We start from the raw sequence: 143,986 nt of genomic DNA, 5'->3' as shown, positions 1-143,986 counted from the left end.
TACATGCTCTGTGCATTTCTGTTCGATCCAATCAATAAATACTGAGATGGGGAACTTCTGCGTGACTGGAAACTCTCTTTCGTCCAAGTACAAAGCAGAACTTGAAACCGAAACTCTGAGTTTGCAACGGTTTCCGTCCGATCCAGTCATCCGGCACAAAATGGATGCAGTTTTTTGCACTCCACATATATCGTACTGTATTTTATTGGAGTAATTTGTTTATAGTATGTAAGACATTTGTCTCTAGCTTGTTTCACAACTCACATAGTGCAAGCTATTCTTTGATCTCCGATTGGTTAGTTTAAAGTTGTATGTTTCCTTTTTGCTAACAGCAGCACATTCTATTTATTGTACCACACACAGCCGTACGAGAAGCACTTTTCATGACATTTCTCCTTATCTGACGGACGGCTAATTTCTGCTGTCCATTATTGTCTGGCTACAACTTCTCCGTGTTTCAGGTAAGGAAACGTTATTATAAATATTTTATGTAGGATGTAATATTTTGTAAATATGGTTATATTATAAATATCATTCATGCCTAGGTTACATTATTAATGTGTGATGTGAAGGTATGCTTGTGTAGTTTTAGTCAACGTGTGTTTATAGGCATGATGTTCATGTGTGTTGAATCAGAATCATTATAAGTTAATACCTGTAATAATTTATGTGATCGGGTGACACACAAGCATGTGTACCAACTCAGCAGCCATCTTTGTCGGCCTAGTTTTGCACAGGTTGGTGATGAATGTAATGTTTGTTCCGATTCAGGTATATTATTTTAATAACTGTTTATTATATGTATTTCCAGGTTGGTGATGCATGTAATGTTTGTACCGATTCAGGTATATCATTTAAATAACTGTTTATTATATGTATTTCCAGTGCAGATAATGTTGTGCTGTAAGAATCTTAGACAGACAGACAGTTTATTCAGTAAGGAGGCCACTGGGCCATAATACATGCAGATAATAGTTTACAGATTTCACATGTGCATGTTTTAGGATGTATATATAGCGCTCATTTGTTCCTACATTTTATAATATTGTTAACGCGGTACAAAAACAAACCGATGTTATACATAACATCATAATGTTCATTTTGGAGCAGATTTACCATGGTGTGTACAGTATAGGGTTCTTGTATATATTTAGCAATGTGTTTGGCTCTTAAATCTTTATAACAACTACACATAAATATGACATACCATTCGTTTTCAATATAGTCCAACCCTTTTGATTTACAGTAATACAGAGTCTGTCTCTTAGTTCAATATTTCCAAATCTACCAGTTTCTATTGCTATCTTAACGTTGCTACATCTAAAGCTTGATAGGGTCTCCCTTAGATACACTGGAATGTCAGAACACAACTATTTTTCAACATTCAACAAAGACTTATAGTGCTTATAATAAAAGCATTTCGAAGAATCCTGTATTGATGAGTACCATGACTGTTTTAGATTATCCTTCAATCTTTGTTTAAAAAGAGAAATGAACATACCAACATTTCCGAGTTCTTGATAAAACCAGGCATAACAAATCTATACATGAGTAATATTTGTTTCTCCTTAGAAACCCATGTGATGAGGCCAGTTTCATTGACGTGGCAACCTATGTTCAGGTAGGTGTATGAGACGACACCAGTATCTAATAACACGCAGGAGATAAACATACTGGAGAGTGAGTCTGCCACACTCACCCAAGACAATCCCATTAAACGTAGATTTGTTTACTCTTAAGTACTGTTTACAAAACTTGGGATATACAGCCTCAATAACTTTACAATATTCAGTGCCCCAGATCCCTGCTCCATAACAGAGTATAGGTACAATCTTTGAGTCAAAAATCCTAAATAAATCACAACCAGCTACGTTACTAATTTTCCTCTGAAAACTAAATAATGATAATATTGCTTTGTTGATGATAAAAATAGTTGTGCTTTACTCCACACAAGCTTGGGTGTGAAAACAATACCCAGGTATCTATAAAAAGAGACAGATTCAATGTGTTGGCCCTTGTAAAACAACTTCTCGTATGATCGTAGAGGACCGCCACTTCTCAAAACTATAACTTTAGTCTTCTTGAAATTAGCTTGCATTCCAGTTTATTATAAAAATAATAAACAATTGTGGACTTAGTATGCACCCCTGACGGGTACCCACATTACTGGTGAAGCATGATGACAGTCCACAGTTTGTTCTTACACAGTATGAAAGTTGAGAGTACATGGAAACAATAAAGTTGTAATATTTGCTGGTTACACCAACATCATGAAGGGATCTTAAAAGTACATCGTGTCTTATTTTATCGAAGGCCTTAGAAAAATGTATGAAAAGGCAATAAAACCGCCCTTTTTTCTTACGTGCATATTTTTGGATGATTGCCTGTAATGCAAAAATGTGATCAGTAGTTGAGTAGTTGGCTCTGAAACCGGCCTGAGATTCATTTATTTTTTGTTTTAAATCACACCATTTCTGTAGTCTTTTGTTCAAGATAGCAGTAAATATTTTACATACTGTATCAATAATGGAAGTACCTCTATAATTGTTTGTGTCTTGTTTGCTTCCAGATTTAAATAATGGACAAATAATATTGTTACCCCAACGTTTAGGAAATATGCCATTCTGCAATATATTGTTAAAGATATTTGTCAAGTATGGGACAATATTGTATTTAGCAGTCTTCAAAAACTCACGAGGTATACCATAAAATAATAGAGCTTTGTTAGTGGGAAGATTTGAATGGCTTAATAAAACTTCCTGTTCAGTGATTTGACTGTTGAGTAGTTGTGTGTTATAATCCGTGTCATCAGTGGTGCAATATGTGTAAAGACTAGCTTCGTATAGAGGGTTAACAGTGTCGAAACAGAGAAGTGTTGTAAAATGTTTTACCCACCGGTCATCTGTTATGGTTTCAGGGATGAATGCTTTTCTATTTTGCTTAATTATTTTCCAAAACTGTTTTTGGTCATTTCTTGCAGATACTAACTCTTCTTTTTGTTTACACAAATACTGTTCTTTCTCCTTAGCGAAAATATCTTTAAACAGAGCTTTGTATTTCTTGTAAATGCTGATGTCAGTGTTCTTATCTCTGTGGGCTCTAAGAGCTGAATATGTCTGATGTTTTAAAATTTCAAGTTCATTGTCCAACTATGGGGGTTGTGTTTTCATCTTCATTGCAGGTATACCACCATATGTTGCCTTAGTGTGGTCAGCAGCCTTTTGAATTATGTCTGTAAGAAGTGATAGTGAAGTTTCCGTATTCTCATTTATCAAATCTGATAACGTGTCATGGGAATTATGCAACAGGTTTGTCAGATTTGTTAGAAAAATGTTATTTGTATCTTTACTCCATAAGTATTTTACCCACTTGTTAATTTGTCCTGTACTTCCATGTGGATTGGATGGTGAAGTATTTATAGAATAACCAGTTTGGACCACGTTATCATTAATACTATCCAGACAGCAACTAACTGGAAAGTGACATGCGATGTCATAAGTGCCCACTCCAAAGTCTGTAATATGTGGGAAGAGAGATGATCATGCTATCATATAATCCACTACACTGCAACCGTTATGTGGAATACAAGTAAATTCTCCTGCTGTGTCATTAGAGCGCCTACCATTTAATGTATGAATGCCAAGTGTCCGGCACAATTCAACTAACTTGATGCCATAATTATTGTGGGCACGTGTGTCCTTAGATGACCAAGGCATATCAAACATGTCGCTAGGGCAATCAGAAGAATCATACATAAAATCCAAAGTATCATCTGGAATATAGTCCAAAACATCCTTGATACGAGCATTTAAGTCTCCACATAGCAATATATATTTATTTAGATGTTCTGAAACGATGACATTTAAATAGTCCTCAAGTATAGACATACCACCATTGTCAGTCTGCTTGTACATCGGCGAGTTTTCAGGAGAAAGGTAAGCAAAAATGACAATATCATTTTCCCAGTTAAGGAGTAAAGTTTGAAACAACAAGACAACGCAGTTCTCAAATTCGCTATACAATCTACGGATGTAGCCAAACCTCACCAGATGTTGCTTAATTAGCACCGTAACTCCACCACTATACCGTCCAAGACGATGGACCTTCTGTCGTACACTGTTTATAACATGATAACCTGGTAAGTCTTTGAAGTCGTCTACATTACGTGCGAAAGATTCCAGAAAACCAACAATGTCAAATGTTCCACAGAAACGTTTAAAGGTTAGGTTTCCTTCACAGTGCTTATTTAAACCTTCAATATTCCACGACAGTATAGAAAGTTTATCATGTTCATCACTTACAGTCGAGCCTTGGCCTCCACTTCAGTCGTTTGAGATTGGAGTGGTCTCCCTTGGGGGTGTACTTCCGGTTTGCGAGGTAAACAAGGATCCACGTGCGTTAGTTGACACTGGGGTTTCTTGTGGCGGTGTTGCTGCTTGAGCAAAATCAAAGGGTTTACCAGCAATTTGAGCAATATCCTGTTTCACACGATCATAGATAAACGTAACGCCATCCACAATAAGTTTATCGAGTCTCATTTTCACATGAAGATTTGCTTTTCGTGCACAAATGAACCAAGGGAGAAAGGGATCGTCGATCTTCACGCACCCTGCGCGTGAAATCCTCTGAAATACGGTGAACACTTGACTTTGATAATATTTCTCGAGATTTCATAAAGACCCTGCTTTTGTCCTTTGAGAGCATAAACGTTGCAGTGATTGGAGACTGCTTGTTTCAGACGATGAGCCCTCTTTATAATTATACTGTTTACCTCGCCATTACACATGTTTAAAGTTTCAACCATGAAAGAACGAACTTTATCTTCAGACTCGGACCAAGTCTCACCTTGTGACCCCTCCAGACCGTGAAATATTAGATTATTTCGTCTATTTCTTGATTCTATATCCTCTAGTTAATCTTCCAGGGCTATAAGTCTGTCTTCCAACTCTCTATTTTCAGCCTTCAGCGAGTCAAGTTGCACGTGGGATTGGGCGACCATGTTGTCAGCTTTCGAGGAGAGTGTCTCATTTTTATTCATCTCACCTTTCATGCCTTTGAGAGCTTCTAATACACCGTTTGTGTCCTTATCTGATGAACCAAGACCGTGTGAGCCATTCTGTTCTGAATTGAGGGTCTGCTGTCGTGTCTGAGGGCCACAAACAACAAGGAGGACGCCGAGAAGTAGTTGCAGCTTCAAACTTAACGATACGGCTCCAGGGTCGATATGTATGCCGTGCATAGTTCTTCCAGCCTTGTTTGCTTGACAAAATGAACCAATTCTCATACGGTAACGGGCTAAAGATACACCCATATCGTGAGCCGAAGTTGAAGGCAACTTCTGTAAGATCTATGTATATAGGTATTATGTAGGTTTGTTAATAATAATTATGTAATAATATACGTTTTGTTATGATAAGAATGGGTTAGAATAATATGATTATGGTTATTTATAGATGGGGCGTGCAGCAAGAATATACTCTAAGGTAGACACTGCTTCACCACTTGACTACCATATATTTATTAGCTATTTTATCCTTGCAGTGTGTATATATATTCCATGTGTATCCTATCATGATTTATATTGTGATAACTTGATGCCGGTGTGTTTCATGTCATAGTACATGCACTGTATATATAATATCCTTTTCCGTGACCTGCATGTGTCTATTACTTATGTTTCTACCCATTTGGAATTTAAACATTGGATACATTGTGACAGGTACCATTATCAGTAAATGTTATGTGTCATCAACTATGTTAGTATATAAGTGATATAACGTATAGAATATTCTTATTATCATGTTACAGAGTGAGACCCAAACAGACTATGTATTAATAAATTGTGGCTGCAAGTTACAACTCACACACCAACAGGTGTTTGTTATCATTAAGCACCACCCCTTACCCCGCTACACGTAGCATCCTCGATATCTCCAGGTCATACGTTCCGATAGATCTCCACTATATCATGGATGCATGTACGGCTCAGTCCGATAAATTTATTACATCTCCTAGACAGCTTTTTTCTTAGACAGCTTTTTACTCAAAGCGTAGCCATCACAACTCACTTCCGCTTTATTAATTATGTAACCGATTAAACTTTATTTATATATATATATATGTGTGTGTATAAAATTTAATTTTGGACCTGTCAATTTGACTGAAAAATTTCCCCCAAAACTCTTGAAACTCGCACGCTCAGTTGTAATGTATCTGTTCGGCTACTGTGAGAATGCGGAGCCAGAAAAGGGATGTAATAAAATTATGGGGCGGACCCGTACATGTATCCAGGGTATAGTGGAGACTTACCGGAACGTATACCCTGGAGATATCGAGGATGCATGTGTACATATATCACACCTGAAAGTCTGTGTAATTCATAATGCGACAAAATCCAGGTGCACGAGCCATAAATCAATGTATTCTGTTTATGGTGTATTGCCTAATAGGTGTTAAGTTCAAATTGCATGTGATCAGTGACTGAAGTTGTGTGCATATTGTCATTAGCAGACAGGCAAGCACACACAGAGGTGCCAATTAAACAGTTTTGTCAGTGACAGAGACAGCTTGTCGCAATCAACAAATGTTTCAATGTTTACATGAAAATGTAGTAAAACATTTCAGTTTTCAAACTGAGCAATTTTGGCAATGACATTAGTATTTCTAATGCTACACTTATTTGAAGACTTGGTTGGCAAATCTGCATGCATGGGACCAGTTCCTGTTTATTACTGCAGATCCAAGATACTTGTTCTCACAAGAAACACCTCTGTTCTCCAACTTCGACAGTAGCTATAATCCTTGCACGCATCACTTGCTGTGTTCGTACGAGTCGCCTTCGCGGGTCAAATCCAGCGAACCAAATCACTGCGTTGGCGCTGTGGGCGCAGCACAATTGGTGGAACCACTTTTGTGGATCGTTTGCACTGCAATTTCAGGGCGTATTTTCATCGAGTTATTTTCAACTATATAAGCTGAATTTGCATTTTAGATGCTGTGGTCTCTGTAAGTCCATACCGAAAGGTATCAAAATTTGCAAAGTTGTTGCACGTGACCTTTAAGATAGATTTGTCGAATCTGATTGGCCAAAAACAGAATCATACGAAATCTTGTAGGCGGATTTGCCAGGGTGTCAAATCTGTCACTTGACACAATCCACGTGGCTGGAATGTAGCTGGCAAACGGTTGATCGCTTCGAAATTTTGAATCGGCCTATGCAATATTGAGGAGTAGTAAACTGGTTGCTATAATTTCTTATTTGTTTGTGTCACTAAATATATCTAAACATAATTTTTCCTGTATTTCACTTGTCGTTTAACAAAACCTCCAATTCGACCATTTTCATCATAAACTATGCCATCCTTTGTTATCTTCCTTTGTGATCATTCAGGAAATCTCGAGCAGAAATGTTTTGCGTCTCATTCTGCCCATGAATGAAAGTGTGAAACTCGAGTTTGAGAGTGTGAACATTCCAACAACTTGCCACCAACAACATTTTCAGAGTTGTCAAAACGTTGTCGAGAAATAGAATATGTTTCTATTCTCACCAACTTTTCCATCAAACTTTCTGTGGTGTCAAACTCGAGTTTGACGTGTGAAGTGTTGTCAAACTCGTGTAGTTCAGAAACGACCAATCGCAGTCAACGAAATTGTCACGAGACCACGCCATTAGAGACATGGCGCTCAAACGATACGAAAGTTTGACAACATGTGTTTGACGCGTGAAAGTGCGAGTTTGACAACTTTTAAAATTTTAACAACATGTGGTTGTCAGACTTAAATATGCCGCCTGAAGGCCGTTTTACATTCCCCTGCACCCTTTCAAAACAACGAGCAACTAATATTGTCGTAAGGCGAGGCACATACCTTAGGGTCTGACGATAGACAGGAGTTCCACATTAGAACCAAATCATCGTATCCATTCAGTTTTTGTGACTGATGTCACACTATTGCAACTGTAAGGCAAGGTTGTAACTTGTAGCCAACCCTAAGCGATGGTGTCGTGAGTATCTCTTATCCAAACTTGCATCATAATGCATCATAGTCCTCCTGATATCTTGATGGGTGGTTCTTGGTCCAGATACACGCTGCTGGTCCAGATGTTCGCTGTTTGTCCAGATGATTATGTATATAACGTCCATTGACTACGTTCCATCTGGTCAGGAAAATGATACATTCTTGTACTCGATGAAGACATTCCAGAATGCTGACTGGTGTCTTGTCAGCATGTTGCCAAATTGTGGACTCATTCCAACTTAAATACTGATACTTGTTGGGTCCAGATGATTAGAGACTTGGGATTGTACCCGAACAACAGGGCTCAATGATGATAGGGCTGATCACTGGATTGTTTGATCCAGGTTCGATTGTTCACTGCCGACGTCGCATTCGGGTTTACCCGTCAGGAGCTGTAGATTGTTAAAGTAGGCGATTACGCTAGTAGCGCAGGGTATCTTCCCATTTTGACAGTGTTCTGTGATTTTGAGTAGACCGTTCACAAACAGGGTCACGACAAATTCACAGGACTGGTTTTTGTTGAGAATTTTTAAATCTGCAGTTGCAAGTAATCGATGCACAGTGAAGAGAGGTACTCTTTATCGTATCAGATTCGGAATCATGCAGAATATGTTTCCATGCCAAGTCCTATGTTCAATGTCACCAAAAGCAGTCCGGATGTTTGACAACATCATATGTTGATGTAATGTTCCTGTATGTTCGTGAAGCAATGACAGGGGCAGTTCCACCGTTTGCGATCATTTCAGAAAAGAAAACAGCCAATTATGGCTAATCCTAGCTACGTAACCAAAGATAATAATTTTGTTTAATATCCATTTCCTCACTAATTACAGATGTTGATAAATGTAAGTATATCGAAACATGAATTTCTCGAACGAACATTGCTTGATTGCGAAACTTTAACAACCCGCGACCTTTTGAATTGGATGTAGCATTGACAATGTTTCATTACTTTTCTCCGACCGGCTAGTGATCGCTTCAGTTATAGTGCAGTTGGTCACAGCAACCGAACGCGATTTACAAATCACGACCTTGTGTGATCTTTGTGGCTAACACAAGTTACTGGAACATGTCCTTGGGTTTTTTTTAGTTCACTAATGATGTGAGCTAATTGTCAGTCTACCGTGACTACATGAAGTCCTGGAACTTGACAATCAGTATGGTATCAATTTCGATTGTAAATGCACGGGATGTCATGAACGCTCATTACGCACACTTAATAACACAACCGCACTACTGCAACTTGAGCACCAAAAAGTGTGGAAATGTTAATAAAACATTCATAAAAAACGTAAAAAATCAATTAGTGGAGAACCTCACTGTCATATTACATTCTGTTATAAGAATATTCGAACTCACTTATTAAGTACAGCCCCAAGACAAAACCAAACAATATCTAACCTGACAGAAAGCTTTGTGAAAGGGGCCCCGCGCTTCAGGTCACTGCATCTCTGCTCATATACATGCATCCTGAACATTAAATTGCGCTATTCTTCATTAACACAAATCGTTGTTGAACAAATAATTGGCGCACAAAGTAATACAATATGGACATTATGTACTGAATTGCCTTTGTTGGTCAGGGAATCATCGTGTACAACCACAGCATCGACATAGTGTGCTTGCTGAAACACGACCTGTAGTACAATGAGGCTAGGTCAACAGTGAGACATTACTTTCCAACAACACCACAAGAAACCTGTGGTGAAAGAGGTATGATTTCATGTACTGCAGTCTGGTATGATAACTGATAACTGTATAATCATATTGTGGAACACAAGTGTTCACAGTTATAGTGAGAAGACCTTAGGAAATAAACCAGATGAACCAGATGAACGGTGCTCGGATGGTTGGTCTGAGAGTTGGAGGTGCGTCTGGCGTCACGCTTCTCTCCCCTTTAGCAGCAAGAACACATCACTATCTCTTCCTGGTCACCAGACTGATATTTGGAGCATTGCTGGTATGATGAAGACAATAAACAACAATTCAAATGATACAAAGTTGATCAATCAATGTAGAATTTGAACAATTAGCCGATCAAATTTGACGTTGGATTGTTTCAGACAGTGATATACCCAAGTTTGGCAACTTTCTGGTCCAAGTGGGCAAGATCACAGACAGATACTAGCGGCAAAAACTGAACTTCACAATCACTATATATGCATAACAATCATGTCCCGTTTTTCGTCTTCTTTGTCAAATTCGTCAAAGGGCCTGACACAATGAACATTTTTTTTATCATGTCAGAATAGATTTCTCGCGCGTACGTATATTGCCTTGGGTATGTGTCTATATTAGGATGTCTGTGTTACAGGGTGTAGCATAGGCAAAGCCATCATGTTTCCACTTGGTGGGATACTTTGCGGGGATGACGTCAGCCTTGGATGGCCATTTGTTTACATAACTGATTAGGTTCCATGTGTGACATTACTCCGTGATATGAGTGAACAATTGTGATGGCATTATGCAAAAAGGCAAAAAATGCCACAAATGTGACACGGCATGTATGTGACACTGACTTACAAAGTACCTCTAGTGTTAGCATATAAATATGGGTTTTCTATCATCATACCGCATGTAACACGTAATCATGCCAGCTGAAGGATGGGAGCTTCCTTTTAAGGCCCCTCAAAATTACATTACACCGTGAAGAGGGAAGGAAAATTTGATATAGGTCTACATCGCATCAGGAAGTGGTTAGCTAATCAAGATGCTTATTCTCGACAACGTCCATTGAGATACAAGTTCAAACGCAACAGAGTGGTATCTACAGGTTTGGATTCACGCTGGGACATAGGCTTGGCTGATGTATCTAACATAGCCTCAGACAATGATGGAGTCAAATACTTGCTAATCGCTATCAATGCATTTACACGCTTTTTTATGGGTGGAACCCCTTAATAATAACACCAGATGCTGTCATTAAAGCACTGAGGAAAATATTTTCCAGAGCTAGTCTACCAAATATCATAAGGTCTGATAAAGGTCGAGAATTTGATAACAAGAAAGTGAGATCCTTCCTAGCCAACAAGGGAATTACCTACTATGTCACACAGAATGAAACCAAGGCATCTTATGCAGAGAGAGTCAGAAGGACTCTAAAGACTACGATGTACAGATATTTTGCTTACGAGCAAACATACCGCTATCTCCATAGTTTACAAGATCTTGCAAGGGACTACAACTATAGACCCCACAGATCACTGAATAAAAGAGCACCTGCCGATATCAACCAAAACAATGAACCTATTGTTTGGAAAGAGCAGTACATTGACCCCCTCATCAAACAGGTCAAACCTAAATCAGAGACGATGAATGAAAGCAGACGGAAAGCCTTTACGTTTAAAATAGGAGATCAGATGCGAGTGTCACATCTAAAGCATGCCTTTCAGCGTGACTATCAGGAGAAATGGACAGAGGAAGTATTCATTATTAGTCGACGATACTACAGAGATGGAATACCAGTCTATAAAGTCAAGGATATGGCTGAGGATCCGATTACTGGTACTTTTTATGCGAATGAACTTCTCTGGTGCTATACCCAATGGCAACCTCTGTACCAGGTGATCAATGAACGGTTACCCCATGTGAAGCTTGTAAAAGGAATTCCTTACAACGCACTTGACGATACTTGCTTTGATGCCAGAAATAATAACATGATGATGTTGGATGACATGATGTCTGAAGCTAAGGATGACAAACGAATCTCACAGCTGTTTACAAGAACTTCTCACACAAATATCATCATATTCTTACTGTTACAAAATCCGTTTCCACGTGGAAAAGAGTCACGTGATATTGCTCTGAATTCTCACTATGTGAACCTTTTTATTTCCCCAGTGGATAGGCTGCAGTTCCAGTTGTTTGCCAGGCGCATTTACCCCAACAAGGTTTTTGTCAGCCTATGAGACAGCTGTTCAAAGACCCTATGGCAATCTGACAATTGACCTACGACCCACTCTTGAATCAGAAAGACTACATCCTAGTGTACTCTCTCAAGTTGGTTTGCATTCAACCCCCAAGATAACATCAGAGCACCTATCAAATCTCCTCCCATAGTCAGGACAAACCCTGACCGACATCAACTCTATAAGAGGAGCCAAATGAGTCCTTGAATCAGTTGCCAGCAGACACTCAAAGGGTGAACATCTCTGACACTGTTGATACTGACAGCCTTGGGGACAACCTTGAAGACGAGAGCATGACCCCCTGGGCGAGTGTGGGATTGTATTTGAGAACAACCATGACCTCCAGCGTCATGTAAGAACATGGTGTCCTGAGAATGATGGTGAACCTTTAAGGAAACGGACTAAAACTGAGTCCCTCAATGAAAGTAAAGATGACATCCTACGTCCTATTGAAACATCTAAAGCCACTGGCATTGACAAAGAGAGAGAAGTGAAAGGTATTGAATACATGTGGGATCAGACACTGAAAACCTGTAAGGGGGACATCTTGAGAAAGAAGGAGGAATACGAAGATAAAGGCAAGAGTGAGAGATGGGTTGAGAACAAACTGAAGAAGTGTTGGGAACAGACATTCTTGGAAAGACTTGTAAGAGCCATCAGGTTCGCTAGCTATTTTGGTTATGGGCCGCTCTTCAAGCCTATTTTTGAGAAAAAGAGAGCTCTGGACCCTGACATGGATCATGCAGATATGGATGCTAAAATCAGCCAGTGGAAGAAACCAATACTGAAGGACATCCTCTCCAGGGTGGACATATCCATGGTTGAAGATATAGAAGTTGATGAACAACCTGACAATGAACCTTCAGATGATGAACTTTGATAATTCATGAAAAACTTGTGGTTTTATATAACACACATGTACACCGAATATCTAATCACTAACAAGAATATATTTATGTATATGTATGTTTGTATGTATCCCTCTGTTGATGCCTTTATGTATTAAAATGTGTAAATACCACTGCACGGTCGTTTTTATTTTTATTTAATTATTGGAACCTTTGTGGTCATACTTAGCCAACTTTTAAGTTGAGTTGTTCTAAAGCATACCAAAAGCCGTGTTTTATATATGGAGACCTGCGCTAGAAGGAGTAAACCTTGGATGCTATGTCACTGCTAAAAGATACAACACTCATAAAGAACAACACAATTCTAAATACAAGTTCAGGTATTTACACACACATAATAAGATAATCACAAAATTCTACTCAAATCTACAATGTAAGTTCATAGAACTTATATCCATATAAACTGTATAACATAGAGTTTACACAAATGATTCAAATATATTCACAATGACACAGATATGATATAAACACCAAATGTGAAACATACATCAGAATAACGAGGATCTTATTCTTTCTTTTTAGAACAGACATATCTTCATATTGACATTCCCCAGTGCAGGTTAAATAGCCTACACGCTGTGGTACAGTCATGTGTAAAGAAATATGACAATGTACTCTACATCCAATTCAAAACAGTGAAACGGTTATGTACTTCTGCATTCAGACACATACATTTGTACATACATTGAATAAGCTATATATGAATTGACTTCCATACATCAAACAGACCCACCATGGAAAAATTTAACTGTTTGTATAAGACTTGATCATATAATGACCATGGGCAAGTGTGTGGATCCCATCATCAAGTACATAACGCTTGTCATCAAAAGGTGAAAGACTGACTTTATTGACAGCAACTGTATAGAGCTGATGTTGAAAGCTCCTGATTTGGTTCATCTCATGTCGAATTAGTGTTTTGTCAAGAGACACAGCTTGTAGAGCACATGCCTGAGCTGTCTCTTGATGACAGTTTTGGAAACCCCCTTTGCAGTCTGTTTTTCTGCCATAGCCATGTGCGTCATCATTGTCATGGTCATTTTCTATTTTCTTCTCTTTGACTTCTTGTTCAAAGGAAAATGAATACAGTTTTGGACGTAGACCGACAAATTCCTCCATGATACAACCACCCAGCTCATCCTTGAATTTCGCTAATACTTTAGCATTAGTCTTTGAGAAAAGAGAGTGTTTTGGAGGATAATTACTTGTATCAAACAGATGCCTATGTCCCCCTATGTCTGCATACAGACCAGGAGTTTCTGTTTTGTAACACAGGGAGTCTGTATCCGTGAAGCACAGCAATGATTTTTCCCCCATATTTGGGTTTAATGAAATTGTAATGAAAATCATACATGACCAGCTTTGATAGATCTAAAATAGAAACGCCTGCATAGACAGGCTGGTTGAGCGTCAGGCTGGCTCTCTTCTAATGAACAGCTGCCAAACCTGGATTAAAGATTCTAAATGTATCACACGTAGGCTTGGCACAAAGCTTTTTGTGACGTTTAGCTGAATTCACCAGCTCTACATTCACATGTTTCCTCACATTCATCAAGGAACGACCAAAACAAGAATTGTTCAACAGTTTGAAAAAGGCATTTTCTGTTTCATTTTTAGCTTGTTTTCTCTTCTCTGCATTATAGTCAATGAACGGGCGGCGTAACCAGGCTGTCTGCCTGAATTGAACAGCTCTGTGAATTTTAGTTAGAACCATACCATGATCGAGATAGAATTGTAAATTTCTATAGTGTAACACATAATTGTTTTTGTCAAGTAAGTTAGGTACTAGTTTTCTCACGGGTTTCCCCTTCAGGTTTAGTTTTTCTTTCAGTTGTTTGGAGTGTTTAGAAAACATGTCATCTGTGACTGTCGTGGGTTCAGGGGCTAGAGGATAGTCATTGTGAAGCTCATGCAGATGAGAGGGGTATTGGAGATCCAGCTCTAAGATGTAACCAAACTCAGCATCATGGGCTATACTCATCACGTCAATTTCATCAACGTTTTCCACCCAATGAAAATCTCGTTCAGGCAGGGCTTGAGACATGGCCCAACCATAAAGATTGTTTGCATCCCAATACATGAGATAGCTTGTGGGGACATTAGGATTAAACTCCTTGAGTTTTGTCAAATGGTTGTTGCATGATACATATTTTGTTGAGACACAAGATATGCCACCTCTCAAACCTGCTTCCAGCATGAGATGCTGATCTACATCTGTCAGGAGTTCAAACTCTACCTCACCCATTTTCAACATAGCATCCCATCCGAACCCAGGAAGAGTATAATAATGGGCACTGTCAAGTTCATAGTTTTCAAGGCACATATCTCTAAACTCCTTAAAAACTTCGGCAAAAAGTAAAGCGTCAGTTTTCATGTACAGATCATGGTACTCCCACATATTTTGTATATGAAATTTGGACCACTTGGCGTGAACATAATCTTCATCGGATAATGAATTCTCAGTCAGCCTACTGTAAAGTCATATTGTTTGGGAAGATGATTCAGCATGAATTTTGATTCGTCATTCATGAGGTAATATGGATAAAGCCCTTTCTTCAAAAGTAATTTTCTTTGTTCATCATTGTCAAATTCCCATAATAAGTGTTTGAATTTAGCGCCTCATTTCTTCAAATTGATAATCTTTGTCTTGTCAATTTCGTCAGAACAATCATTAACCATATTGTTCACCAAAGTATACAGGGAAGTTTGAAGAAATTTGAGAGAGTCAATAAATCATAGCCTGCCTAAAGAGAAAAAAATGTATTTCTCTAAATTCTGAGCAATGCATTCAAGTTTTCCTTTGTAAGTTTTATCTAAATGTTTTAACAACAGGTGAGAATCATAATTAGACAAATTATGAAAGATGACAGGCAAACAGAATTCATCTCTTGGACGTTATCGTGACTTTTCTTCTGTTTACTCTTTTTAAACTTGAGCTGACGGTTACAGCTTTGATGTGCAGCACCCCGGTAATTGTGAGTTTTCTTCCAATGATCATTATCCCTCACTTTGACTGAATTTTTATCAAAATCTTTATTACAGATATGACATCTATGAGCCGCCTGAAATGTCTTCTCGTCAGCCTCTGTCATATCTACACGAAATGTTTCACTCAGTTTTTCACGAATCGCCTTTTCATCTTTCAACAAACAATCAATGAAGTGTGCAATGACATTTGGACCCCTGTACACTACAGCAGGTTGGTAATTGTCTGGATCAGAGGACACGACTTTGTAGCAGAAGCCGAATGGTTCATGTTTCTGACAGATTGAGGTACAGAGAGATTTCTGTGCTTCCTGAGCACTGACTTGTTTCGTCAGGCATTCGAAGTCACAGTAGATGACAAAGGGTACTCTAAGCTGATTTTGAATGTTTTTTAATCTAACCCATGCCTTTTCCCCCTCAGGCATTTTGATTTTCTGCATTTTATGGTCATAGCAAAAGGGTGCATTTTTTTCTAACAAATCCTTTCGAGTGAAGCCATGAAGACAATGTCTACAGTGAAAAGCAGTTCCATTATGCTTTGATCGGTCTCCCATTAATCTGCTAAAGTTTCTAATCAAACAAAAATGTCTCTTTTCCTCCTGATTCAACAGTAATAGATCTTCTGTTTTATCACACAAGAGCTTACTGACATATAGAGGAAACGCACCATCCTTCTCCTCATAACCATACACATTCACAGAAATATTGGTTTGTTTTTCAAATTTTGAAATTTGACTCAATGGGACAGGAATGTCATTCCCACACATGTTCAGTTCTGAATCATAGGCAATATATTTTGAAACTCTGTTGGCATGATCTTTGAATGATAATGGGTTCAAAGCTGCAAGAATAGACCAAACAAAACATTTCTGATCATTGTTTTGAATATTAAAAATAGCTGTTTTGCTTTTCAAGTAATTTGGTAAAGGAATGAAACTGGATGCCGACTGGGGAACATACTCAGCTGTATTTACTTCCAGGTGTATGATGTGATCTAAGATCCAACCACTCCCCTCAGCCTGAAATTCCTGAGCAGAATAGTACAACTTCTGGAAAGCCTCGGCTAACTGCTAATCGACTTCTGCTAAGTTTGTTAACCAAAAATTTGTTGTTCTCAGAACAGGCTCAGCCAAACGACTTTGATTATTTTCGTCATATTTCATATAACTTAATTTGAGGGTGAGGAACCTTTTCATACCTTGCTTCGCCTACAAAAAACCATGAAGAATATCGACAATGTTTGTCTCTTCATCTGCTAGATATTTGAGAATGTCTACATCATTAGTTTGGTTTGGAGTGTTGACGTCCTCGGTGTCCCCTCTAAGGCTGAGACCCGTGAAGGTCCCTGGGTAGAATAGGCCTTCAGCAACCAATGTTTGCCATAAAAGGCGCCTATGCTTGTCGTAAGAGGCGACTAACGGGATCGGGTGGTCAGGTTCGCTGACTTGGTTGACACATGTTATCGGTTTCCAATTGCGCAGATCGATGCTCATGTTGATTGGTCACTGGATTGTCAGGTCCAAACCCGATTATTTACAGACCGCCGCCATATAACTGGAATATTGTTGAGTGCGGCGTAAAACTAAACCCACTCATTCACTCTAAGGCTGACCTTTGACCTGCTCCGTACTGGTTAACACGCCCGCCTTGATACCTCTCACGCCGTCTTACGCAGGAGTAGCATTCGTGAACATTGGTACCGAAAAAGCGTCACCCAAAGGCCTCCGACAGCTTTTACATTCCCTTCCATTATACGAACAATGTTCACAAAATAGTTTCCCTGGCAGTAGGCCCTTAAGGTGCCCACACCAAATACAGGTGTCAAAACGTGCTGGAGGGGAGGCTTCCTCTGACTGCAGACTGCAGGCCCTGATGAAGTTTGTTGTCTCTTCAAAGTGGACTGCTGACAGCTATGGTCTTGAAGAGCATCGAGGCGAGAATAAGACTTCTTACACTGCTCGCATTGAAATCGCTGGTTATCTATCATGTACGGTGCGAACATGACGCAAAAGGGATTTATTCTGTGTGAATGTTCCATTACACAGATGACACTGGTGCATGGAATGTGTAGGTTGCTGTTGAGTACACTGCCCTGACGTTTTCACACTTCGGGTGACTAACAGTTGAATGCGTTTTAGGTTCACTTCGGGATCATTTGTGCAGTGGTGATTTGAAGCCCATATTTCAAGCTCTTGTAAGGATTTCACCTTGTTGGGGAAATCTCGCTTCTGTTCCATCTAAAAGGAATGTGAAACTAATTGGTGAAAATGTGAACTTTTCTCAAAACAATATTATGTCAGTACATATGCTAATATAGAAAATATATTATTAGAGTACTAAGTGATGTACATATTTAAATGTTACAATATATATGTGAAGTGTTACTTAGAATATACAGTTGAAACTAATCGAAGGAAATAGACTTACTCTAACCTTTAATTGACAGTTATCTGTTGATTCTGTGAGAACTGTTCAAAAACGTGCGAATTTGTCAACTGTAGGTTATAGAATTAAATCGTTATCTTATGCAAGCCTTTTTATACCCATTGTAATGGGTGTGTTCATTTTATGCAATGGCATCAATTATAGAGATTTATCTTATAATAACATACCTTACAGAAAAAAGGAAGCAGTATGTTATCCCGTCCCTTTAACAGTGGAATCGCCACGCCGAGTTCAAACCTGTCTAAGGTAACGTTCGATTACAAAGGGGAAGGCTGGAACGGCGCAGTGACGCCCACACATTGTGACGTAATGCAAGAAAGTGCACATTATCGTCTGATAAAGTATTGTCGGCGCCTTTGATCTTTCACCGAAGCATCTTAGCATGTACAATAGATGCTCGCAAGAGCTATGTAAACTGTTAGCAACGGACAAACGTTGGATGGGTGACCTTTTATGGCACCTTGGCACCTTGGCACCTTGGCACCATACAAGAGGGTATGATTCCTGGATTTCGTGTGTGTCGGTTTCACAAACATTTACACCTGGTGCAACATTTGTTTTTTGCAACCTTCAAGTCAATATGAAGATAAAGGATCAGGACTATAATCAAAGTGAAATGTGAAAGATTATTGCTTCCTGACAACAAGGACAGAAGTACCAGTGATATAAACAAATGTTTACCAATCATCTTCCCCTTAACTCTTCCCAGGCTTTACACAAATACACACACACACACACACACAGAGAGAGAGACACACACACACACAAACACACACAAACACACACACAAACACACACACACACACTCAAACTATTATGTAGTGAGTGTGTTCTTTCAGTTGTGATAAGGCATCATTTATGATCAGTATCAAATCTACATTATTTGACACGGACAAAGCATGAGTTTTTCAGCGTATTTGTAGAAAAACTAACATGCTTTACGGGCAAATATGATGTTTTTTTACATCATGATTTGCCGAAAAATCCGAGAATCTATGCTTCCAATGTTAAAGTACTTATCTTCATACTGCAGATTAAGCACCCAGTTAATACCCAGTCTCAACCTTCAGTGTCATCGTCAGTCAGAATTATCGTACTGTTTCGTTACCCTTTGTCTCAAACTGTTGTTGTTACTATTTATCATTGTGTTTGTGTACTTGGCGTTTGAGGTTGACATTCACCTTCTACGGGCAAACGCTCACCCTGTCATACTGACTGCGTTTCCCTAAGAGAGTAACTAAATTGACGTCCGTGCACTTAGATAGGCTCTTTATGTGCATCATTCCTAACATCAGAGGTCGTGTTTAACTACTTCATTAATATTAGTTTAGATGGATATCGGAGCATTACATTTACTTGCTGAACAGATTTGGATCCCTTTGGTTTACGAACTTATGTACAGCCAGCTTGCATATCAGAATCATTAAAACTGCAAGAAACCGACATGACAACTCCACTGGTATTTGAGGATAGGTAAATCTGTCAAAGGGCACGTTCTATGTTGTTGCCTTCTTCGTGGATTAAAGTGGACAAGATCCGCTTTCTCTTATGTTTTTTATTATTATGTTTTACAGATTAAGACTGATATGCAGCAGAGAGGGTTCGGTGATCCTGGCACAGTCAGGCCGGTAAAGCTCATCATCAGCTCAGGGCCCTCGCCCCCTCTACACGCAGCGCAGACAGTGAATGGGACTTCTCCCAGGAAACACACCCACCAAGACCTTTCCGGAGAATATGGAGGCTCCCCAACACTGCAGCCTTCTGCATTACCCAGATTGTCAGAAGGGCTGTGCTACCGGTGGAGAACCCGAGCACTCTCCTCATCCGCGCCAAGACGTCAGGCGGTACCAAACCAAGTTACCAAGAAGAATGGGGAGCCTGACGACAGTGAACTTGGGAGGCAAGCGAGACATTTCAAAGGCGAGGTCCGCATATTTATCATGCTTTTCCTGAATCGTACTAATCACATTGCTGTCAAAAGGGACAAAAACTTCAGTGGTAATTCAAGGATTAGGCACAATTATTTCCACAAAGGGCATGTGATCTGCATACACCATTCCGTTTCCCTATCCATAACGAATTACCGATCTGTATAAAAAGTGAAACGAACAATGACTGGTCTGGTGCCAGGTTACTGTGCAAACGGTGGGAACTGATGCTGCCGTCACTCCATGCTCTTCAGCAATGCCATGTATAATGACGTAAAAAAACTACCCGTGGACTGGGTCTCTAGCTTGTCTGTCTTCCGCTCTAGGAACGACACTTTATCCCGGAGTGACTCGTTTTCAGATTAAATCGAATGTATCTGTTCGTTGAAATCACGTGCAAAGCGATCAAACGTTTCGTTAAGAGAGATAAGATCAACCTGTATTGACTTTTGCGCTACAGCGAGGTCCGACCCATCTGACAATGACGAGGATGACACAGTTCCGGTTACTCTGGTAGTAGATAATCTTGTTTGCATCCTGTCCACAGAGTTGTTAGTCCTGCTCTGGAACTTGCGAGGTCCGGGGTTGGACTCAACGTCACCTGAGACAGATAAGAGTGGACAACAACTCGGCGAGTCTGAGTGACAAACGCGTACCCTGGGGTAGCGATATATAATTGATATACATGAAATCATAAAGATACACTCGTTTTCCTGTTTAAATATCAGATAATTATTATAAACTTTGTTGCACTATTCCACACTTTCTCGGTGTATCATTATGTTACAAGGCAGATTACTTACCCTTAACCGTGTTTCTCATATGAGGGCTGTTTGCTGTTGTTTCTAAGAAAAACATATTTCCAGCATCGAGATATATTTTCCTTATAATGTTAAAATGTAAGGTAAGCTGTCTAACACTAATGAGTGAGTCACGTCATAATGAGAATTCCCTTGGTCACTGAGAGCTGGTTTCAGATCATGATAATCAAATCACCTTCAAATAAGATGCAGTGATTACCCGTAAACTGTCACTTCATTCATTTACTTCCCGTAAGAATGTTACGAGGGAATGTCAATAAGTTTTGAGCCTTGAGCATTTTTCATACCCAGGTGTCATAGCCTATGGTACGACATTGAACCTTGGGGTGTAGCTGATGTGATATAAAAGTTTTGGTATCCTACTCTCAGAAGTTATTGAACAGCTCACACTGACAGAAAGAGACCCCCCTCACGGCAGTGAAAATGAATAAAATTGAGTATAGAGCAGCAATTAAGGTTTTAGTTCTTGAAGGAAACTCGGCGAAGGACATTGAAGAAAGGCTTTCAGCAGTTTATGGGAAGTCTTCCCCTTCACATGCTACCACCAAACGATGGGTCAATGAATTTAAGCATGGTAGAGAGAGTCTTGACGATGAGCCCCGTCCAGGTCGCCAACAACAAGCACTAGTCAGGAAAACATTGACAGAGTGCATAGACTTGTGCTGGAAAATCGTCGAATCACACTCCACGAGTTAGAGGATACCACAGGCATTTCACACGGATCCATTGAGACAATTCTTCATGACCATCTCGTCTGGTCTAAGGTGTGCGCAAGATGGGTGCCAAGAATGCTTACAGATGAAATGAAGCAAACAAGGGTCACCATAAGCATCTCCATGCTAACCAGATACAACAAGAATCCAGAAGATTTTCACTTTAGGCTAGTAACCTGTGATGAAACCTGGATCCACCACTATGATCCTGAGAGCAAACAAGAATCCATGGAATGGAAACATGTCACTTCTCCCAGGACCAAAAAGTTCAAAGCCTCCAGATCAGTGCAGAAGGGAATGGCGACAGTCTTCTGGGATAGCAATGGCGTAATCCATATAGATTACTTACCAAAAGGAAGAACGATGAATGGGGAATATTACGCTAACTTGTTAAGGCAAGTGCGACAGTCAATCAAGGAGAAGCGCCGGGGCAAGATCAGCCGTGCTATTCTTCTACATCAAGACAATGCCCCAGTACACACCTCTCGCGTTATAGCCGCTGCTGTCCAGGAATACGGGTACGAAATCTTGCCGCATCCCCCGTACTCTCCAGACCTGGAACCAAGTGATTACCATCTGTTCCCAAATGTCAAGAAACACTTGCGTGGTCGTAGATATCAGGATGATAATGACCTTATTACTGCTACCGAGGCTTGGTTTGAGGACCAAAATGGCGCCTTCTACAGAGATGGCATCAGCGCCTTTCAGAAAAGATGGAGCAAGTGTCTTGACTCACAAGGGGACTATGTTGAAAAATAAATGTGGTTCATACCATTATATTTTGTGTTTTTCTGTGCAAGGCTCAAAACTTATTGACATCCCCTCGTATACAGAAAATAACCCTGTGAGACATCACCTTACTTCAAATAGGAAATACATTTAGTCTGTCTAACACTAATGAGTGAGTCACGTCATAATGAGAATTCCCTTGGACACTGAGAGTTGGTGTCAGTAACTCTATTCAAGATGCATTGCACTTACTCAGTTCGAAGTGAGCAGGGAGCGACCTCCATATGAGACATCTACACTTCCATTATTCTCATACAGTTGGGTTTAGAACCATCAGTCAGCCTCCCTAGTCGGTGAACAAAAAAAATTCTCACCCGCTAGTAATATATAGTAGCTAAGTGTGAATGTATAACTTAAAACAGATAAATACATTAGTTGTAAAGGAGATAAGTCATTCATACCAAGCCGTAAACACAAAGCCGAGTTTAACTGTGGTTAGTCTCTCGCTAACGGTAAGCGAGAAGCTGAGAGCGACACAAAGTATCACGAGAGCTTGAAAAAAAACGCGTCCTGCTTGAGCGGCGTTAGCTGATGAAATGACAAACAAGGCAGGTTTTCTGATGCAATGTCAGCGCAGCGAGTTCACTTCTAACGTACTATACGGCGCACGTCTTCAGCTGGAGTGATTTGTAAAGAGCATTACCCTCGAAGCCCTCGAAGGGAAGGTTCATTTCAGTCAGGTAGGTAACGAGATAGCATTTATTCATAGCTTAAGCCTAGTCAATCACCCCTTTATCATTAACTAGGCCAACAGTTACTCAAAGCTCCGCTCTGTGGGGCCAGTGGAATGCCTTGCGAGAAATATCTAGATCATACGTTATCATAGCAATTCAGAGATTTTGTTTATGATACACTAGCGCACTCACCGACCAGCCATACAGTTCACACATCGCTGTATATAGGTTTGGGGTCTTTTAGATAATACACTGAACTATTTCAGAGAGTGAGTGAGTGAGTTTAGTTTTACACCGCACTCAGCAATATTCCAGCTATATGGCGGCGGTCTATAAATAATCGAGTCTGGACCAGACAATCCAGTGATCAACAACATGAGTATCGATCTGCGCAACTGGAAACCGATGACATGTGTCAACCAAGTCAGCGAGCCTGACCACTCAATCCCGTTAGTCGCCTCTTACGACAAGCATAGTCGCCTTTTGTGGCAAGCATGGGTTGCTGAAGGCCTATTCTACCCCGGGACCTTCACGGGTCCTGAACTATTTCAACAATATTCACAATCTTGCAAAAGTTTGTATTTAGTGTGTGAAGTTGTATTCGTGTATGCATCAAGTCGTAATGGTTGTTTATTTTGCTCGAAAACACTAAATAACTGCTACATATCGTTTAATACACTTCCGACATGGAAGGTGCTAGCAATGTATAACTCTATGATATGTTTGAGTAGACTAATATTAAAGGATCTGATATTGTTCCCTCTCTGCTGTTCATTCAACCCTTTGTAGACGTGTGCTGTTATAGACAAGTGATGACTAAGTGTAGCGATTCAAATTCAAACTGCATCTCAAAATCAACAATCAACGGGGAGGTTGTTTGATAGGAGCCACTCTGAAATAGTGCATGTGTTTTGTTAGATTCTAGTCTGTGTGGTACGGATCACTTAGGAAAAAGACATGAGACTCGAAACAAGTTACGTAAGTAGTACTGACAAGTGCCAACAGTGTTTGATTGTATAGATAGATTTATGGAAATAGATACCATATAAGCGAACGTTATAGTCTTGATTACTTTTTTAATTACCTTTACATATTTCCAATGTCCATTTTGTGCTGAGTTCTGTTGATTTTCCGTTTCGTGTCTTAGCCAGTTCCGCCAATCGATGCTGGTTGGCACTTGCGAAGCGACCATTGCCAATGCCATTTATCTCAGTCGGTCATTGCATCATGTGTAGATGCAGTGCTTGAAATGTCTTACTTGCATCTTAAGTACACTGTCGTCAGGCTCCCCATTGTTCTCGGTGCACTTGGTTGGTACCTACTAATCTTGGCACAGTTCAGGGGAATGTATGGTTCTCCACCGGGAGCACAGCCCATCTGCCACTCTGGGTAATGCAGAAGGCTGTAGTGTTGGGAGTCTGCATATTCTCCGGAAAGTTCTTGGTGGGTTCGACTAGGCAGCGTTTCCTGTGAGAAGTCCCACACGCTGTCTGGGCTGTATGTATAAACTGTGCCAGGGTCACCCGTTCCCTCTGTGCTGCAATTTGTCCCTCATCTATAAAACATATAAATTTAAGGCCACTTATACTGCACTAAACTCTACGTGGCAAGGACATGACCTAAGCGCATACAACTCGGTGGACAGTATTACACTGGGTAACCCAAGCTGACTCTGCGCGCTAGAAGGTTACTAGTCATGTAAAAAAAGGATGTTTCCTTTTCACGGTACCCGACGGGAATGGCGACTGGCTTTCTTCATCACTGCTGGAATAGCAGGACTCTCTGTCGTTCTTTATATCCTGTTTGGTTCCGATGAGCTTCAACCATGGGCAAAACAACAATCAACACAGGAAGTAACATTCATCGAATGCCCAAATCAAAATATACCAGTTTATATTTGGGGCGTGTCCAAAAGACTTATAACATTCATCTATATGAAATAGAAATGAATGAAAGACAAAAACAAAAAGAAACATCTTTGAACCACTAGTACATTTTGTTAGGATTTCATGTTCACTAATTCTATATTTTTTGTGTTTAATAAGCACACCTTTACACACCTCAACCGATCGCTGACATTAATTTTAAGCACACGAGGCATCGGACAAGACATCGAAACTACCAAGATTCCTTTTGTGACGGACCGATGACCCTAATATTGTTAACAGCACCAGCGGCTGAACCCCGTACAAGAGGGTATGATTCCTGGATTTCATGTGTGTCGATTTCACAAACATTTACACCTGGTGCAACATTTGTTTGTTGCAACCCTCAAGTCAATACGGAGATAAAGGATCAGGACTATAATCAAAGTGAAATGTGAAAGATTATTGCTTTCTGACTGCACGGACAGAAGTACCAGTGATATAAACAAATGTTTACTATTCATCTTCCCTTTAACTCTTCCCAGACACACACACACACACACACACACACACACACACACACACACACACACACACACACACACACACACACAAACAAACACTATTATGTAGCGAGTGTGTTCTTTCAGTTGTGATAAGGCATCATTTATGATCAGTATCAAATCTACATTATTTGACACGGACAAAACATGAGTTTTTCAGCGTATTTGTAGAAAAACTAACATGCTTTACGGGCAAATATGATGTTTTTTTACATGATTTGCCGAAAATTCGAGAATCTATGCTTCCAATGTTAAAGTACTTATCTTCATACTGCAGATTAAGCACCCAATTAATACCCAGTCTCAACCTTCAGTGTCGTCGTCAGTCAGAATTATCGTATTGTTTCGTTACCCTTTGTCCCAAACTGTTGTTGTTACTATTTATCATTGTGTTTGTGTACTTGCTGTTTGACGTTGACATTGCATCATTCTTAACATCAGAGGTCGTGTATAACTACTTCATTAATATTAGTTTAGATGTATATCGGAGCATTACATTTACTTGCTGAACAGATTTGGATGCCTTTGGTTTACGAACTTATGTACAGCCAGCTGGCATATCAGAATCCCAAATCTGAATTTTTTTTTTCCACATTCGGGATTTAAATCCTGAATTTGAATTTATGTATGTATGTATGTATGTATGTATGTATGTATGTATGTATGTATGTATGTATGTATGTATGTATGTATGTATGTATGTATGTATGTATGTATGTATCTATTTATCTATGTATCTGTGTATCATGTATCTATGTATGTATGTAACGTGTATCATGTATGTATCTATGTATCCATGTATCCTCTATGCATGTATCTCTGTATCTATCTGTGTATCTATGCCTGTATCTATCGATGTATCTATGTATCTATGCATCTATGTATGTATCTATTTATGTATGTATATATCTATCTACGTATCTATGTATGCATCTCTGTATCCATCTATTTATTCATATATCTGTCTATGTATCTATTTATGTATGCATATGTTTATCTACGTATCTATGTATATATGTATCGATATATCTATGTATGTATCTTTGTATCCATGTATCCATATATTTATGTATGTATCTCTGTATCTATGTATCTATGTAGGTATATATGCATCCATGTATCTATGTATGCATCTCTGTGTCTATTTATCTATATGTCTAATGTATCTTTGCATCTATGTATGTATATATGTACGTATATATTTATGTATGTATCTATGTATGTATCTATGTATGTATCGATGTATCTATGTGTGTATCCATGTATCTTTGTATCTATGTATCCACACATATATGTATATATCTATGTGCGTATTTATGTATGTATCTCTGTATCTATGTATCTATGTAGGTATATATGTATCCATGTATCTATGTATGTATCTCTGTATCTATATACCTATGCTTGTATGTGTGTATGTATCTATCTATGTATCTATGCATCTATTTATCTATGTATCTGTCTATGTATCTTTATACCTCTGTATGTATGTATGTACCTATGTGTGTATCTTTGTATGTATCTATCTATCCATGTTTGCATCTATCTGTGCATCCCTGTATCCGTGTATCCATGTATCTATGGATGTATCTATGTATCTACGAATATTTTATTTTCAGATAACACTCAAACATGAACACCCAAACTAACATTTTCCCATGATATTTCAGCCTCAACTTTGACTTTTCTTCATATTCGGGTTTTGGGATACAAATCCCGAATGTGAATATTTTGTTCAGATTCGGAGTTATGACCATCAGTGTCAATATACATTATCTCACCCCGTCTAAGGTACTATAGGCTGCTAGTAAACCTGGGTATCGTAAAATCATGAACACCCAAACCTACATTTTTCCATTTTTCGGCCTCAACTTTGACTTTTCTTCATATTCGGGTTTCGGCATCAGAATCCCGAATCTGAATATTTTGTTCGGATTCGGAGTTATGAACAACAGTGTCAATGTACATTATCTCACCCCTTCTAAGGTACTAGGGACCGCCAGTAAACCTGGGTTTCGTAAACACATGAACACCTAAACCTACATTTTTCTATATTTCAGCCTTAACTTCGTTTTTTTCATATTTGGGTTTCGGCATTTGGATCCCGAATCTGATTATTTTTTTCAGATTCGGGATTAAAGTCTTAGAAACATGAACACCCAAAGCTACATTTTACCATATTTCAGCCTCAACTTTGGTTTTTCTTCATATTCGGGTTTGAGCATTTGAATCCCGAATCTGAATATTTTGTTCAGATTCGGGATTCGAGATTTGGTGTTATGACCAACAGTGTCTATATACATTACCTCACCCCGTCTAAGGTACTATTGGCCGCTAGTAAACCTGGGTATCGTAAAATTATGAACACACAAACCTACATTTTTCCATTTTTCGGCCTCAACTTTGACTTTTCTTCATATTCGGGTTTTGGCATTTGAATCCCGAATCTGAATATTTTTTTTCATATTCGGGACTCGAATCCCGAATCTGAATATTTTGTTCGGAATCGGGATTCAAAACCCGAATCTGAATATTTTGTTCAGATTCGGAGTTATGAATAACAGTGTCAACATACATTATCTCACCCCTTCTAAGGTACTAAGGGCCGCTAGAAAACCTGGGTTTCATGGAACCATGAACACCCAAAATAACATTATTCTGTATTTCAGCCTCAACTTTGACTTTCTTTATATTCGGGTTTCGGCATTTGAATCCCGAATCTGAATATTTTTTTTCATATTCGGGACTCGAATCCCGAATCTGAATATTTTGTTCGGAATCGGGATTCAAAACCCGAATCTGAATATTTTGTTCAGATTCGGAGTTATGAATAACAGTGTCAACATACATTATCTCACCCCTTCTAAGGTACTAAGGGCCGCTAGAAAACCTGGGTTTCATGGAACCATGAACACCCAAAATAACATTATTCTGTATTTCAGCCTCAACTTTGACTTTCTTTATATTCGGGTTTCGGCATTTGAATCCCGAATCTGAATATTTTGTTCAGATTCGGAGTTATGAACAACAATGTCAATGTACATTATCTCACCCCTTCTAAGGTACTAGGGGCCGTTAGTAAACCTGGATTTCGTAAAAACATGAGCACCCAAACCTACATTTGTTGGGAGAATGGATACTGTGGCACCATTCATAAGGAACAATGCATCAGTTGTCTCAACCCACGTTATAGATGTTTTGTGGGTATAATGAACAAATAATATTTTTATATGTCCTCTTTCATGTTTTTAAAACAGTGTAAGTGCCTCTGTATTTACATTCTTCTCTTGTCAAATATTCTACAAGTATTTAAGAAGTTATATGTTATTGTGTAACAAGTCAATGAATTGGTAACAACAAGAAATATCACAGATTTAGCTAGACGTTCACAATATTTACGCCCGTTAAACATGGCTGACCTTCCCCAAATCGGTTGCTTTCATTAATGTATTTGCGCATTTCAGTGATACGTCGTTGTTCGCAACTTGGCATTCCCATAATTAGAATAAAACGTTTCTTACAAATGAAAATTCGTCATTAGTTCCGTGAAAGATAATTTTAAAACAGAAACGACGCGGTTAAGGGGAGACATTTTCAAATCATAGTAATATCAAAATCGTGAAATCATGATTGTAATTACTAACAACAGAAACTACAAACCATACGCCCATTTTCACACATAACGTTAGTAAGCTAAGGCGACTTGTGTCTTCACAAACACAAGAACATATATGATTTCTTAATGTTGCATGTGAAAACTGTGATGAAATGAAACTAGAAACGTTAATGAAATAACTCTAAATTCATAGTAAAATTACACATTTATAGACAGTTAACAATGATTTGTGATGACTATCAAAACACTGACATACTTTTTGAAATGTGTTTGCTTTATTTTGTTAACTCCATCTTCACTATATTTCCTAAATGTTCTATCAGATGTCAGTCCCATTGCTCAAGGTGTCTGGAAGAAGAAAGAAAATATCATAGATTGAATACGTGTGGTAGAAAGCCATTGATGGTTTTGTGTGATGGTATGTCGCGATACTGACCAAGCTTTAGTCAACGATACAGTGATAGATGTAAAGTCAGTATATGCGAGGACTATGTATTTATTTCACTTCTTTGTATCGCCTTCGTGTGTTCATAAAATTACATGTTGCAAGTGAAAGTGTGCGTGGCTAAATACAAACGGTGCCGTTTTCCAACTCTTCCATGGACAATTCTTCCCTGAAGCGACAGGTAGTATTTGCCAAATGGTCAATTTTTAGGTAAGCATTCGTTTTGTCGTTGAAGTATTTTACTTTAGTGGCATGTTTAGGCATGTGTAATTAGGAGGGAGATATTGATGTTAGCATAGTGCTGGATATTTTCTTACAAGAAATATACATACATGCTACATACATGCTACATACATGCTACATACATGCTACATACATGCTACATGCTACATACATGCTACATACATGCTACATACATGCTACATGCTACATACATGCTACATACATGCTACATGCTACATACATGATACATGCTACATACATGCTACATGCTACATGCTACATACATGCTACATGCTACATACATGCTACATACATGCTACATACATGCTACATGTTACATACATGCTACATGCTACATACATGCTACATGCTACATACATGCTACATGCTACATACATGCTACATGCTACATACATGCTACATGCTACATACATGCTACATACATGCTACATACATGCTACATACATGCTACATGCTACATACATGCTACATACATGCTACATACATGCTACATGCTACATGCTACATACATGCTACATGCTACATACATGCTACATGCTACATACATGCTACATACATGCTACATACATGCTACATGTTACATACATGCTACATGCTACATACATGCTACATGCTACATACATGCTACATGCTACATACATGCTACATACATGCTACATGCTACATACATGATACATGCTACATACATGCTACATGCTACATACATGCTACATACATGCTACATGCTACATGCTACATACATGCTACATGCTACATACATGATACATGCTACATACATGCTACATGCTAGATACATGCTACATACATGCTACATGCTAGATACATGCTACATGCTACACACATGCTACATGCTACATACATGCTACATACATGATACATGATACATACATGATACATGCTACATACATGCTACATACATGCTACATGCTACATACATGATGCATGCTACTACATGATACATGCTACATACATGAAACATGCTACATACATGATACATGATACATACATGATACATGCTACATACATGCTACATACATGCTACATGCTACATACATGCTACATGCTACATACATGATACATGATACATACATGATACATGATACATACATGCTACATGCTACATACATGCTACATGCTACATACATGCTACATGCTACATACATGCTACATGATATATACATACATGACACATCATACATGAGATACATACATGATACATACATAGTATTACATGATACATGATACATACATGATACATACATACATACATGCATACATACACACAGACAGACAGACAGACACAGACAGACAGACAGACAGACAGACACACACACATATACATACATATATACATACATCAGCATATACAAACTATACTACTAGCATGAATTATGAACTTCTCTAAAATACTCAAAACAAACTTATATATATCACGTAACTTATGAAGTAGCTTTAATTGTCATCGTGTTATGTCAGTCATGACGTTTTATGAGACATGTAATACATACCTTCTTGGTTTGACTCTGCAACATGTTGTTAAACGATGTATGTAAATGCCATCAATGCATGTCAGATATCCATATAACTGTAATAACAACGTCAGTCATAGAATAACAGTATATGACAAAACACGTGACTAGTTCCATACTATACACAAAAGAGTAATAGAAAGAGAGAGAGAGAGTGTGTGTGTGTGTGTGTACAAATTTACAAGCAGGAAACATGTCATGTTATAGTTTGCTAATCATCAGACAAAATAGAAGAACGTCGATATAATGAGAATGATGTAAAGTCTAGGCGTCAACATAGATGCACTGAGGTCATTAGATGTACATATCATAAATATTCATTAATTGCACATTTATTTGTAAGTTCTTTAGCCACCGGTACAGGTGCTGACTCACGCTTACACTCAACGTGTGATACACTCTAAGCGCTCCACAGTCAATGTTTGCTTCACATTCAAAATGCATGGTAACTGAAGTACGTGTGTCTGACCCGAACACCTCTTAATCTTAAAGATATCAATGTTACGGGTGTCACTTTAAGTACATAATAATACACTTGGACAAAAATAAGAAAAATGGTCATTTTCACAAAGTTGTGTGTTTCAGTGGTACAACTGCATTTTTTTCTTCTTATTTTTGTGTTGTTTTAAACTGGTTTTTGTTTGTTTTTTTCTGTAAGAGCGTGTTTTGACCACACGATAACACAACACGACGCGCCTCCTTAAGAGCGTTAATAACGAATGTGGCACAAGAACACAATTCATATATTCGGCGTGTAAATGGTACCTATTACAAGTATTGAGCTAGACAGAGGCACCGACACCACTGCGTGCACGTGATAAGACAAAAACTTTTATTTGTGACCTTGGAATGTTGTACACTTTATATCTTCAGGATTTAAAGCTCAAATCCGAACAAAAAATTCAGATTCGGGATTCGAATCCCGAATCTGAAAAAATATTCAGATTCGGGATTCGAATCCCGAATCCCGAATCCCGAATCCGTTTCTAACTTCATGTTCCTCCCGTGGAATGGGTCTCTAGCTTGTCTGTCTTCCGCTCTAGGAACGACACTTTATCCCGGAGTGACTCGTTTTCAGATTAAATCGAATGTATCTGTTCGTTGAAATCACGTGCAAAGCGATCAAACTTTTCGTTAAGAGAGATAAGATCAACCTGTATTGACTTTTGCGCTACAGCGAGGTCAGACCCATCAGCCAATGACGAGGATGACACAGTTCCGGTTACTCTGGTAGTAGATAATCTTGTCTGCTTCCTGTCCACAGAGTTGTTTGTCCTGCTCTGGAACTGGCGAGGTCCGGGGTTGGACTCAACGTCACCCGAGACAGATAAGAGTGGACAACAACGCGGCGAGTCTGAGTGACAAACGCGTACCCTGGGGTAGCGATATATAATTGATATACATGAAATCATAAAGATACACTCGTTTTCCTGTTTAAATATCAGAGAATTATTATAAACTTTGTTGCATTATTCAACACTTTCTCGGTGTATCATTATGTTACAAGGTAGATTACTTACCCTTAACCGTGTTTCTCATATTAGGGCGGTTTGCTGTTGTTTCTACGAAAAACATATTTCCAGCATCGAGATATATTTTCCTTATAATGTTAACACTTAAGGTAAGCTGTCTAACACTAATGAGTGAGTCACGTCTTAATGAGAATTCCCTTGGTCACTGAGAGCTGGTTTCAGTAACTCTATTCAAGATCCATTGCGTACATCAGAGACCAGGTTCTTGCATCATTTGAATGGGGACACTTTCTCATTTACCATGACTTACTCAGTTCGAAGTGAGCAGGGAGCGACCTCCTTTTGAGACATTTACAATTCCATTATTCTCATACAATTGGGTTTAGAACCATCAGTCAGCCTCCCTAGCCGGTGCCGGCGAGTCTGAGTGACAAACGCGTACCCTGGGGTAGCCTTTTAAAAGGGGCAGAAAACACACGTCTCACCCTGGTCGGAATAAAACATCCTATAGCTCTCCTCCAGGTTTCAATACATAAATCCATATCGGCTTCACTGTACCTTCACACTTTCATGCAACACCCTGTACTTTAAATTGCTGTTGCAAGTTGATATTTGACCACACACTGCAATTTCATATGCAAAGCAGTTGTAACGTCCACCTGCACAGGTAAGTCACGATACCCGTGCTATCGGTGCTTCGTGTAGCAAACATTGCGATTTGCATACAAAAGAATACGTATGTTTTATCCAACAAATACGTTTTCTACTGGACGCCAGTCATGTTCAACGTACAGTTTAAGACATGAAAATAAATCAAATAAATCAATTTTGTCTCAGCATGTTTTCACACGTAATCGTTGTACATTTTGTTACCTTTACAAAGGAATATTTTAAGGCTACATAAAGTTTCAAGCGCACATATTTTAGTTGAAGCAAAGGTATAACATGTTTAGAATACAACAATGTCCAAAGTGACTTTTGTTAAGACACCTTTAGGTTGCGAGTCATGTGACTACAAAATATACTCTACGATCAATTTAATCATTACTCGAATTTAATTTTTAACCTCTTTTTAAGCAATTTTAACTGACAAAGAGTAAAATAGGAATGTTTAAAACTTTTATTGAGCCAGTTCCCGTGAAATCACGTTACTAGCCAGCATACAGCATTTTGAACATTGTCTGACAATAGTAAAGGGAACATCTATGTATCAGACATCAATAGGACAAAAATAATCCGTTGTGCATTACCATTCCCTCAAACCGTGTACCATGTGGTGCTGTCAGTGTATAATGGCACAAAGTTTTACAAAGTAATGTTTAAAGACATATTAATGGTAATTGGCCATTTATATACCGCTGAACTCCACGACTCAGGAACATAAGCGCATACAACCTGATGGACACTATCGACCCGGATAACCTACATGAGGTTGAGAGGTTACAAGGTTAACGCTCACATGACTTGTAACACCGGATACTGGCGGGTACCCGTTTTTAACTGGGTTAACATAGATGCAGCATTTTGGAACTCTCTTGAATAGATGGGGCCCTGTAGGTGCTTCGTTACGATTCAGAACCGACGTCCTAGAAACTCTCAGGAGTCAAGATGTCAAACACCCATCCAGGACTCCCCGCGAGCAACGTTGCTTAGCTTTTCCTGACCAACTCTGTATGTACAAGATCACAAACCACCAAGGATACACGTCGTTTAAGTAGTCCAAAACATTTCAAAACCCCAACGTTTCCTTAGGTGAAACAATTTCAACCTATGCATGTATGAAGTGGAAACTGACACAGGGCATCAGTCTTTGTACACTGAACGATAATGTAACTGACAAAAAAACAACAACAAAAAAAACAACACAATATCCACATACAAAACCTTGAGTGTCATTCTAAGAAATGTTCCTAAAATACGATAACAACTAAATTTCTTTGATCGGTGGGTGCTCCAGAGACACAGTTGACTGCTTCCGGGCTGGAGGAAACATATATAAAGTGCACATCTTCAGCCATCCAAAACCTATTGCACTAGTTTTGTATGGTTTGCATGGCGATATGCTCTGTAGCTCAGCGTAGTGAGAGAATCACACGAAACATTTCTGTTGTCAGCAGTGTGCAAGATCCAGTCTGGTAAACGTCTGTGGTCGAAAATATGACGTCCATTTGTCGTGCCCATTTAGTTGTATGAACAGTAAAGTTCAGTGTATTTCAATATATCACATCCGAAATGAATGTGCGGATGCAGATGCAAGTATGATGACGTATTACATTCATGTTACGTTAATGTACGCTCTGTTACATTAACGTATTCTAACGTTTTCTTGCCAACATGCTTGCTTTTCCAACTGCGCGGGGAGAAGTAATTCGTTCGGACTGATGTCTAAACGAGCTAGTAATATATCAATTCAAAGGCATAAAGGCCTGTGGCTGCAGTTGTGGTTGGATGTTTATGTGTTTGAAAAGAACATCCATCAAGTAAATAAAACTGACCTCAACTAAGCATTTGGTGCTGTCGTTTTTGTCAAAATTACTTATGCCTACGAGTGTGGAGATATTTCCAAGTAGGTGACATCTCGTGCGGAACGGAGGATTGCTGTGTTCCGCTTCCTTTGTTCGACAAAATCCACACAAAAATTGTGTTAACTGCACCCCAGTGTACATGGAATGGCTGTTGATAGCCTGGAGGATTTTAAAAGAATATAGAGTTACTATAGACATGGAGTGCATACATTCATTTATTGCACTCCGGGATATATATTTAGGTAGCGCTGAATGAACTACCCAGTCCAAGCCAGGATGTCCCCATTTCTGGCACCACTCCAGGTCACAGTGACCCCTCGTTATGCTACAACAACCAGGCTGTGATAGCGAAATGCAGGCGAGTTCATTACACGCGAGCTTCCACGCTGATTCGTGTTCCGACTATTAAAACATCCGCCTGGCAAGTGCTACCTGGATCGATGTTCAGCTCGGCCACAACGGCGTTGAAGATCAGCCAGGCTGGGGCACCTGACGAAGCACATGAACGTCACACGGGGAAATGAGATCCACGAAGAAGAGATTCGAAAACCAAATAGTGAGTACTGCAGTATCATGCGCCTCTCATTCATACCCCAATAGCGTACATCTTAGGGGAAACACACACATTTCTCGTATCGACTGGAAGCAGCGCAGTGGCGCTGTTCATTTACTAAGGCTAGTGTCTTGAAAAGATTCCCGCCATAGCATGTAGTCAATCATGAAACGTCTTTGTCCTGTGCTGTCCTGGTTTTCCACTTTCCCGTGTTGCACTGTGTCAGATACATCTATATTGCGTATTTGATCTCAGGAACTTCTATATGTGGGTAAAAATATACCATTCAATTCGGTTCAATGGACGGTGACGAAGAGAATATTTTGAGAAATGCATATGGCACTGGCTTTCTCCACAAACATCAGGTATTTATAATAACCCTTTTTCCTGAGTGTATGAAAAGCATTTGCTCGGCTTCATGTCAATACTTTTAAGCTTTCTAAAAAGAGAATGATTATCACGAAAATATCATTTAGATTACATGTCTGGTAACTCTCACAAAGATAGTTATCCTGGTATCCTATATTCCGGTTTCTGGTTATCCAAGTCGTAGGTGTTGACGCAGAACCTGGAAAGGGATGAGGATCTTGTCTAATTGCACATCAACCACGTGTTTTATTACGTGTATTGGTAACATAGTTTCTGTTTTCTGCAACCTATATTCTAACCCATGCCTTCATGGGTTTATCCCTTTCTGTAAAGTGAAAGCCCTAGATGAAACCGGGTGTAGTAAGGGTCAAAATACAAGTTCTCTGTTGTCGACAAAATCTTGAAATACTTTGTTTATTGTGATGTCTGCTTTCAAATATTGTATTGTCACATTTCCTTTGAATCTTGAAGGGAAATTATTGTCTTCATTGTGTAACCTATAAGTATATTGATTGTGTTTTCATGCTCCAACAATGGCCATATTTAAATTCTCTTTCCTTTGTCACAATGATGGTTTGTCGTTTTGTAATATTTATAGTCTTATTAATCTGAGCTCGTCAAAATTATTCATCGTGACTGCATCAAGACCTCTGGAACTTTCTAGTCACGTTCTTGGCATGCATGGCATTAGACATCCACAGCATTTTCGGTATGTTATTGTAACATTGATTCTGTTTGGCAGTATGTATGGTTTGTAATGCTGTCCATTTTATCTCTCTTAGAGTAGCCCAATCCTCATCATCAAATTACTGACGCGCTTGAATGGATTAACGAGTTCCCATTGTGCCTATCTACTATCTAGCGAAATGTACATTGCATCACCATATCACGGAAACCCGTCACAAACACAAAGGTAAAATAAGTACCAATAAGGCTGAGGCTGTAATTCAAATCTGAATAGTTATAAGGAAAATTACTTCATTCCTCATTCATCGACTTTATATTTTTGTTTGAGAAACATTGATTCGGACGCACGAGGGACTATCAAACTGTTTTGAGCCTAAAATACTTTTACGTGAGAGGAGACGTAAGTTCCAAAACTTTCAAAGTCAAATTGAAACTTACCATCTTTATTTATTTATTTATTTATTTATTTATTTATTTATTTATTTATTTATTTATTTATTTATTTATTTATTTATTTATTTATTTTTAGTTATTTTAAAATTTCGGTTAAATTCTCCTGCGATCGCCAGTACCTCAAGGGGGCATGGTGTAAATTCAGCTGGAGTCCATGCAGGTAGCAAAAGTCCTGTAAAGTTCCCATAGTCCCTTGTATGGTGATCTACCTTATGTTGCTGGCGATCTATAGCCTATTTTTATATGATGTCTTGTTCAAACTGTGCTCTTAGTTTTAATTCCATATATTAGTTATAAATTCGAATTATGATACTTTACTTATTTTACCGTACTTTGACGAAAGGTTTTTATAATGCATACACATTGTTTATAATCAGATTTGTTCTCGTCACGATATGGCTGAAGTATTTCCGATGTGACGTTATATATTTATTCACTCACTGAAATACTTCTGATATGTGTTTGACACTGAAGAAGATACTGGTTTCTATCATTCACATAAGTGTAGTATTGACATACACATGCCGGTAGTTTCCAGTCACGTGACAGCTAATCAGCTGTGACAAACGTGACAGCTCTGAATACAGAGCAGTAATAAAGCTTTTGGTCCTCGAGGGCAAATCGCATTGAAGAGGGAAGCGAGCAGTATGAGTACTGCTGTCAGTTTTTTCAATGCAAAAAAATATCACCAAGAAGCTAAAACCACAAACGAAGCTATATCTTTCGTATCTGGCTTGGAAAGTCATTTGAACGTGATACATCTTGATTATTTACATACCGTTGCCATATTTCTGGGTTGTTTTCAGGACGTAGAATCATTTCTTTCAACAAAAACAAAAACAAAAAGCCAACGAAATTCGCTTTCAGTTATATTCTGTTTCCATACTGAAGCATGCATTCAGCATTTAGGATACACTGTACTGCCTAACCAAGCTGTTCATGAGTTGTACAAGAGTACTTCTAAATATACCATCTAGGTATATAACCTTCCCCAATTCAAAGTTGTTTGCGTCTAAAAGCTTGTTTGCCAACGTTGACTATTACAATGAAGATATGCTCCAAAGACCTTCAAAACGCCAGCCATAATGGTATTCCTCAAGAGTCTTCTCAGTCAGGAGATTCCTATTCAAAATTGTTCATAAGTATAATGATAAGTAAACTATTAAGACTCCCTTGTGCTTAAAGAACTTGTGCACATCCCCTGTTGATTAAGGTTCAATGGACGTCAGCAACACAACCACCCTCTGTGTCCAGTGGGTACACTTTAGATGTGTCTGTGATGTCCCGCTCTATTACCTAGGTTCCAAAATTGACATCTTAACTCTTAGGTTTTGTCAACTTCATGCAATAGATGTGATCCTGTATATGTCTTTTTGTAGATGCATGTCATGATTTGTGTGTGTCTTTGACTAAGTATAAATTCCCGCTTATCGTAATAAGGTAGACAACGCTACATGATGGCTTCTTGTCTATCTGTAAATGTACACATGCACATAATCTAGCCAAACTGCATCCCACATCTGGGTAGCATTTCCAAATGCTGGAAATGCAATATGTCACTTTCATTTTCACATTTTCTATATGTTTATATTCATAGTTTCTTTATGTGCTTAGCATGTGTCGATGTCAACGCCTTTATATCGTTCCTGGTAAATGTAATATAGAAATGCAATTATGACCGCTTTTCGTACCAAGAGTGTGCTCTCACACTCTAATTTAACAGTGTTATAATTTCATGCCTATAATTCAATCATTGGACACCCATGTCCTGTTAGTTCCAGTATGGTCCACGAAACGATACCAGCTGGCTTTCTTGTACAGTCTGGGATTTGCTGTTCAGGGTCTGGTGATGTACAACCTGAGTATATCTATAGTGTGCATGGTGGATCTCCAATACATATATGGTAATGCTGAAATTAATGGCACCAATGTGAGTACCGAAATCAACAGAAGTGTCAACCTGCCACAAGAATGCGGCGGTGACCACAACACAACGACCTTGCGAGAGTGCGGACAGGTGAGAATGAAATTTCATCAACCAACCTGTCTATGCCGGTCACAAACGCACATGTCTACCGGCTTGACTACTATCTGTCCTATTTGTTTGTATACAAAGTTATATACAAACATATACAGTATATATCCTTCTGTCGAGCTCTTTTTACAAAGTTAAATACGTACATATCTGACGAGTGAAGTACTTGACTTGGCCGACCACCCCCCCCCCCTCTCTCTCTCTCTCTCTCTATCTCTGATTATGATCAGTAGTGCGAATTATTAGTACATTGATATAGCCGTAGGATAATTTCGATCTCATTATGGGACCTGTATTTTGATATCAATGTAATAACACGCCCTGGTTAATATGCATTTTGAAAATAATCAACAATGCATCCCTGTCCTGTCTCGCGTGAGCCTTTTCTCTATTAAACAACATGAGTTTGCTTGTTAATGAAATATGTATCTTCCAGACTGTAGCGAGTCAGTGGAATGCTATCTGCATCATTTGAATGAATTACATTCTTCAGTTATACGGTAAATTGAACCTGGTGAACTAACGTGTTTCATATTTTCCCCAGAAAGGTGAGTTCAAGTGGTCCAAACAAGTCCAAGGTCTTCTTCTCGGAGCTATGTTCTGGGGCTATACTATCGGTCAGCTGTTCGCTGGCTGGATGAGCCAGAGGTTCGGGGCCCGAATGGTGATCGGACTCGGAGTAGGCACCTCTGCTGTCCTGACACTCCTTAGCCCTGTGGCTGCAAGGATAAACCCCTACCTGCTTCTGACCACGCGGCTTCTGTTTGGTGTAAGCCTGGTGAGTAGCTGCGCCTACAACACGGGTACGATTCTCCACATGTGTGGAGCCCATTCCCAGTTTCCCACGCCGAACTGTTGCTGGAATATTGCTAAAAGCGGTGCCGAGCCTCAATCACTCACTCACTCACTCATTCACTCATGCGTGCTCTAGTCATAGAGGTGAATTATTGTAACAGTCATTTTTTTTTTCGCATAGAGTTAAATCAATCCATTGATTTCTGTAAAAATAACAGTGACGTTGTGTGACACAAGAAGCAAGGCAGAAGGATTATTTCAGAGTCTACAAGAACTGTAAATTGTGGTGACAAATGTGGTCCCATTTGTTTGATGTTTCATGTATTCGTGGAAGGCGACAAGAGCCAACATATACATGACTTGGATCTAATTAATTAGGTTTGATTTGATGATTACAGATTTATTTTCCTTCGTTTCATAATGGAGGAAGTTCATGTTTGGAATTTATTTTCAGGCAGTGATTTATCCAAGCATGGCAACTTTTTGGTCCAAGTGGGCACCACCAAATGAATACAGCAGCATTTTCTCAGTCTGCTTGTCAGGTGATCAAATAAGTAGCCATATCATCTGAACATTTACCTTTATAGTACGGTATGTCAGCCCACTTCAGAATATTTAAATCTACCATCGTTCTTAATCGTAGAATATTGGTATTTCTTAAATGGCTAATATTACTAGAGTCGCAAGCAACTGAAGTCATGGTATAAAACCATCCAGGGAACCGTGCATGAATCTGCAGTATTCTAAATACCCAATGTCAATCGTACAGTGAACAACTTCCGTTGCCAGCAATCTCTTTTAACCTCGTATTGTTATTTCGTTTATGATTTTCTTTTCATTTGATCTAGTTTTAACAAATCTGTGACAAATTAGTAATTTCACTATCCTTCGTTGACAGGGTTTTATAAATCATATACATTTAGTTATGAAGTTATGAAGTAGTTTTAATCATGATTTGGCTAAAACATACTATATTTATCATGTCACGTATAAACTTTTAATTCACGTCATAGTGAGTGAGTGAGTTTAGTTTTACGCCGCACTCAGCAATATTCCAGCTATATGGCGGCGGTTATGTAGATCATCGAGTCTGAACCAGACAATCCAGTGATCACCAACATGAGCATCGATCTGCGCAATTGGGAACCGATGACATGTGTTAACCAAGTCAGCGAGCCTGACAACCCGATCCCGCTAGTCGACTCTTACGGCAAGCACAGTCATCTTTTACGGGAAGCATGGGTTGCTGAAGGCCTATTGTACCCCGGGACCTTCACGGGTTAATTCACGTCCTAATAGGTCAGGGATGAACGAGAGGTGTCCATGCGTATCGGGGTGGTGGAACCTGCAATTACATGGCATTTTGTAATGAGTAAACGATTTGTTTAAAATAGGTAATTCCTATTAATGTACTCGGTGCAATAAATTTCAGCAGAGCATTCATTTCGTTTGATTAGGAAATTAACTTCACGTTATTAGGAGTATAAATGCTATGAATTGTGCAAGATGATTTTTTGTTGATAAATTCGTTTAGTTTGGGAATGTTTATTTGACTGGCGCTCATTTTAGACAATTTGCGGTACGGTTACTATGAAATAAATTGATACAATAGCCGCTATATTCTTCCACATTATGGAACAACGCAGTTGTATTCAATTTCTGTATACCCAATATCTATCTACACAACTCATGACTCAGTCATGATATTGATGTAACATCAGACTTTACGCAAAGTCAGAATATCCGTGAAGATCCGGGCTAGAACTGATCTTCAGTAACCCATGGGCGACGAATGGGATCAGATGATCAGGCTAACTCATTTGGCTGACATATGTCATCGATATCTAACTCCATTTGCGTAGATTGATGTCCATGCTGTTGGATGATTGGATTGCCCGGTTAAATTAAAAGACGCCGTCATAAAACTGCAATATTGAGCACGTGATAAGAAACTTTGCTGTTCAAATGCAATATGCTAGTTGAATGAGTAAAGTAGGCTTGGACTTTTCATAATGCATGTGAAATCACCGTGGCTGATAGTGAACTGGGCCAGTCTGACCGAGTTATAAAACTCATCAGTGTAAACAGACGGAACGCCCTCATAAGCTTGTATTCAAATATTCATGCATTTTAAGTGTATCTATTTTATGTGATGCGAATGTACAATAAGGGCTTTCATGAAACTGAAACGTTAATCTATTACCGACATTGCCAGTCCACACGATCGTGTGCTGGGGAGACGCTATAGAATAGGTACAGGAAAATTAGTTCCAGGTAGGTGAACAGGTAAAATGTACACTTTTTAAAGTTTTTGAAAACATGAATGAGAGGTGGTCAGCAAATACACTAATCCAATAACCGGAAATCAGTTACATAAAGATTTCAAATTAATACTTTTTTCACCCGAAACAAAATCGACCCTACTGCAAAGCTTCGTCATAATTCCCTGTTGTAGCCAATTTGATACACGTGTCATCGTATACCAGCAACGTAGATCGATACTCATGTTGTTGATCACAGGACTGTCTGGTGTAGGCTACATTATGTACAGACCACTGCCATATGGCTGACTACGGAGTAAAACTAAACTCACTAACTCTTCAGTACTCAACTAATTGCGGAAATATCACGTGTAGGTTGTTTATTTTACACGCATTAGTGTCTGTGTTACAGGGAGCACCGTTGGCAATGCTATTGTTTACCCTATTGGTGGACTTCTGTGTGGGGATGACGTCAGTCTCGGTTGGCCTTTCATCTTTTACACAACAGGTGAAACGCTTGGATATAATTATCACTGACTCTTTCTTGTAGTGTTCAGAAATTTGTCACTTTGACAAGAGACAAATTAGAGGAGTATCTGAAAATATGTCATCGTGACCGTAACATTGACATCTTAAATTTATTTATGGAATAGAAGTTGTATTGTTGTTATTGTGTTTGAAATGTATAATGAGAACGCATTTAGTAGACATGTTTGTTATGCCCAAACAGTGCACGACGGAGAGTTGGCCTAACGTGGAGTTGGATGCCCTTGCCTAAAGTGATGACAGCGAGTAGGGAAAGGCTAAATACAAAAGTAAATTGTTTCTCGGGCATCGGTGCATCACATTTAACTGTGCGCATAACAATTTTTTATTGCCATTTAAACAAAAATAATTTTGACCTGGCCGCGTACCGATCATCCGTTTGTCCATACGTTTATGAGAATGGGTGTCTGTAAGATTGAGTGTGACTGAATTCTACAACTCATGAACTCGTGCTAAACTTTCCAAAACTATATTTCTGAGAGGAAAAAATGTGTTCTTCCTTCGTCGCTTTTTTCTATCAAACATTTGTTTTAAAAAGTCCTACCACCCTCGTCACTTTTGAAAAAAAATATGCCTGAAAAACATTTAATGTCTTTATGTAGCCTAATATGCGTTGAAGATGGCGTGGCGTGGCCTGGCCTGGCTTGGCTTGAGTGTGTGCTCTGTGTGTACAAGAAAAAGAGAGTGAGCACCAGTCTAACCGCGGTTTTCCATTGCTATCCCACATTGATATCATGTCATATGTCAGCATTTCACGTTAGAGAATTTTACACGCGTAACACTTGGTTTGTTCTTGTTCCTTGCATTACTGTTCGGGACCCACACTGCTAGCCAAATGGGTGTACATTATAAGTTGATCACTGGTTATGTAGGGTACATGGGTTGGTGTGCCCTCCACCTCAGGGAGCATGAACAAACATCGAGGGTGCATCAACCCATGAAACCCAGGGACTAGTGAACAAAGTTTTTTATCTTACCGAACATGTCAATGTTAATTTTGAAATGTTTGAAGCGCGGGTAGAAAACTTTTTGTAGCCATTGCAAGATTTTGCAAACGAGAATAATAACAGATTTATAGTTATCTCCCTTCCATCTATTCGCATTCGCAAAACATCGATAATTTTCGTTCATCATGCGTTATTTAATGTTATTCGAGATTAAGTATCAAATGAGTTGGGCATTCGCCGGGAAGTACATTGAAATGTTAGTTGCTTGTAAGTGGGGTAATAGAAGAACGCTCACCCAATCAAAAAGCGACATTTATGTGTGAGGTAAAATATTTACGATGTACCTTAGTCGGCAATTCAGTCACGGATATATATATTTTCTTTACTTAGGTGGCATCGCGGCTCTGTGGACGCTTTTGTGGATTCTACTTGCCCGTAATCAGCCTTCCCAAGTGCCATCGATATCCGCAGAAGAAAAAGCTTACATCGAAGCCAGCCTCCGCCATAGGGTGCAGATGAGCAGAGTGCGTCATGAAAGTTAGCAAGCCCTAATCTTGCTGCATGTAATTCGAAGCTGAAATGTATTTCTTAAATATGCATGTGTGTACTATCCACTAGGTCCCGATTACTCATAAACGGGCAGCGCAAAAACACAGTTAAGGCGGAAGATGTTTAGATAAAAGACCTGGTTCTAATCTCCAGAATGAAAATGAAACGGGTTAAGCCGTCTTCGGTTGGAACGCCGTTCATAATGTCTTGAAGCGCATTTTCTCATGCCCTTGACAAACATATGTTCAAAGAGAGGAAATACTTAGTATTTTACGGAATGATGCAGATTTGTCTATTAGTATGAATTTCCTAATCGTAAAAATACCGAAAGCAATCCTCGCAATACAGGTAGGCTCCATTGTGAAGAACTTCATGTGTCGAACGTAAGTTTGTCCCGAAGTAAAAGCAATGGTAGTCCGTATTTATTCATCCTTTTGCTGTTAAACGTCTGATTGCTCGAGGTATTCCCTACAACGCCGTTTGGTTCCTCAACCATGGCACAACAGTGTTTGTGCTATAAGTGTATTTACATCTTCTTCAGGCCTAAAAAGATGCGGCGTGAAACTAAACTCACTCACTCACTCCTAAAAAGACATCATGCATTCCTTCAGGTGCGTCCTGTTCCATGGAAAAGTATGTTCACGTCCCGTCCCGTTTATGCACTCATGGCCGACAACTTCCTCACCAACTATGGTATATATATGCTGCTCACACAGATACCAACGTACTTCAACGATGTCCATAGACTCAACTTCAGTTCGGTAAAATGCTCTCAATTGGATTTGTTGCCTTAGTTATTGGCTGGCTTGATTGAACCTGCTGCAGTTGCAGAGACAGCATAACGTGGTCGATAATGTTGTTGCTGGCACAGGTCCATGCATGCTGTTGTTGATTTATCACTTCGAAATGATGTTGGTGTGTCAAGTGCACCTTTGTATTTGTGTCAAAAGTTTGGAAATTCAGTCTGACTTGCCATAGCTGTAATATATATAGCTGACTGTGTGATGAAACAACTTGTTTCGCTGTCTAATTAAAACTGGGCCCGTCGGTTTGCTGTCAAAGTATATCGTAGGCGGCGGGGTAGCCTCGTGGTTAAAGTGTTGGCTCGTCACACCGAAGACCCGAGATCGATTCCCCACATGGGTACAATGTGTGAAGCCCATTTCTGGTGTCTCCCGCTGTGATATTACTGGAGTTTTGCTAAACATATACTCAATCACTCAAAGTATGTCTACCTTTAATATACAGTCATGCATATTGTGTGTAGTCATTATTAGATTTTGCAGACCCGTGAAAGTCCCGGGGTTGTATAGGCCTTCAGCAACCCATGCTTGCAATAAAAGGCGACTATGCTTGTCGTAGAGGTTCGCTGACTTGGTTAACCCATGTCATCGGTTCCCAATTGCGCAGATCGATGCTCATGTTGGTGATCACTGGATTGTCTGGTCCAGACTCGATTATTTACAGACAACCGCCATATGGCTGGAATATTGCTGAGTGTGGCGTAAATCTAAACTCAGTCACTCTCCTCCCTATTAACCCTACTGGAATTACCCTGCGTCAATATTAACAGCACGATGTCTCTGCTTTAGTTTGTTTGTTTGGCTTAGGTTGCGTTTCCCTGTCCACAGAATGGCGCCTACTCAATGATGCCTGTTGTGTGCATGGGTATAGCTACGTTTGTGTGCGGCTTCCTGGCTGATCTGCTCATATCACGGAAGCTGTGCTCTGTTGGTGTTACTCGGAAGATCATCATTACCCTCGGTATGCTCAGAATGCGAGTGGAGGGCGAGTTACAGTGAACTGCAACAGCCCTGGTGCTGTCCGGACCACAGCGACCAGAAACGTATTGATTTTCACAGACAGCTTGAAATCGCAGATCTACAAAGTGGTATTACGACATTTAGTTATTGGGCCTCAGATCCTAATGAATACCTGACACGATTGACTGATCTTGAAAACAATTTCTTTTACGAGAGAGAGAGAGAGAGAGAGATAGAGAGAGAGAGAGCGAGAGAGAGAAAGAGAGAGAGAGAGGTGGGTGGGGGGTGGGGGAACCGGGGTAGGGCTGGGGGTAGGAGGAGCGCAGAGAGGTGATGTTTACACATCGCTTGATTTGAGAATGTACTAAAATAGCAACAAAATGATGATCAGGGTTAAGGGTGTTAGTGTACAAAGATAACAATATAACATCATGGTATTGCACATACACACAAATTAACGTCATATTACTACCTGAATATTTTTTATGAATCATTTCATGTCACACATTTCAGGTACATTGTTCCCTGGTATATGTATGGTCATCCTGGCGCAGGCCGAACAAGGTCAGCATCTGTTCGCTGTCTCGATGCTGTGTTTTGCTGTGGGTTTTGTTGGGTTCGGAATGTGTGGGTTCAGTACAAACTACGTCGACATCGCCGGCCAATTCGCCGGTATTCTGTCTGGCATTGGAAACGCCATCGGCTCTCTACCAGGGGTGCTGGCTCCATACGTCGTGTCAGTGTTAACGCCCAATGTGAGTACAGACCCGTCTCCTGTTCTCGCGATATACACATTTTCTGCCGAGATCGCCGATGCGGGGATACTTATCGGCTGTTTCCTTCATTGACCGGTAACTAGGAAGCGGCCAAAGTCTGAGAATTATCAAAATGTTGCAATGTAACCAATATTCATGAGTTTTAACCAACTTGAAAAAATCGTAACTTTCCCCCGCCCTTTCCCACACGATTCCCTTTCCTTACACCCAATAACGTTACTTTCTCGTTATGCCGAACTCAAGTGCGATAATGCAGCTGATGGATCCAGCAGTTGATAGATGCAGATGTTAGAGCGGGAATCTCTTCATTTGAAAACAACAAGCATACATATGAAAAGTGTTCAAAACATTTTGTATTATTTTTTCAGCCGATATCCGTAAGTACTGCGAGGACAGGAGACGCCATTACACTACTTCTCAAATGACCGCATGCGTATATAAGTATATATGCGATGGATGTGTACAAAGGATTAATTTCATGACGGTCTCCCTTTTGTAGAGTAAAACGACACCGTCAACAGTATCATACAGCACCTGATACACACACGTTTGTACGTACATCTCAGCAAGCGATTTATAGTAAGCGAGCTTTAACAATATTGTAATATCATGGTAGGGGGGCACCAGAAATGGGCTTCACACTTAAACCATGTGCGGTATTCAACCAAGGTCTACGGCGTGACGAGTGAAGGTGTTAACCACAAGGCCAACGGACCGACCACCCCACCACAGCCCCCACACCCACACCCACACCCACTCCCACCCCCCACGACGTATAATTATATGTAGTTTAATAGAGCCTGTAACATATCTAAACCTTTAAACATTCCTGAATTATGCCCGCAATAGTTAGGATATCACGTCGACAACAGCCTGTATTATCAATACAACGTCCAACTCAGTTAAGGGGCTTGTATAACGTAAACAGGCGTGACGGCATAAATATATTATATTATTTATATTACATTTAAATTAATCTAAATAAAATTCAATTTCCACTTCTAAACATTAGATCGTTTTTCCCTACTGTTATTAACGTGCACAGTGCAGCATTTTCCATATCGACTCGTGAAGACCCGGGGTAGAACAGGCCTTCAGCAAACCATGCTTGCCATAAAAGGCGACTGTGCTTGTCGTAAGAGGAGACTAACGGGATCGGGTGGTTAGGCTGTGGATCACTGAAATGTCTGATCAAGAGCCGATTATTTACAGACCGCCGCCATCTAGCTGGAATACTGCTGAGTGCGGCGTAAAACAAAAATCACTCTCATTTTCCATATCCGTTACATCGGTTATCGAGCTAACGACATGCTTATTAATTTTTAGTTAATCAAACTGGAATTGCAAATATATGGTAAATATCATATTTATGAAAATGGCAATTACAAAGATGATAGCATATGCGACAGAGCAGAAAGGCGTGTTCGTATATGTTTATTTCCTCATGCTTCCAATTTGGTGTATCCTAATGTATGGTGCTTCACAAAGTGTAATTACTATTTCTGTAAACAATTCGAAATGTAATTCAACCCTTATCAGATGTGTTTTTAATCCGTTGCTATTTTCATACCTCAACAATTAACTCTATAACTAAAATTAATACTGGTTTGAAAACAGTCGTTGGAGATTCCTTTAGAACTTTTCCTGTGTATGACTGTACAAATATGATAGTCTCTAATTTGGGCAGTATCTCTGTGTGTTCATCGTGTTATGTAACGTAAGCCATGAGGCGAGTCTTCAGTTATGTTGTTACCCCGTATGGAATACATTCATACTCACTAGTATATTCAGAACGTGTGTTTTTAGGGCACCCGCACCGAGTGGCAACTGGTTTTCTATGTAACTGCTGGGATCGCTTCGCTGGCGACCGTCATATTCATTCCGTTTGGATCAGCTGAGCTTCAGCCGTGGGCACAACCCAAAGACGTGGAGCAAACAGTGTTCATTGAAAAACCAACTCTAAAAGACGAGGTCCCTGTTATAAATGGTTGCCGAAAAGAAGAGGAAGAAATCATTTCTAAATAAAACATAAGATTTCATACTTTCATGTCGACTTTTTGTAGTAATTTATCGGTTGCAAGGGGTGCAGCTTTGCACAACTAATTGCGGCGCTGGAGACGACTTTGCCATGTCGTTAGAACGGATATATATCGCCACAGATTTTTGAAGTTACCAGTTACCGTCAATAATATTGGTACTGGTATACACAAGTCGCCGTATCCATGTCTGTCTGCATTGTCTGTTATAAAAATGAGTAGCCAGGGTTCATATGGTACATATTAACTGAACAATCGTCCCAGACAGAGTTTCACCAGACATGTAGGCAGGCTTTGTACTCGCTGTGATACTGACAATTAGCTATGAGGCGTCAAATTGACATACGGACTTCGACTCGTTGCTATTGTGAACAGGAGGTGTGGTAGTGTGATATCTTTGCTAGTTGCTTTTACCGAAGTGCACATGTAGGACATACTTTATACATGTCTTTTAGCTCCCAGCATTAACTCACAGATCATTCTCGAATACATAAATGTGTGGTATCTCGTGACCAGCTTAGAAGTGAGGTCAGTAACCGTCCAAAAACAAACCAATGTTGTCTCCTCATAAATAAATGGACACTTTATTATACTAGCTTCTGAATACAAATTTATGTTCTACGTTATCTCTCATTTTCGCAAGGCCAGGAGTCAAGTACCTAGATATATCTAGGAACACGTCAACGTTAGTTCAGCTTAATGGACGCTTGTGTGTACAATATATTAGTAACAGTATATTGAGTTGATAATCCCCAAATTAGGCCTGTACCTAGAGTTGCTTGTACATCCTGGTATTGATACGTCAAGGACTGATATAATTTACAATTTCGGATCAGTCTAATGCGAGCTGAATATCAACTGATTCGGTGCTTACATGCAACTTTCTCTAATTACAAAGGTATAGCAATGGTGACAGACAGCTACTCGTTGACCGGTTAACATTCAGCAGATCCTGTAAGGTCCACTGTGGATTGCACATTACATCGACATCTTTCTCTTTTAATAGACATATTTGGGATTCTACCACGACAACCTGAAGTGCATTTTAATGGAAAATCATTGAAATCAGTCACCATCAATTTGGACTGAAAATACTCTTCACTGCCCACGTATGCAACATTGCCGCTATTACTTCAACTTGAATATCCAACATGACTGTTGCCAACACAACAGGAGTGATTGAAATGTTGATAAAGCATTAATTAAAACCCGAAAAAAAAACAATTATACGAATTTTCCTCCAAGTTTATTAGGGAACCTCACTATCACATTACCTTCTAATATAACAACATTCACATTCAGTTACAACGTATAGTCCCAGTCATAAACAAACAATATCTGTCTTATCAGAATTCCTTGTAAATATACCTCTATATAACAGCTACCACAAATAGTTCGTATATTTGTTTCCGTTCATAATGGTTCACACAACATGAGAGAGTATGTTAAACCGACAGAATTCTGTTTTCTTCTGGCTTCCCCACAAGGTTTTCACTGCTGGTGATCCATGTTCTTGTTATCAAGAAAAAGACGTTTGGCGACAATCCTGTCCCAAATGATGAAAATAGAAGAAAAAGTCATCGCAAGTTAGACGCATTTACACAAATCATCCCGTTAGTCTTTGTTGAGTTACAACACAGATCAATGTCGGTCAACGAGAAAAGGGATTTGTTCGTCGGTTCTGCATGGTCCAAATTTGACAGTCAGTCAAGTATCTGCCTCCAGGGTCACCACATGTTTCAGTCATTTGCAAAATCTGTCCTCAAACACAATACGTTTATCCTCTAATAGTGAGAAAAATCACCGCGATTTAGCAAACTTTCAGTCCCGAATACTGCTTATAAATCTCCCATTGACGAGATAAGGGTGTTTGTCCCAATCTTCTTGCAGCACCTGTTCCAATTCAGCCGATATAGTCGGCAACTTGCGTAAACGAATAAGCATGACCTATAGGCTTTGAATGGGAGAAACGTTGACGAACCACACCCTTTGCTGGTAGACAGACAGGCAGACAAACTGTTTACTTTAGTCTCACCCATCATGTGAAATACAGGACACACATAAGATATAATACAGGATAAAAGTGAACCCGCTTACGTTTATGAGAGTCTACTGTAAACTTTAAGAACAAACATGAATATACACTATGAGTGAGTGAGTTACAAATCGTTACATCGTCAGTATTTTAGCCGTATCGTGACAAAAACGACTTTTCATCTTCATGATAAAAACATGTAAATCACCAACAGCCTGTCAACGAAGGACACTAAAACCATCTAGAATATCACAGAAACAAAGAATAAAATGAATATATATCTTTCAAACTGGATTTCCAGTTAGGACAACCAAAGGTAGATCAACACACTGGGGACCAGGTGGACTTACAGTACCTTTGCTATCTGCGTGAGCTAGTATTGCATGCACGTGTTGTAGTGGAGATAAGCATTTAATTTCACGTCTTACACGCTGACTTTGAGCGTTGTCATGGCTGGCGGAACGTTGACCCTCGTGCCTGGCTGTCAAGAGGAATGTATGCTGTCAGGGGAATCAAGTGACGTTTCCTTACACAATAGGGAGTGGTGTTCGCTCGGCCACCTTCTACCATTTTCTGTGAAACTCATTTGGTCTCTGGTTGACATGGGATTGACGTCAATTTCGACGTCGTCATGCCTATCAGGAACGTCAATCGGGACTGTGGAAATATGTCTCGCCAATTCAGCCTTATTGCGTAGTGTTTGGTGTCGGATCAATCAGTATGCTCCTTGGTGCATTTCACCCAGGAATGTCACAAAACAATGTTATTGCGATAACACCACCGGTGTATAAACCAGACAGTTGGTGACAAGCTGTGCCCCACTTCCTGGTCCCTTTGGTCCCTTCATTGGGACCCACGTGGACATATCTATTTCTTCGACGTCCATCTCTGCTAGACACAATCACCCTTGCTGGTATTGTACGCGCGTGGTCGTGTTGGGGATACGCATTGACGTCGTACACGGTGAGTACGAGCGTTGTCATGCGCGACGAAAAGTCGAGTTACATGCCTTGCCGTCAAGACACGTGTGTGCTGTCTCACCAGATGAGCCAAGTAGCTACTCCTTGTACAACAGGGAGTGATGCTCTCTCATTCATTGTCATTCCTCCTAATATCATTACCTATGAAACTCCTAAACTGACATGAAGACTGACATCTATTTCGACGTCGCTATGCCTATCAAGGACGTGAATCGGGATTGTGAAAATATGGCTCTTCGCCAATGACGATTACCCATGGTTGGGCATAACACGTTGCCCTCTAGCGTGGTGTTCGCAGCCATTTCATTTGTCCTTTAAACTTTAATGCGTACGCGTGAAGCGTCGAATCACACAGTATGCTACTGGGTGCATCTGGCGCAGGAATGTCACAACAAAGTACCTTCCGGATAACACATCCAGTGTATAAGCCAGACGATTGGTGGCAAGCTACATCCAACGCCCAGGTCCAGTTCGGTGATTCACTTTGACTTATCTATTAATATGATAACTACCTCTTGAAAAAGAACACTTGCTTTAGACATGATGCATAATGGCGTTATTAATATAATTTTAGTAACATGTTCAAAATCAATAATTGATCACTGATGTGATAGGTTATTTATGGCTCAGCAGAGCAGAGCAGATTATTTCGGAAAACGCCAGAAAAAGTATTACGCATGATTATCTGTGGCGACATCTGTTCATATTCATATGCAAAAAGTACTTGTACACGTGAGTGAGTGAGTGAATGAATGAGTGAGTGGTTTGGGTTTTTTTCATTTATGCCACGATATGACAGGTTAATGTGGAAGGAAGGTTCAATTAATTTTGGCCCCCGAGGTGTTCTCACTTTGGCCTAGCCTGCGGACACATGTCCCTGCTACAAACAAACATGGAAACATGCCTGTCTACGGATCCCCGTGAGATTTTAAAAATGCTTTTCCGACAAGTATTGAAACAAAGCATCACCCGGTATGCCAGGTTTCCGGATATCTGCCGTCCGGATACACGAGTATATGTTGAAAACATATCGAGAATGGATTCAGCCTAATGGTTAAAGTGTCGCTGGTCACATTGTAGACCCGGGTTCCATTTTCCACCTGGGTACAATGTGTGAAGCCCAGTGTTGGGGTTCCCGGAGTAATATTGCTTTAATAGTCTGCTAAAAACTGCGTTAAAGCATGCTGAAAGCACTCACCCATAACCATGTAGGCGGTCTCTGCATATGTGTGAACTGCAGCAAGTGTATTTAGTTGTGTAACATTTGTCCGCGTGTCGGTGTGCGCAATCGAAAGTTAACAGCATTGTCAGTGTGTATGCTGAGTGCTTTAGATGAAGTACTATGGCCTTGGGATGCACCAGTGTTATCGTCAGATCAAGACTTTGAACATGATGAAATCTTTCTGACGGGTTCTTTAGCACAGTGTACTCTGTCTGATAACGTTGGACGTGTGATGATAGTCATGACACGTAAATCAGCTCATTTTGACTTCATTCCGCTATGAAAACAGTTTGACCCATAGGGAGAATATATATCTTTACTCAAAATACATTTTGCATACAGGATGCAAATGGATGAAAGTACCTTTGTGAGTATCATGGGTAATGACTGTAACTTTACAATTACCTCCAAGGTAACTCAACACGCAGTTAACGAATGTCTTAGCTATATAGCTTCCTTTTGAGTTAGTAGGGTAGTAGCCTTGTGATAAAAGCTTTGGCGAGTTCGCCGAAGACCCGGATTCGTGTCCCCACGTGGATACAATGTGTGGAGCCATTTTCTGGTGTTGTCCGCCCTGATATTGTTGGAATATTGTAAAAAGCCATAGTGAGGTGAGGTGAAACAGGGTCTAACGTCGTACTTAAGAATAGTTCTCTCATATGACCCGCGACCTTCCGCACTTCGAGTGGACACTCTAACCACTACACCAGAGATGCCGCGAGGGTAGTGAAGACAAATAAAGGACTGGACAGCATCTCATCACACTTGCGATGTGTAAATTTACAGAGTTGTGTTTGCACAATCGTGAGAAACTGTAATCTGACTATACCATGAGCATGCGTTTGTGAACCAGTAACAAGCAGTACCTAAAGACTCCAGATGTGATGAAGAGACAACGATATCCTGCCCACTGAAGGAATTCAAAGAGACATTGTATATGATAACAACTAAAACATTTTAACGTGAGCAATAATTATGTTATGCGATATATCGAAATGAGGTGTGTGTGTGTATGTGTGTGTGTGTGTGTGTGTGTGTGTGTGTGTGTGTGTGTGTGGTGGGCGAGGAGTGGGGTGAGGGTAGACTGTAACAACAGTTATTCGGCAGATGGATGAGTAGGTTCAAAGGCCTCCGTCTGAATGTCACTGTGAAATCACCTTTATAACCTTTCCAGCTCCGACGTTTTTGGCCTTTCTATTTTTATAATTCACCAACTACGTTGATTGGTTACGAGAATAATTTAACCCCAGTCTTATGTACATCACAATGCAATCAATACACGTCATTACTTCCTGGTAGGGTTCGTGACGTCATCTAACTGACTATCAGGTGACGGGTGCAGATACAGTCACAACTGGATTTCGTTCAAGGCGGATTGTTGTGTGAGCTCATATCAAAGTGGGTCTGTTTCCTTATATACCCAGGTATGCTATTATATTTGCCTTTAAGCAGATTTCAGCTTCCTTTAACAGACGCGTACACCAACACTGATCAAGTTTTCCAAGATGACATAGAGTGTCTTTTTGCTTTTGTTTTTTCTTGTTTTTTGTTTGTTTGTTTGTTTGCCTAGATATGTTTCTCTTGTTACGAGAGTCTATATTCTGTAATTTTTATTGTTACTGATTAAGTGATAGATAATAATTATTATTGGTCACAATGTATAGAGTTTTGAGTGATAGTTATCATGGGTCCCAGTTCGTATCACGATGATAGTATTTTAGCGGCACGCCCTTTAAGGTGGCGCTGTAGAGTTGCTCCTCTTGGGCGCTTTTCTGCTTATGAATATGTGTTTTGACTTTGACGAGCCCGATCGCGAAGGTACCATACTTTGCTGGAATGCTCAAGAAGTGTTATATTTTGCTGGCTGTGAGGGGATTTCTTATTCCTTTTGTCACGGCAAATTATTAACATAGCTCTCTAAATACATGCAATCTCCATTCGCGCTAATATGCTGGGATGGAGTTCCTGTCAAAGGCATTTAGAAGTAGAATGTTTGGTGTACCTGCAGGGACCCTTTCTCTGCATGTCAGTGTCTTTGAAGCTATTCACACACAACTTTCCGATGATCTTCAGTATCATACCAAATACTATGTACAACTTTACCTCCACATATCATATAATCTTATGAATATTACTGATATTAAAATGATATTTGTTGAAATTGTTTTGCCCTAGAGGGAAAAGGGAAATGGTGTAAAGTCAGTTTTGACTCGCTCACATTTATTATTCTAACAGTAAATTGATATTACCGTGTACGACTATATCATCTGCATTTATTATTTTAGCGCTGTATTTTGGACTACCATGTACCCTATCAAACTTCCTATAACGAGCAACTATCTCAAATCGTGAGTGTTTCCACTTCAAAGGGAAAAGTCAAGTTTCGAGTTTTTGTAATATATTGGAGACAACGAACAATCAATCTAAATTCCAGAAATATAATACAAATAGTAACCGGGACTATCGGTTAAGAAATACTTCTAGAGTGGCACCTATAAGCTTTCTTAACCTGCAGGTAGTTTTACCTAAAAAAGCGGATCAGGATGATTGAAAAATCAGCAAGGTAATCATCCGTTTAGAAAGACATTACTGATGCTTACCAAGTGACGTCGTTCACGTCAGGCAAATTTGACCCTTTATACAATGCTGGAATGTTTCAGAACTGCCTCTCCGTCTATGCTACAATCATCTCTGCATTTCCGGTACCAACGTTGGCAAGGATGAGGAATGCTACGTGTACCCTGTTGCCTTCATCATATCTGAACCAGCTAAAGCTAAGGTCATAGTTACTGTGGGGGGAAATGTGCGTCAAAACCATGAATTAGCATTCTACAAATGTTTAGACGTGAAATCAAATTTACTAAAGTTTTGAATTAGTGAACTGCACTATTATGTACAATATTATTGTACATGCGTACGAATAGATCAATGATTTAGCGCCAATTGGTTTTCGAAAGGAAATAATCCCTTTCTTTCAAAGATTGTTATAATAATTATTACTTGTATAATTTAATATATTATTCTACTTCTTATTTTCTTCTTAGTCATTAGAAGATGATTAATACCAGTATTCAACGGAGCTGCTTTCATTACCTTTTCGGCTTACGTGGGTAATCTTGTCATTTTCTGCCATCTGCCATCAGCTTCAGCCGTAGAATTCTATATCTTTGTACACACCTTTAAGCATCGCTTCTACATCCAGGGATTATTCTTGTGCTTGTTCATTCAGTGATTTCTTAAATGTGTGCAAATGTACCATCCACCAATATGTGTGCATGTGCCATACAAAGCATCCCAGTCATTTTGTCTTAATGTTATCCATGTCAAAATTTACTTATTTTGCCAATTTTATAGCCACGTGTCGTGTCCATGCCTATGATCAGAATTTTGCTTTTTACGAGTCATCATGACTGCCATGTGCCTCTGAGTTAAGATTCTCTTATATAATGCGACCTCCACCTATTGAAATGAAGTTAACAAGACAGAAAATAACTAGAATTAACGGGCTTTTTAATCCAGGCTTTGACCTCTGTCAGAAATGCTTTAAAGGTGCAATATTGCTAGCTAACTGTGTACCGCATGAAATATTGACATTTTAATTCAATGCTTGTTATTTAACATGTCTGTGACACTGTGGTGTATCCTCTATAGCTTCGTTCGGTTTTACGTAACAAACGTTCTAGATGACTCAAAGATTAAGAAGGTAAGTGTAAATGTGAGATGTGAGTGGATTACACGGTTAATGGGTGACGTGAATGGTGAGTAAAGATTGATGTACGTACGGTGAATGACCACTGATGTGAATATTGATATGCGATTGATGTTTGCTTTATGATGGATGTGTATGTTCTATGTGGAAGAATGCAACTGATGGAAAACATCAATAGTTTCATTTCACTGACTTGGTATCGTCTTCCTAAAGTTGAAATGTTAATAAATGATATTCCTTAAAAGCTGTTGGTTCAACCTCGTCGTCCACACTCACCACAACTACACAGCCAACCACGATGACTACAACCACCGCCACCACAATCCAACCGTCAACTATGTCGACTACGCCCACTCCCACCATAACCACACCGACAACATCCACAGCCTCCACAAGTACTCCGACGACAGCACTCCGATCTACAACTACACATACAACCAAACCGACATCAACCCGACCATCACCAACCACACGGTCCTCAACTATGCCAACCACAACGGCCAAAGAAATGACCAACGTCGGATTAGGACAGGACTGCACGCATGCCCATTGTAACGTAAACCAAAGCGCATGCGTACTGAATGAATCCGGTGGACGTCGATGCGAATGTGTGCAGAATCGTTTGGAAACGGTTGATGGGATTTGTAAACAAGGTAAGAGGAAGCATCTAAAAGCATCATCTAACCAGGTGTGTATTAATGATAACAGCTATCTATTTTATACGTATTATCTTAAAGTGCATGAACATTTGGTCATTTTTAGGTTAGTAATGTTTCCATGGAATGGAGGAACCTTAATGTACATTCTATAACACTATGCTTACAGCTCCAACCATTTTGGTTGCAAAGGACATGTGGGATTTTACCGTGAAGGGAAACCTTCGTAGTGGGCTCGTGGGTAAGTACAGAAAGCTGTCTCTCATGGACCTAGATTTTCGTAGCGTTAAGATAGTTGCATGTGCCATACATTAGCATTAACTTAAGAGAGCCATGGAAATCTATGCCCTGAAATCAAGAGTAAAGCTACCGAGTGAATTGTGATACTTGTACATCATGACTAGTGATGAGACAACACCATACTTTGTAACATAAGGGCCTAAATAGTCAGGGAGGGCTAATGTAGAGCAGTGCAGTCATTGTACGTGTTTTTTCGACAATGTACAATAAAGTGTAGAATAAATACTACCTTTATAGTGCAATTTAGAAAGTGACCAATGTGGCATATACTTTAAAAAAAAGAAAAACATATTTAGTATTTTTCCATGTAATGTTTCGAAAATGGTTAATAAGTGTCTGTCTGATTACCATTAGAAACCTATCACCAAAACGCAACCAAAGCACTCGGGTGTCAATAGCCATTTAACAAATTCCAGGACAAAACTTAACTCTTTGGGCTTAGAAAATTTTAGTACAAAGTGCGTTGTTATTACAAAGTGGGTTGCCAAAGCGCATTCCTGCACCTCCGCCAGAGCTTTATATTGTTTCATCTTAATTGTGATGCGAATCATGGGCTTCCTTTCACATGGACATCCGTGCTACATTTGCCGTGCATGGCAATAATCTACATGAACATCCGTGCTACATTTGCCGTGCATGGCAGTAATCTACACGAACATCAGTGCTACATTTGCCGTGCATGGCAGTAATCTACACGAACATCCGTGCTACATTTGCCGTGCATGGCAATAATCTACACGAACATCCGTGCTACATTTGCCGTGCATGGCAGTAATCTACACGAACATCCGTGCTACATTTGCCGTGCATGGCAGTAATCTACACGAACATCAGTGCTACATTTGCCGTGCATGGCAGTAATCTACACGAACATCCGTGCTACATTTGCCGTGCATGGCAGTAATCTACACGAACATCCGTGCTACATTTGCCGTGCATGGCAGTAATCTACACGAACATCCGTGCTACAATTGCCGTGCATGGCAATAATCTACACGAACATCCGTGCTACATTTGCCGTGCATGGCAGTAATCTACACGAACATCCGTGCTACATTTGCCGTGCATGGCAGTAATCTACACGAACATCCGTGCTACATTTGCCGTGCATGGCAGTAATCTACACGAACATCCGTGCTACATTTGCCGTGCATGGCAGTAATCTACACGAACATCCGTGCTACATTTGTCGTGTATGGCAGTTATCTCCATGATCATCCGTGCTACATTTGTCGTGTATGGCAGTTATCTCCATGATCATCCGTGCTACATCCGGAAAGACATCCTGTGTGAGCTCTTCGCCCAGGCACACAAAGTCATACGCCTAACCATCACAGCCTCCGCCTGGGAGAGGTGCCTGGATTTGATTGTTGGGGTTTCAATCTCAGATGGGACTTAAACCAACAAAAGCACTAACATCTGTACTTTACAAAGAAAGTTTAATCCCAAATACTGCATGTGTTCCACAAACTATGTTGTTGCTTTCACTTCACATACCAACCGACAGCTGAATTGTTATAATCCGTCTCGCTCAAAAGCCGACCGATGAATTGCAGCCTAGCTCGAAAACCAATAAACACAACACGCTCAATGAAACGCGGATCATAATCAGAACATCATACCACCTATGTGAGGTTTTCTCATATTTTTTGTCCTGATTATAAAACATTGTCTAACACGCTATAGTTAAAATATTGACACAGTTTTCTGGTTGTTACGAGGAAGGAATGCAGGGAAAGAGCCAGCCAGGTGTGCAAGAAAGCATGGAGACAGCACAGCACATGTTAATGAATCTATGACTTTCTCGCCACTGGAGCAAACGCTTCGTGAACACCTCGCTGTACCTTTCTCTGCACTCCTCCCTCGTAATAAACAGACTTCAGACTCTATGTCTTCCGTCCGAGAGTCTGAGGGTAAACATGGATTCATCGCTACAGACCACTCGACTCCAGTCTTTCTGGGTCCATCGGAGGTGACGTTGGGCCCACGGCAGATGTTGACGTTGACGTTGATGAAACCGCGTCAATATTGGCCGTCGACAATGGAGATTGGCATCCCGCAACAGATTTCGAATGGTCTGTGAGGACAGTCAACTTCTAAACATCTCAGCCCTGGTTCATATAGCCGGCAGAAATCTGTCACGTAGGTGACGTATGGCGATTTGACGGTCTTCTGCTCTTGACGTCACACGTGGACGACTCGACCTTGGGCGATCGGAAGTGGTGCCAGTTTGTTGTAGACAACCTCGCAAGTCATACACAGTACGACGGCTGCATCCCATTGCTCTTGCGACGTCAATAACTGATCTTCCCGCTTGCAACATGCCAACGGCACGTTCATGTTGCACCTTTGACAATCGTGGCATTTGAAGTACCGTTAGAACTGTGGAAGACAATTGTTGTTTTTTTTTGTTTCTTTCAATTCTTGAGGCCAATGCAAACACGTGCAAATGAAGAAAACGTCAATGCGAAGATCATGTGATCGACTGCACTTGCAAAACCTGATTTGGCACTAACGTCATTTGCACGACGAATGGATGGGCTTGAGTTGGTTTTGCCAACGTTTTTCTAGAGTTGAAAGATAGGGATCCCATTCAAATTACATTTTGTGAAGTTTCTTTCTTTTTGACTCAGTTTACTTTCTCAGTGTACGGTATGCGACTGGAAATGTCGAACGTAATTCTTGTTCATTACTAACTTTTGTATAGACAAGATAGTGTCGTAAGGACGTGTATCTGTCACATCAGATGCGATATGCCGTATGCTGTTAATTCAATATAACATCCTAATTTGGGGGAAAACGTTATTCAGCAAGTATATATATCATATAAATTAGATCACGGGGGTTGGGTTGGGGGTGAGGGACACAATATACGCATGCTGGGTATAAATCAGCTGTTTAGTCACGAGGAGGGACGTTTCTAGTCACCGAATTATGACATTGCCCAACTGATTAAACAGAATGCGCGTCAAGCTGATAACAGCCCACTGGGTAATATGACTACTTGTGTTGATAAGCTATCGGGGTATAATATGAACAAGACAGACAAGGAAGCGAATGAGAGGTTATCTTGAGCTTAGCCTTGTGCAGCAAGTGAACACGTGTACGCATTAAGATATAAGCCAATTATATGACAGCGGTCTGTTAATAATTGGGTCTGGAGCAGACAATCCAGCTGTCAAAAACATGAGCACCGATCTGTTGAACTGTATGGAATATTGTAGGTGTAACTTGAATTGAAATACATACAAGATGCATATAATGCATATTACAAATTCCATAATAGAAAATTACCGTTTTCTCTGAAAACTTCCAGTACTGGTATTACAGGGATATATTCAGAATTTGAGAGCGAATTTTCGATTTGAACCAACCTCTGCCCAGCCAATAGTGACTGTGTAATTCCACAGCTATGTAATACACTTAACAGGAAAAGAAACGCATCTATGTATTTTTGTCAAGTTTTTTTTCAAATAGAAGACATAAACATGAAAGTTGCGTTCCTTTTGCTGGTCAGTATATATAAAGCAATTTATAACGTAAAGGTTCTGTGAACTAGATTATGTGATGATTGGTGGACTTGTCAATATGGAAATATTGTTATCATGTTCCAGTTGGCACTATTCCTCTTACATCGCTTGCCGACTTCCCGAGATTGGAGATTCCAATTCCCGTTAAAATACTTCCTGAAGGCAGCGGAATCTCAGCTCACGCCAACAGCACGCACATAACGCTGACGTCAACGTCGAACACGGAGACAACGCAGAAAGACATCGTGCTACAGATGGAAGCTCATATTCAGTACATACGCATATCGCAAGTAGTATCAGTACATATTATCTTTGAGGAAACCACAGTCCTTACTAAGATAGTTCCCTACTTCCTCTTTGAAGGGACAAGGAAGACAACAGTCATTGGCGATACCAGACAGCTGACGTCACGATATGAAGAAGCTGGATACAAACTCTCAATCATAAGTATCAGTACAAGCGATATTGTGCAGGCACTGTTTGAACTGCAAGAGTCAGGGCTAATTGTACTGAAGAAGGACGTAGACCTATTGGAATTGACCGGATCTACACTTGTGGCCTCAGTAGAAATATCTTTCCAAATACACCTAAGACGTGACTCCGCATCTCAAGATATGATACTAGCGGTTTATCACATCCTCATCCTGAACGATAACTACCAGTACAAAATAGATGAGAATAATGCTCCAAATAAGGTCATCATGCAGAATCAGTTTTTGGGAAATTCCTATTTTGAATTCACAGCGCTTGGTCTACCAAGTGTTTTAAAGCTCCAAAATAATGATGTCTTGGTTAAAGAACAAATGGATTTTGAAAAGGTATCGGACAGAGAAACTGAGTTTACTCTTTATGTATCTTCTATTGATCCACATGGAGCAGATAGCACTCGTGTAGCTGGAAGACTGGTAGTCAAGGATGTGAACGACGAATCACCTCATTTTGATGAGACCATTTTATACCTAACCGCTCTGAGTGGTTCTCCTAAAGGAACCATACTTGGTGTAATACCAGTACATGACCAAGACACACCTTTATCAGGCTTAACACTCACAATCAATGGGCCATACGGTGCTTATTTTATAATAGACAATGGAGGTACTCTGACAAGTGCAACAGATATGCATGTTGGACCTTCCAAGTTTCCACAGAATTTCAATTTCACTGTTTGGGCTACGGACGGGACATCAAGGTCTGACAGCGACTGCACTGTAGATGTAACGATCACGATTCCGAATAAACGGACAACTAACCTCAATATGTCATTCCCCGCCGTCTTGCCGGAAGAATCACCCAGTGGCACCCTTGTGGCTGACGTCAAGCAAGCCAACTACACCAACTATATGTTTACAGAGCGTGAAGCCTACTCCTATTTCCTCCTCAACAAAACTACAGTAAGAACAGTAGATTGATTTTGGACTTAATTGTGAATAAAAGAAAAAAGAGTAAATTTATTCTGTGATAACATGCAAGTAACCATTGTCCGATCATTTCTAACACGAAAGGCAGTAATCTCCAGAAATCAGTGATAACACAAACATACGATGATCTGTAATGAGATAAGAAGAAAGATTTATGGATGTCAACTTCTTTATTGTGAATAACACAATTCACAATAAAGACGTCGATATCCATAAACCTTGCTTTTGATATCCATAAATCTTGCTTTTGATATCCATTAATTTTGCTTTCCGCATGCATTCCAATTCTAATTGCCCTGCAAAGATTTGAATGATGTGTAACAGAGGGCGAAATATATTTGTTTTGTTGGTGAGTGAGTGAGTGTGTTTCAGCAATATTTCAGCAATACCACGGTGAGGGTCGCCAGAGATCAGCATCTGCATGAAGAGCGACATCGTTAACACTTTGCAAGGCTAAGGCTACTTTCGTTTGCGTTAAAGGGACGAAAGTACATTTCTTTCCATTTGGGATGTTTTATACCATCTTGATATTCATTGATAATCTAAACTCTTTTTCAGCCTTGGTTTTACTGTCCCTAACGTCAAAATACGTGTGAGAGATCATACGGTGACCTTTGTTGCAGGGAAGAGTTACAACAGCGAGACCTCTTGACAGAGAGAAGAGCACGGAGGCCCACACTGACTTTAGCATCAGCGGACACATGGAGGATCAAGATCTGTGCATCCTTACTGTTAGTGAACATTTTCTATATCAGTGAGTGAGTGAGTGAGTGAGTGTAGCCTTTCGCTGCTATAGCAATATTCAGGCAATACCATGGTGATGGAAAGCAGAAATGGGCATCGCACATTGTACACAAGTGGGGAATCGAAACTTGGTCTTCAGTGTGACGAGCGGACGCTTTAGCCATAAGGCTACCCATAACCCCGATATGTGTTCAGCATACCCTCGTTTATCCGGACCGTAGACACCCGGAAACCTCGCATACATCGCATGCTCTGTCTTCAGTGTGAGGACCGGACGCTTTGACCATTAGGCTTACCCATCGCCCCGACTACCCTACCGTCCAGTGGATCAAAGCAACAATACTGAACTTACAATTGAGTCTTGTGGAGTGAATGAGTTTAGTTTTACGCCGCGTAGAGTGTTCCAGCAACGTCACGGCGGGAGACACAAGAAATGGTTTTAACACTTGACTCATGTGGGGGACTGAACATGGTGAAATACAAGTCTCTGAAGATGTATTTAACTTTCACACACTACGGCGCAGCGATGACTTAGCATAACATCACTGTCACAGGCTAATTTGCATATCACGTGACGTGACTTTTCTCTTATTTGTAAACAAACGCGCAGATTCATAAATAGGCCGAGGGTGGCATAACACAAGCGAGGTTTTCATATTCTTTTACACTTTTAAATATTCGACAACAACTGCGACAGTAACGTTTATGACAATACGTATTTATATTTTAAACAGGCTACATAGTTTGCTCGCCATAAAACGTCGATGACAGCACGTGGAACCGTACAACCCATGTAAACAAAGGATCGCTGCGCAAATCGAAATAGTGTTACACGTTTTAGGATAGTTTCTCAGTGAACCTAAACCATTTTACAACGATGTTTAACTAGAAGTATAGACTCATGAAAAATAAAAAAAGTTAAGGAATTGTGTACATAATATTAAATGGACTGTGTAAGATGTAAGGAATCGTAACATCTTTCTGGCCTGTTGCAGAGATACTATGCAGTTTGGCCGAATGGAACTCTGGGTAGGAGAGTGTAACGTTGATAGTATTGCTTCCGTTTTCAGATTATTGGGGAGCTACATACAACTTTGACTGATGTGAATGACAACAGTCCAGTGTTTTCTGTCAATCCGTATGTAAAGGTCAAAGAAAATGTGGAACCGGGATATGTGCTGGTAAGTACCGTGCTTCCTTAATGACGAGGTATATCCATTGTCAGTTAAATCGTTTGCAAGATCTTTGGATCGTGAGTGCAAATGCCACAATTAAACTTGGTCACTTATGTCTGACTCGCTCTTCAGCAACCCATGCCTGTCATAAGAGGCGACTAATGGGATCAGGTGATCAGGCTCGCTGACTTAGCTAACATATATCATCGCATCCGAGTAGCGTGTGTCGATGTTCATGCTGTTGATCATTGGATCGCCTGATCCAGCCTCCATTTACAGACTGCTGTCATATATCTGGACCTTACTGAATGCGATGTTGAACAACAACCAAACCAAACACTTCCGATGCAATGGATGAATGTATGCGCGGGTGTGTGTACTTGCTTGTGAGATACTGTCCATCATAAATAGAAAATAAATATATTGTCATATATCATGCTGGAATAATCTCATCGGTGTCACTGACTGTGTCGCTAATACTGGTATCAAAGGTATCTGAATGAAAGTATCTTGTTTTCAGTTGGAAGGAAGCATACAAGACAATGACGAAGGCATAAATGGGCAGTCAACCTTCATAATTAATGACACGACAACCTTCAAAGCAGAAACATCTGATGGAAAATCGTTCAAAGTCCGTGTCCATGAGAAGCTGGACAGAGAGACAGTATCCGATTATTACTTACCCATTTATGCCGTAGACGGCTCAGCAGGCTCAGGAAGGAAAACAAGTTCAACATATCTCAACATCGAGGTGGAGGACGTCAACGATAACCATCCAGTCTTTACAACAACAGCGACGACGTTTACTGTCCAGGAGAACCAAGCTGACGCAGTTGTCACAACGTTAAGAGCAACTGACAAGGATGCGGGCCTGAATGGAAAAGTCTCCTTTCAAATAATATCTGGAGGTCTTGGGTACTTTACTATAAATAATCGAACGCTCAGAACGACAAAGGGTATCGACAGGGAAACATATGACTGTTTTAATTTGAATATTGAAGCTTTTGACTCTGGAAGTCCTCAACTAAGTACATACCTGAATATCACCATCAACATGACGGACGTAAATGATAATGCTCCCACGTTTCACGGCGTCGACGGCCGCGTGTTTAAAGTTGACGAAAATGCTCCGTGCTCGAAAAATATTGTGACTGTTAACGCTACCGATTCAGACACCGGGGAAAATAGTCTCATCGTATACAGTCTAGGCGGCAGTGATAGTCACATGTTCACAGTGGACAGCCACACGGGTGGTATTTCCTGTACTTCACCCCTAGATTATGAAACAAAATCTATTTACCGAGATTTAATCATTTTTGCCGCCGACAAAGGTAAACCAGCACTGACTTCATCATCGACTGTCACTGTCAAGGTCCTTGATGTCAATGACAACGCTCCGACGTTCTCAAAGTTCAGCTATGACGTTAATGTTACGAACACTGGGACGACAGCTAGCATACCTCTGTTTCTTATCAGAGTTCATGATGCTGATTCAGAAGAGAATGGAAATGTGTCGTTATCTATTGCATCTTCTCAATACATAGGCCTTTTCACAATTGCTTCAAACCTCATACGGTTGCATTCATCCCCTCAGCTTAAAAGCAGAGAGTATGATTTCAACGTCATTGCAGTCGACGGTGGAACTCCTTCCTTGTCCGCTACCACAACAGTGACGGTTCACGTCATTCAAAGTGCATCAAATGGACTTAAGTTCAAGGAGACTGACTTCAATCTTACTGCCACAGAAAACAGAGATTACACAAGAACGGCGATTGGAAATGTCTCAGTAACGAATAGCGGAGCAGGTCAGGTGACCTTCTCCATTGACGCCGAGTTCGCTCAAACAAACTTTTCAATAAACAATGCTGGGGAAATATTCTATGCTGGTACATTTGACAGAGAACTACAGGCGTCGTACAACTTCATTGTGAGAGCGACTCAGCAGGGTACGGATGATGTGGCCGTGGTAAGCTTTTCTCTCTGGAAATAACTGCTCAATCACCGTCATGTGAATGAGTAACTGAGTCTGGTTTTACGCCGTTTTTAGCGATATATCAGCCATATCGGGGACACCAAAAATAGACTTCACATAACCGTGTGGGCTCTGATCTTTACAACCCGCACCTTAGGTGTGACGAACAAACGCATTAGCCATCAGGCAAAATTCATGATTCAATTTGTACAATCTCTGGGAATGGGCACGTATAAAGAGCTAATCCAAATGAGAGATCTAGACATCATGACTAATGTTTATTCTGACAAAACAGTATCAGTTTAACTCAACCAAACATACATACATACATACATACATACATACATACCTACCTACATACATACATACATACATACATACATACATACATACATACATACATACATACATACATACATACATACATACATACATACATACATACATACATACATACATACATACATACATTATATTTGTTGATCCAGGTACGAGTCCATGTCGAGGATGTCAACGACAACGATCCGATGTTCACTCTTCAGTCCAATCAGCTGATGTTTAGCGAACAGGAGGACGTGAAAGTCAATACAGTCATAACGACTGTTACTGCCACTGATAGAGACACAGGTGCAAATGGTCAAGTGACATATTCCCTTTATCACTCGACAGGTAATATTTTCCGATTTGCTTTCCTTGCAATCAGTCAATACGAACTCCATGAAGATCTGGGTTAGAGATGGTCTACAGTCAACCATACTTGTCATAAGAGATGATAGTTAGTTGATTGTTTAGTTATTTAGCACTCAGCAATATTTCAGCTATATGGCGACGACCTGTAAATAATGAGGGCATTGAAAGTTACAGCTGGGAGTGGGCCACTTGATTAGGATAGAATATATCCCAAGCTTTTGTAATGTTTGTTTGCTTTGTATATATGGTGGCGGTCTGAACATAGTCGAGTCCTGCACTAGGAAATCTAGTGATCAACAGCACGAGCATCGTTGTATGCAGTTGACATGTGATGACAGGTGTCAGCTAACCTGAGTCAGCTAGTCTGATCACCCAATCCCACTAGTGGCCTCTTACGACAATCATGGGTTAGTGAAGACCGCTTCTAACCTAGATCTTGAGGATGAAGACTTTTATGGATAGACAACTTCTTTCCTGCAATGGATGCGACGTTGCGGTGTAGATTCTAACTCTGTTAACAAGCAAAAGATAGACTTCTTTCTTGCAGTGGATGCGACGTTGCGGTGTAGATTCTAACACAGCAAGCAAAATTTATAACATTTATCGTCTTTTGCTTGAGAACGGTGTTAGAATCTACACCGCAACGTCGCATCCATTGCAAGAAAGAAGTTGTCTATTCATAAACGTCTTCATCCTCATAATACCAACTTCTAAAATGCCACTTAAAGAAACCTGGATCTTCACGGGTATGTTGTTAACAGATATTGAATGGCTTGTTGTTTGTTGCCATATTCCATTTGTGTAAATCAGTGTTCATGATGTCAATCATGGAGCTGTCTACTCCAAACACGAACATTTACACACCGCACAGTTGAACATCACATAACTAAATGTGGCATAGACAAAACAGAAAACCAATAGATTGAGAATCTCAGACAATCAAAAGGCAGGATTTATGGTAAACTGGAAATATCAGAAACCTGTATAGTGATGTCTTGTTGTCTCCTTCTCTTAGTGTTGATCGTTACGAGAAGTAAAACGAAAGATGAAACAAGATGAGAACGCTGTATATTGTCAACTGTTCATGAGCATATAATTTCAGATTTTACGATCCACCCATCCACGGGCACACTGAAGGTAGCCAAAAGCCTTGATGCGGACGATCCTTTTAGACGGTCGTACAACCTGACAATAACGGTATGGGTGTGAGGTACAGGCTTACCCATAAGCCCATTAGAGTTTTGTCACGACGGTGTGAGGGTACTGTCTTTGAGAGAATAATCGTAGGACATGGAGTCCTGCCATATCTCATTTCATCCCATATCCCGTTATATTCATTGTAAGGTCACAGTTTTTATATGTATATATTATGTTAAGTAAAACCTATCCAGAATATAACAACGAAGAACAAAGTTACCTCATTCGACCATGACAAGATGACAGCGAAGTGCTCAAAAAATGAATTCTGAGTTTTCACGCGTATTTTCTTTAGCACTGTCCCCTCTGACATGAATGAGATTAAACGTCCACTGCCATTCATAAAGCCTCAAATAATGTGAAAGTACAAAATTAAATGCAATTTTATAAATATGTAACTGTCTGGTGGAGTGGCTATGATATTAAAAGAAGATCTATGGCCTGTCAACTGAGATATCCGTCTTTCTTTCTACGATTTACTTGTTGAGATCATGTTCGCGGTCATGTGGTGAGCTACTTTTAAACAAAAAGCAGAAATAAGAATACGATTTCTGTCAACATTTCGTTTATTATCTGTCTGCGGCGCCATATTTGGCCGGTCAAGTCACTTGAGGTGCAAGACATCTCTGATCATGGGTTCAGTCATGGTGACTGCTTTATACCAATGTTTGCGGGTGGCATGCGAGCGTCTTGCAATACCTCCCACTTACTGTCACACATTGGAAAGCGTTCACAGAAGCGTACAACCTGCTTGTCATTTCAATTTGCAGGCGACAGACAATGGCAATCCAAGACGAACCTCGACTGTGACGGCCACCATCCTTGTGATTGACGTCAACGACAACTCTCCAGAGTTCAGTTCACCGACCTACTTCTTCCACGTCAAAGAGGACGCTGCTGTCAACAGTGAGGTCAGTAGTTTCATTTGATCCGTTATTTTTTCCCCTCAGTATATTTGGACATTTGATATCAGAGCAATGGGCGCAAGAATGTAACGCGTATTGCCATAACAACGTATTAACTGTACCATTCCCTTGTAAAGATGCATCTTTAGTGTAGTGGGTAGAGCGATCGCCTAGAGCGGCGGAAGGTCGCAGGTTCGAATCCCGGCCACGTTGTACCTCGGCATTAATATGTAAACAAGGACTGGTGCCTATAATGAGGAGGGTATTCATGCTTAGCTGCGGCATGGTATCTACGTGAGCTAACACTATGAAATCGACATAAGTCTGAGTTAGTACGAACAGCCACGCAAGCACACGCATGCATTTTAGCACGACATTTTGAGATACTCGATTCTGATTGGTTGACTGCTGCACGTGACCGTCCTTAAACCTAAATCAAAGGACCGCTAATTACCCGTCGACCGCTTCACCTGCGTATGAATACAAAGCACTCGCTGACCTTTTTGTTTGTAAACAAACATGTCGTTTGAATTAGACATAGGTGATTGTCACCTTGGTACCTTCTACGAGATATTCGGAGAAGAGAAATTTGACCTAAAACCGGAATGATTCGGTGACGACCTACTGGAATCAAGCGGTACAAATGAAATTCTTCAACAACAGAATTTCGGCACACATTGAGTGTCACTGAATTAACGCTAGATTCCATGCCGGGTACTACATAACTGCTAACATCACATCACGGCTAAGTTAGTAATTCTCCCGGTGTTTCATCGCCCGTAACACAAATGAATGAATATACAAAACGAACCTGACAATATCTATATATGCGGGGATGGAATTTTGTTCCGTGACGGCCGCTTGTTCGGTAATACCCGACACCGCTCTACAAAACAGTCATACAAGACTGTACTGCATACGGGTGCCACTCCAAAACAAAGCACAAAACAGCATGAATTAAATGAAAATGAAATTTATTATTATAAACAAATCTCTGTTAAATGTGATCTTAGTAAGCAGTACACAAACCATTGTGTTCGGTTCACCACTGTAACACTCTTATCACATGCAGGTGTTAAGGCTAGAGAAATTGTCAAAATAACAGGTCACAAAAACCATCAAAGTTCATTATCCTACATTACCGATTCATCTGCAGCACAGAAACGCCATTACTCAGCCATCCTTCACACCCGCAATGAAAACACTTCGGCTTTAAATGACATTTACCGGTCTTAAATCAGCAGATAAAGGACCGCAGAAATGAAAACAGAATGCCTTTATCTCTTAATTAACTACCACCTTAAATCTCATTTCACCTTATTTTGTAACATTGGTGCCATTGTTTTCATGTCTGTAAGCATGGCTTTGTTTGACTTGCACTTTAGAACTAGGTAGATAGCAATGACGGCTTCTGAGAGATTGCTTTGAGTAATGTGAGTGAGTGAGTATGGTTTTAAACCGCTTGGAGCAAAGTACAGCAATATCACGGTGGAGAACATCAGGTTTAACACATTGTACACTTGAACAGAATCAAATCTGGCTCGAATGGAATCGAAAACGCTTTGGTCATTAGTCTATCTCACCGTTCCTAACAACGGAATCAGAAGGTATAATTCCAAAATGTCGCATCAATATAATCTAGCATCCTTTACGTATCTTCCTCATTTGGCTAACATTAACGTGGACGGTCCAAATACTCAGGTTGGCACAATGCAAGCAACAGACAAGGACTCTACAAAAGACACCAACGGCCTGGTGAGTTACGAAGTGACTTCATCGCAGCTCTGCCCCTTCTTGATAAAAGGAGGTAAGAACAAGATAATGTACACTGGATTACCTCTCCGATTGTAATTTTACGAGTCATGTACGAAAATGGTATGTTGCTGAAATCGTCGATCACCTTGAAATCAAATCTAAAATTCTCATGCGTTGAAATCAAACGTAACTGTAGCTTCATGTGGAATTCATGGCTGATTTAGCTGTGGGGTAAGGTGTCATGTCTCACCAGTAAAAATGCTCAAGAAAGTCGTGTTAGAACAAGTCTTCGGCATCCTTTGCTTGCCTTGTCCAACGGGATTGGACAGTTAGACTCATGTCATTATATCCCTGATCATCCGATCCATTTTCCGACTACCCTCAAATGGTTTGAATATTGCTCAGTGAAGCGATGCAACAAACATACACTACGTTCGCCCCTTTTCTTTGCGTGTCTGTGATGACCTATTACGTCCGAAAATGCCGGCAACACTAACAGCAGACAGATGTCTGATGAACCTTCCTGACACTCACTGTTGCCCACGTGCGACCAGACATTAGTGTGCTTTCTGTCTGGCGGACAGGTTGCCAAGCCATTAAATGGCATCACACACATTTGTCAACACACTCAACGTGCGTTATTCTAAGGTCGCCTCCCATCTGTAACAGGTGCCTCCCCTAAGCAGTAGTTGTCTGATTCTAGTTCCAGACCCCATCACCAACAATGTCAGGGGCAGAATCCAGGTACAAAAGCCACTTGACTATGAAAGTGTCAGGTTATACACCTGTATAGTCACGGCACATGACAACCCAGAAGGACAGCCAAAGAGGCTCAGCACAGCCACTACCAACATTACGGTAGAAGATGTGAACGACAACGTCCCATTCTTTCTTAACGAACCCTACATCGCCAATGTCAGCCGAGAAGGCGCCGAGAGAAGTTTTAGTTTCAACGTCACCGTCGGCGATGCCGATTCGGAAGCAGTAAATGGCAATTTCCACTACAAGCTATCAGACGGTAACATATTCAGTTATAGATTTCACAATCATCGTCGTCGTCGTCGTCGTCATCGTCATCGTCATCGTAGTCATCATTTACAAATGCACTTATTTATCTATATACCTCTGAACATTTACCAATTTATTATTTTACTTACATTTTTTTATTTCTTTATATATCCTTAAAGGATACTGATATGTATATTTGTTTCATGTCCTTTGTGAATGTGTGGGAGTTTTCTTGTGGGACATTCTGAATTTTTCGTTTGTAATGTTTTGATATCCACAGTTTTCACAATTTATTTTTGTTATTTGTTAGATCTGAAGACAACTAACCCGCCTTTCAAGATTGGTCCTTATAATGGGATTGTGTCAATTGCGGACTCCCTCGAAACTGTTCCTGACTTCTTTAACTTGACTATAACAGTCAGTGATAGCAAACACAGCAACAGCACACAAGTAGGTTACAACTGTCACAGATATGACCTTCTGTTATCAGAGTAAAATCGTATTGATTCATATATCAAAACTATATGGAAATAGTTCGTAGATTTGGGAACGTATACACGCTGAAATCTGTATCGAGCTTATATGATATACGTGATCATATATATTGACGGAAACTGCTTATGGTCACATATTCATATATATGTGTATTTGGTGAAAATCATCTGCTGTGTTTTTGCCTTTGTGTTTCCAGCTCGCAATTAACATAATTGATAACAATCAGCGACCAAAGTTTATGAAACCGAAGTACATACACAGCATCAGGGAGGAAATTGAGATAGCAAAGCCGCTTCACCTCCTCTATGTGATAGCGCAAGATGACAACAAGCCAACCTGCAACTGCACATATGAAATGGGTAAGGGGCAAAGTTGATGTTATAGAGCATTGTGACACGTATAAGATGGAAAGACAATGCTCGACCCCTATCTCCGAGTGAGCGCATGGTGGCACAAAGTCGACTTGCAAGTACAGATATATAACGGTACGATAAAAGCTCGACCTCTGTCGTGGAGTGAAGGTGAGATAGCGATAACGCGTAATATGGTAACGCAAGGCCTGACCCATCTCATGGAGTGAGCGCAAGATATCCACATACCGACTTGTGACAACAAATATGAAAGCTAGGACGAAGCCTGACTACCACGTGGACCAGAGGCAGTTGTGCATCCAGACAATAAAATTGTTTGACTCTCTGCTATCAGTAGGGCAGGACATTAAATTTCATATCTGGTATCGTCACTTACTTTAAGGGTTTACATATGTTTTCAGAGCTATCGTAAATAGATGATGATAAAGTCATGTTACTTTGGGTCATCTGTTGTTTTCAGTCTAATGCGGGTCTGGATTGCAAATGATCCAGTCTGTGTTGTATTGGTTAGAGCGTCCGCTCGAAGGACAGAAGGTCGTGGGTACGATTCCCAGCCCCTTCATACAAAAAGACATTAAAATATGGTATTTGTTGAGCCATGCCTGAGCCATGCCTGAGTCCAAGCATTAATGGGAGGGGTCAAGCGAAGTTGAACGACAGGGTGACTTCGCTGGAGAAGGTCATCGTATCACACTGCATGGACTGATGACCATGATGTCAGTCACTGGTTTGTCTGGTCCGGATTCGAGTGAGTGAATGAGTGAGGGAGTTATAATTTAACGTCACATCGGCAATATTTCATCCATATCGTGACGAAAACAAACATGATTATATGAAATATGTAAATGTTATGACACCCGTCGTCAAAGTACGGTACAATAACTAGAGTATCACAATCCGATTTTAAAACTAGTATATGCAGTTACAAATAACAGCACAATTTGGACATTATGTGAAATTAGGATATGGATCACCAACAACTGAAGGTAGATCACCATACTAGGGTCCAAAGGGACTTTCATTACCTTTGCTACCTGCATGGGCCTTAGCTGGAATCACACCATCCCCTCAGCTGCTGGCGATTATAGAAAATGTAGCCGAAATATAAAAATTGGTAAGGTTATATTTGACCTTGAAAGATTTGGGACTTGCGTATCCTGTCAGAGGGACAATAATTTTACGATGCTTTAATCCCCTATGCAAACTATGCCAACAATGAACATCACTTCGATGACGATTCACATTTTCTTTCCAGATGATTCAGAATATTTTACAATCGAAAGCACGACCGCTAGCGTCCTTCAGGTAAAGTCTGTGGACAGAGAAAAGATCGGTGACAACGTAACACTGCATATCACAGCCACTGATCACGGGTCTCCCCCAAAATCTACCCGAACGCTGCTCGTGATAAACATTGTAGACATCAATGACAATGCCCCTTTCTTCTCCCGTGAGCAACAGTTACAGAACTTTACAGTTTCCAAGGTATTTTCTCCTTCGTAGACATTTCTCCGTAGACGTGTAGACGTTCTTTTTTCAAGGACTCGTGAAGGTCCGGGGTAGAACAGTCCTTCAGAAACCCACGATTTCCATAGAAAGCGATTATGCTTGTCGTACAAGGCGACTAACGGGATCGGGTGGTCAGGCTCGCTGACTTGGTCGACCCATGTCCTCGGTTCCCAAGTGCGCAGATCCATGCTCATACTGTTGATCACTGAATTGTCTGGTCAAGACTCGGTTATTTACAGATCGCCGCCATATAGCTTGAATATTACTGAGTTAAAACTAAACTCACTCACTCTCCTCCATTCTGACCCTACTGGAATTACCCTGTGCCAAACCTTCAAAGGTTTCATCTGACATCTGTGTACGTGGACAGGGTGGTATTTTTGATTACCGCCACACCCAGCACTCTCAATCACGAATCTAGACAAGATGAACCAGTGATCAACAGAATGAGCATCGATCTACGTAATATCGGGATACGATAAAGACCGAATTACCCGAAACTTCTGTTGTGTCTACAAGTGAATTAGTTTGAGGAGTTGATGAAAAGTTGGTACTACATTGCTATGAATGGAAGATTCTTGAATCTTTCCAAGTTTTTTCATCCTTTATCCATCTGCACCATGTCGTCAAATTAAGGGTAAATATCGCCAAGAAACTTTTATATCGTTAAGATACTTTGAATAGCTGAATGAGCAGCGTATTTGTCCTTGAAGAAAAACACCTTGAAAATCAGTTTGGGAAAATTGTGTATTGCAGAGGACATCGATCAACACAACAATCGGCCGAGTGGCCTTTACAGATGAAGATGAACCATCAACGTCAAGTCCACGTTTCGCAACTTTAATCAACACCAACGACAGAATACGACTCTGTGACGATGGATCGCTGGTAGTAACTCACCCTCTTCTGAATCCTGGAGGAGAAAATGATGTCATTCAGGTGACTGTACTTGGTTAAGCCTCATACAAAAGCAATGTACATGTAGTTTACATTGAATACTGAAACAGTACATTGAAATGACTTATGATTTTCTACAAGACGTAAACATTTTCATGCATTGGTCCATCTTTCTGTCACTTATTAAGCGCCAGTTGTCTTTTTGACTGAACGCAAAGGGAATACAAGTGTACTTTGGTTAATGTTGTATTTTTTGTGAAAGTGAAATTATTTTGGCCTATAATTGCATTTGCAATATAATAACATACTATAACCTACATTCAAATTGTTTTCAAATAATTCATTGAATATGGTGATGCACAGTTCGAAGAGTGTATTCCACGGGCTCATATGATATGAACTGTAGATGGAGGGCGGTAGTTTCGACATCCATAGAGATATAATTATTTTCACGTGTTTGCAAAGATACATTGTGGATCGGGATGCCCATGGTAATGTAGGATGACCAGGCCCTAGATTTCTGAGATAGTCGTAGCGCTAAGATAGTTTCGAAATTTAGGCCCAGTAATTCGCATCGATGAAGGTCTCAAGGGTAGATATACCTGTAGCAAGCATGAAAAATCATGCAATATTTGTATATACTATATGTTTATGAATGGTCTATTACTGAATAGAATATCTATCTGTCTGTTTCCCTTCCAAGTCTCGCAAAGTGATAGACCACATAAACCAACTTTCCTGTCAACACAGCTGTATTGGGGATTACCTGCTTGGGCTTCTGGTTCACTCCCATAAGACAGACCTCCAAAAGACAGACTCAATGAGTACACTAATTTGCTGACCAATGCTATCCACCCCTATTTAGGTAATGAGCTGACCAAGAGTCACTACAGACTGTAGTAATACACACTTCTATCTCCTGGGCGCTTGTCCTTTTACTGACCCATCACTACCAGAATCAAGTCAATTCACTTTTCTTGGTTTCCCGGCGATGGACATGTATGCAGGTATACATTCTTACAGACAGGGAAGTTGATTCGGTACATATATAAGCATAAGGAGTATCTACAAATGCATTTTACATTAGTTTAGTCTTACCTTTGAAGTCTTGAATAGGAATTTTCATTTTGGGTACTCAAAAGCTGGACAAATTTGAAAACTGATGGGTTTTCCAATAATAAGGCTTTCAGGACAATTTACTTCAATCGTGATAAACAGGACATTGTAAAACAAAATGGAATTCATACTCTATGTAACTACCCTAAAGAGTGGACGTTTGGAATTATTATCCCGATATACAAGAAAGGTGATCCTAATGAACCAGGCAACTACAGACCAATTACCCTTCTTGAAGTGGCATCGAAGATATTCGCCAAAATAATTTGCAATAGGTTATCAATTTGGGCCACGAGAGAAAATACTTTAGCTCCAGAGCAAGCAGGATTTAGAAAAGGTTTTCAGACTACCGATAATATTTTTGTTTTAGACACTGTTATAAACAAATATTTATCACTGCATAAAGGTAGACTCTACTGTGCGTTTATAGATCTAAAATCAGCTTTCGACTCAGTCCCCCGTAATGGCCTTTTGTATAAGCTATGGATTGGCAACGTTAAAGGTCGAGTCTTTAGACTTATTAGAAATATGTATGAAAACGTAAAGTCTTGTGTTCTTGTAGGAAATAATTGTACCCAATTCTTTGATTGTAATTTCGGAGTTCGTCAAGGCTGCCAGCTTTCCCCCTTTCTCTTTTCATTTTTTATCAACGACTTAGTGCAAGTTCTTGAGCAGGATAATCAGTGGTCTATCAGTATCGGTATGCTGCAATTGTTTATATTACTGTTTGCAGACGACATAGTGATGATGGATAGTACAGTTAAAGGTCTCCAGAAAAGGTTAGACAAATTGTCAAGGTATTGTGATAAATGGCAGTTGCTAGTTAATTTAGATAAAAGTAAAGTTATTGTCTTTCGTAAGAAAGGTAAACTTAAAACTTATGAAAGATTGTACTATAATGGCCAACCCGTGGACATAGTTTCTTCCTACAAATATCTAGGAGTACATTTTTCAAGCTCCGGCAAATGGTATATTGCTCAAAAAACTTTAGCTCTCCAAGCTACTAAAGTTATCCAGTGTTTAAAGTCTAAGATATATAATTTCTATAACTTGCCTATCAACATGCTATGTCACATATTTGATGTTAAGATTCGGCCGGTTTTATTATATGGTAGCGAGGTGTGGGGTTTTCACCCCTCACCAGATGTAGAAAGAGTCCATGATCGTTTTTGTAAAGAGCTCTTATATTTACAAAGATCTGTACCGAATATTGTAGCACGTGGTGAGTTAGGTCGCCATTCACTTAGAGTTAACTGTTATGTAAAGATTATCAAGTATTGGATAAGACTCTTGTATCAAGATGATAATGTTATTCTTAAGAAAGTTTATTCCTACCAGTTATCATTAGCAAATCAGGGTTTGAGCTGTTGGGCATTAAAGGTAAAGTCGTTATTATTTGAGTATGGCTTTGGTGAAGTCTGGAGTAAGCAGGATGTTGGTGTTATAAATCATTTCATTTCCTCTTTCAAGCAGAGATGCATAGATATTGATAAGCAGCGCTGGTTTGAAGATCTCCACAGATATAACAAACTAACTTTGTACCGCTCTGTAAAACAAGAGGCAGGTTTTGAAAAGTACTTATCTTGTATTTCTGTTAAGGTTTATCGTATTGCCCTTACTGCATTCCGCTGTTCTGGCCATAGATTATTCATTGAACAGGGTAGGAAAATAGGTTTAGCCAGGGAAGAGAGACTTTGCCCCATGTGTATAGTTAGACAAATTGAATCAGAATATCACTTTTGTTTGGTATGTCCTTTTTATGATAGTCTAAGACGCTCCCTCATTCCTGCATACTACTTCACATTTCCCTCAGAAACCAAATTTCAACAGTTGTTAGCATCAAAAAATGTTCATGTATTATCACTGCTTGCAAAATATGTATTCCTAGCAGTTAAACTACGATCACGTTTTGTATTGCCAAATGTATAACTGATGTTCCAGGCGCTTTGTTGTGCTACACACTGTATTTCCCTTTTAAATGTATAATGGGCCAGTGGCCACCCATACTGTCAATAAACTCACTCACTCTATGTAAATGGAACAGGGAATACCTGTTCAGAATATTATGACACTTTCTTGTTTCAGTATATAAGTTTTGTATAAATTGCAGGCATTGAGTAAGATACTATTGCAAAAGACAGTATCAATAACATGTTCACACAATAGTAAATCTGGACAACTGTATTGCAATAAACTGGAAAGCATGATCAATGAGTCTTTGTTTAATATGAGGCAGATAAGAGACATTCAATTCTAGCTTATACCATTTATCACCAAAACCAAGAGTTGCAATATGTCTTAATTTAAAAATCATAATTCATTACTCGAACTAATAACACTATAGTTAATGCCTAATGTCTTCTTTTGTATCATACCATAATTATTGTCAAGGGTACAACATAATTAAGCTTCATTGAACTAACCATACAACATGATGTTTTAAGCAGTCTGTCTTTTGGGAGGTCTGTCTTCTGGGAGGTCTGTCTTCTGGGACGAAGTATTGTATGTTTTATTCTTACATAGTGTATGTATTTTGTTTGTTTTTGTATTGTTTTTATTTTATTTTATTTTGTTCCAAAATTTATTGTTATTTGGAAGAGTATCTTGACTCGGCAAAAACATCAACAAGTGAAAAGAAACATTACGCTGGGGATGTATGTGCGATGAACGAAACAAGCAGGATGCTTAGAGATGTTTCACTTGCTAACTAGTCATTGTTACGTCATGTCCACAGATTGTGACCCAGGTTAAAGACACTAAGAAAATGATCCCAGCTCTCCCGGAACACACGAAGGCAACTGATGACTTGACACATACAGCCAAGATCGTCATCACGGTACAACAGCACAATAACACGCATGCTCCACATTTTTCAGAAGGTGAATACGAATACTTCTTGAAAATACAATATTGTACTCGTTCTGTAGCCCTCTATGAAGAGTTAATTCATCCTGGCACATTAACAATTATATCTAGGGGTGGGATGTTTCATGAGGACAAATAACAGTCGATGTCTTTGTAAAACCTTTATGGGAGACGTTTGAACGATATTGTGAATCTTCTCCTTTAAGGAGAATAACCATGTCTGGTTGGGTTCACTAGTTTTGTTCCGTGACTATTCAGGGGAACATCTGACTTTCCCAAGAAAGCATTTTGTGTGGTGGGTTTCTCACAGGATAGGGTGACGTTCTGTACAGTGTTTTCATCTCCATTTGTTTCTCACATTCCACTGGGCCGGAGGGTATAATAGTTGGTAAAGCGTTCGCTCGTCACATCCAATTCCCCACGTGGATACAATGTGTGAATCCCATTTCTAGTGTCTCCAGTCGTGATGTTGCTGGAATATTGCTAAAAGCGGCGTAAAACGCAAATCACTCATCATTGACTAGTATGCCAAGTGTTCATTAACAGTAAGGATGTGTCCGCTGATGCTGAAGTCAGTGTGGGCCTCCGTGCGTTTCTGTCTGTCAAGAGGTCTCACAGATGTAACTATACCCTGCAACAAAGGCCATAGTATCATCTATCACAGGTAGATTATTTTATGAGATTGAAACTGGTTTCCTTCAGTGAGAGCTTATATTGATATAATTTACCTGCCAATATTACAGAGTATATTTTAACTATCAGGTCTATATACCACGAGCGTGTCTGCTATTGCGAGTAAAACCCAACAAGTTCTCGTACCAGGATTCCAAGCAATAGATGAGGATGGTGACAACATTACATATGCCATAATATCCGGCAACTTCAGGGTAAGCTTGCAGAATGTTCAGCGTAAAATTCAATCTCATATATTCTACTTTATCTGAGCTAGGAGATCCCGTCACAACTGTTTTCTGCGTCTAATGCTTGTTGTGAGAGGCGACTGGTAGTTGCGTTTGCTGACTTGGGACTGCCTTCTGCATGATTGATCTTCCTTTGCAGGATACTTTCAAGATCAACGGAATATCTGGAGTCATCACGTTGGCGTACGATATAGATGAGCATGTCCCTCACATTGTGAACCTCACTGTCAAAGCAACGGACGATGCTGAAGTGTCTAAGACAGGGTGACGTTTTACGCGGTTCATGGTTTTACATGATTTTAAAGGAGAGAAAATTGCATTCCTGATTCCAGATTTCTGTAGGCCTTATTGAAATATTGTGGATCTCAAGTATTCTCAAAGTGTGTTTTCATTATTAAGTAGTGTCATACAAAATACGAATTTTCTTGTGTAAGATTCTCACCCAATGTCACTGAATTAACTTTACGGTGGTTGATGAGCACGTGCTGCGGTACAAAATATATCTTTCATGTTTATAATCTAAACATTACCGTAAGTATGTTTTTTCGGGAATTGCCGTTTCCCAATGTATTGTCAACTTGTTTTCATTGCAATATTGTTCACCCAATTGCAGGACGTGCGTGGTTCAGATCACCCTTGAAGGGTCATCAAGCCGACAATGCTATTCTCCCTCAGAGTTGAGCCACCAAGTCGGGTCTAACACATCACCACAAGTCCAGTTCATTGCCCCTCTTGGAGCTCTGTCAGGCTTGTTAGCCATTGCAATCATCGCGTCCCTTGTCCTTATCGTCAAGTATGTACAAAAGGAACTATACAATGACTGTTGGCTTGGCTTAAACATAATGCCATTGTCACAACGTAAATTGTAATTAGAACAAGCAAATTTATGATCACGTCAAGTTAATTGTAATGTGCTGTAAGTATTACATTTGGCATTTTAATACAACTTACGTCATAACAGTCATTATAACTTTCATCTAGGTCTCAAACAGAACGTAAGTGATTTTGGACAGTGCACTTCCTTGAGTAGGGCTTTGCGTCACATCGACTTTATTCTCCAGCCACATGGTGACGAGCACTTGCTTGAAAGGATCTTGATACTTGATACAACCATTTTGTGAAAGCAGATAGCAAATATACTGTGGCAAAATGATTGGCATCTCTCATGGCTATGTTGAGGTGTCCATATATTAGCTGAATTCCATTAACGGATATGACAGTTAGGTATGCAAGGACACACGACAAACACAGTGGCCAGTTTCAAACAAGAGATGAAACATCTGGTGATGCTGATCGATTTGTAAGTGCGTTTGTGGAGCTTTTTTCGGGAAAAGGATTAAACGTTTCACCATAACAATTTAGCTAATGTGGGGACCAAATATGACGTTCATTACTTTGTATAACCTCCGGGAGCGGTTAGCGTGTGGTCAAAAAGTAATAAACTCTCGAAACCTTGGTTCGAACATACGACCAGCAGGCTGTATGTGACACTCTCAGGTTCAGCACCATTAGAACGGTGTGTCACACTTGTCAAACTCTGGACGCTTTTGAAAGATATCTGTACATGGTTAGCTACATTTACCCCCTGTCTTTCCGATGCAAGGATGGTAGGCTCATTGCTGCCAATGTAGTAGATCATGTGTGCATATACTGTTTGTTGTCTGTTCTGTTGCAGAAGAAGGAAGTGAACAATCCAGGATATGTTCACCTTGACAGGCGGTAAAGTACTTTCATCTTGCGTCCTTCGAGCATTAGCAGAACGGCTTATTATGTTCTCTCCCAACTAATTTGTAATCAAACATAACGTTTCCATAAAGCTGACATACGTTATGCTCAGAAGTCTCCTACCTATTCCAGAAAGACGCTGTTTTAGGAACTTATTAAAATACACACATGAGTGCCCCACCCATATTCCGCAAATATCATGACGTTGCAGAATGTATCGGTTTCTTTCTGACACACGTGCTTGTACTATGCAGCAGCTATAGTAGCTATAGTGATGATCCAAGCTAACATTCAGCAACCCATGCTTGTGGTAAGAGGCGAGTAACGGGATCGGATGGTGCGACTGGCTGATTTGGTTCGCACATGACATCGTATCCCATTTGGTCGATGTTCATGATCACTTGATTGTCGGGCACAGACACGACTATTTACACAACACCACCATTACTACACTATTGTTGCGGGGCGTTAAAGAACAAACGGAACTGATGTTGTATTCCTTCTGCAGGAACCTTCAGAGTGACAGAAATACCGGATATGAGACAATGCAAAACAGGAACCATGACATACACAACGGCTTATCTCAAGACAGAAGAGCTGACGGCGAAGCTGATCCGGGACGTGGTGGTCACAGAGGTTTTGTAAGTAGTTATGATTGCATGTGTATGGGTATGGGAATGCCCTGAGCGAGATTGTTTTTGTTTGAAAAAATATGAAACCGTCACCACACCTGTAGGGGGTCAGATTTGACTCGGTGATTCCTCCCTTGTGGTTAGCGTAAGCTCAAACAATACTCCGCCATGAAGTCATGGATTGGAAAATATAGTGATTCTCTTCCGTTGTGTTTCACCGTAATGTGGGTACCAAATGTGGAGCAGATGAGTGTTGCAACAATGATGCATTCTGAAGATTGTCATTCGATTCCACGACAAGTCGGGTTTCTGGGAGACGCACTGTGCATTTCACTACGATATACCACGTTGGCACATATGAAACTTTCTCCAAGTAATACTTTAGAAAAATAGTTGAACATAATCAGTCACCGTCATCATCTCTCTTCCGATGTTAAAATGCCGGGTTAATGTCATCATTGCAATATAACAGATAATGTATACATTTACCATTTGATTATTTTCATGTTGTAGTCGAACCAAGTGAACAATCCAGCATATGTTCCCCATGAAAGGAGGTAAAGAAGTTTATTTTTACGTCCGTTTTGCTCTCATAATGTTGCCACTTCAACTATATATATTTTCTGATAAGACTTGTAGTTGCCTTCAAATGGACCACAAACATCAGTTATGCCCTGGCGTGCTTTTTGCTGGGTATAAATGCTATGTAGGAAGATACATTTAGTCAGGAAATGTGTCAATAGTATCGTTGCACTACATTGTTTTGTAAACAGAGTTCCATCAAGCATACTAAGTTAATACGGACCACACATATACCTTAAGGACTGAAGTTTTCAGATAGTCGATTGAATGATGATCTGTATAGGATTGGACATACTGAGAACCTTGAATGTAATTGTAAATTTACCTGTGAAAATTGTCATCATTGTTTTATGGAATGTTCTTCGTTTTCTGTTCAGGTAATTGAGTGAGTGAGTGAGTATAGTTTTAGGCCGCTTTTAGCAACATTCCAGCAATATCTCGGCATCACTCGTACCCATTCGAGGAATCGAACCCGGATCCACGGCGTGAGGAACGATTGGGCGAGTGAGTGAGTTTAGTTTAACGCCGCACTCAGCAATATTCAAGCTATATGGCGGCGTTCTGTAAGTAATCGAGTCTGGAATAGAGAATCCAGTGATCAATAGCATGAGCATCAATCTGCGCATTTGGGAACCGATAACATGAGTCAAACAAGTCAGCGAGCCTGACCAGTCCCACCTCTTACGACAAACATAGACGCCTGTTGTGGGAAGCATGGGTTGCTGAAGACCTATTGTTCCCTGGACCTTCACGAGTCCGCGCCTTTTGTGGCAAACACGGGTTGCTGAAGACCTATTCTTCCCTGGACCTTCACGGGTCCGGGACGAACGAACGTTTTAACCACAACCGCCCTTTATGTTGAAGTGATTACTCCGATATGAATTGTGTATGTACCAGATTCACCATGGCGTATCTCCGTGTGTTTTATCTTTACGAGAGTGCATGCGCAACTCCGCTTGTATATATCAAAAGACGGAATGTACGCAATATACTCAAAAACAACAATACACTTGTGACCATCTATTGTTCACAAACTAGAATGACGCTGAAGAAAATTGAAATAAATGACCATATGTTTGGCACGTTTCTTTGTACTATGTAGCCATTTGGTGGGGTAGCCAAGTGGTTAAAGCTTTCGCCCGTCAGGCTGAAGACACAGATGCAATTTCCAACATGGGTACAATGTACGAAGCGTGTTTCTTGGGTCCTCCGCCGTGATATTACTGGAATACTGCATAGTAAAACTAAGCCATTCACTAACATCAGTATGTGTGTTATGTTTAAGACATCGTAAGAGCGAGGGTAACCTTGTAGATGAGACAATGCCAAGACGGTACCAGGGCAGACGCAGCGACTTATCTCAAGGCAGGAGAGCTGACAATGGACTTGCCCGAGGACCTGCTGGTCACAGTCGATTTGTAAGTAGCTTGGATTCAATGTGTGAGGATGTGAGAGTGGAAGTGCGTTAGGTGAGATTTGCTGCTAAGTAATATCACCGCAACATGTTATCTTGTGTCAGGACCAAATGTGACTCTATTCACTTTTATGACTCGCCTATAAAACAAGGACAAGCTTCAACAGTGCTCCACTATCACGTGGTAGATTGAAAATATTACTCTCTGAGTATGCGATATGAGAATGTTGGGCTCAATGTCGCCAGTATTGCAGATGTGTACATTTACTATTTGTGTTATTTCTTGTTGTAGTTAAACGAAATGAACAATCCAGGATATGTTCCCTATGGAAGGAGGTAAAGTGAATATACTGTCATTTTGCGTCTGTCTTGTAGTTGCGGAACAGGAGATAATGTTGTCCCTTCAACTTGCTTTGTAATAAGACGTAAAGTTGCCTTCTAAGGGATAACCGCCATCAGTCATACTCTGGATTCGGCGAAACCGCATTATCAGTGGTTCGAGTTGCGAGGGGAGCTAACTCTAAATACAGCTTGGAACTTCGACGTTTAGTTTCGTATCTGAGAAAAACATGCCACTGCGAAAGCGATGTACGATATCGTCCTTCAGGTTCATAATTAAAAATATTCAGGTTATTCTATTTAGAGAACCAGTTCCACGAATATGAATAGCATTAATGAGCTTCAAGACTTTTCTGCGTGTTTGTCAAACATTACCGAATTCTAGATTACCCACTAGCTGGTTACTGGAGGGACTCGGGTGTGGGCCCACATTGTACAGATAATGGTATTTTCTTAGTAATCCTACTCGAGTTATAGAATCACAGAGTGCATTATGATACTGAAATAACCGATGTCTGAGCCAGTAAATGTAGGCCATTCCATTGTCCTTACGTAACAGTTGGATATCAAGCAGTACTACATCGATGTCAACTACAAAACTATGACACTGCATTGACATGAAAATACTTGTGGGCCCACTTATTTTTTTATCCCTATAGGGCAGTTTGTGGGTGGGCCCACATTTTAAGAAGATAAATAAATCTGCGTATTGTAAATATGCATCGAGCTCACCTTCTATGCTGAAGTTCTTATCGGTCCACTAACGTGTTTTTCTTCAGAGATGTTTTAGGTGGGCCCACATTTTCAAACGAACTAAATCTACTTTTCTTACCATTCAAATGTTACAAAAACGAATCACTCTCACGATGAAAAAAATAACACATTCTGCAGATTCTAAATTTTATACATTCTAGGAACTATATTATACATACATACTTTCAGCACCATGTTTGAAATGTTTTTTATGGGCTTCATGGATATTTAGCAGAGGAACAACATGAACCCTTAACAAGAACTGATGCTAGCAATAGTCACATGAATTTGATGGAACCATTTCAGTATTGTCATACAAAATGTACGAAGCATAACTCTTGAACTGATTCACAATGGTGAAAACAACAAACAATATACTTACTATTATCTCTGCCAATGCATTTCATGATAGTGAAGGAAATTTCAAATTTCACACCGAATCTGAAAAGAAAACTTCAGTCACCAGCACAGATGCTGATTAAATATCTTTGTTGCACTACCAGCGGTAGTTTTGTCAAATTGTTGACAGGAAATACATTACACATACATGCTTTCAGCACCATAATATTTCAAATGTTAAGGTCATCGTGAACATTTTGAGGAGTAACAATATGAACAATTTAATGAGAACTAATGCTAGCTATAGTCACTATAGTTGATGGAAACCTTTCAGTATTTTCACAAAATGTATACCTCATAAATTGATTCAAAATGTGTAATATCTGGCAATAAGACGAAACATGATTGTGAACATAGAGCCATCTTTCTTGTTCCATCTAAACATGGTCTCATCAAGATGAGCAGCCAGCTGTTCTTTTGGGACACACATGATTATTGGCAACAGGGTTTCAGTTGTTCTGTCATATACATAAAACAGAAGAACATTTATTTTGTCTGTCAATCAGACCAAAGATCCAAACTTTTTAATACCCTGATTAGAACCCATGTTGTATTTTCTCTTCCTCCCCCATTTACTCTTATCCATTCCCACCACATCACCAACTCCATCACGTACAACAGGGTCATCAAGGAGAGAACGAGACATGAAATCACGGTATATATTATACCAGTTATAGACAGTGTTCTCACACGTGCTCAACATTTTCACAGCGATGTGACCTGGAATGTCATGGCAATGTACTAAGTGAGGCTTTCCGCCCTTCCCAGAAACTTCCAAATCTTACAGATGTACATTTTGTGCAACGCCATACATGACCATCAGATTTGATCTTTCTGTATTTTTGCCACGACATGGACATTTTACATTTTCACAGTTCATTGTAGAATTCAAAGGTCTTTTCGGTGTCGTTGTATATTGCACCCGTTTGAATTAAATCACGCTTCATGCCGTGCCTGTCTTTGAATACATGCAATATCCAGTAAAATACTTAAATGCCTCCAAGGACAACCAACAACTGTATGATTTAGAATGAATACCAGTGCACAGTAGTGACTCTACCCACCAGAACAATCTTCCAACAAAGGTAAGTCCATCAAATCGTCTCATCAGTAGAATTTTAAATCCTCCATGGGAAACGATTGCAAAGTCATCATTAGGTATCCCAAAATATACGTTTAACTGACTCATCTTCAGATGTCTCATCTTGTAAAGAGTTGAAATATAGTTCCAGTTCACAGCACGATTGTTCACAATATTGGTGCGGTTAAACATGGCAGTATGAGTAATGTATGATTGTTTTTTCTTTGACCACCAAACCAGTGATTCTTTTATTCTTCCCTCCTTGGCAGGGAAGCCATGAGCAACTCTCCTCAGTTCATTCAAATATCCTGAGACAAACATGTTAGTCATGAATAACACACACAAAAACAAGCCCCAAGTTCACCATACGTTTCACGGGAGCCACTGAGATATTTGATCAGAAGGGTCCTGATGGTATAGCCACTAGTGTGTTTAGGTGGATACCTGAATGTTTTATGTATATACAATTTCAAATTCAGTCTGTTTATATAAAATACTGCATTCAAAGTGTGTCTTTTGTACCTTCGGTTGTTCTGTCTTAGTCGATATTTGTAGTAACACACAACATCCAGATCATGAGCAGGAAAGAGTAGTTTAAATCCATGAGAATATGGATATTCATTTAACTCATCCTCTTGAAAATCTTCAATGAGGAAATAGTTGCCTTTGGATGTAAGTTACAAAATCTGTCCTTGTCCTTTAAAACAGGGTAACTTCGACTTAGACAAAAACTCCTTTTGCTAACACAAAGGCTTTTACAGCAGGTTAAATTTACACAGCATCCTCGGAACTCGTCCATGATCCATAATGATGAAGCTATCGTCGTGTAAAAACGTCGGCAAACGTAGTAATGCCTTTACCATATGACCCTTGTCTATGACGTCGAAGTTCATAATCTCAACCAATGGCGTCATAGACGGTGTGAGAACCTTTTCCACAAAAGGAAACAACTCATGAATATTAAAGAGTCAAAGGGCTAGTTTCGCGGGGCACGACCTAGTGTCTTTTGGTATTGTTTAACTTTATAGGAATTATTTCATACATATAAGTCAATATGTCACATTTGTGTTGAATTTTTTAGTATTTATTTGTGAGACATAATTTGTTTGATGTTTTCAAATTACATTAGTTTCGCATGTGAGCCCACATTCGCATGAAGGAGGTAGAAAGAGAGGGTATGAACCACTGATAATGCGGTTTCGCCCTAGATTGTCCTGGCTATGCACGACAGCGTATATTCTAGAAACCTGAAACCTCAGGAAAATTAAAAAATATTCAGCCTTGAAATAGTGCTCTAAGTATTGTTGTGGTACATTGTGTAACTTTGCATACAGATACCTCACCCTCTATAGCGTTAGCTACATATTTGAAGAAATGTGATGCCAAATATCCTTCCGGTCCCTGAAAAGAATTGAGATCGTCATCAGTTGGTTGTTTGGGGTGGTAATTTTGTTCAAGCGAATTTAAGGCAGGGATCCTATAAGATACCAGATCCACGATGTCGAATCTCCACCAGTGTATATTTAAAGATGTACAGGAATTAGGATAATCGTTTTCATCCCAAAAAACAAATGAATATACAGATTACAGTCGTCTCAAGAAATGCTCTCAATCACACGCCCCTATCAGCTCTCAGAATGTAATAATACGCGTTATTTGGACTGTTTTCGTGTCTTGCTTACAATGAAGCTGTTTCACTGTCTGTTATGATGTAGACGTTCCCAGAGCGAAGGTAACGCTGCAGATGAGACAATACCAAAATGGTACCAGGACAGACACATCGACTTATCTCCAGGCAGAAGAGCTCATTATGAAGCGAACTGGGGATCTGCTGGTCGTAGTCGATTAGTGAGTAGTTATGAGTGCATATATATGTGTGTGATTGCGTTGGGTGAGACACTTGTTGCTTAATAATTATGTACATCTTTATGTGGGGATCAAATGTACTCCACTACTACTACAGACTACTCCTCTGCCACGTTGTAAATTGGAAACGCTTTACCATAGTGTGTTAGCATTTAATAGGTGCGACGAACTGACCGTCTTTCGCTCTAGTCAAACGCTCTTACATGACGTTAGCTTGAAGTCGCAGCCCGCGAATATTCTGTGAGTGACATTGTAGCTCAGGTTCAACACCATAGATCACTGTGTCAAATATTGCAAATTCTCTTAGAAATGCTAGACCCTTCAGAAATTTGTTTCTACGTCATCACTCCCATTAACCCGCTGACTATGATGTAACGATGGCGGACTCACTGTCTCCATATATACCAGATGATTTCTGAATTTTACAATGTTTACTTTGTATCTGTTCATGTAGATGTCCGGAGATAACAATACAGGTTATATTCCCAACGAAAGGAGGTAAAGTACTTCTCCGCCCTTCTTCTTGTTTCCGAATAGGATGTAATGTGGTCACTTCAACTAATTTTTGTTAAGACATAACGTTGCCTTCAAATGGATCAGATCTGGGGTAGAATTGATTTTCAGCAACCCATGATTGTTTCCTGCAAGAAGCGACGAACGGGATCGAGTGGTCAAGCTCGCTGACTTGGTTAATTCATGTGATCGGTTCCTACTTGTGTAGATCGATGCTCATGTTGTTGATTACTGGATTCCAGACTCGATTATTTACCGACCACCGTCATATAACTGGAATACTGCTATATGCGGCATAAATCTAAACTCACTCACTCACTCACGTGGATCAACGATATCAGTTCTGCACTAGAATTTGCTTGGTAGGCAGGAAACATTTTAGCAAAGTGAATATTAACTGACTTTAGTCGGCGGTAAACGATGTCATAAGTATTGTTGAAGTACGTCATGTTTAAGTGCACCCATATTTACGTAAATGTAATGCGAAATTTACATATTAAATCCCTTTGAAAGAATTGGAATCGTTCTCATTCGGATGTGTCAGTCAATGCTTTCTGTTCAAATGCTTTCGCCGACATGTATTGAGCAAGGTACCAGATTCACGATGGAACGAGGTTTAGGGTCGTAATATTCTTCCAAAAGTCATAATGAAAACAAAAAGATATATAATCATTTGAGGCGTCTTCTCCAGCATGACTTTGAGTGAGGAAGATATCTTACGTGTCGAATCCCATTTTTTCAGTATGACGAGGGAACATGCATTTCCGAACACACCGCGGCGTGAGGCCCGTCTAGCCAGTGATGAACAGCTGTACCGGGGTGAAGCATACTACCTAGATCTTCCGGGGAACCGTTGATTCATTATCCATTTCTGAAAGTTTAAGGAGAAAATATAGATGTTGGCTACTTATGAAGTGAACAATGTCGAATTCACCTTCAAGTGGTATAACCGGCTTTCCGACGATATGATGATCTTTTGCATATATTATATACAATATATATATATATATGTTTGCAGTATATTATATTTCGGATGACGTTTTCTCGGGCATGAAAATAATCTACAGTATAGGCTGCGTTGCATCAGGGATTCGAGCCCTCATTTTGAATAAACACCTACTTCGCCACTACACAAAGTCTGTGATCTAACTCACTCAGTCACCGGCACCTCCGCACAAGATGGACGTCTGGTAGTCGGTTTTCTGGACAAGGTACTTAGTGTACCTCTATGATCAACGGACGACCAGTTCGTTGATTTATCCATCTCGAGAAACTTTTAATTAAGTATTTCTTGTTTATCACAAACGGCCCCCAAACAAATCAAATGATAAACTATTTAGGGATAATAGATGAGTTCCGTATTATTGTCTTATCATTTTGATCTTGGTAATGGTGTGTATATATCACATATTCGAAGGATGTTATTCTTACTAAGATATTTGTGTCATGTTTCACAGTCTTCAGACATGCTTTCTCATATTGCAAAAAATCAAGAAAATAAAACATGGTGTCATATGCAATTTCACATTTGTACGTGTACTATGTGTTCCAGTGTACCGTAGCGGTTAAACACGTCCGCTTCAGTTGACTCACCGAGACTGAAACCTGTTGTACATTGAACGAATCGTACATAAAATACCACTTGCTTTCTAGATTTCTAAAGCTTTACTGCAGATTGTGGATTCAAATCATTGAAATCCATGCAGTTGCAGGCACTTGTACCAACCAAATAGTGGTTATGAAGGACTCGATGTCAAATTCTTTGTGCCGTATCTGCTTGGTCAACGTTGGTTGAACAGAATATAAACACCTGTACACAATTCACGAAGTCAAGGGATTTTGTTTGCAGAACCTGTGTGATTTTACGACACGTCTAGCACTATTCCACTAATACGACGGGTTTCAGAAACACAAGAAATACATTTCACACAGAAACATCGGTTTCACATTGGGAATAGAATCGTGTCATCAGCGTGACGGATGAACGATTTTATTTATGACCCCTACCATGTGAAAACAATGGCAGTGTCGAGATGGTCAGCAAGAGTCAGTGAGTGAGTGAATTAAGATTTTCAATCATGTCAGAAATACTTCAGCCATATCGTGAGTGAGTGAGTTTGGTTTTACGCCGCTTTTAGCAATATTCCAGCGATATCACGGCGGGGGATACCAGAAAATGGGCCTCACACACTGTACCCATGTGGGGAATCGGATCCGGGTCTTCGGCGTGACGCATTAACCACTAGGCTACACCATCGCCCCTCAGCCATATCGTGTCTAAAATTAGGTATATATTTATAATGAGTAAAAATTACGTTATAAACACTTGTCAGTGACCAAAGTGAAACTACTAGATTATCACAGAAACTAGTTATTAAATCTAAATCAGCATAACTATAGCATGATAACTAAATATGATAACTGGCTATAGATCGGCAACAACTGAAGGTCGATCACCAAACAAGGAACCATGGGGACTTGATACTTTCGTTGCTTGCATGGGCCCTACCAGGATTTACACCATCCCTTCAGCCGCTGGAGAGTGTAAGGGAAATTTAACCAATATTTAATATGACAGTATACTACGTTTACAACGTGGTAAATGTACACTTTACTTGAAAAATTTTGGAAATACGTACCCTTTCAGCTAGACGGTTTGGAACATTACCAGCGAATTCTCTGGGACAGAAACAAATAAACATGTTTCCGTGCAGACCCAGTTCCATTTTGAGCGGACTATAAAGTACTTGGATCAAATACATTCTAAGACAATGCTTGACAACACGTATAGTTATATAATCTGATTTGGATTTATTACTGTCAAAGTGTAAATTCATTCAGAATATAAGATGGAATTCTCCTTGGCAATTTACAAATGTTAAAATATTTCAATCAGTATTATGTTGTCCATGTATTTTACAAGTTACCTTAAAAAGATCAGGCAGTTCGGGAGCGCCCACAACCAACGCAGACAACAGACAAATACTAGCATTAACATTAAAGCACTGACTAGTGTGTTCGTTTCGTTCTGACATTCCCAGAAAGAGGTTGATCAAAATGTTTCGTAATCGTCAGCGTAATCATATAATGGACAGCTGTTCCTTATAATTTCAAAGTGTAAATATCGTCGTTTTTGACTGTACATGGCTGTTATTCATTTTCGTATATTATTGTCCAGCGAAGCACTCGTAGAATATCGGACGTTATGCAAGATGCAGCAGACAAAGAAAATAACGGTGCAATGAACATTTCAAAGTTATTAATTATTTGTTTAGTGTTTAGTGTATGTATCGAAATTTGGCACAACAACAGTGGCCAAGAGCGTATAAATTGACAAATTATACAAAACACACTGTTGTAAGATTTCAAATCGCATTTGGAGCATTTCAGCCATATCGTCACTATATCAAGTTGTATATTAACTGTAATTATAGGTAAAGTAAAAAGCCTGTCAACGAAGGACAGTAAAACATTTAGACTATCACAGATAGATATTGTAAAACTACTTATGAAATGTAAAACAGACGATATAAACCCAGGCTATAGATTGCCAACAACTGAAGGTGGATCACCATAATAGTGACGAATACAGTGAACTATGACTGAAGAGAAAGCTGCATACATAATTCCCACTGTGTAAATTTGTATGCTTTACACATAGAAGTAAATTTTATTTTGTTTTAGAAATACATGTACTTCTATATATTCCATTTAACTTAAATGATATGATAAATGATATTGCTCACAGAAACGTTTTGACCACAGCACACCTTCAAGTGTAACGTTAAATAAACCTATAAATAGTAGGACTGATATAGTTACACAATTTAAAGTGACTTATCGCATGATATTACTATCATGATTTTAATCACGTTGCCGATAAACTCGCGCGTGTTATCTGTTTATCATAGCATTGTTCTTTTTATCTTCGTTAGAACTGTTTTGTTGTTCTAAAAGTAGGAGAACCTTATCTGATAAACGTTTGTAGGTGCGACCGTGAGAAATACAAACAAGGTCGGCCTGCTTTACGGTATAACAGAACTCTTTTGGGAACTAAAGGATTTCAAGACTCGAAGAACACTATGTACAATATTTCTGTCTTAATTTGGTTCACACTTCCATTATTGGTTCTACCTGGTAACTATGAAGAAATGGGTCAATATATTTTGTATCCGATATCAAGGACTGGATTTCGAAGAAGGCCATCAGAAGATCCGACGGGTACGTCAGCTAATGCATATGTTTCTAACGGATACCACATAAATCATCTGAAACGTCAGGACTATGAGATCAAGAAAGAAGTGTATAGACGCCATATGAATCAGTCACAGAACAGGACTTCCATACCCTCATTCGCAGGTACACCATTCAATACATCACGAAATGCGTCTGTGAATGTCAACCGTACCTGTAACGATATGTTTTACCATGGCAACTCGACTGCTAAGTTATTCGTCGCTCCCTACATAATGGATCCACTGCTTCAACTGCAAATGTCCCAGGATGGAAGGAAAGTGTTGACAAGTTTGTCTAACACGTTCAGGAATATGAGCGAGAAAGACATTAACATGATATCGTCAGTTCTGTCTCTTGGACATGTGTACGTGCCTGCGTCAGAAGGTTTCATTAATCTATTGGATAGGTTATGGACGACTGCAAGTGGAAGACAACTCATCAAGAGTGTGATGGGGAAGCTCAACAGCCTCACGTCTCGTCAAATTTCACAGATGCTGAGTCTTATTTCTATATCCCCACAGAACACCTCTACAAGCCTTTCTCTTCTAAACCATTTCCTGTCGGAACAACCTGGGCATGACCTAGTCAATGGCATCTTTGGTGGAAACGTGAGTGCCAATATTCTGAAGTATGTGTCCTTCCTAACTCAACTGCTTACCAACACTACACCCAGCAAATTTAGCCAAATCGTTGCGAATGGAAGCCGTCTGAATACTATTTTGATGGGTAGAATCAGAACTGGCCTGACATCGGATGTCACGACAGGTGCGTGGAGGATTTTCAAGGACGATGACCTTGTTACATAAACTGTCTGGCAATTGAGAATAATCAGTTTGATGATTGAACAGATAAAGAATGAGTTATATGATGGTGGTGTATTTAGTATGGGTGATATAGCTGTGTTTCGTAACGTACGTCTGCAGTGTTTCAGGGCGTTGAATCTTAGAATCATGAAGATAACGATGGTATTTTGGGGTCTCACCCGATATTCAAGTATATACTTTGCTTTACAATGCAAATGACCTTTTGTACTTTTATATGGTTAACATAGAAACATACTAACGTTAACGACAAACATTTAGCATTTCTCCCTTTAGTTACTTTCTCTCTCCCTCTCTCTCTGTGCTTATGTGTGTGGTATTGTACATGTCCCAGCTGTTAAACTGTTAAGCTGTTAAATTTGTGTATGTATGTATGTATGTATGTATGTATGTATGTATGTATGTATGTATGTATATAAACATATATATATGTGTGTGTGTGTGTGTGTGTGTGTATGTGTATACTTGCCTAATATTTGAATAGAGAATAAATCGTTTTATGTCAATATCCCTTAAAACTACACCATCACTATTAATCCACAATTCAGGCGTTATGCATTATTGAGTATCCTCTTCTACATGGTCAGGCATGCAAAATTTCACCGTGAGAATTTCTGAAGCAGCACTTGGACAGGACTGTCAGCATTCAGTATGTAAAGTGAGGCACAGTGCCTGCTCTCGAGGCAAGGATGGGATGTCGTGCACTTGTTTGTCGGGATACCTAAGATCAGTCAACGGAACATGCATTACTGGTAAGTTCACGGTTAGTGCGATCTTACTACTTACCTTTACCACAGGCGCCAGCAACCGAAACAGCATTTTCGGTAAACTGATGCTTGTAATTAATCATCATTAATCTCTGCCTGTTGCAAATGCACATTTCACGTTCTGTCAGATCACCGGTGTTCATTCACACAATTTCAGCACCAAAGAAAGTAGTGGAAGAGACTGGTCATGAATACTGGATTCATCCTACTGTCCAGTTAGGAAAAGTCGGTAGGTGGATATCTGTATCACTAACATTGTAGCACAATGCGTTGTTTTACTGTAACATGTCATGATTTAAAGTAAAGGGTAATTGTCATATTTTAATATATCAACGATAGCTCATACGTTTATAAAGACAAAGGACAAATAATTCTTGGTAAAGTTTATCCTGGCTTGTAAACCAAAAGTCAATGCGTTCTGTAATCTGATTGGTTGAAAAACATGATCAAATGGTATTTGATTCCCGGAAACTACAAGACTGTTCGCTGCGTATGTCACACGTAGAAATATCGCAAACACTTGTTTTCTTGTGTCATCATCAGTGGTGACGTCATTGAAATCATACTGCGACGTAAAGTTAGAATGACGTCTCAACTGAGCAACTCTAGATGATGCCATGGGAACCAGCTGAAACGGCCAGCTGATGACACTTCACAGCTGTACTCATACTTGATGTAAATGAGTGCAGACAGTAAAACCCGTTGATTTACGTTTTGTTTACAGTGTCGATAAACATCATGTGTTGGCCAATTTTCGAGGGAATATTTCATTTGAAACCTCCTGTTGACGCCGTCGGTTCTAAATGTATTCCCGTACTTCAAATACTCAATAAAGCTCGGAAATTAGCCAACACATGATGTTTATCTCCTAAATACATATTTGTGAATTGGTTTGACGCTGCATTAATACTTACGTTCAGTATTATGTTATGTCATGATAGGTGAAAATGTAGGTGACACTCAGAGGAGTGTGACTGTGAATACGTTTATATCATGTTTCACGTTAATATAACTTAATGTAACAGTAGCATATAAATCGGTTCCAATGACACAGGTTTCATTTGTGTTCTCACCTAACATGTTACCCTACTGATCTTCAGTGGCGATGTTGCCTCTCCTCTCGGTCCCTGGTGTAGTAGATCATCTGTATGTGTCCGTCGACGTTTTCCCCAGAGACAGTGGTATTGCAGCCGTCATCAACGGGAGCAACATCTCCTTGGTGCTGATTTCCCTACTGCGATACAGGTCCTTCATGCTACATATCACAGCCTCAGCAGGATATACCCAAATCCATCAAGTACTCCCAGTGCACATTTCTACACGTGTCCCCTCTGAACTCCAAACTGTCAGCGTCTTTGTTCTGGATGGAACTCGAAATGGAACACTGGTTGCTGAGATCAAGAATAATTTCAGTCAGGATTATCCTTATGCCTTTGAAATAACAAACGCCTATCCTGGTCAGATTGTTGATATTATGTTCAGTTTATCACCACGTGGGCATTTAGTGTTAAAACGGGATGTGGATATGTCCTTGCTGAGTGGGAATAACCTCACATGCACTCTGGAAGCCTTCTTTAATGTTACAGCTCGAGAAGAAGGATCAACCAGATCTGTGATACTGGCTAATGTATATGTTCTCATCATCAAGAATTCATGCCATTACTTTGTAGAAGAGAATGTCAGAAACATTACAGTGTTGAAGAATGCGTTATTGCCTTTCCATCAACCACACTTCGTTATCAGTATATCCGATCTCAGTCAGGTATTTAGGTACGAAAATGGGGCTGTAATACTTCAAGAATATCTGGACTTTGAAAATCCAAACCATCGACATCTTCAGCTTTCACTCAGGATACGAACTCGAGACGGACAGCGAGAAACGTCCATACCAGCAAATATTCATGTCGAGGACGTAAATGATGAACCCCCAGTATTCATGCTTCCAGTGTATGGCTTCAGTATGATCAAAGGTTCTCCAAGAGGAACCATAATTGGTATCGTGAAGGCCAAGGATCCCGATACCCCCACACAAAACCTGTTATATTCCCTGTCTGGACAGAACGCAAGGTTTTTCACAATTGGACATGATGGGGCGATTAGTGTTGATGTGCTGAGTAATCCGAACAGACATTTCAATTCGACAGTGTCCAATGGATTAAATTCGACAGTGTTCAATAGTTTCAGCTTGAAAGTGTCAGTGTTTGATGGGGTGAGCCGGGCAATTCGTGACAGTGTCATCAAGGTGAGCCTTGTAACACCGACTATTCCAAAGAAAAACCTTCGCTTTGATTTCCATTTGCGGATACCAGAACATTCCCCTCAAGGTGTTCCAGTGGGAAGTCTAAAGACAAACACTACTATCATAACCAATTACACAGACTTCCGTGTTCTCGAGGTGCAGAACACACTTAAGATCGACAGGAAGACAGTAAGTGTTAATTATCCTGATTTAACATAGTCTTAGAAATGGATTTCCCACATTGAAACAATACGTTAACCTGGAAATCTGTGCCAAAACATTAAGTTTCATTATGGAAGCAGCAAATATCATAAGAAATAATTATTACAAAATTGGCAATTGTATGACAACATTGATAATTTGTACAACTGTGCAAAATAATTTCAACAGTAAAAGATAGTCACTGTACACATATTCATGTGTATCTAACCGACATATATTAATTGTTATTTATCACTTGCAGTGATCCAGGTGGTATTGTCTGTTCAAATGCGGTCTGAAATGTAACGTCATTTGACACACACAAAACGGCCATAATACGACCGTGATTGAAATAGTTTAACTAAAGGTTTGAACACTAGTTCCGTTTATGGAAGCGTCATAATGTTATATAATTCACCAATTTATAAACGAGTATCAGTTGCTCTTAGGTTTGATCAGAATAATATAAATAACAATGAATTAGATAAAACCACTTTTACTTTAGCTTAAGGGAACATCTGACAGTTATACCTGACAGGAACAGTGTTGTTACAGACATTTCAAGAAATCAATTTTCATATGGATTCTGGAATCTTACCTCACACATAAATGTCGTTATGTGATTGGCTGAGCATTGGAGTATCTACGTTCTGTTACCCGCTGGAAATGCCAAACTGTGGAAATGTTATCATCCCTGTTATCATTGTTTTTTATAACAGCATTTGATCTGTCCTCTGTGATTTGTTTGTATGTACTTATCTTCTTCCTGAAAATACTGGTATATATAATATGTCTTGTACTCCTGTCTTTATCACCTGAAGAAGGGCAAGAAGTAACTCAGAAACGTCGTGTTAGGCAATAAAGAGGAGTTATCATCCCTATACTTGTCTTATTATATTCACCAACTTCTAAATGCCTCTCAAGAATCTTATATGATTGCAGTTTATTCATCATATTTAACTAGCGACAAAATCGATCTACGCCTTTGATTCAAACTGTTTCCAAATACTACGGTAACCTCTGATTTCATTTTGTTTCATTTTACAGGGCAATATCACCATCATAAAGGATCTCGATAGAGAGTCAGGTCCTAAAGTGCAAACATTCACAATCATGGGTGTGGAGAGGGATGCGTACTGTGAACTGGTGGTACATACAGAAGACATTCAATCTCTTTTGACAGTCCTGGTGTCCCCGCCGTTATATCGCAGAAACATTACTAAAAGCGGCTTAAAACCACACTCACTCACTTTTCACCAAAGCAACAAGAGAGAGTTTCCATAACCCATATGGCTGAAAATGTGAATTTACGTCCTGACATCATAAGATATTTGACATTCTCAAATGTGGCTGGTCTGTTAAACTACCATAAGGTCCTACTCATGCCGATGCAGGTGATAATTAATACATATGTAGTTCATGATGGCAGTCATTAGAAGTCGGTTTTTTCACCAGTTGGGTAGCAAGAATACTTGTGAATGCGGCATTAAAAAACACACAACACTGCTGTAAAATTTTATAAGTTGCCTTTTATTGTTCATGGTGTCATTTGAAATTAAGGATAGTAACTTTCATTCTCAGGATATTATCAGTACAATATTCACAAACTTTGTCAACAATCACATGGTAACGGATTATCTCATTCGAAAAAGAGTAATGTCAGAGGAATTCTTGACTAACGTATCTTGATTTCGTATTTTTTAAATGGTTTATATTTTTAGATTCTTGGAACATTGCATGTTGTGACAGAGGACATCAATGACCATCCTCCTCAGTTTGACTCCAATTCATATGAAGTCTCTTTATTGGAGAACGATGGGACATCAATCGGCAAATGTGTGGTAAGTCCCACGAAATAATTAAACAACGCATATACTACATTACCTAGGTCAAGTCGAATTATTTTTTTGTTCTCTGTGGTCAGCTGGGTTCGATTTACGTCATCTTCTGTTCTATTAATGTCAATGTAGCGCTAATTAAAGTTCCTCGTCTATTACCGTGTACTGCTTCGTTCGCTGAATGTCAGCTGTGTTTAGCCAGTTGGTACGACTTTCATTTATCTATCTTCACTATCGACACACTTGACCGACAGTTACCGAAAGAGCGCACACATTGGCATCACAGTAGAATGACCATATCATGTTTCTATCCGATTTAGCCAACGTGATTCGAGATGTATATGTTACCAGTAAATTCTCCAATGTATTGCTGGTTTGGCCATCAGCAGTTAAGAGGGTTATGATGTCACAATACTTCACCATGATGCGTAAGAGATCTATAATAGATTGGTCTGGTGTCATACGAATATTTTCCTTACAGCTGAGTGTTACAGTCTTCGATCCTGATGAGGGCAAGAATGGAACATCACATTTTTCTTTGACCGGCCAATACTCAAACCATTTCCGGGTGGACACTGTAGATGGTAAAACTGCAAAAATATTTACAAAAAAAGCATTTGACAGGGAAACGACCCAACATCAACAACTTTTTCTCCTGGCCAAAGATGGCAACGCATCAGGCGTACATACGAGTACCTCAGTCGTCAACGTCTACGTGCTTGACGTCAACGACAACGCACCACAATTTGTCCATCAGGTTGGAACTACTATAACAATTCGCGAGAACGCAGACCCGTATTGTATAAGTAACATAACAGCTACTGATAAGGATGAAGGCATCAACGGAGAGGTGTCTTTCATCGTTGCTGGTGGAAAAGGATATTTTGAGATAGGACGGTACAACGGGAATCTTTGTACAACGGAAAAGATTGACAGAGAAGTTTACAGTACTTTTAATCTTTCACTTGAAGCCTTTGATCACGGTGAACCACAGCTGAAGTCATTACTAAATATCACTGTCAACGTGCTTGATGAGAACGATAACTCACCACGATTTATCAATCCAATGATAACATCGTATCCTGAAAACAAGGCATGCACATCTCCAGTCATTACCATGAAGGCGGTAGATGCTGATACACACAAAGGAATTACCTACAACTTGTCAAACGCATATTTCAAGATTAACAGCACTACTGGAGCTGTACGATGTAAGCAGTTTCTTGACTTTGAAAAGCAAAGGCTTCACACCTTCACGGTGTTTGCTTTTGATTCAGGGTTCCCCGTGAGAAGTGCTTCTACAACAGTTGTGGTCACTGTATTGGATGTCAATGATAACAAACCCGTTTTCTCTAAATCAAAGTATGTAACGCAGTTTTTGCTTTCACATTGGGTTGCCAATAAACCAGTTCTTGTCCTCGACGCATCGGACGCCGATTCGGGAAAATATGGGGAAGTGACATTCCATATAAACAGCCGGAACATTTCGCAATATTTCAGAGTTGCTGGAAATGTTGTTCGAACAGCAACGTCACATGCCCCATCAGCTGGTAACTACACGATTAACATCACCGCTACGGACGGAGGGTCACCGCCAAACATACAGACAGCGCAAGGAGTAATATACTTAACGGTCATTCAATCTTTTCATTACCCGGTTAATTCGACTCGTCCACTTCCGTTTCTGAAATGGTTTCCGGACAGCGAAATCCGTTTTTCTGTTATTGAGAACAGAAACTACTCAACAAAGGCAATAGGAATCGTCAAAGCAAACGGATCTCGCTTGGGCACGATCACATACGCACTCATGCAGATAAATGGATCATTCATATTGAACGGCACCACTGGAAGTCTGTTTTACAGTGGTCAGTTTGACCGAGAGAAGAAGTCGCTTCATCAGCTGATGATCAAAGCCCACCTGACGAATGGAAGTGATTTCGATCTTGTTCTTGTGAGTTACAGTGCAATAGTTTTGCCGTTATCTTTTAGTTCCGCTATCCTTAGATGGGTTATGTGTATTCAACACGCTCTTATGTATGCGTGTCTTAACCAATAATTACTTGGTTATTGATAATTGTCCGTGTATATGACATTATTTGAAATATTTATTTTCCATTTTTGTGATATGGACGGGCACGGGTGAGCTTGTCGATGTGAAAAGTGTCGTCCTGTAGTTTAGTGGGTTCAAACTCCACCGCCCCCGAATTCGGCCATCAGAGTGGCACATGTCTGTAACTTTCTATCTTTCTGGGTTTCCTCCTGCATAATTCCACTTGCTATGATGTAGGAGAAATGTTTTGCGAGAAAGCGTTAAACCTAGTTTTTCCTGAAGGGTATTCTTAATGCTGGACCCATGGATCTTATTAATTTAATCTTACGAAGGTAGATCTGTTATAAGCGGACAGTCTGTGGATGTCAGCCTGTTAGAGTGAGTGAGTGTGTTTAGTTTTCGCTGCAACCAGCAATATTCCGGCTATATGGCAACGGTCTATATAGTCTGGACACGACAATCCAGTGATCAAGAACATGTGCTTCAATCTGCTCCATTTGGATACGATGAGATGAATCAACCAGGTCAGCGAGTCTGACCACCCGATCCCGATTGTCACCTCTTACGACAAGCACGGGTTACTGAAGATCAGTTTTAACCCGGGTATTGAGGGGAAAGTCTGTTAGAGGGATACAATATTACTTTAAGTAATGTTTTATATTTATATGTGTGTGTGTATGTATGTATGTATGTATGTATGTATGTATGTATGTATGTATGTATGTATGTATGTATGTATGTATGTATGTATGTATGTATGTATGTATGTATGTATGTATGTGTGTGTGTGTGTGTGTATATGTGTGTGTATATATATATATATATATATATATATATATATATATATATATATATATATATATATATATATATATATATATATATATATATATATATAATGAGAAATTATGCCTTAAATTATTCATTGTTACCTTAGAGACATGTGCATGTCTATGTTTGACCAAATCTGGTCCTTCCGTTATCAGGTAAGTATCCATGTGACCGACCTCAATGACAACAAACCACGTTTCAAACCGACCAACAACATGACAATCTACCTTAATGAGACAATACCAATAGGCAGTTTGGTGACCAATATCACCGCAACCGACCCCGATATCGGACCCAACGGCAACGTGACCTATATGCTGTCACCCAAAACAGGTAATTATTAACATGCTGCTATCCATGGAATAACTGCAGGATGCTACTATATTTTGTAACCTCTTTAATTGGAACTCCGGTAAAATGTTGATAATTCTTAAGAAAGGGAGGGGTGGGTTATGTGGTAAAGCAGTGGTTAAAGCGTTCGTTCGTCAGGTTAAGGACCCGGGTTCGATTCTCTACATGGGTACAATGAGTGAAGCCCATCTTCTGGTGTAACCAACCGTGATATAGCTGGAATGTGGCTAAAAGCGGTCGAAAACTAAACTCACTCACTCTAAATAAAACGTGGCACAATACACTAAAGGAAGAATGATGTTGATTTAGACCCACAAATTTGATACAGTAATCGTTGATAAAAAGCCTTCTAGAATTCCGATAAAGCAATCACTTGTAGTTTAATTCAAATTTGTTTGATTATTTAACTAACGTTTGCGTAAATGAAATATCCTAAATGAAATTCCCCAAATGTCAGTTTAGTGTATTTCATTGCATTGTCTGTTTGATATGAAATTTCCCAAATGCCAGTTTAATATACCTCATTGCATTATCTGTTTGACATTAAATTCCCCAAATGTCAGGTCAGTTTAACCCGTTGCATTATCTGTTTGACATGAAATTCCTCAAATGTCAGTTCAAGTATCTCAATGTATTATCTGCTTTACGGAGAATGCATATTAACGTCTTCTTGTTTGATGTGTTTGTGCCGTTTGCAGAAGAATTCACAATCGGAGCGAGAACTGGAACAGTGACTGTTGCTAGGATGCTGGATGTTGATTCGTCGAATAGCACCGTTCGTCATCTTGGGGTTATTGTGAGTTTAAACTACAGTCACGCAACATATTGATAAGACCCGTGAAGGTCCCGGAGTAGAATAGGCCTTCAGCAACCCATGCATGCCATGAAAGGCGACTCAGCTTGTCGCAAGATGCGACTAACGGGATCGGGTGGTCAGACTCGCTAACTTGGTTGACACATGTCATCGGTGCGCAGATCGATGCTCATGTTGTTAATTACTGGATTGTCTGGTTCAGACTCGACAGCCGCCATATAGCTCTAACACTGCTGAACGTAAAACCAAACTCACTCAAAATATTGATAAGATGAAAAAGTCGACGAAAAAAACACACGTTTTTTGCGTTTTTACGTGTATTACGATATATATTGTTTCAGCCAACATTATATTTATAATGGCTGTCAATGGTACAACGTCTAAATGCAGTAACTTCGGTTTTTCTATCTCGAAAACACTGTAGAAATGCTTGTCAAGATCACAGATGATTTCGTTTATATAATTAGTTTATGGTACTGTAAATAGATGTAGTATGGTATTGTTAGAGTGTGTTATATATTGTTGGGAGTTGTTGTTAGATTATGTTCGGTAATACTATGGGAACAGGGTTATGTTCAGGGAAGCGTGACCAGGTATGGCCAGAGAGCTGGGGTGTTAATTTGTAAACAATAGAGAGGTGTTGAGTAGCTTGGGTATGGGAGGTCAATATAAATAGTGAGGAAGGGTAGTAATCTGCACAGTCAGCCAGAATCACCACTGTGTTCACTTGTATGGGTTCAACTTTTGTATGGGATTGCATCTCACGCTGGCTGGCGTAAGTTTTTATTATCATTATTACTTTTGTATTTATTGATTGAGTAGATGTAGCAAGAAATTGTTTTACTGATGTAGTATTTCTAGATATATGTGCATATTGTAACACTATATAGCCACAAAGCCATTCAAAATTTGAATGTTATCGTTCCACAAAACCTGTTCCACTTTCAAATATGTAAATCGGAGTAAAGTACATGCATAAAGTATAAGACATTGACACATGTCTTACTGAGTAACTGTAGTTACTTATATTGTATTGTAGTGTCCCGGAACTGGCCGGTTATCCTTAAAGTAAGGAGAGGGGTATTATCTCCGCCTGTAAGGAGACAGACAAGAGTCTTCCCTGTTGTACAAGGAGCATGTATCTCCTAGTAATGTGAGATGTGGATGGCACAGCCATCAACCATTACACAGGCCCCTTAAACTCCGTGAGGGAAACCATCGCCTGGGTGTGAGGGATACCACACAAATACCATGACGTCACCAAGTGGAACCACAGTGCACTGACATTCTGATTACATTGTAAAGAGAAAGTGTTCTCTCTGAGTGGCTAATTCCTTTATTGTTATTTAGTTCAATTGTTTAGTTTCTGATTGGGATTATATGTAATCATTATCTATATTAGTGAGGGTATTAGGATTTTAGTGTAGTTAGTAGTAGTAGTAGTATTATTAGAACTTTAGCAATATAAGTGGTAGACAGAACTGTATATGTAGCTAGGTTAGGTAATTAGATTAGTTAGTTGTATTTGCACCTGTAGAATTAGTTTAGTATAGGTATTGGGGTTACTTATATCTTAAGGGGAGGAATAAAGTTTTGCAAAACAAACTATTCTTCTGTTGTGGTTACTTTGGTATGTGACAATGCTGTATGTTCATTATGAACAGGCCAGAGATCAGGGACACACGCCACTAACGTCAACGACGACATTCCATATCGTCCTCGAGGACGTCAACGACAACGCCCCCGAATTTACCCAAACCAGATACACATTCCATGTCAAGGAAAATGCTGAAGTTAATGAGAAGGTAAGATCCCTTATTAGCTATTAACGCCAACATTAGATAAATCCTCATCTGTTATCATTGGTCGCCATCGTCCGTTTGTCATTAACGTCCTCAGTTTCCAGTGATCCGTTCATTTAATTTTTGCCGCTAATTTGCATTTAATTCAACACCGAATCCGTTTCGTTATTAATCAAAATTATTCCCAGGTGCTATAATAATCATGATATATATGCTAAGGGAAATAATTAAGAGAATACATGAAATCAGACATGTTTCCTTGTCTTTTTCCAGGTTTCCTCACGAGCTTTGTATTGGGTGAAAATCTGAAAATAAATAGGCTGCCAGGAAGTAGTGTCCCCTATATTGTTTCCATCAATATATTTCAGGTCGTTCTGTTTATGGTCATTACATTATATGAAAGTGTATTTTTACATCGATGTTAAATGCCATTGAGGGAACCACAGCATTTGTATTGTATTCATCTTCGTGTTTAACGGTTAACCTTGTGTATATGTGTTACCTAGGTTAAAGGGAATATCTCACTGACGGCGCATGACAGAGATTTAGACCAGTCTACGAACGGACATGTTTCTTACAGCAGGACTATGGTTGCCATGGGAGAACAAGGAAGCTGTCCATTCTACGTATCAGAAAGTAAACCAATATTAAATATTTCCCATCTGCTTCTAATTAATCTGATGGGTATTATATAACGCGAGGGTATAAGTCTCTTATAAACCTGATACACTGTGATACATTTAATGATCACGATTCTTCGTTTATGTGAGATGTTTTATCCACGTGTGCTTGTTTTCGAAAGTGTTCTCCTTGAGATCAAACTTCGATATAAACTGACCGGCAAAAAGAAAGTATACCACAAGTTACCATTAGCAAATTTTCAAGAAACATTATTTTAGGTAAAGTATACACTGAAACATGTCTCCCAATGTGGCAGTTTAATACCTGCAGTTAGACAGGATCCACATGCAGAAATATGCATAGATATGCCACTATCAGAAGTTAAACGTGGGAGGACCATAGGCGTGCTCAAAGATGGGGTCGACACACGCCAAGACGGGTGCAAGAACTTTCGGTTGCACCCGTGTAACCGTCTCTAGACCGCTTCAACGTTACAGGCAGACGGGCCAGATGCAGAACAGACCGAGGGGTGGGAGACCGTGAGTAACAATACCACCTGAAGTCCGTCATTAGACGAATTCCCTTGATCACCGTGTCAGGCGATACACGGTGGCTAGGCATCTTCGGGTAGGAGGCATCAGAGCCTGCAGACCCTTCAAAGGACAGGTGTAAACCTCTTAACACAGATATCACTGACTGCTTTGGGGCCGTGTTGTTCGTCGTTGGCAGCGACGAGAGAAACAACATAAACATTCTACAGTGGTCAGCACGTTCGCTAGGCATGTCCCCCAGGGCCAAAAGAATCGGACGCATACCACATGACCTTGTCCGACGTCTTCGGCTAGAAGGAGGGTTCGTGCCTGTTTTGATGCAAGGCGACCATACAGTAAACTCAAGTGATGGCAGTAAACATTTATTGTGTGTAACTGCACCTGCTCTTATCCTCTATGTGATTGAAAGCGGCCTTTCAGGACCTCCGGTAAACTTGATCATGCCCCACGCAACGTGTTCTGTAGTGTTGTGTAGTGTTTTTCAGCTCACGGCTTAGTAAAGATGTTGTTAGCATCACTGCCTTATGTTTGTGTTACTTGGTAGTCTTAGTTAATGGTAATGACCTAGACTTTTGAAAACATTGTATACTTTCTTTTCCTGATCAGTTTACAACCTGGCCCATGCAGCATCCACGTCATTGTCACATAATATTGGTTCCTTCCATCACTTCTAGGTGCGGTGGGGTAGCCTAGACGAAGTGGTTAAAGCGATCGATCGCAAACAAATCGGGTTTGATTTTCCAAAAGCCTTGAATGTGAGAAAATCTGGTGACCCGTACCGCAATATTAGTGGAGTATTGCTGCAAACAGCAGAAAATTAGACTCACTACCGGTTTGGTTTTAGTAGAGGCCATCTATCAATGAATTACTATTTACGGATACAGACTGCTTGGTCAAAATGTTATTATTGACATATACCATTCGTCCTGCAGGAACAGTTCTGGGTGGGGCCTTTGGAAGCAAAACATGTTATACAACGTTGTAAATGGCTCGTGATTTTACATGAACAATTCATGAAATTAATAGATGTATTGTGCTTATCATATGTAATCAAAACTGTATCGACAGACAAAAGAGACTGACTATAGCTTTGTGTGATGGTTGTAAACGCCTACCATTATTTACATATTTGTTATTCCCACAGATGGTGATATCTTCGTCGGTAAGAAGATCGACTACGAGACAAAACGAAAGTACACCTGCCTCGCCACTGCCTCTGATATGCCGGTGGACGGTAACAGCATGAATGCCACAGCATTGGTGGATATCTTCGTGCATGACGTCAACGACAACGCCCCTGAATTTAAGAATATTCCACATTTTGTCAACATCTCTCGAGATTCTGCAGTTGGTACCATCATTACCACCGCAGTAGCCACCGACAGCGACACCGAGAGTAGTAACGGAGCGATCGTATACTCTCTATTCAGCACGTACAGTAAGCTAACTTAATACATTATGCTTCATTGAGTTTCTTATATATGCCCAGCCACACCTTGGCTTTGTCCACCCCTCTTGTTAAGCAGGTTTAAAGTGCATTCCCGTTATATAAGGTTAGTGTCAGAGGAAAACCCGAATGTTTCAGGACTTTAACCATGAGCGCGTGTACGGTGATGGCAGTGAATGCAACCCTGCACAGAGTGTTTAGATGACTTAGACTTTTCGCAAATTAGTCAACCTCTCAGACTGTCATTTTGGACTTTTCTCCTACATCACACTGACATGTCTAAGTGTCAGTGAAGTTGTATTCAGGTCGATGTTAGACACAGTTAAATCTCTACTTGTGCTGGATCTGATCTGCAGACAGAAAACATCCACTATATCTTCATATTTATTTTTCAGTATGCCTCATTGAGTATTATTATGTATGCTTGTATGTTTTGTTTGCTTGTTGTTTAACGCCGCACTCAGCAATGATCTTGCTATATGACGGCTGTCTGGAAATAATCAAGTCTGGACCAGACAATCCAGAGTTCAGGATCACAAGCATCGATCCACGCAATTGGGATACAATGATATGAGTCAGACGAGATAAACTGACCACCCGATCCTGTTAGCCGCCTCTGAGTATGGGTTACCCAATACCAATTCTGACCCGGATCCTCACGAGAGAAGTACATGAGGCCTGGTTAATCCTGATCCTCAAATGATTGGTTGTTTGTTAACAGGAAGGTATTTCACCATTGATGCGCTTTCCGGGAATATATCCGTTCAGCGTCCTCTCTGGACCCTGCCACTGGAATTGACACTGACCATAGTTGCAGAAGATATGCCACAGTTTGATGCCCCTCTGAACACCTCTGCACAGGTACGTAAGCAGAAATACTCTTCCGCATACTCGAGAAGGCACTGAACACGGGCACATGCCTACGCAAGCACTGCGCATTCTCGCATAAGCACGCATGTTTGTACGTAAGCACTGCACACTTCCGCATACGTACGTAAGAACTGGCCACGTGCGCATGCGCACATGTACATTTAAAAGCGTACACCCTCGCATACGTATGTAACCAGTGAATACCCCCTGTTGAGGCACCACCATATACCATAAACTAAACATGTGTATCCAAACGTTGCAGTTTTATGCCTCATATAAAACCAATAAAGGTTTTATAATATCAGGTAGACATATTTTAACCATACTCACGTTATTCACAATTGCAGGTGATAGTAGGAATTCATGGCAACAATCGTGCACATTTTCTAAAACCTCGATATACGGCTACAGTCAGGGAGGAGGCCGATCCAGTGAGTGATATTGTGCAGGTTCTTGCAACAGGACATTCTTACAGCCAAGGAACCGTCAGCAGTCAGAGATACATGTACTCGCTGCAGGATGGACGTGAGGATCTAAATTCCATATTATACATTAACCTTGCCTTCCATTACCAGTGGACTTTCAAATTACTAAAGTTAACCCTAGAAATCTACAGGTACAAGAGTTCACAGCATCGAAGTCGTACTCAATTAAAAGTTGCATTACCACGAAGTAATTTCGATGACAGTACCAAAATCAATAACAGTACATTTACAACGGTGGTATGAGATAGAAAATGAGTAGTAACAGCAATAAGGTCCTATATGTAGCAAGGATGGTCACACTTCCCGAAATACATTATTTTGACGCCTGAAGCATCTGGACAGAGTATGGTTCACACCAGGGTTTACATTGATAATACACACACAATTATCGACCATATGAGCTTCACTCTGATTTGCGGCTGAACTGGGTACACAATCCCCACATCTATTGTTTAGAGTCTAAGTCACCAGGCCACGACCAATTCGTCAGCAAAGGGGATTAAGGCGTGGTCTGTAGCAAGAAACGAGGTGGCACTTGGTTAGACATTTAATATATATTTTATATGTGTAGTTTGACAGTAACCAAAGTTGGTGCAGATTATATTCGTAGGACCAAACATACAGTAAGACACATTCAAGTCAGACAAAATTCACACAGTCTTCAAGTTTTGGATAGTTTTGGACACCAGCGGGCAACAGATTCTTCTCTTCTATGACTTCTTCATCAAGGCGACAGTACGTTTTTGTCTTGGGAGCTAGTCTGGCCCAGATTCGAACTGTCTGATGGGGAGATCGATGTCTTTCTGTCCGTTATTGATCAGGTCGATTAACATATGTATGTTTTCATGGCTGGAACCCCATTCTTCAGTTGGCACTGCCGGCCTTCCAAATGATTCCGTGTTCTTGGCCCAGCAGTGGCAAAATGGTTCGAGATCACAATTGATCTACTCCTTTTTCACATAGTCTGGAAACTGGTTGCTTCTGACTCTATAGCACAAAACATTCAGACGTGAAAGTGATGTTGAACTAATAGAGCACCAAACTAATGAATAACGTTAATAATGCAGTTTTTTGTATAAGTTGGACTCACCAGATCTGTTGTGAATTTATTAGTGGCCGCAATGTTTCCCTTTCAAAAAGAAGGTTCGTCGTCATTTCGAAATATCGCACTAGGTATCGTACTAGGTAAGGGCCTGGATTGATTCCAAATAACAGGTAATCATTTGTCGCGACCTTATATGAATCCGTAGAACGAACTGCATTTTCAGAACAAGATCAAGAGAACCGATGACAATAATTGTGTTGCTTGATGTGCTCGCTCCGGACTACACAATGAAGTAATTAATCAGTATGGCTCCACCTGTGAGCCTTCTCAAGTTCACTCCTCGAAATTCTTAGAGTGATCAGTATCAGAGCCGTAATTACAATGTCGAGTCTGGAAAATTCAAGCACAACGACTTCATCACTGACAACAGCAACCTGCATCTCTCAGTTGCTTCCTCAGTGGCCAATGGCTGGTAGGATAGCCTAATGTTTGAAGTGTCCATTCATCACACTGAAGCCCCGAGTTCAATTCCCCTCATGGGTACAATAAGTTAAAACTATTTCTGGTGCGATATTGCTGTGGTAGGACTGGAATACTGCTAAAACAGATGTAAAACCATACTTAGTCACTCTCTCTCCCTCTCCTGGGCAGAGTTTTCCGACTATTTCCGGATCAACAGCTCCAGCGGCATGGTGAGTCAGACGCGGACGATAGACCGGGAGGTGACTGGGAGCTCCATACTACTGTACGTCACGGTGACGAGAGGAATGTCTCTACGCAGCATGGATACCGCCGTCATCAACGTTACTGTAGATGACATCAATGACAACGCACCCACGTTCACGTCAACGCAAACAATACAGACATTTGTCACTAATCAGGTGGTGCAGCAGTCCATTGTAATATGGTTCCAAAAGTGAATAATCTCTGTATAATTTGACAAAATGAACTAAAGCTATATATCGGTATTCATTGATGCATTATGTATAGGAAATGAAAATCTGTGTGATTAATGGAAAGGAATTCATCTAGAGACTGACATTGCTCATTCGATTCTGATTTCAAATTTTAGTTCATTGTCATATTGAAAAGGTATCTAATAGCAGGCTAAAAAGCACAATCCCTCAGGTACCTCCTCGTTTCCGGTCATTTTAACCTCTTCCCAAGGGAACATGGTGACAGGATCACCACTGAATACTTCTGTATTTGCTAGGGTACGAAAACATGAATGGGTGGAGTTTTTGCATAGATTGCAAATGCATTAAATGGCTTCAAAAACATATAATGCCGCTATTTGCACATTGGTGTGTCATCAGCATACTCATGAGAACACTGGGGCCATGTTTCTCGGGTTTTAAGCTGCTTTGAAAATTACGGCAAACATTACGTTAAAACCGCTAAAGTGTTTGAAGTTCATCTTCTGTGTTATAAGCACTCAAACCACATGATGCCGTTATTTGATTCTGTATACACATGAAGACGATCGGTTTCTGGGAAAGGTTTTTCAGCTTGGAATTACAATCCAACAGCTGTACAGTCGTGTGTAATGCTATCAAGTTCAGCCTTCGATTGATGCAGTATTACGTGTACCAGAACGTCAACACCAAACAACAACCATCCATTCATTAATCAGTTGTCATTGATACATATTCATTTTAATGATCTGCAATGATAGGCATATATTTACTTTTAATTTACTATTAAATACAGATTATCGTTTTGGTATAAAAAAAATAACCCAGAACAATTCCCATGGCTTGACATTACCGTATTCCATCAGACAGCACACGTAGGAAGTGTGATTGGGCGGATTGCATCTTCTGACTCCGACGACCCAGCAACGTCGTCCGCAGTATACAGAACGATCATTGGCAACAGGAGCATCTCGCTGGACTCTTCCGGTAGGCTTACAGTTCAAGAACCCTTGATCAAGCACGGAGTTGAGTTCTACACAATACAGGTACATGTCACTTCACTTGACTGAGTATAATACATGTTTGGACTTAGTTCTTAAATGCACCCTATTTGGATAGGAATCAAGCACTATTTTTGTTATTACTATCACACACAAACTAAACAATCAGCCATTGAGTTATAATTCACAAGTGGGCGGTGGGGTAGCCCAGTGGTTAAAGCGTTTTCTCGTCACACCGAAGACCCGGGTCGAGTCTCCACTTGGGTACAATGTATTAAGCTCATTTCCCGTATCCTCCACCGTGACATTGCTGGAACATTGCTAAAAGCGCAGTAAAACTAAACTCACTCACTCAGTTCATACGCTGCAGTTTACATAATAATGATTTGAAGCTGATTCTTTTTATAATGTACATATACTCCTTTTCTATGTCAAGTATGTTCTCGTCACGCTGTGCCTCTAATATTGCCGATGTCACGTCAAATATTAACTCACTCAACCAATTTCGGCTCTGAACAGACTTTTGGAATATCTAAAACTTGGTCACACGTTAACAAATGTGTCGGACATATTGCTCTTAAATGCCAGCAAAAAGGAAATACTCAATATTTTATACATATTTCATATAAACCAAAGTTTGGTTAAGGAATGGTGGGGTAGCCTAGCTGTTAAAGTGTTTGCTCGTCAACGGAAGACCCTGGTTCGATTTCCCACGTGACATTGCAAGAATATTGCTACTAGCGGCGCTGAACCATACTCACTCATTTGGGATAAATATTGGACATAAGTGCAAAAGAATAAACTGTCTTAACTGTCATCACACACAAAGTCTTTTTGGCGCAAAGGGAATACCCAGCTGTGAAAAGAATATAAACTGATCGATGAAAGTCAGTGATGATGACACCAGGTGTTTGCAAAAAGGGTAAGCATGCCCTTTACTTCCGGTAGCACTCGGAAGTAAAGGGAATTTCCTAGTAATGTGTGGCAGTGTTCCGGTGACCACCCGGGAATGTCACGTGAAAAAAAAACAATTGCCCCTGAAGCCACATATCAAGTACAAACGTCGGTGCCTCGAATCGTTGCGAAAGCCACACATGCAGACCCGGGTCAGTCATATTCGGATGCTTCACCTAATTTCCATGGAAGTACATGCTATTTCAGTGTAGCATGGTGGTGGTTCTATTTAATATATTTTCATGTAAACTACTTTACGTCTAAAGAATTTTGCATCAAGTATATTGTGACATTTTAGCCTGAAATTAAAGCGCCATTACCACAACGGCGACACTTTTTCTATTACGACAGCTATGTCAAACTTCAGAAATTAAATAATTTTGCTCATCGCTTGTACAGAGAATATTGTTTGTGAATTCAGTTTGTTTCACTGGAGATCAGTTGAAATTACTCGGAACAAGCATTTCTTTACTTCAGGTTTCTGCTATTTCCTTTCCAAATATCGTTTTGATACTGATTCGGATTAGAATAGGGATTCTGAATTTGATTATTGTTTCTTGTAAGAGTCGACTCATTTGGCCGCTTTCGTTGACTTAGTGGTTGCAGATTATCGTATCCGTTTTACGTAGACCAGTGTCCATTATAACTGTATCACCTGATTGCCAGGTCCCACTATTTTATAGAATATTAATGTACGTGGTACAAGAGCACATGCTATATCTTTATCTGGACTTCGTCATATCTTGTAATGTCTTGACGAATATCAGCTGATGGTGGGCGTGTCTGATGGGACCAGATTACAAGGCGTGTCCAACAATTACCAGCTCACGAACCAAACCACGTCTGCCCTGGTTATCATAAATGTCATGCAGGTGGGAAACACTCACGCTCCAATATTTACACAAGGTAACGTTGCTGTTCATATCTATACTCTTCAAAATAAGTTAGGGAACATTAACTTTCAATTTCGATGGGATGTATAAACGTTAGCAAACGTTTCAAAGAGAGAAACCATTTCTTTTTATCACCACCCAAATCACAACGCATGGAATGCACGTGCGCAACGCAGTAGCCCCATACACGTGCATGAGGTGTTTCTGATTTTAATGGTTTTCAAGAAGGTCGATAAATTACTGGAGACACTTAATTCTGACTATAACCTTTGTTTGAAAATGAAAATCGTACACATGCAAAATTCAAGTCATACAGGAGTGATTAGTGTACAAGAACATCAGGAAGTGTAAATCATTTATTTTCATATCAATATTGATTGACCCCGATAAATATCACATCAATAGCAGAGCGTTTTACCAAATCTACGGCCAAAACGATATATCCTAGTAGATACCGTATGCTCTCTTACAATATCCTCTGTGGAACACAGTTTTGGATGATAAGTACTATACTACGCATTGGATCATCTAATTTTGTATGATATTTATTCCTTTTTAAGACATATATGGAGCCAACATCACATCAACATCCCGCCAGGACCAAACCATCCTCATCCCTGAGTTCAGTGCACGTGACGGGGACGGCGACAACATTACATACTCCATTGTGTCTGGTAACGTCCGGGTATGTGTTATCAAGTCACAAAAGCCCCCAGATTGTATTGAAACAGTTGACTTTTCACAGGCATATAGTTCTAGTCGTTGACAATTTGAGTGTATGTGCGTTAGATTATGCGAGAGAGTGAATATAGTCCTACGAACCTTTTGTAATAATCCATCAATATCACGGGGGATCACAAGACATGGACTTCACACAGTGTACCTAAGTGAGAAATCAAATTCCGGGGCTTGGGCGTGATGAGAGAACACTAGACTAACTCACTGTCCTTAACATGACACGGGATTCAACGGTATTCAACGGTGTTCTGATTATCCCACGCTGTGAAATCTCAATATCGTAGAAAAACAGAAATGGCTAAATTCTCGTGCATGGTGCGAACAAGCCTGATATGAATTGGTCGATCTGGGAATCGAACCGACACTATTATGGCCTTGGTGTCCAACAAATACAATCCGAATGCGATCGAACCGCCCTGATATCTTAAGAACTGGTTTGTGATACAATGTTGGATATATTGCCTGTGTGTCATTCTATTGTGATCGTTTTACATTGCAGGATATATTCCACATTGACAGAGTGTCTGGAGTTATCTCCATCCAGTATGACCTTGACAGTACAATTCCACTTGTAATGAACCTCACAGTGGCAGCGGTGGACAGTGGTTCTGTGTCAAAATCTAGGTCAGTTATCCCTGGGAATGTAAACCCGTTAGAATTGATCCTCAGGAAATCATGCTTGTCTTAGGGGGACAACTAACAGCATCGGGTGGTCAGACTTGTTGACTTGGTTGACACATGACATCGCATCCCAGTGCCGTGGATACATGCCCATGATGTTGATCACTGGAGTGTTTAGTCCACTCTCGATTATTTACAGACCACCGCCATGAAACTGGAATATCGCTATGTGCGGCGTAAAGTTAAACTCATTCACTTACATTCAGCTGAGAAGATATCACACCTCTTATAGCTTACTCAAGTATGAAATCTCGTCCGTGATCAGGTGGACAGCGCATTTGCCCTGACACCGGAAGATCAGCGTTCAGATCTCCAGCGGTGTCAGACGTGAATATATAGTATTCTTGTTCTTGAGATGTCCATGTTAAAGTGCAGTATGGTACCATGCTGTGTGAGCACCATTAAACCAACATTGGCCTAGTCTATATTACCGCACCCGGGAAGATCTGGGTTAGAATTCTCGATCTACAGTAGCCCATCTGTATTGTAAAATACAGCTAACGGGATCTGGTGGTTAGGCACGCTGACTTGGCTGACACATGTCGTCTGATCCCAACTGCGTAAACGGAAGCTCATGCTGTTGATCACTGGGTTGTCTGGTCCAGACTCGATTATTTACAGATCGACCCAGTATATCTGTGGTATATCTGAGTATAGCGTAAAAGTAAACTCACTCACTTTACAAGAGCAAGTTGTATAACATGCTTCAAGCTCACACAACGCCAGCTTGTGTTCTACAGTCCTTTGTTCTCAACAGCCGTAATTCATGACACAAAGTTACAATTTTGTAATCATCACTGAACTATGTCCAAGATCTGTGTAGATATCTCTTTGTCTCCAGCACGTGTGTAGTCATCATCAGACAGGATGGCGTGGACGCTAGACATTGCTTCTCCCCAGCTGAACTGTACGACCAGATTCAGACTGAGATAAACAAGGTGTATCCTTTTGTGGTTGGCGTGGTGTCTGGACTTATGGTGGTTGCTGTTGTTGTCGCCATTGTGTTGGCTGTCAAGTAAGACATTGCTCGTGTTTCTATTGTGAACAGAAAAACACATTTCTTGTATAACGTTAGCAAGAAAATTTCAAACGTAACCATCTGTTTATTAAATCAAAAATCAAATTTCAAATATCGGAAGTAGACTTTGAATGTCTAACGTAACTCAAGTGCCGAATTTAAAATGTAATCACATCATAATAATCACGTCTATATCATGTGTAGAAATCAAAACACCATTAAAGACACATTCATAGCAATGTCTATTTAAATCCAGGCTACGCATATCCCGGAAGTTGTTAAGTCAACTGTATTGCACCAACACCGTTCTTTCATCCAAGGTGGATGAGAATGGGCAGCGCATGCGCTATGCTAGATCAAGTGTTGACCGCGACTACCGAGAGGCACGGCCGTACACAAGCATTGCGGATCTTAGTGAAATAGTGAGTCATTAGTCTGTCCAACGAATGAATTCAAGCAGCAAGTAACTCACCTGTGTCGTGGACCTGATCAGAGTAATGGGTAACTCATCTGTAAAGCTGATCGAATTGAATCGAAGGTTTACGTAATTCCCTTTTACAGGTGATCGAATAAAAGTTTTAAGTAATTCCACTTAATAGATAATATAATCAAGGGTTTGCGTAATTTTCCTGTATAGCTGAACAAATCAAAGTGTTACAAAATCCTCCTATACAGCAGATCTGATCAAAGTTTTAAGTAATTCCCCAACATATCTGATCTGATTAACTTCTTCTGGCTCCTAACGTCTTTATTCTCTCCTTCAACCACCCAGCGGTGGTACAAGAGTACAAAAGCATCGAATTACAAAAAGAAAAGATGGGGCACAGTTAGCATTTAAAGTGTGATATAATACTATTAATGTATATGGAAAGCTTTCATTGTTGATCATTCCAAATCTATACTTTGTTTTAGTCACGATATCGCTGAAATATTCCCGATGTGATTTAAAATTTTAACTCACGTACTAGTTGCTTGAAGGTAAGCAGATTTTTTTTATGAAGGAATATACTCTAGTTTGATATCCTTAAAGTAACCACATCTCAGTAAGTATTGCAATTGCAGCTATTGCAGGGGGAGTCGCGTAACTGAGCCCTTCTAATTTCTCTGGTTAATTGGGATATAAAAATTGGTTGCAAGAAAAAAGCAACGTTCAAATGTTGAAGGGTCTTTTATAGTCCCATGATAAAGTGCCTTGGAGCTATTATTTATCACAGACTACCAACGCTGAGTAAATCGATCAAAGTTCTAAATAATTCCCCTTAATGGCTGATCTAATCAACATTTTAAGAAATTCACCTGTATAGCTGATCTAACTGAAGTTTCAAGTGGTTCATGTGATCTGATCAACCCAAGTTATTCAAAGTAATATGGATTTCAGCCACACAAACGTCCCGTGTCAATTTCAGATAACTTAACTACCAATTTGCAAGGTACTTACATCTCAATTCCACACTTCTCATTTGAATTTATTCCTGTTTTACTTTAACACAACGGCCAATGTACTGACATTTATGTTGAAATCACTTTTCGTTTGTTCCAGTTTTACATTGAGGAAGGATCCTTGAGCAAGACGGGTAGCAGTCTGAGAAGGTAAGATGGAAACACAAAGACAAAATAGAATCTTACACAAGCTGTCACCCAAATCATAAATGGGACTAGGGCGTGTCTTCAAAATAAATTTATATGTTCCTATGTCATTATTTCGCGCAACACGTTATGAGGTAACGTATGTCTCCGTATCCAAAAGAAACGCCCTTGTTTGATTTATTCACCGGAATATTTCTTTGTATGCCTAAAATGTCTCTTCAATGATTTGACACTTCATCCGATTCTGATAGTTTAATTTACTTTGCATTGCTTGGTGCTGAGAAACGGTTCCGCTTTTTTCTGTGTATACCTACTAATTATACTGCAACATGTCAGCGTCAACTGCGACGGTGTTCAAAACAACACAATTGTGATGGACGTAAGATCAGATTTACAAGGACGAGGGATGTTACAACGTCATCATCCTTTGTGAATTGGCCCAAACAGATTGTTTTTCAAAAGCAAAAGCTGTGATGGATATAAAATGTTTTAACAAGAATTCATCACTTTCAGTGACATTATGAAGTCGTGTTAGATACATAAGTTCCATATGTGATTGTTGCAGTCACACGTACAGCAGTGCTGACCCAGACTACGAGTCGATCAAGAACGACACATGTGGACGATACAAGGCGCATCTGTAGTATGTTCCCATGCACAATCATGTTCATATGTTGTTTGAGGAAGTGAGTGAGTTAGCTTTTTTGGTGTTTTAGCAATTTTCCAGCACTTTACAAACGGGGACTTAACAAATGGACTTCACACATTGTACCCATTTGGGGAATCAACCAGGATTTTCGGTACGAGGAGCGAACCACTAGACTACCCTACCAGCCTTTGAGCAGTGAAGAAGCAACTGAACTGTGCTCGAAGTGTTGTGTGCGACATGTGTAAACATGACGTTCCATTTTAGGGGTAGCCTTATAATGGAACCCAATCTGCCAAGGTACTCCTAGAAACGTATCATTAGGGATTATCTCGATTGTATTTCTTGGCTATGAAGGACCTTGCTGGACTGACATCATGAGAATGTTAAACCATCACATAACACGCACATTAATAAGTATAGGGTGCAATGAATATGCATTGTGTAAACGTCGTACTGACTTGCTTTGCGAGCAATAGGCCAAGTGTGTTGATATATGATGTCCTTGTGTTGTCCGACAGATACGGCTTGATTTGCAGTAGGTATATTCATTGCTTCTCGCCATAGTAGGAAAATAGGTAGTCTCTCAGAAAATACACAATAATTGTAATTGTAATTGTAATTGTAATTGTAATTGTAATTGTAATCAAGGGATAAGGGATGCTATCATCGGAATTGACGCTATCCCATTTTTTCAACCTCGTAAGTGAAAGGTCGTTACTGAAGGAATGCAAAGGTCAAAACCATTTTAGACAGCCTTTGCCTCAAAGTAAACTTTTAGCTGGAGAGACATCTGGATTCAAATGTGACAAGAGACCTTGTCTAATTAAGTTAATAGACCAATATGACTTGCCAAGTGTACTGCAACAAAAAGTGCACAAAGTTCAGAAAACGGGGAATTTTCTTTCAGTGAAAAGATTGTATCATGGCTTTGTGTTTCAGCACGTGAAATGAAATATAGAACTACATTCCACTGTGAATGGCTCGAACACAATCCAACTTCGACACAATGAGTAAAGATCCATTTACCCAAACGAATGTAACCATGTTCCAAAATATTTCCATATGTTTGAATTGAATCCGGAATCAGATTTTAGCCTCATGTCGAAGCTCGCAGATGCATGTGAATGCCGAGTCTTGATTCCAGTTACATTTATCGGACATTTTGAAAGATACACACTTTCGATATTAGAAATTACAAAGAAATGTACAAAAGTCACTATTACATCATGCTGGTAAACGACGTGTATCAAAGGATTACTGTGTCCCTCTGAGACAAACTGTTCATCTCAGATATATCTGAATGATGGGTAGAGGAGCAATGAATGAAAGCATGTGATGGTCTCACCCCAAACAAAAACACAAATGTAGTAGGATTGCGTGGATGCTAAAAACCTAACCCACACAAATGAGAGATTCATTTCCAGACTCCAAACATTGACGCATTCTTGTAATACTTCAGTGTCTCTCTCACTCAATTTGTCAGTTTCCTGGTACATTTTTGAGTGACAACATTGACAAGATGACAATTAGGAAGTGTGTAAATTAATCATCCTTGTAAGTGGACATGCTGATATCAGAAAACCCGGTCACCTGTTCCACAATATGCATAGCGCGAACATTGATAATCATGAATTGTGGGACATCGTTCGCAGTCAACAGCATTTCCATTATTGTCTTGGTAATGAGAGAAAACTCAAAGACGTTAACGGTTATTTTTATTTTTAAAGAGAGTAGAACACTGCCATCTGACCTTAAGTCACGATCGGTGTGAGACGGATTTTCAAACCGCGGAAAACGGATTTTCCCACGGAAAAGAGTAGCAGATTTCTACGTGCAACGAGTTTCAGAATGTGACTGACAACAGTGCTTAATCTTACACCTGCATGACGAGATCATAAGAGTATCAGATTAAATGAAACACCGAGAACAAGAGAAGGGTCGTCTACGTTAACGCATATCACGTACCGCAATTGAATTTTTTTCACTGTTCCAATTACTGTGCTTACCCACGTGTAATACAGCCTAACCATACCGATTTGAATCTATGATCGTTTGTTAAACAAATTTTATCCTAAGTTGAATAAACTCCGGAGATTTAAATGTTCAATTGGAAAGGTGAAATTTATTAATTGTTTTGTTTAAAGTGAAATTCAAAGGTACGTTTGCACTGCATACAGACTATACACTTTTCCAACCTGATGACCAGACAGATATACAGTATAGTCAGTATATACAATATAGTCTATCAGACATTGGGTCTGTTTCCAATCATATATTCGGAATAAACACTGTATGGTTAAAGTGCTGGTGACATGTACGATACATTCATCACACGGGGTACTAATTCTTGCATCATCGTGTCACTGTGTTCTTAGAAATAATGATAATAGGCCACTTAAATAGAGCCCCGCTCCACTTCGCTCCATCCCGCAGCACCCCTCTCATCCCGCTCCATTCCGCACAACCCTGCTCCACCCCGCACCATCCCGCTCCATCCCGCACCACTCCGCTCCATCCCGCACCACCCCGCTCATCCGCTCCATCCTGTACTATTCCGCTCCATCCCGCACCACCCCGCTCCATTGCGCTCCATCCCGTTCCACCCTGCCCCACCCCGCTCCATCCCGCTCCACCCTGCTCCATCCCGCTCCCCCCTGTTGCACCCCGCGCCATTCCGCTCCATCCTGTACCATTCCGATCCATCCCGCACCACCCCGCTCCATTACGCTCCATCCCGTTCCACCCTGCCCCACCCCGCTCCATCCCGCTCCACCCTGCTCCATCCCGCTCCTCCCTGTTGCACCCCGCGCCATTCCGCTCCATCCCACTCCAACCCGCACCACCCTGCTCCATCCCGCACCACTCCGCTCCATCCCGTACCACCCCGCTCATCCGCTCCATCCTGTACCATTCCGCTCCATCCTGCACCACCCTGTTCCATTACGCTCCATCCCGTTCCACCCTGCTCCATCCCGCCCCCCCCCCCCCCCCTGTTGCACCCCGCGCCATTCCGCTCCATCCCACTCCGCCCCGCACCATCCCGCACCACTCCGCTCCATCCCGCACCACCCCGCTCCATCTCGCTCCACCCCGCTCGGACAAGCACAAAGCGCAAGCAATATGATGGACATTATTATTACCCAAGGTGCCTGTGAGGCTCTAGAAGGTTGAACCTATACCCGAGTTATACCATCGGGGACCCATTTTCTGCTGAATGTGTGGTATGCACTTTGTTGGCATATGGGCTCTGCCAGAGAATATGGACATGTTTGAATATTCTCTGAGTTAGGTAAAAGGTGTGTTCTTTAAATACGAATCATAGTGTTGTCAATTTAAGGAAACAGCAACATCTTATTACTAGTATCATGACTATAGTAATTAATCTTGATTAGGAACGAGGATAATTTTCAATCCTATACACCTTTTTTATTCTGTATAAGCGGGATCACGAGGCTGTACATCCATAAAGAGCGGTTATCATTCTTCACCTCCTCAGCTTACTATAATGCCAATCAAAGAAGTACCCTTCATTAACCCACTGTGGACGGTTAGCCACGGAAGTTTAACATTTTGAAAGAGAGGCTTGATTTGGATGCCCACCATACATGGACCGTAACCCGATCCAGGGCTGTCTGACAGTTAGTGCTTATACCTCGCATTGTAGGGAACTTGACTCCCGGGAAGCGGCTGGACAGTTGGGCTGACGATCGCCTCTGTGATGCTGGCTGGCCGTTGTTGCACTATCATGTAATTTTGTATCTAAACCTCGACTAAAATGTTGTGGACACACCGATGTACCTCTGTGTATGAAGAGACAATAACATTGACAACTCGGAACAACTGTTTAATACACGACGTTTGTTCACTCAATGAGACAGCTTAAAACCGCCGAAAAACACAATGTAAAAACACCCCTGCTTGGGAGCCTCATCTGCATATTTATCGGATTATGACACAACCGTCCTATGCTCAGACCAAACACGCTAGAGTTTGCCGACAGCTTACAGCGTTTTTTGTGATGGCAATTGAAAGCTACCAAAAGGATCAGTCATTCATCTCTTGCAAACCGTTCTGCAGCTAATGCTGCAAAAAGATTCAATGAAAGATCGATGGTTGCAAGTGACAGTTCCAAGTTCAAGCTACGTTCAGTTAGGCTACTATGTTCCATTTTAATGAAGTCTGGTTTGATGGTTTCCGACGTGAGATGACCTAACGGTTCACCACTGTGACCTAATTATTACAATTTGATTAACCTAGTTAGATTTTACTGTGTGCAACATACCGCTTCTAGGAAAAGACGTTTCTCCGCTCCGCAAAATAATCACACGCACTTGTTTTTGTAGACATTACATAGCATTTGTGTTCATGATATTTGATCAATAATGTTGTTTATTCATATAAACATTCGGAATTAGATTAAAAACTTCAAACAACCTAGGATTAATCATAATAAGCAGGAATGACAACATTTCAAATAAATACATCTCTTCTGAATGAACAAACGTTCTTTCAACTTGTTCTAATAAAGCACACAAAGCATCTTGGCCTTTGTAGTGAATATTTACAAGCCTAAGGCACAGCTGTTCTCTCCCTGGCAGTATGGATTATAAATTTTAGGAAGTGGCAATTAATACTTCGTCACGTGACTACCTGTGTGATTAGTTCCATGATCTATTTCGAGCTGCCCCTTTAATCTAACCAGAACAGAATGCGAGTGCATATGGTTACTTCTTAAGCTTTTTGAAATTTGATCTCATTCGAACTTGACCTGTGAGTAGGCACGCCTCGTCAAGTTGAATCTGAATGTAATTCAGTTTGCACATGTTCTTATTTTCAGGTGCACATATGGCGGTACATGGTACGAATACTTCAGTAATAGACATGATTGTATCAAACATGATTCAAGTACTGTCGGAAATAGAAAAAAAACGCTGCTTGTCACATCTATCTCTACAGGTTATGTAGAAGATTTGTTAAAGTGTGAAATACCTGTTAAACTAGTTTCGGACTAACAACAATTTCAGCGTTATGGAGATGGAAAACGTCAAAAATGATTTAACTGAGGACAGATTAGTGCAGAATGAGTAATGCCAACGCGACTTATTTGGAACAGACCATGGCTTTAGGCAAATTAGTGTGCGATGATATTGCATTACAAAATACACTTATTACATGCCCATTTTGAAATTAGACTCTTTAGCTTCAATATAAACGATAGCTGACGTAAAAGTATAATAACGTTCATACTGGTACTATTAAGGATGTTGCTGCCATCGAGTCTCACTGTCACTTCGATAAAGAAACAGGTAGGAAGGGTCGTCTCAAAAGCCAAAGTAGGACGGGTGTAGAAGACATTGGTTGGGGCGTGTTGGGGATAGAGATCAGCTAATACAGAATTATCCCTTAGAGGATTGAAACTGTAGAAGTACACGGCATATCATAACAATTTACAAATAATATTCAGCCATGTCGATATTCAGGTGGTCATGTCAAGTGTGTATCAAATATCGTAATCGTTTACATGATAACTTTTATGAAAGAAAGACAAGTAAGATGTTAATCAATAGTTGTGACATATTCAACACACATTAAAAAGCACCAAATATCTTTGAGATGACCTCCTTGTGCCAGTAGGCAGCGCATGCATTTCATACCAGGTGAACTAACGGTCCGTCGTCATTCCTGCCCGAGCGATCTAATTGCCACCTGTCGTCTGATCTATTGTTTTCAGCTATCCGTATTATTCCCAAGTTTTACCCTGTTTTCCCAGTAAACATGGTTTTCTGGACATTCTCCAACTTAAGGCACAGTTAGGCCGAAGTGGTTATTTCGACATAACCTACGCGCAGCTGTGCAAATTTTAGGGATAGAGAGTAACAGCCAAAAACCCTTTTTCCTTTTTCTTCAATTCCGACAGTACTTTAAATGTTTGGTGGGATATTTGCATTGTTGGTCCGATACTGTCCGTTCGTCATGTTTAGTTCTTGCGCCCTGTCTCGATTACACCAACAAAAACTCCACAGGTCACTATCAGTTGGGAAAATATTCGGCAGTATCTTGTGACAATCATGTATCAATATTAGGAGAGGGCCATCAATTATATCATTTGGGCAGGGCAAATTACCAAAACGTTTTCAATATGAACTATATATAATTTTCATTCTTGCATACTAGTGTTTATATTTAAAGGTCAGTCTGGATGAGTTTGGTTTTACTGCTGTTTGTTGTATGCGTTTGTAACATATTTAGGAAACAGGACAAAACTACCCTCTCAATGTTACCTTAAAATTACACTGATTTTATTTCGATTAGGTCGTTTCTGACAAAGGCAAGAGGTTTCCAAATCGATTGATTCGCAGTCTGTCAGACGGCCTGTCAAGCCACGTAAATCAGCGCTCGAACCAAAGAAACTGTTATCGTACTAACTGAATGGATCAGCAAGAGATCTACTCTCTCACAGCGCTATTATTATATCCAAGAGCTGACCAATGTATTTCTGACGGGATGCTGCTGCTTAAAGTACATTTGCATGACACAGCAATCTGGGAAGCTGTCATTGATTTGCTAAAGCACTAATACATGATCACCAGCTTGATATTCCAAACGTTTCAAGCCTCACCGTGAACGGATCGCAAAAGATCAACAAAAGTAGCCATGTTTATGGAACAGTGTCTCAGCACACCTGACATGAGAGTTCAGGTGTTAAAACGATTGACCCTATCATTTGCTCTAAAAATGGAAATAAAGGCAGTTATATCTTCATTTTAAAACGTTTATGACAAAGCAAATTCATGAGGACATGACACAAACATTCGGTGACAATGATCCTTCGTATATGTTAGGCAAATAGGTACTGCAAATGACATTAGTAAAACATCAGTGGCACGATAATCTGTGAACATTTACACATGAACAAGGTGTCTGCTCGTTGGATGACCAGAATGTTATCTGAAGAAAGCATACACACGTTATATACTGTCCTCAGCACAGGAGTGTTAATTCCACATACTCCTTCTCCCAGCCTTCTCTCCGGATCCTGCCCTTTCTGACTCATTCGTCTTCCCTCAGTTTAAATCTGTCCTCGGGGACCACACTTGAGGAATGAGTGAGTAAGTTTGGTTTTACGCAATTTTGCAATATTCTAGCGATATCATGGCGGGGGACACCAGAAAATGGGCCACACACATTGTTCCATGTGGGGAATCGAGCCCGGGTCTTCGGCGTGACGAGCGAACGCTTTAACCACGAGGCTACCCCGCCGCCCCTACACATGTAAGAGAAGTGAGGAGGTGATCACTACTGTGGAGGAGTTGTAAGGGTCACCACAAACAGCGGTGTTCAGACGAGTTAAATATGCTGTAGAATCAGCGTAAGAAGTGCATTGAAGTGAAAGGGGATCATATTGGAAAGTAAGTACTGTCTTCAATACTGACATTCGTAACAAATAGTGAACATCATTGTTGCCACTGACGGGTCAGATTTGAAAATGTCTTCCACATGAAACATTTGCAAACTTCACTAATGCTTGGACACTGCAACCCTAATCAAACATGCTTTGAATGAGAGTCGCCGGATGATCTTTCAGATCATTGTTGTAATGTGCCTTAATTACGGTTCGTGGATCTGTACTAGACACTGCAGCAGACATTTACATATTTGTTACAAAACCCTTTAGATGCCCGGTGCTAAATACAGAGCTGGTTCTACAATTGCAGCCCTCTAATGAGGTGTTCGCGAACAGGTCAGCATTTCCTGCCACAGTGCTGGAATCCATCACAGACAAAGGAACGATAATGAAATGATGTTGTGTTGTGCCTCAAGAGCTATGATATGAAGACAGCAACAGATGGAGTTTCTGGAAGACTGTCCGACTGACCAGGAAAGTTGACAACAGAAAGATGAAGTCATACATACATACATATAATTCCCTCCAATTCCCATCCAGTGGACACATAGGAATGCATTATCATGATCCAACATGAACTGAACTTATGCAGAATAAAGAGTTATATGCCATGCAAGCTTTCACAGTGGCATTTTTGCGCAACAACAAACAAACAAAAACAGTGGAACGTGGAGGTTCCTTTCTATTTGAAGACCTAGTAGTAGCAAAAATAAGTAACATCAACTTATATTATAGGTGTGCTTGTACAAATGCGTTTGCGTTATTTTGAGATGCAAGTGTCTGCCTTACATCTGAAGAAACAATTAGATCAGCAAATCTCGTAATAGTAGTTTAATCTGATAATAGTCTCCACGTGTGACATTTGAGTCTTTATTGGTATTACGTTGCACCGAAATACAGCTGATAGTCAGATTAAATTTGACACAGTAGTATTGAGTACAAAGATTGATCTTACAAATTACATTGCATACACTGTGTATTGAACACGACATTCAGTGAAATGACAGTGATGCAACAGTTAAATGCTATAGAATCCTGTGAGGAAACTGACCTTTTGCGACAGTGGTGTTTGCTCTGTCACTCTGACAGCTGTAGCTAGAGATGTAAAAACGTATCATTGTCATTATAATCAACTTTTGTCATTCTTGCAATGGTTACATTCTAAGTTCTTCATGCACCCTGAGCCGCAGGGGGATCAACATTAACAAACCTCGAGGGTACATGAGCCCATGGACCCCGAGGGACCAGTGATCAACATATTTATCTTACCGAACACCTGAGTTTTAACATTAACAAACCTCGAGGGTGCATGAGCCCATGGACCCCGAGGGACCAGTGAACAACGTATTTATCTTACCGAACACCTGAGTTTTAATTTTGAACTGTTTGAATCACTTCTGTTGAATGCGGGGAGAATCGCCATTTTGCAGACGACGCAAGGTAAACAGATTTAGAGTTATCTCCCTTCCATCGATTTTCAATCGCAAAACATCGGTAATTTCCGTGCTGTATGCGTGATTCAATGTTATTCGAGACAAAGACGTACTACTACGAAGCACCATGAAAGTTCGGAATTTCCAGCGGTGTACATTGAAAATAATACATCGCCTGTAAGCGGGGTACATTGAAAATAATAGAATAGCACTTAGCCAATCAGAAAGCGACTTTCATATGTGAGGTAAGATAAGATGTGACAATAAGTTCGAAATCTCTAAGCACACGCTGATATATGTCTGTATTATCCTGTCTTCTGTAGTACTGCCTGTTACATCCAAAGGGAAGACCCTCAGTCTTCCATATGCATACATTTTCTTACGAGGCCATCATACAACTGCTGCTCCCAAATGCAGTGGTGCGACCAACGTAACAAAGGCTTTCAAGTGTTCGTATTGCATAGTGCGTTGTACACCAAGATTCTTCATGGTGTATCTACCGTATCCACTGTCTGGACTTTGATCTAACCTGGCGTAAAGTGGATCCGTAAAATGGCTGGGATGGATTGGCTGGGAACAGTGTCTAAACATGCAAACATGCAGCAAAGTGTTGTACACGAATTACAAACCACAAACTCACTGCAGTTCTCCCAAACGCTCTTGTTTCGACACGGGACATGGATAGAATGGCTTATCATGTCTCTTGAGTATTCATGCAGATTTGTTTAGTTTAAACGTCAGAATTTAGAGCCCAGTGGGAACAGCGTGTCTTGTTCACATGGTTGGACCTTCAATGACGTTATTAAACGAGGCTTCTCCAGAGAAGAGGATATATATATATTTGTATATAAGGTCATTCGACCTATAGTACAAAAAAAGTACATGTTAAAGTTGGGTTACTATGAGTCGAAGAAACGATTTAGCTAACACTGTTAAGCAGAATAGATATATTTCAAATATTACTTCCACAAGGATGTTAATTAAGGTATACATCTGAGCATGTACAGGGACCTTTGCAAAGGGTATCATGAAACATGGCCTTTACAATGCCTACATAATGCAAGAAAATACGGTTGTAGCACATAGTATCAAATTGAAAAATAGCATAAAGTATAATCGATTTGCCAAATGTGCACATAGCAGGTCGAGAGGATGATTTTACGAACAATGTTTCGCAGGATAGACATATGTCAAATATTTCATAAATATTACAGCTTCATCTGAACATTGTATATCGAAGGTAGAACATAGTGTGGTTAGGCTGCCAAATGTGTGCATAGCATAACTGTTGTTAATTATGTTAAATATCCAAGGATGTACAGAGACTTTGACCCTGTAAACATTCACTCACTTTTGCTCATCGGATCCATCAAGAATAACAGCAGATTGAAGCTTGTCAGGCATGCTAAAGTAATTTTTTTTGTAGTTTCAAGGACTAAAATGGGAAAGATTTTATAGCTTTCACCGCGACATAATTTTTTTCTCGAGCATTTTCTTTTTAAAATGTATCATACTTTGTATGTTCATTTCATTACAGTATCATAAGAATTTTTTACAAGCCCTGTCATAGCTCGCCCGTGTCACGTGTATTTTTGATGAACACTAAATACCGCTAGTCTTGCTACGGGTGGAGATTTATGTGTCCTAGATCAAACCCTGAACAAACATCTTGTGAACGGCAGTTCCATGACGCTCTTGGAAATCATCAGTTGGTCATTAAGGCTAATAGGCCTTAATTATGGTCCGTGGATCTGTATTAGACATAGACATCTGTATATTAGTTATCGTAGCAGTTTCAGGACTGGTGCTAAATACAGAGCTGGTTAATACACAATTGCAACCCTACAATGAGGTGGTCGCGAACATGTCAGCATATCCTGCCACAGTGCTGGAACCCATCACAGACAAAGTAACTTTAATGGACGCTAAAAGGGAACACAGGTCACAATTCAAAATGTGAACGTTATTGTTGCCACTGACGTGCGTCCACATGAAACATTTGATGCTCTTTGAACACTTCGTATAAAAGGATGTTCTGTTGTGTCTCAAAAGCTATGATACGACGACAGGGAAGTCAGGAAGTCATCTTTATCTTTATGTACAGATCAAAATATCAGCCAGATGACGGTCGACAAACGCCAACGTTGCAAGAACCTTCCGCTAAAGACCGGCATTTGAGGACGTTCCTGCTGACAAACTGTTTCCAGACGGTACCGCCATCAGCGGCGAATTGTCTTGATCACCGTACCTGTCGATACACGGTGGCTAGACGTCTTCGGGCAGCAGGTATCAGAGCTTACAGACCCTTCAAACGACAGATGACCCTGAGCACAGACCTCACAGACAGCGTTAGGGCCGATGTGTTCGTCGTTGGCTGCGACGAGAGGATGTTCACTTCAGCACGTAAATTCAGTCCCTTTGTAATTATTCCTAAAAGAACGAAACGAAATTTTCCTTATGTCACTTTTACTATTATTTTTACTCTACAGGAAATATCGAAATGAACACAAACTGCTGTGTTTCTTGATGTTGATGAAAACGCGACGATAAAGCAACCGTTTTCAAACGCACTTGACACAACATCAGAAATGTACTGGTTTGATGGACGAATTCAGCGGAGTGATCGTTTGAAGGGATGTGTGAGAGACACAGGAAATTATCAATAATTGCCAAGTTCAAAAACAAATGTGCTTGTGTTTTGTTTCGTACATGCAACTCAATCACCAATAACCACTGGCAGAATGTGATATTTATTTGGCGATTTCAACATTTCGACGACGTTTTCAATAGTAGTCTTCAAATAAGACAACACGTTTTATTCTGTACAGCATGCCGCATGACGATGGCTAGAATGACGTCGGGAATGCACATGTCCCTTTGACCTGCAAATAACCCTGTAATGGAACAATTGGTTGTAAAGAACTATGACCATCTGGTACCAGGGTAGATAATAGCAACAAACGAATCTCATTGATTTACCTGTAAGAGTCTACGGTAGTTGTTCAAGTAAATAATTCTCTTTCGTCGCAACAGAGAAACACTGTTGCCAAAATCCGTGCACATGTAATTCTGTTTCTGAAACAACATTTAAGTGGTAATACAGGCTGCAATTAAACTGGTCACCATTTTTACTGCTGTCCTTTTGGACATATGTGCAAAAATAGTCAAATTGTACTCCTTGCCTATGGAATATGTGTTGCACAGACATGCCTTACTCACACCAACAGACATCCTCAAGAAAAAGCTTCCAATGGCGTTTATAGTGATCGGCGTGTTTAAAGTTTATAGCACACATTCACACGTATGTCCGTGGGTGCATGTTCTAGCCCGGATGAATCAGGATTTAGTGCCAAATAAGTTTACAAAAAAGCTGTATAAAAATGAATTTCCAAGATCTTTTTTTCTTATGGATAAATCGTCTTTTAATCTGTTACACACAACGTTTCGGGGTCATTCGTACCATTATTCATTTCCGCTGTGAGTAAAAAATTAAAAGATGATTTATCCATAAAGTTCTTGGTTATCTATAACAACTTCTAAATACCGCTAAAAGACATCGTCATGCTTTACCACCTAAACAGCGAGCGGAGGAAGAGTAACATTCCTTTGGCGGTTTGACTTTCTGCTTTATTGTTGAACATACATCGCCATGGGTGTTTTTCTTTGTAGTATTCAATCAAAATGTTGGTTACTTGATGTATACTGTACCTGCTGCAAAGAGCAGATCAACATATAATTTCAGAATAAATTGCCTCACTGCTTAAACTGTTTCACACTCTGCACTATAAACGTATTCCTTTGTTGCAGCATGTATAACTTGAATTATAGTCAGACATTAATTAAGTAATGTTAACATGACAGACCTCTTTTCCGCTCCAAGGCGCCTTTCATCTATCCCACAACAACTACCACACATACCAGCGTCAGAGGGTTCCTTCAATGTTCTAAAGTCATTTGTTTCGTTTAACGTCAACTAAACCAGCTCGCGATGGCCAATACTAACTGCATGCAGTATCCACTCTTTCAGTGCCGTTGGCCTTTGCTGAATGAATTCTAATGCGACATGAATAACGTTGCTTTATTGGCGCTCAGTAAATACCACTGTGACAAGAGGGAATCTACGAATCAACTTCAAGTCATACAGCCTGTCATACACAAATACTGTCTGTCACAGAAATTCAAAAGGACAGATGGCCATTGAACTGGACACACTCCATTACCGTATTCCTAGCCAAGCACAGAGGACGCAGATATGCATGTTAAGTGCACTTGTGATTGCAAGAGTATTCATCAAGTAGGAAGCCAGTACCAGATCATATGTGATGTGACACGAGAGCCTTTATACGCATTTAGAAGTCAGGAAAATCATGACAAGGAATATTTTGGGTAATGTTTATAATAACGTTTTCAAGCTTCAACTTCTTACCTCATCATTAATCTGATGTAACCGTTTATATCTGCATTGTACCTGAAAAAGACGTTATTATCCATATTACACCTTGTCATGAAACTTGCTTTAATACTTCATTATCCTTTCATATATTCACGGGTGAACGACTGTCCTATTCGTCCACGGTGTCGCAGTTTGTTATCACAGATGTTGTCTGAGGTACACCAGAAACGCATGTACTTGGTTTCAGCTCGATCGTGCTAACAGTCTTCACCAGAATGGTAAATGTACCATGTTGAGATTTCTTCCTGCAATAAGTAGACATGTCGCCATGTAAATGGAATACTGTGCAAAGCCTGACGTAACCTGATGGAGATCTGACATGCACCGGTGTTTATCACAAGGGAAGATAGGAATTCAATGCTCAAATGTTATCAATCACGTTATAAAGGCCAAATGTCCCTGTTACACAACACCATCATTTTACATGTGGAAATTATATCCTTATAATGAAGGGGTTTGAGTGAAGAAATATCAAAAGCGAGTATTTTCTGTGGGATACAGATGTAGTGCTTGGGCATATTATGTGATAAGGATTGGGATCGAGCTTTTTATTATTACACGTGGTCCTGTATATTCTAAAAATGCATCTCAGGGTGTGGGTCCTTGCAGTTTCACGTTTAGCAAAGCTCGCTTCAGCTATTTAAGTCACACTCGATGCCATACAGACTGGCTTTGAAATGCCAGAGCATTAGTAAATTAAATGTAATTAACTGAATAGAGGTATTAAAAACTTACATAAATCTTTTACAACTATTCACTGTAAGGTCAGAACAACAGCTTCAAACGATTTAGACGTGTCATCTTCATAAGCCTTGGTGTTAACATTCCTCATCAATATTTCCTTTCTTAACGACAAAAGTTCTTTTAACTTTTTATTAATGTGCAGTGGACATCTTGGCCTTTGTAATGAACACACTCAGCCTTCCGGCACAGCTGTTCCGGCGATATCAACGTGGCTAATACATTTCAGGAAAAGGCAACAATTAATATTTCACATGAGATTTCACATGACCATCTATGTAATTAGTACCTGATGGATATCGTGCCGTTCCTTTAATTGTACATGCAGTCATTTCCTACGCTTTTAATCATATTACTCTGGTAACAAATTGATATCTGCTCTCCTTCAAATTATCCGTAATATATATGGTTATAAAACTTGATTAGGAATATATTTCAGAATGTAATTACCTTAATTATTGTTGCAATAACAACAAATATATACTTGGTATCTATACTTTAATACTGATGCTGAATATTGAAGTTCTGTGTTATTCAGTAGGATTGCAATGTATATTGGCAGTTTTAGTCTAATACTTTATAATGCCTTTCGTTGTTTATATTCTGAAGAATCTGAAGTTGTACCAACGTGCAGGTTCATGGATCTATTTCTAATAACACGTATCCAGACAAAAGTTCCTTAATTCATTTTTTTTCCATTTTCGGCACCTCTCAGATGCCATGTAAGCAGCTACGTGGAAACGACTCTCGAAACAAATATACCATAGTCCGAAATCACAGAGCCGTATATATATAAGGTGTAATCAATGCATATCTGAATGGGTTGCATTTGTATTTATTGCATCTGATTGACAGAAGGATGCACTTTGATATGTGACGGTTTCAAATAGTTGCTAATATTTAATGCTAATATACTGAACCCTTGATACCCTAACTGATAGCCTAGTGTGGGGTAACCTAATTGTTAAATTGTTAAACCGTTGAAAGCCTTTCCCCACATTGGTACCCCACACTGGTACAGTGTGTGAAGCCAATTTCTGGTGACGCTCGAACTGATATCGCTAGAATATTGCTAAAATCGACGTTAGCCAAGACTCACTCACCCAATCCTAATCATATACAATAAGAGACACATTTGTTTAATGCGCACGAGTAGATGCATATTTTAGAGCAGATACCACGAAAATGCATTCCTTCCTATTGTATTTTGTTACAGGGACATCTTAGTCCGTAAGGATCCGGTTAGAATTGGTCTTAGGCAAACCGTGCTTGTCAAAAGAGGCGACTAACGGGATCAGCTGGCCATGCTCCCTGACTTGATCAGTGCCTGCGTCATTGTATTCGTCGCAGATCGACGTTGAATGGTGATCAATGATCGATGATCATTGATCAAGTCAGTCACTGGATTGTCTGGTCCAGACTCGATAACCTTATAGACAATGCATTGCACATTAGTATGTTTTAAACGTGCATGCATTTCCTGACAGGGCAGTGAGGCAGGAGTTGTTTCAGAAACCAATGGTGCAACAGACCTAACGGACTCAGGCAAGTCTTAGTTGGAATATAGCAGACTGACTTGTAGACAAGTATCCAAAGACCCACTCACCGCAGTTCTCTAAAGTTGTCGTGATTCAAACCTGAATCCCTTTACTCACTAACATTTCAATCTGAACTACTGATTTCAAAATCCTGTGACTAGTGGCCCTCAGATCCATTATCCTAGTAGTTCTTTCTTCAGTGGAAATAACAAAAATATCACACGTAAAGCAGAGTTTGGTGTTACGTGGCCATGGGTTTCAGGTGCAGTACGACTTCCTGACGGTCAAAAGGGCTTTTTTCACAAACCTTTGCTCAATAGGTTCCTAACCTCTTGAGCATTTATAACGGCAGATTTAGCTCTATTTTAAGTGACACCTATGCTTTTTTGATGGCTTCTTCCATGCCTTCAGCTGACCCAAAACACTACAAGGCGGTCAGTGGTCCCTCGGGGACCCACGATTTGATGTAGCTTCTATGTTTGTTTATCCATCCTGACCTCGAAGGGCGAGGAGGACATTTTAAACAAGCATACAGGGTACATCAACCTAAGGGCCCCGAGTAACCATTGAAAAACGTATTTATATCTTTACCCGAACACCTTAATGTTAATTTTGAACCGTCTGAAGCACAGGTATTGGATCATGATAAGGAATACCAGCATAAGGCAACAGTTCACATACTACTGACACGAAGTACGAATTCCCGCAATTTGATAATTCTAGCGGGTAAGTGGGGTATATCCATCGACTCAGAAAATCAGAAAAGTGCGAGATCTCGTATCATTTGTAGCCATCGCAAATGCATCACTTGCTTGTCAAGGACATTAGAATCTGTGTCGAAATGTCGCCTACACAGTAGATTGTACATCCATAACAAGTCGTCATTCCGCTTTGCAACTATGCTTTGGAAATCGAAGTACGACAGTTGGAAGATGAATGTCTTCCTCTTCCATGTGATTTATATGTGTTCACTCACGCATAATCCATCAAACACTATACAGTTTTATATTAACTCCTTTGCGAATCATAAAGAACACAAGCTTCGGAAAAGGCTACAAAAAGTCACTTTTTTTCAATTATTGTAAGTTAAAGAAAATATCCCACTGAAAACAAACGGCTGCGATTTTTTAAACATTTTTAATGAACTTTTAATGCCAAGTACCCTTGACAAGACATCTCGATAATCCTAAATGTATGAAAACACGATTGTAAAATACCAGTTTTAATTTTTGTTCAGACCCAACTCGACACATCATGAGAAATTATACCACTTGTTTGATTCGATGGGAGGAATTCCGCGGAATGGTAGTTTAAAGGCATGTGCATGAGCTACAGGAAATAATCAATCTTTGCCATCGGATTTTTATTCCCATATTCTTGAAAACGTTTCTTCGTTTACAGGGAAAAAGATACACGTTTGTTCGATGAATGAGAATAGTTATTAACACGTTACTTGTCTGGAAACACGGAGACCCAACAAACGCGCACAGTTGTGGTAGCCGTTTCAAATACATCACAGTCAGTTTTTCTTACCAGTTGTAGCTTTGTTTAAAGTTACGACATTCGGTCTCTGCCGCTGGCTTGTCTTCCAGCCTTTCCTTTTGGTGTCACAAATCTGTCTGGTAGTATTCGGAGAGACACAAATCTGCTTGTTGTGTTGTAAGTGACACAAATCTGTTTAGCCTTCAGATTATGGAGATTTTCTCATGTCTCACTTGTCACCAGTCGGCAAACATCTGGAGGTTAAACGCCATAAGTGGATTATGTTTGTAACCTCCCATTGTCTTACTCAAACGTGAAGGCAAACAGCACTGTGGTTCTTGTGAATTAACTGTGACATCACCATATTGGAAACATCTACGGATTCCACTTGTACCACACCGGGCTTGTCTAATTTGGAAAACACTGTGATAGAAAGTCGTATAAGAATGACAAAATGTCTGTAGAGTTGCTAAAATGATAAGCAAATGTGCTTTCATTTGGCTTCGTAATTCTTCAATCACGCAGAAACACCGACAAATTTGGCAATTTCTTTTATATAACAGGGGTTGGTAACATGTTCTAGGGGAGTCTTGAAATAAGAAAATGCATTTTAATCACAACCAGCATGAGACGTGGGTGGAACAGGTACAAACACCATGGAAATGGGAAAGGATATGCCCCTTGGGAAACAAATGACAAGACGATGTGCATGTCTGTATGACCCCATGATGTGTAATGGCGAGCAATAACATTGCAGCTATGTCATGTCAATGTCAATATAGCTAACGACTCTCACAAAGTCAGTTTTTTAGTCACTAATAATATTGCCAGCGACTTCCTTTTCTGTGTACGCCATGAGTGCAACTCTAACCGCAAATATACGTTTACGACACACAAACACTGTTGTAAGGCGTACTCACTTAATGGGGTCTCTCAACCCACTGCCATGCAGTGGGAGTCGTTATGCCTTAATGCAGTGTGAGTGATACATGGGGATTGGACGCAACATATCAGTGAAAATGTGTCTCGAAATATGTCACACTCAGAGAGTTGCACAGTAATCCCACTCTCAAACCTACACCCATCCTGAAGAAAAAGGTGAGGTGGGATGCAATGGGACTTGAGTGAACTTGGACGTAGTCATTCACACGTGTGTATGTGGCTGTTTGAGCTAACCCGGAAATATGGCGATTTTATGGCGCTAACCAAATGAGATTACACAAAGCTATTTAAAATGAATCACCATTTCCCAACCACAGTCGACAGACTCCAAATATAACAAGATTTACCTCACCAGCATATGATCTGGTCGTTTCGTCAACATCTCTTAGTAAAGTGTCTTACATTGTGATGCAGCATAGGTATGTGTGTGTGTGTGTGTGTGTGTGTGTGTATGTGTGTGTGTGTGTGTGTGTTTCCGTTTCCGTTTGTGACAGACAAACGTTGCTTAATGTCATAAGTGCAAAAACACCAGGTGTTCTGTCCACCACACCATAAAAAACACAACCACCACCAATGTGTATATAGTTGGAGCGTATCTCAAGCCTCACAATTTCTACAATGTTTCGTCCCTTTCGCCTGAAAACTAAAATCAGCGCCCAAACAAATTAACAGCACTTTATATGACCAAAACAAACTACACACGCTCTCTTCACTCACAACTACAACCAACACAATTCAGTGTCCTGCAACCACCTAATACACAAAGCTTGCTGTTATCTGAAAAGGGAAACGCTTTTTCCATTAGGCCATCAATGTAAGACATTGTTGGAGGTTTGTTCTGTTAAAGCATTTTGCAAGCGTCAGAGTTTCTTCAGCGTTTCATTTTCTCGTTTCGCTATGAAACTTTGCACATCCATGTGGTACGACCAAACCAAACTACACACACAAACACAGAATTCTCGCCACGTGCAGCCTCTATTAAGACAATTCAGTGTCGTTTATAAATTTGTCATTGTTGGCAATAAGCCTCCAGCGGGTATTTTTTCTGAACTGATACTACGCCTTGTAATCTTGTCGGAGTGAATCCAGATATGACACGAGTGACGGTGATTGCTTTATTGGCTCTCAGTAAATCTCGTTATGCCACGTGGGAATCTATGAACCTACTTCAGGGCACACAGGCTGTCATACACAATGACTGTCTGTCATGACGATTTCATGAAAGGAAAGGACATCAGTCACAAAGATTGGCATTCAAACAGATACATAGCATTACCAAACTCCTAGGGAAAGTGAACCACGCAGTTCGGTATGTCTATTTTGTGAAGGACTCAACATAGAGCATTTGTGTTCAAGCATAAAGTCAATCCCAGATGATGAGAAAGTGAGTGAGTTCAAATTTAAAGTCACTTGGGCAATATTTCAGCCATATCGTGACTAAAACAATATATAGATTAGACATATAGACAGTAAAATAACTAGAATATCAGATATGCATGCAAAACTAGTAATTAAATCTAAAACATTTTAGCCATAGGGGCCTTCACAACATAAAAATAGGCTATAGATCGCCAACACCTGAGGGTAGATCACCTTGCCAGGGACCATGGGCACTTACACAACCATTGCTACCTGCATGGACCCTGTCTGTATTTACACAATCCCTTCTGTAGAGAATATGAAAATTTAGCCGATGTTTAAAATATGAAATAGACTCCGTTGAAAAAATGGTAAGTTTATAGCTGACTTTGAAAGTTTTGGGACTTACGTACCCTCCTCAGGTGGACCAATCCCAGCTGATATGTGATATGACATGAAAGCAGCTGTGATTTCCAAAGCCAGTGAGGTATTTGAAATGCCGTCCACATTGACAATGTCGACGCTGACGTGGAAGTATTTCACCTATGTTGTTGGTGAAATTTCTGATTACAACTGAGACGTTATTTGTCCAAATGTGGATTCAGCTTCACAGATGTGTAAATGGCTGTGCAAAATATACCTCTGTTCACTCGTCGGGGGCGGCGGGATAGTCTAGAGGTTAAAACGTCCAGAAGTCACACCAAAGACCCCGGTTATATTCCTCATATGGGTACAATTTGAAGTCGAATTCTGGTGTCCCCTCTCGTTATTATGGTTGAATAATGCTAAAGGCGGCGTAAAACCATACGCAGTTAGTCTGTGTTCGCTCGATAAAGGGTACTGGACGTCTCTCAAAAGGAGACGTAAAGACATTATGTTAATAATGTTGTGTTTGAGTACACACTGGCATCTGGGCTGTGACCATTATCAATTGGTAATACGTTCACATTCTATATATAATGCTGACTCCGGGTTCTAAACGGTTTTCAGCGGTCCTTGTTTATAGTAAGGAGAGCGGTTGGCCAGCCCCGTTGACTTTATTGATGTATGCCATAAAAAGGTTATTACGACAATTCTTCACGATGACAACCATTGGATTGTGTGGTACAGCTTCCATCATTTACAGATCACTAACAACGATAATACCTGAATGCCGTATTACGTAACAATGACCTATCATGAAAATCCAAATTTCAGTTTTGTTAACTTCGAATTAACAATTTGAGTAAGACCCGCTATTATAATGGCCGACTTGGTGAACATATTTGTGCTACACGAAACCTACACGAATATTTTATTTTCCATTGAACGGATAATTGACGTTTATGGATCATTACTGAAATATTCTAGGAATTCTTGCAGGTGCAGTGTGCATTGATCGTTTGATTGAACAGAATGTACAAGTGTATGAAGTATGACCAAAGTTCCATCGCAGAATGAATTCCTGACGCCAACACAAGGCTGATTCTTTTTCAGCTTTACCCTTCTTCCCTTCGAACAGTACGGTCCAAAATAATTTTCTACTCTTACAGATATATGCTAAATAAATGATTTGATGATAATCTAGTTATTTCACTGCCCATCGTTAGGTTTTATGTATCATATATATTATGAATTTAGAATTAGTTTAGTCAAAACATGACTGAAATATTGCCGGTGTGACTTTGAATCTTAAGTCACTCACTTGAGTATTGCCACTGGCGGGGTCATCATACCACATGAATCTTAATATGCTCTCATACAGTATTGCTGCTCTATCACTGGAAATACAGTGATGTCAACAGGAAACACGATACCAGACCTTTAGGAAATATTGTGTCTAAAATTGGTGGAGCAAAAGTGTAAGAAGAATTAATACGTACCAAGCGGCAGGATCTATTAATGTTCACTAGCAGTTCTAAACAACCCGCTGTGTTTCCTTATTTCATTATATTTAGCCTTTTACAGACCTTTACAACTACTGATTTCGCTCTTGGTGAAGTATTACGTTTCTAGTTCCATTTCTGGAATGAAAACAAGAACGGAAAGTGTTGTTTCCAATGAAAACTGATCCACATCAGCTTTACCAGTTTCTTTTGAATTCCGGGACGGTGGGGTAGCCATGTTCCTGACGTAGAAGACCAGGATTCCATTTTCCACATTAGCGTGTCAAGCCCAATCCTGGAGTCCTCCAGAGTGATATTGATATTAATAGGTGGTAAAACGACAACTCACTCACTGATTCACATTCTACAAAAGGTTGACAGACAGACAGACAGACAGACAGACAGACAGACAGACAGACGGGGGAGAGCCGTCACTCCAACTGTTTCGATTTTTACAACAGTTAAATGGACATTAAAGATAGCTGAAACGTTTCTCTGTGTGTATGGACTGTGATACACAAGTGTGAAAACAATATTTCCCCTCAATACAGCAGCCGGGTTCATATTCTTTGTCCGATGACAAACATGCACAACCTTCCATGTGTTGTCGTGTGTAGTATCGTGGAATTAACCATTAGGTATTTTCGCACATTTATGACTTATGCATTACTTATTTATGAAATTAATTCTTCAAAGGAATTTAGAAGTTGCTCGAGCAGGATAACAACTTCTTCTGGTTTCTTTATTCAACGTTTCAGAGCTAACCCTTTCTCTTTCATGGGGTGACTCGAACATGATGAATGGTGTTGATATCCATATTAACGTGACATGTATGCAACGTCATATTCAACGGGTTTATTCTTTGAATATATCTCTAACCGTGCAAAGAACGTTAGTTCTACTGTGTTCCATGTCATGTTACTCCAACAAACGAAAGTCGTGCCCAATAGATCACAGTTGGCCACACCTTTCTTGGTCCATGGTCCAAAGTGCTCCATGACAAAGTGTTCCTTCACAGAATGGTACAATGGATGATTGTGACATGGTGCCCCTACAGATGAACACCATGCATGTATATACCGATATCCATGAAAAGACATGGAACCCCAACTGATAATGGAAACTGCACAATAACTCTCTAATCGCATCTACATAGTGAGCGAGTAAGTTCAGTTATACGCCACCTTTAGCAATATTCCAGTAATATCACTCTTGGGGACACCGGAAGTTTCACATATTGTGCGGTATGAGGAATCGAACCTGAGTCCTCGGTGTGACGAGCGAACAAGCTAAACATCTCGGCTACCCCACTGCCCTCACTCAGTTAGTGACTATATAAACAATGTGCATTAATAACCGTAGGTTACTTACACAAAGTCATCGTCAATTATGCCATGGCCCTCAAACTGATATACCACCTCTATACAAACATGGTCTATGCGATAGTTCCTGAAGTGGCATCGTACCTTTCAGGGCAGGTCAGCTTCATCATAGCTCAGTAAGGACACGGTACCACTAAGACCACGGTACCTCAGATACATCTTCGTCCATATACATACATCCCCATAATGTCAACGTACGGCCACTCCACGGCCTCTTGCCTGATGTTTTATCCTGAACTGTGCCATCGGTCCACGTCTCTACTCTGGACCCGAGCAGACCTCGTTATCCATGTATTTCTTTGACACCGGATATTCCGTGAAAGTGAAAGTTCCGTTTAGTTTGTTGCGTTTGAAAATACTTCATCCCATGCGATCATTTTTTTCCTTAATTTGTTGTTGCAACATATGCTAACAGGCACAAAACATGAAGACCCCTTAGTAATGTATTCATCTCGATATGCATCACAAGTGAAATAATAACGGAAAGGTTCGTCTATATTAAAACGATAGTAAATGATACTGTGTTACTGAGTGTAACTTGATATCGTAATCCAATAATAAGAAGGTTTGGGTCACATATGCATGTATATATAACTGGTAAATATACCACGGTAGGAACTCTTTGTTCTTTGCGTAGCATAATATTGCCCACGCCATACAAGTGTGGCACGACTTTCAGGGATTGAAGACTGAGTTAAGATACTGCTAGCTATTTGAATTTCAAGTCACATGTGTGACAGATCGTTTGTTCATACTTGTCACAAGATTGAAACATTGCTGACACAGCACATAGACTTTGATCACTAATCGAATGAAAGCGTGAGCATTCCTTTATGACGAGAATGCATGGAAGTCACACATCATACGGAAAAGGTCGATATTATCTTAAACTGAACGTCGTGTTTTGTTCACAAGAAAGGGGGATGGCTTTGTTCCTGAAAAGATTAAAGGCACCATTGACACCCGGTTCGTTTGTCTCCATTTTGCATATCTTCCTTTGTAATCTGTTAAGAAGGGACCTTTGCGTTTTTTTAGTATGTAAAGGCGAGCATAATTTTCTTCTTCAATGATGAATGGTGGCTGTTTTTCAGAAGTCCAAGAAATTGTGTTTTGTGCACTGTGAAGGAGTGTTTCCACGAAACTAACGTAATATCATCTTCTGGTTTACAACAGACAATACAGGTTTTCATATAAATCGTTTGCTCTACTATCTTTTACATTGCCTGGAAGATATCTGATTATCTAAACTCTCTTGCAGCAACACACTGCTGATGGGATTCATGTGTCAAACTCACGTTCATAGCCAGATTGATATAATTCCAGATGTCTCATTGTGCCTCTACTGGAGTATTACTAACGGATGTATAAAACAACATTCATTCACTGTTTTGAACCCTTTGCCTTCCTTGTGTATGTGAATCATGATCATATGAACGTCTTCTAGGAACATAGAATGCGACCAAGACGTATGTGGAAGCCATAAAGGCACATCAATGACCTGATATTGTTCACTAGTTGCTAAAAAGCCAGTATCATTCCTCTGACATAGGAGTAACAGAGTCAAATTAAACCGCCTCGTCTGTTTCAAATAGAATGACGCTATGGCAAGCTGAATGACTTCCAACAGTCAACGCGTCCTTTCTTTGGTACAACTTCAGGCTGTTCTTTCACATTTCATGGAGTGTCATACAACTCGTGATCAAATGTCGCCGCGTCACCACAACAACATTCAAGGCCTAAATAAATCATTTTAATATGATGGTGCACAAATGTAAGACACTTAAAAATGTACCCTTACTGACAAGGACGGAATATCCGACGCAATTCCTGTTTACATCTGTGCCTGTTCTTTCAAGATGACTTGATTTTGCATGTGTTTGTCGTGTGTGAACCTATCCGCATAAATATCATACTTTCATTGTTTGAAGGTGATGGTCAACACCAGTGATGGTTTACTCATTCTCATGATTTAGTCGGAAGAGTACCGGTACGAT

The 143,986-nt window shown here is 40.0% G+C and overlaps 5 protein-coding genes and 1 pseudogene across 6 annotated transcripts; 4 read left to right on the top strand and 2 right to left on the bottom strand.

Moving 5' to 3' along the window:
- Positions 1-13,192: 13,192 nt before the first annotated feature.
- Positions 13,193-18,054, bottom strand: LOC137298721 (uncharacterized; annotated as a pseudogene).
- Positions 18,055-35,772: 17,718 nt separating this feature from the next.
- Positions 35,773-49,226, top strand: LOC137299117 (uncharacterized transporter slc-17.2-like). 2 transcript variants are annotated; one of them, XM_067831620.1, is made up of 10 exons: positions 35,773-36,001; positions 39,283-39,524; positions 40,087-40,320; positions 40,792-40,879; positions 43,011-43,106; positions 44,482-44,615; positions 45,252-45,401; positions 46,272-46,404; positions 46,917-47,158; positions 48,986-49,226. In XM_067831620.1, exons 1-10 carry the CDS (start codon positions 35,947-35,949, stop codon positions 49,202-49,204), a joined length of 1,593 nt encoding a protein of 530 aa, XP_067687721.1. In that variant the 5' UTR covers positions 35,773-35,946; the 3' UTR covers positions 49,205-49,226. The 2 variants fall into 2 exon arrangements, with proteins under 2 accessions (XP_067687721.1, XP_067687722.1); XM_067831621.1 differs by lacking the exon at positions 48,986-49,226 and adding an exon at positions 47,679-47,794 and having other exon boundaries at positions 35,874-36,001.
- A 5,576-nt stretch (positions 49,227-54,802) lies between these two features.
- Positions 54,803-91,513, top strand: LOC137298720 (protocadherin-16-like). Its single transcript, XM_067831000.1, has 27 exons — positions 54,803-54,876; positions 56,113-57,814; positions 57,987-58,058; positions 61,732-63,038; positions 63,689-63,796; positions 64,880-64,990; positions 65,505-66,950; positions 67,445-67,625; positions 68,749-68,843; positions 69,614-69,754; positions 71,450-71,555; positions 72,207-72,521; positions 72,822-72,961; positions 73,203-73,365; positions 74,633-74,862; positions 75,643-75,825; positions 79,634-79,735; positions 80,824-80,948; positions 81,298-81,481; positions 82,360-82,403; positions 82,918-83,050; positions 83,555-83,598; positions 84,909-85,041; positions 85,330-85,373; positions 89,325-89,457; positions 89,930-89,973; positions 90,731-91,513. Exons 2-27 carry the CDS (start codon positions 57,460-57,462, stop codon positions 90,843-90,845), a joined length of 6,054 nt encoding a protein of 2,017 aa, XP_067687101.1. The 5' UTR covers positions 54,803-54,876; positions 56,113-57,459; the 3' UTR covers positions 90,846-91,513.
- Positions 91,514-93,957: 2,444 nt separating this feature from the next.
- LOC137298719 (fat-like cadherin-related tumor suppressor homolog) lies at positions 93,958-103,315 on the top strand. Its single transcript, XM_067830999.1, has 9 exons — positions 93,958-94,989; positions 95,633-95,797; positions 95,970-96,041; positions 96,913-98,240; positions 99,300-99,401; positions 99,974-100,093; positions 100,572-101,452; positions 101,954-102,041; positions 103,127-103,315. Exons 1-9 carry the CDS (start codon positions 94,071-94,073, stop codon positions 103,313-103,315), a joined length of 3,864 nt encoding a protein of 1,287 aa, XP_067687100.1. The 5' UTR covers positions 93,958-94,070.
- Positions 103,316-103,947: 632 nt separating this feature from the next.
- On the top strand, positions 103,948-123,931 carry LOC137297857 (cadherin EGF LAG seven-pass G-type receptor 3-like). The gene is made up of 15 exons (XM_067829821.1): positions 103,948-104,118; positions 105,801-105,941; positions 106,445-106,574; positions 108,255-108,548; positions 109,279-109,418; positions 109,775-109,952; positions 111,609-111,838; positions 112,738-112,917; positions 114,594-114,732; positions 115,280-115,404; positions 115,957-116,081; positions 116,980-117,153; positions 117,413-117,578; positions 118,697-118,746; positions 119,309-123,931. Exons 1-15 carry the CDS (start codon positions 103,975-103,977, stop codon positions 119,385-119,387), a joined length of 2,295 nt encoding a protein of 764 aa, XP_067685922.1. The 5' UTR covers positions 103,948-103,974; the 3' UTR covers positions 119,388-123,931.
- Positions 121,745-122,293, bottom strand: LOC137298718 (spidroin-1-like). The gene has a single exon (XM_067830998.1). The coding sequence runs from the start codon at positions 122,291-122,293 to the stop codon at positions 121,745-121,747; it is 549 nt and encodes a 182-aa protein (XP_067687099.1).
- Positions 123,932-143,986: the final 20,055 nt, after the last annotated feature.

The sequence above is a fragment of the Haliotis asinina genome, chromosome 10, assembly GCF_037392515.1.
Source record: "Haliotis asinina isolate JCU_RB_2024 chromosome 10, JCU_Hal_asi_v2, whole genome shotgun sequence".
NCBI classification, from domain to species: Eukaryota; Metazoa; Mollusca; class Gastropoda; order Lepetellida; family Haliotidae; genus Haliotis; species Haliotis asinina.
The sequence above is the reverse complement of the archived record's forward strand: the minus strand, read 5'-3'. Positions and strand labels throughout refer to the sequence as shown.

What these genes read in the sequence shown, in the direction of transcription:
- LOC137299117 (XM_067831620.1), top strand. Translation starts at nt 35,947, where the DNA reads ATGAACGTCACACGGGGAAATGAGATCCACGAAGAAGAGATTCGAAAA. An exon ending in ATAGACTCAACTTCAGTTCG is followed by an intron (nt 45,402 to 46,271) that starts GTAAAATGCTCT and finishes CCCTGTCCACAG; the next exon opens with AATGGCGCCTACTCAATGAT. An exon ending in TGTCAGTGTTAACGCCCAAT is followed by an intron (nt 47,159 to 48,985) that starts GTGAGTACAGAC and finishes GTGTGTTTTTAG; the next exon opens with GGCACCCGCACCGAGTGGCA.
- LOC137298720 (XM_067831000.1), top strand. Translation starts at nt 57,460, where the DNA reads ATGACTACAACCACCGCCACCACAATCCAACCGTCAACTATGTCGACT. An exon ending in AAGATCTGTGCATCCTTACT is followed by an intron (nt 63,797 to 64,879) that starts GTTAGTGAACAT and finishes TTCCGTTTTCAG; the next exon opens with ATTATTGGGGAGCTACATAC. An exon ending in ACGCTGCTGTCAACAGTGAG is followed by an intron (nt 69,755 to 71,449) that starts GTCAGTAGTTTC and finishes CCAAATACTCAG; the next exon opens with GTTGGCACAATGCAAGCAAC.
- LOC137298719 (XM_067830999.1), top strand. Translation starts at nt 94,071, where the DNA reads ATGTACAATATTTCTGTCTTAATTTGGTTCACACTTCCATTATTGGTT. An exon ending in GACATCGGATGTCACGACAG is followed by an intron (nt 94,990 to 95,632) that starts GTGCGTGGAGGA and finishes CTACATGGTCAG; the next exon opens with GCATGCAAAATTTCACCGTG. An exon ending in TGTCCAGTTAGGAAAAGTCG is followed by an intron (nt 96,042 to 96,912) that starts GTAGGTGGATAT and finishes ACTGATCTTCAG; the next exon opens with TGGCGATGTTGCCTCTCCTC.
- LOC137297857 (XM_067829821.1), top strand. Translation starts at nt 103,975, where the DNA reads ATGCATATTAACGTCTTCTTGTTTGATGTGTTTGTGCCGTTTGCAGAA. An exon ending in CTCTGAACACCTCTGCACAG is followed by an intron (nt 109,419 to 109,774) that starts GTACGTAAGCAG and finishes TCACAATTGCAG; the next exon opens with GTGATAGTAGGAATTCATGG. An exon ending in TTGAGTTCTACACAATACAG is followed by an intron (nt 112,918 to 114,593) that starts GTACATGTCACT and finishes GACGAATATCAG; the next exon opens with CTGATGGTGGGCGTGTCTGA.
- LOC137298718 (XM_067830998.1), bottom strand. Translation starts at nt 122,293, where the DNA reads ATGGAGCGGATGAGCGGGGTGGTACGGGATGGAGCGGAGTGGTGCGGG.